Source organism: Scyliorhinus torazame, chromosome 15 (genome assembly GCF_047496885.1).
Source record: "Scyliorhinus torazame isolate Kashiwa2021f chromosome 15, sScyTor2.1, whole genome shotgun sequence".
NCBI lineage: Eukaryota > Metazoa > Chordata > Chondrichthyes > Carcharhiniformes > Scyliorhinidae > Scyliorhinus > Scyliorhinus torazame.
This window is the reverse complement of record NC_092721.1, coordinates 24522869-24667047: the sequence shown is the minus strand read 5'-3', so window position 1 is coordinate 24667047 and position 144179 is coordinate 24522869. Positions and strand designations below refer to the sequence as shown.

Genomic DNA, 144179 nt, shown 5'->3' with positions numbered 1-144179 from the left:
AAACTCAGTAAACAGATCTACTGGAAGGTAAACAGAGGGATAGAGTGACTGGATTTCCAGTTAAGAGCCAGCAATGCGCGTGAAGCCAAAGTAACTCACAGAAGTATGTGCATTCGACTGGCGAGAGCACCATTAAAGAAAATATTTTTTTCTAGAAAAGAATGAACATTGTACTCTGTGTGATGTTGAGTTCATGAGAAGAATTTGATGAGTGCTACAGAAAGAGGTTACACAGTGACCTTCTCTGGCATTGCAGCAAACATTTGGCAAAATTGATTCATAACTTTTTTTCCTTCAAACCTTTCAGTAGAATAAGCAAAGAAATATTCCAAGCAAGCAGAATGCAACTGACCATAAACCCCTTTAATTTTTAATGTTTAAAGAAGTAGCTCTATATGCAACTTGATTTGTCATTCATGCCAACGTTGCAGTGATAAACATATTGGTATCTGTAAGAAAGCGACTTTTCAACACTTCTTTATTCTGTTAATAATCTAAATAATTCGGTGTAAAAAAAAACTTTCAGGAGATTTTCAGCTGGCATTCTTCCACGTTTACATCAACAGCTCCTTAAAAGTTGGATAGGTTCTTAGAATTGTGGAATTTGGTTTTTGATCACTGATTGTCCTTATTTTTGATTGGTTATGCTGTGATTGTTGTAAATCACCAGACATTACAGTCTGCGTTTTTCATAAATATTAATACATTTTAGTAACTTTTGTTTCAACATACTCACTAACGGATCAGATTGGAGCAATTCTATGAAGTCTGACTTCGAAAGAGTTTGCTCCATTCTTCATGACATCTTAAGCTTCTAAAATAATCCGTTGACCTAATGTGTTAACATAAAGTAAAGCAAAGTTGCCAAAGTCACAATGACCTGAGGCTGCTTTCCCGATTTGAAGGGGGAAAGGTGACTGGTGGTGATTTCACCTGAAGATCACCACACCTCTGTGAGGAACAAGGTTGAGAAGGCAGGTCCTTCATGAATAACCTCAGCTGGGATGGGAACTGAAGCCATGCTGCCTTGCTCTGCATCATGAATCTGCTGACTAGCCAACTGAGCTAAACCAGCCCCCAAAGTAAATATGACATAGTCCCGGGTGATCTGAGGCTATTTCCCCTTTGAGGGGGAGAGGTGACTGGTGGTGATTTGACCTGAGGGTCACCTGTTACCTAAATATCCAAAACTTCAACAACAAAAAATTGCGATGATGTAGCACCTTTAAAATGCGAATACATCCCAAGGTGCTTCATAGGAATATTATCAAACAAAAGTTGAGCCTGAATCTCATACGAAATTAGGAAAAGTCACTGAAAGCACGATTAGAGATAGGTTTTAGGAAGCATTTTACAGCAGAAAAGAGGTTTTGGAAGGAATTCCAGTGTTTAAGGCCGAGGGAATTAGAGTCATAGCCCTTAGATGCAGGAGTGATTAAAATCAGGGTGTGCAACAATTAAAGGAGCGCATGAATCTCGGGGGTATGTAGGGCTTGAGGAGGTTACAGAGATAGGGAGGGGCGGATCCATGGAGCAATTTGAAAAGAAGGGGTGGGATCTTACCAGAAAAATTATAATGTGTCAGTCCCGGCGAGAAAAGCGGAGTGAATATTGAGCTCCTTCGAAAAGGAAGTGAGTAGTCGTAGTTAACACCATCTCTCTGGTGTAGGGTGGGGTAACCCGGTAATGGTGGTCTTCTCGGAGCTCCCCTGCAAGGTGTTCTCTTGGGAGGTGGGGGGGAAACCACCCCGGATGGGCCAACACCATCGGATGGAGATACTGTAGGGGAATGGACATGTGGTCAGCTGGCATTAACGACTCACGTGTGACAGGTCATCTGGGTGGGGGCAAGTGGATACTCACCTCTGCGCCCTGCGCCTACCACTATGTTGGCAACAAATCTGTCTTCGGCCAGCCCCACGACATCCAGGGCCCATTCCTCGTAGCACATGAGGACTCTCCCATCTGTTGTGGGCCAACTTCTCCTGTGGGGGCACATATAGAGCCCCGTGAGTCGCACATTTCATGCATCGTGGAGGATGGGGTCTGTGGGTGGAGCTGTGGAAGTAGGCACGAGCACTACTGCTGGGCATGGGTGGGATGGGGCACGATATGGTGCTGGGCAGGGGTGGTGCCAAGTGCATGATCATTAGGGGGATGGGGGTGACAGGCAGAGCAGATGCCAGGGGCCCGGTGCCAACTCACTGATGTGGCCCGGTGGAGGTCATTGACCTTCTTGTGGCTTGGGGTGCTGGTCCTCCTGGTGACACTCCCCAGTCTGAAGGCCTTTTCCTCCCATGTGGCACTGGTTGCCCTGTGGCTGATCCTCCAACCCCTCGGGGGAAAAGGGCATCCCATCTGGACTCCATGATGTCTGACATTCTGGCCAGGTCGACATCTCCGAATCTTGCAGCTGGTCTCCTTGTTGGCATGCTGTGTGGGGTTTGCTTCGCGGGATCGGTTTAAGTGCTGCTCCCCCTTCTTTGCAGGGAGTTGGCGGTCCAGTCCCGGCGAGTCAGCCGACGGGACAATCATTTGGGGCCTTGTTAAGTGGCCAAACTAATGTTTGATTCCGGTGACAACCTCGCTTGGGGGTCGACTATCGGGAAGTCCGCAGCCGTTTCCGCTCGCTACCGCACTTAGAAACTTTTACGTTAAATCGTGTTCATCACTGGGGAGTTGAACTCAGACTGGGCAGCACGGTAGCACAGTGGCTAGCACCGTGTCTTCACAGTGCCAGGGTCCCAGGTTCGATTCCCAACTAGGTCACTGTCTGTGCGGAGTCTGCATGTTCTCCCCATGTCTGCGTGGATTTCCTCCGGGTGCTCCGGTTTCCTCCCACAGTCCAAAGATGTGCAGGTTAGGTGGAGTGGCCATGCTAAATTGCCCTTAGTGTTCTAAAAGGTTAAGAGGGGTATTGGGTTACAGGGATAGGTTGGAATTGAGGACTTAAGTAGGTCGGTGCAGACTCGATGGGCCGAATGGCCTCCTTCTGCACTGTATGTTCTATGGTTCCTCAGTGATGGTGCCACAATTTCGAAAGGGTGCCCCAATCTCTGACTGTGCTTGAGGGTCCCCCACCCACAGTCAATGTCACCCCCACAATCATGGGCATTACCCCACACCACCCCAAGTGAGGACACCCCACTGTGGGGTCACTGAGGGCCTCCACCCTTCACCCCCCCCCCCAACCTTCCGGAGGCCTCTTTGTACCCCCCACCCCATTGCTCCTTTTATGGACATGGCCCCCTCAGGCTCGGACCCTTGGCACCGCCACCTTGATACCCGTGCAGCACTCCTTCGGCCTGGCATAATGGAATGGAATGACGTTCGTTCTGCACTAGGCCGTAATTTGGAGTTAAGTTGCATTGTGCGGTATATGTAGCTCTCCCTAGAATTGAGGTTTCCACCTATTTTCCTTACTTTTGTAATGGTGGGGACGAAGAATCTGTGCTTGGCTCCTACATGGGTGCTAATGGGACTGGTATCCGAGGAGAAGAGGCTTTGGTGGTCATTGGTACCTTTGATCCTGCTGGAGATGGGGGAGATGGACGTTGGTGCGCTCCCGAACACTACATGAAGTCATTATGGGTTGACTCGGTGTGTGACAGTGTGCACCATTTTTTTCCCATGGTTTTTTCTTGGTTGATCTCTCAGTGTCTGGTGGGGCTGTATGGATACCTATTTATGTCTGTTGATTGTATTGAGCCGGTTACGATGCTGACCTCCTGTCTCTCTCTGTGCTCATGTATGCTCAGCCGTTTATTTTCTTGGTCCCTGCTTATGGGATGTATTATTTTGTAGTTTTGCTGCGTTATTCTTTAAAATGTAAAATAAATTCTTCAATAAATATACTTTAAAAATAAGACGGCAAGCATGGAGACATCATTCGGGAGATGGGTGCACTGGCGAGATGTGCGGTCTTGGTGCCAGGGCCGTACACAATCGCAAGGTCCTGACACCCACCAGAAAATCCAGGCCATTGTGTTTTTGCAATATAATCACAGTCAACTGCTCTTCTAAAGCAATTCACACATTGTAAAATACTTTGGCATTCTGAGGACATGATGAGGTTAATATTTGCTCATTATTTATGGAGCGAAGTGAGATTTCAGGCTCGCTCTCCAAATTTGATAACATTTAGTTAACTGCGTGCTGAACTCACGAATCATAATTGCCGGGGATGCAACTGTCAGCAAAATGTGTCGCAGTTCCCCAGCAGTTTCTAGATGATTTTCAAAATGTTTTTTGACACAATGCTGACAATATAGGAGGGTGCCAGTGGTTCAAAGGAAAGGGAGAGGCTGATTTGTTGGAGGGAATTAACAAGAGCTCCGAAGGGGAAGGAAACTTCGAATTGCTTGCCCCAGCGCAGATTTATTGCTGATAACAATGAGTAGGCTATGTCCTGGAGTAGCTCCATATCTTTAAATGGCTATGACATTGACCTAGCTTGAGAGCTAATTCAGATCGGAGCATATCAACAGGCATTCACCATACAGCCCCCGTGAGCCTGTAGGAACCATGCTTAAACTGGAGCTGTATCCACCTACTTTGGTGCCGTCAGTTAAAAGTTAATTTTCCTCCCGTTTGCGGGCACGGGGACCAGGATTTACCATTTGCCCATGGTTAGTTCCATAGTCAAGCAGGCAAACGTCATGCCGCCTCTCCTCATTTCCATGGTTACGCCACTCAGCCGATTGCAATCCATGCTGCCGATTGGCTGAATGCTCAACACAGGGCCCAGCAACGTGTGTGCCCCGCGCGTGTTCCAACTCTCCTGCTTCTCTTAAAGGCAGCCTGCCCCATATAAAGTGGAGCTGCGCTCACTAGAGCCAAGCTGCTGCTAACTGCCTCTGTGGGAATTGGGCAGCGGGAAAAGCATTGCGGCTGGAGCAACGGGGAAGAGGAGGGGCACCCGGGTTCATGGGTACAACGTTGCGGGCAAGGGGAGAGGGACCACCTTTCGGTGGGGGTCCAGTACGTACGGACCCACCTGTGATGCACCTCTGGTAGTTGCTGCCTCAGCTTCCAATACGACACATCCAATGTCTCAATGATGCAGTGGATGCTCAGGTAGAGGCCGTGAGATCCGTTCCTGTTGCCATGCGGCCTCAGATTGTTGCTCTTATGACTGATTCAAATCTGATTTACTTCTGTGCTTTGCCCACTAAGTACCTTGAACAATGCCCTTCAGTAAAACTGTCAAACCTGCATTTTAAATGATGCAACATGTTAAAGACTTCACTGTCCACAGCTCTTTTGTTAAGGATTTATTTTGTTTCTACACCACCTTTTTGTCTGTGTTACTTCCAGGAAGGTTCCACCTATCCTGTGGCACCACCGGGGATATACTCCCAGCAGTGTACTGCCCTGCCTGTGCCATTTAAACAACTGAAGGTCATCTCACGCAGAAGCAGGATCAAATTGCTGTTTACATGCACAGAAGATGCACATATTCCTCAGTAAGGGGTTTAAAGGCAATTAGTACCTAAATAAACCAAACATAAAATTGCTTCCAAGCTATCAATAAGTAGAGGGGCAGGACCAAGGGGCTGCGTGGCTTGCTCCTAATTTGTATGCTCGTGTGTGTGTTTAACAGAGTTCACTGACTAAAGCATGACTTGATCTGGCGGAATGACTTGAGAATCAAATAGCCAAGTGAAAGGGGCGACTAAGACCCCGGGAGTACTTTTCATAGAATTCTCCATGTGGGAAGCTCATGGGACAAGGTACAACACTGATTTTCACGCTCCACACAATCGGGTTACTTTTAACATATCCCATTAGTTGGGAAACTGATGGGCCTAAATTTCACACTCCCTCGCCAGAGGGTCTTTAGGCTGGGGTGGTGATGGGGAGGGTGGAATTAGACGAATGGGTTTCCCGCTGGGTTCCCGCCTGCCCCGATCTCTCAATGATTTTACACAGGGGCGGGTGAGGCCTCAGATGGGCCGCCTGTCCTTGCCCCAATTGAGGTCCTTAAATGGCGACTTGTTGATCACTTCAAGGCCAATTCCCACCTAGCCTCAATTTCCAGGCTGGCAGGTGTGGGGGAAGCCTGAAAATGAACAGGTTATGGCCACAGATAGAAAGCGGGGTGGGGGAGGGGGTGGAGGAGTGGGGGGGGGGGGGGGGGGGGGGTTCCATCAAAAGCCCCTTTCTAACTTTGGACACCCTCTCCCCTTAAGATCTGGGTGGCCGCTGGACCTCTCTCCCTACCGACCCCCCCCCCCCCCCCCCCCCAACTAACTTCAGCCTCTTCCCCTAATACTCCAATCCAGCACTATCAACCTGCCCAGGCCTTACCTACCCTCCCTGCCCTGAGGCCCCAAAAATCAACCTCTCTGCCCAGTCCCAGGACAGAGGATCCGCCGTCTTCATGAAGCTCCTCTTCTGACTAAAGGGCTATTAGCCAATCAGATTGGCTGGCAGCTCTCAATGGCGGCACTTCATCCTGTAACTAAATGACGATCACTCACGTGTGAAATGGCTGTGGGACAGGTCGTGTTAGTGGAAATGTGCTCCGCACCAACTCCTCAGGTGGCAAGGTGGAAAACCCTGCCATCCAAAATGTTCCAGCCATGCGGATGGATATAATGTTGGTTTTGTACCCGTCTGATTTTAATCTCCATTGAGGACAACAGGTAATATTAGGTGATCTGTAAAGTCAGGTTCTACCCGATCCTGTGGGCGCCCCACCTGGAAGTTAGCTTAAAATTGCTCCCTGCATTTGGTTTCAGTACTTTTTGAGACATATTTGACCAGAGGTCCTCAAAATTTAGATGCCCATGGAAGTATTCAGCAGGGCATTTCTCAAGCTATTGCTGCTGTTTTATCATATAGCTACTGCTGAATGGAATTAGATGCCTGATCTTTATTTTATAAATGATCTCAAATGGAAAGCATTGTCGAGCAGGAATGTTTGTAACCCTAGATTCCAGCATCCGCAGTAATTGCTTTTATCCAGTGTTTAACTCATTTCCACCTCTCTCCGAGGAATGCCTACCCTGAAGAAGTACTGCTCTTCCTAGCTTTGACAAAGAGTCATCGGACTCGAAACGTTGGCTCTTTTCTCTCCCTACAGATGCTACCAGACCTGCTGAGATTTTCCAGCATTTTCTCTTTCATTTCAGGTTCCAGCTTCCGCAGTAAATTGCTTTTATCCAGCGCTGTTAGGTGAATTGGCCATTCTGAATTCTCCCTCCGCGTACCCGAACAGGCGCCGGAATGTGGCGACTCGGGGCTTTTCACAGCAACTTCATTGCGGTGTTAATGTAAGCCGACTTGTGACAATAAAGATTATCATTATTATCCCTTCCCTTTACCCCAATGTTGTCCGCCGTGCTTTCTGCTGCCTGCTGAATCCTTTCCCTAAACCTTCAAGCCTCTTTCAGCCTCTCTTTAAAACCCACCTCTTTGGCTCAACTTCTGGTCACCACTCCTACTATCCCTTCTTTAAGATGACATTCAATTTTATTACACCCTCCCGATGCCGTGCCTTGGATTTTTTTTTTTGTCTGCATCATAGATTGTATGTAAATGCAAGTTGTCGCTGGGGATGCTGGTACGGTGCCAAGTCTTGTGAGGTGCAGAACTGCCGTCTGCGGGATTGTGGAAGCAGATCTATTGTTTGGAGAGGGTTGGTTTCGATAATTCACTTTACTTCACACAATCCATCTTCCGGTAATCAGCCTTATTGACAGTTGCAAAGGCCTTTAGCCTTGGGAATTCTGATTTGCAAATCAGCTGCAATGTGCCGTTTAAATAACGTGAACTACATTCTGCTGTTTGAACAGCACATCAAGTTCAGTCTTTTAAGCTATTTTCAAGCGGCTGGGGGAAGCCTAGTTGCGAATGTTAGTGCCGAATAACTTCAAGACAAGAAAGCAACGTACAGATCCCGGAGGGAAGAGGTTGCCTGCTTTATGGCGTATATTACTGCTGCAAATTACTGGGCTTAATTTTCCACCCCATCTTGCTGGGGGGCGGGGGGGGGGGTCATCCGATCCCACCATTGGTGACTCTCCACCGCCCTCCCCGACCCTCGCGGCAGGTTCCCTGGTGACGGTGAACACGGCAAACTGCCCTTGGCATCGGTGGGACCGGAACATCCTGTCGCTGGCCAATGGTTAGCCGTCTCAGCCATCGGAACAAAGGCCGCATGGCCGGGTGGAAAATCCCATCCAATGGGCGGAATTTTATAATGTTCCGACGATGGGTCGGGCTTTCTAGCACCCCCACCCCGCGCGCTACATGGTTTGCGGCGGCAGAGACGGCCCATCATTGGCTGGTGCCGGAATCTTCCCATGCCGTCACTGTCAATGCCGTTTCCCGTTGATCATGCCCTCCGCCGCCGTGGTTGTGGGGGCGGGGCCGATGTTGGCTGGACCAGAAGATCCCGTCTGCGAGACCAGCTGGAAAGTCCCATCCGAAAGTGTCAACTCAGGTGGGAAGAGCGATGTTTTCCCCGCTGGATCCATTGTCAACTTTTTCCCATCATACCTTTTGACGCTCAGTCAGAAAAAAACCCTGTAGACGGATCCCATGACATCACACTGGTGAGACGGGTGGTGGCACAGTAGCACAGTGGTTAGCACTGTTGCTTCATAGCACCAGGGTTCCTGGTTCAATTCCCGGTTTGGGTCACTGTCTGTGCGGAGTCTGCACGTTCTCCCCGTGTCTGCGTGGGTTTCCTCCGGGCGCTCTGGTTTCCTCCCACAAGTCCCAAAAGACGTGCTGTTAGGTGAATTGGACATTCTGAATTCTCCCTCTGTGTACCCGAACAGGCGCCGGAATGTGGCGACTCAGGGATTTTCACAGCAACTTCATTGCAGTGTTAATGTAAGCCTACGTGTGACACTAATAAAGATTATTATTATTATTATTCATTTGCCTCCCAGCAAACTCAACTATCAAGAGATAATTTTGAAAATTAGATTTTTAAAATGTCTTTTTACAAGTGACGCAACAAAAAGAATTTCAATGCAAAACTGATGGAGTATATGTCATGATATTCAGATAAACATCATGGTGCAAACACACATACACACTGATGGACAGATCAACGGACCAATCAACACACACGCAACATCACAACCAATCACCAGTGAGAGCACACGCACTATAAAACGGGTAACACCACAGTCCCCGCTCATTCCAGCAGGAGACAGCTCAGGGCACAGAGCTCACAGCGTGCCACTCAGGCATACACCATGTGCTGAGTGCCTCACTAAGATAGTGTTAGGGCTGGGTCCACAGGTTAACGGGTAAATTACGAACCACAGTCATAAGTTTACAGATGTTGTTATTGATAGTAATAAAACAGAGTTGTACCATCTACAACCATGTTGGTTCGTCTGTATAGCGGAACACCCAACACGACATAGTACCAGGTTTGGAACCCAGCAACTGTGAGACCTACCTGCACATCTTCAAGGATCCGCCATCCTGCGCCATGGACACCATTAGCCCGCCGCAGCCGCTCCAAATCGCTGGAAACCTCGGCGTCAACTGAAAGCTGTTTAAACAGCGCTTCCAGTTCTTCCTGGAAGCCACAGAAAGGGAGAATGCATCGGACACCAGGAAAATCGCCATCCTCCTCTCCATGGCAGGGCAACACGCAATCCACATAAACAACTCCCTGGTGTTTGCGGAAGGTGAGGACAAGACGAAGTACAAGACGGTCCTTCTAAAACTTGAGCAACACTTCAGCGTCGAGGTGAACGAGAGCTTCGAGAGGTACCTCTTCCAGCAGCGCCTGCAGGGTAATGATGAGCCTTTTCAATCTTTCCTGACACACCTCCGTATCCTCGCGCAGCCCTGCGGCTATGAGGCCACCTCCGATTCCATGATTCGGGACCAGATAGTTTTGGGGTTCACCTCGGGCACCCTACGCCAGCAGCTCCTCAAAATTAAGAGCCTCACCCTAGCCACCGCCATCGAAGCCTGCGTCCTCCATGAAAACGCGACCAGTTCCAGGCGGCCGAATCAGCACGGCAGGGGTCCTACGAGGCCGAGCGGGTCCAGTCGATCGAGTTCCTCCCGGCCTGCGGCCTAGACGAGGGTGGCCATTTTGCGCCCTTTCCGCAGCCTCCCGCGCTTGTATGCGCCAAAAGAGACGTTGATGCAGAGGGACGTGATGCGCAGGCGCGCTCTACGCAGGACCGAACTGCGCATGCGTGATGGCGCAATGAACGCCATGACGTCACGACGTGCGGCAACTGTGGATCCGCACATTTAAAGCGGTAATGTCCAGCAAAGAATCGACAATGCCTCCGCTGTGGCAAGATGGGACACTACGCTGCCTGCTGTCGAGCAGCTCAACATGCCAATGCTCCCCAATTCCTCCTGCCTCGCAGGGACATGCGGTCCATTCAGCCTCCATACACCGAGTCATACCCTGACGTTGTACAGACCGGTGATACCGACGACCGGGAAGCCTTCCGCGTTGCGGTCATTGACAGGAATCGGATGTCCCCAAGGAGGACCCACCAGCCAATGCCAGTGAACAGCGTTAATCCGGGTGATGAATGGTGTGCCACCCTAACGGTCAACCGATCACCAATCACATTCCGTCTAGACACTGGTGCCTCCGCCAACCTTATAGCATGGTCAGCCTTCTACGCCTTGAAGGTCAAACCACCGATTCGGCCATCCCGCTGTCAGATGGTCGATTACATCGGGAATGTTATCCCGGCCATGGGATCCTGCCAGCTCGAGGTTACACACAATGCATACACAGCCACACTGTCCTTTGAGATAGTTGGATCATCGAAGGACACCCTGCTAGGCGCACAGGCGTGCAAGGTTCTCCACCTCGTTCAGCGGGTACACACTCTGTCTCCAGAAGGCACGTCCGACTTCCCGGATGCAGACTTTAGGGCACAGCTCCACTCACTCCTCGCCCACAACCAGGAGGCTTTCGAGGGCACACTACCCTACACTTACAGAATACGGCTCAAACCGGTCCACCCCGGTCATTCACGCACTTCGTAGAGTCCCAGCACCACTCAAAGACCGCCTCAAGCAGCAGCTGCAGGATCTCCAGGATCAAGGAGTGCTTTCCAGGGTCACGGAGCCCACCCCATGGGTCAGCTCCATGGTGTGCGTAAAAAAGCCCTCTGGCGAACTCCGGATCTACATCGACCCGAAAGACCTGAACAACAACATCATGAGGGAACACTACCCCATACCCAAACGGGAAGAGATCACGAGCGAAATGGCCCGGGCTCAAATTTTTACAAAGCTTGATGCCTCAAAGGGTTTTTGGCAGATTCAACTGGATCAGTCCAGCAGGAAGCTGTGTACCTTCAACACTCCCTTTGGCAGGTTCTGCTATAATAGAATACCGTTTGGCATCATCTCGGCATCCGAGGTGTTTCATCGCATCATGGAACAGATGATGGAGGGCATCGAAGGGGTGCGTGTCTATGTTGACGATGTCATCATCTGCTCCACCACACCACAGGAGCACATCAGTCGTCTCCAGCGTGTCTTTGCTCGGATACGGGAACACGGCCTGCACCTCAACCGAGCCAAGTGTTCTTTTGGCCAAACTGAGCTAAAGTTTCTGGGGGACCACATATCCGGGTCAGGAGTGCGTCCGGATGCAGACAAAGTGACAGCTATTACAGCCATGCCGCAGCCGGCAGACAAGAAGGCAGTGCTACGCTTTCTCGGGATGGTCAACTTCCTGGGGAAGTTCATTCCCAACCTTACCTCCCACACAACGGCTCTTCGCCACCTAGTGAAGAAGACTACGGAGTTCCAGTGGCTGCCCGCACACCAGAAGGAATGGGAGGAGCTCAAGATTAAGCTCACCACAGCCCCGGTCTTGGCGTTCTTCGACACTTCTCGCGATACGAAGATCTCGACTGATGCCAGCCAGTCCGGCATTGGGGTGGTACTCCTGCAATGGGATGACACTGCATCATGGGCCCCGGTCGCCTGTGCCTCGCGGGCCATGACCCTCACAGAACAGCGCTATGCGCAGTTTGAGAAGGAGTGCCTGGGTTTGTTAACCAGCATAGATAAGTTCCACGACTACGTGTATGGTCTCCCTCAGTTCACCGTGGAAACCGATCATCGGCGCCTGGTCAGCATCATACAAAAGGACCTGAATGAGATGACCCCTCGCCTCTAGCGCATTCTGCACAAGCTCCGGAGGTACGATTTCCAGCTGTTCTACACCCCGGGAAAGGACCTCATCATCGCGGATGCCCTGTCCAGAGCAGTGAGCACACCGCCCGAATCGGGGGGGGGGGGGGTTCGTATGTCAGGTCGAAGCGCATGTGGCCTTCACATCGGCCAATCTGCCAGCTAATGATACAAGTCTGGCCCATATTCGCCGGGAGACTGCGGCTGACCCCCTTCTACAACGTGTGATGTGCCACATGACGGGAGGGTGGCTCAAAGGACAGTGCCCACAATTCTACAATGTCCAGGACGACTTGGCCGTCATTGACGGTGTCCTCCTTAAGCTGGACCGGATTGTGATCCCACACAGCATGCACAGGTTGGTCCTCGAACAATTACATGAAGGCCATCTCGGGGTGGAGAAATGCAGACGGAGGGCCCGAGAGGCGGTGTACTGGCCGGGCATCAGCGAAGACATCGCTAACATGGTGCTCAACAGCCCCACCCGCCAAAGGTTTCAGCCGGCGCAACCCCCTGAGACACTTCAGCCCCATGAGTTGGTAATGTCCCCCTGGGCGAAGGTGGGTGTGGACCTTTTTCATGCGCTCGGCAGGGACTACATCATCATAATTGATTATTTTTCAAATTATCCAGAGGTCGTACGCCTGCACGATTTGACGTCGTCAGCTGTCATCAAGGCATGCAAGGAAACCTTCGCTCGCCATGGCATTCCGCTTACCGTCATGTCGGACAATGGGCGCAGTTTTGCGAGCCAAGAATGGTCTTCTTTTGCCGCTTCGTATGATTTCACACACGTGACGCCCAGCCCTCTGCATCCCCGGTCAAATGGCAAGGCGGAAAAGGGCGTCCATATCGTCAAGCGGCTCCTCTGCAAGGCTACTGATGCCGGATCGGATTTCTGTTTAGCCCTGCTGGCCTATCGCTCGGCCCCACTGTCCACTGGCCTCTCACCAGCCCAGCTGTTGATGGGTCGCGCCCTCAGGACCACTGTACCGTCCATTCATGTTCCTAAACCCGGTCATGCTCCAGTACTGCAGAGGATGCGACAGCAGCGTGCTCAGCAGAAGGTGGCACATGACACTCGGGCAACTGATCTTCCTGCCTTGGTGCCTGGAGACAACGTCCGCATCCACCTACCAGAGGGTGGCTGGTCGGCAACTGCCAAAGTTCTTCGCCGCGTGGCTCCCTGCTCGTTCCTGGTTCGCATGCCTGATGGCTCCATTCGCCGGCGTAATCACTGGGCTCTTAGGCTGCTTCCGCGCTCGCTACGTGATCATGCACCGGTGCCATGCCCTCCTGTTGTCCCTGATGTCGACTTCGTGGAGCTTCCTGCCACCATGCCTATTCCTCTATCACCAGTGGCCAGGCCCATTCCTCAGCCGGTGGATCCTAACCCACCCTTGAGGCGGTCAACCCAAATTCTTCACCCACCTACTAGGCTGGACTTATGAGCCTGTTTGCACATTGGACTCATTAAATTGTTATGCCACAATGTTAATGTGTTTCTCTTTTTGTCGTTACAGGAGTTTGTTTTCAATGTTTGATGATTGCACTTGTTTTGTTTATGGTACAACCTCGTTGCTATGTTGCACCTGACACCTTCCTATGTATAAAATTTAGCCTCATGTACATGTTGTAGATATTGCACACACATATTCAGCTGCACTCAGTACACACCAATATTTATTACCACATAGGCACATATTCTTGTAAAAAGGGGGGATGTCATGATATTCAGATAAACATATCATGGTGCAAACACACATACACACTGATGGACAGATCAACGGACCAATCAACACACACGCAACATCACAGCCAATCACCAGTGAGCGCACACGCACTATAAAACGGGGAACACCACAGTTCCCGCTCATTCCAGCAGGAGACAGCTCAGAACACAGAGCTCACAGCGTGCCACTCAGACATACACCATGTGCTGAGTGCCTTTCTAAGATAGTGTTAGGGCTGGGTCCACAGGTTGACGGGTAAATTACGAACCACAGTCATAAGTTTACAGATGTTGTTATGAAGAGTAATAAAACAGAGTTGTACCATCTACAACCGTGTTGGTTTGTCTGTATAGCAGAACACCCAACACGACAGTATAGAACAACAATTATTGCAAATAGAAGAACAAGGGTGGCAGGATGACTTTAGAATAACAGACTTTATGAACCCATGCCTCCGGTTTTAATATCAATTAGAGTGAGAGAAAGGATAAGGCCATTTAGACTGGATCGGATAGCATCTCAGGCCATGCATCTTTATGTATTGTGAGAGCCAGACTTACATTATAGCTCAGGGGAAGCCCAACAGGAGTAGGTCGGCCAAGGAGGGGCTGATAATTTTTTTTAAATAATAAATTTAGAGTACCCAATTCATTTTTTCCAATTAAGGGGCTATTTAGCATGTTCAATCCACCTACCCTGCACATCTTTGGGTTGTGGGGGCAAAACGCACGCAAACATGGGGAGAATGAGCAAACTCCACACGGACAGTGTCCCAGAGTCGAGAACGAACCTGGGACCTTGGCGCCATGAGACTGCAGTGCTAACCACTGTGCCACTGTGCTGCCCGAGGCTGATAAATTTGAGATAGGCGTCCCACATTTTCAGGGATAGGTCCTAATATTTATTTTGCGGTAAAACCGGATTTGACTTTTGTCATGAGAATGTCGCTTTAAGAAATGGTTAGCTGCTCATGTTACTGCAGTGATGTCAGAGTGGGGGTGGAGCTGAGCTCTGGTTCTGCTTTTTAGTTTCACTTAGAGAAAAGCTTGGGTTTGTCTCTGTCTTTTTGGTTTCGTTTTTCAGTGTGTTGCAGCTGAAGTCAGCAAAAGCAGCTGTATTGTTGAGCTCTCTGCCATGAAGGACTATCTCTTAATCATTTGGTGAATTATAAATTTAAATGTTTTCAGTATTGAATGTAAACCCTGATGTGCTTCTGTTTAAAGGTTGTTAAGTCTTTTGGATGTTAAAAGGACAGCTTAAAGGATTACTTAGTGTTGTATTCTTTGGGGGTTATCTTTGAATTAATGGTTGCTAAGATATTCACTGTTTGTTTTAAAGAGGTTAACTTGAGTTCATAGATTAAACATTGTTTTGCTTTAAAAAATACTTTTCCATTTCTGCTGTACCACATCTCTAGAGTGGGCCGTGTGCTCCCCATACCACAATCTATTAAAAGTTGTGGGTCAGGTGAACTCCATGATAGACTTTGGGATTCTCTAAACTCTGACCCATAACACTTCTTTCGTGCTTCCGTTTCCTGGTTGGCTCTCTGTGGAAATTCTTTAAGGTGATTGGCTGCTTGGCCTGCTTGGTGGCACCTTTGCAGCTCCACATTGGAATCCCCTCGGAAGAATGGTGCAATCACAGCACCGTGAGGGGGGGGGGGGATGAAGTTCTTTCCACAGAGATCAGTAGGGTGAAGAATTTGCCCGTTTGGGCAGGGGTCTCGATGCTGGAAGGCAGTGCCCATCACCGGCATGCCTGGGTAGGCTGCACGTCTTTCCCCTGAATTCTATGGGTGTAGCCAATTAAGTGGCTGTCATTGGAGCTGCCATTCTAATGAGAACAGAGGTCCATTCACACTGACTTTATAGCATCAGAGATTTAGTTTTGATTCCCTGTACTTACCTAGATATTTATACCAGGTTACCCCTGCTGCTAAACACAGGCATTGGACCTGGACTGAGCTGCTAGGAATACAAAAAAAATATTTAAAAGGCAACCTGAGTAATTAGCAGCCACCTCATTCATTCCCCCACCCCCAACCCCCCACCTCCCATCAACCACCCACATAAATTACGCAAAGAAAAGCTTCAGGAACCTTAAAAGAAAATATGAATGGAACACTGCAAGCATGCTGACACCAAAAGCAGTTTCTTCCTTTAAAAATTTAGAGTACCCAATTCATTTTTTCCAATTAAAGGGGCAATTTAGCGTGGCCAGTCCACCTACCCTGGGGTTGTGGGGGCGAAACCCACGCAAACGCGGGGAGAATGGCGCCGGAATGTGGCGACTAGGGGCTTTTCACAGTAACTTCATTTGAAGCCTACTTGTGACAATAAGCGATTTTCATTTTCAAATTCCACACGGACAGTGACCCAGAGCCGGGATCGAACCTGGACCTCGGCGCCATGAAGCAGCTGTGCTAACCACTGCGCCGCCATGCTGCCCCGAAAAGCAGTTTCTTAAACTGGTGACATCAAAAGGGCTGTTACTTCTCTTCACCAGTGTTCCACGTGGATCTCTGAGACGCAGCCTCGGTCATCCCTCCGGTACAAGATGCCTCGGCTGTAAGGGCAAAGTACTTTAAAGGCGTACTTCGAATCGTGGATAGTGATAACCACCATGCCATCACGCCGACCAGAAAATCTGGTCAATATTACAAAGAAACTGGCATAGTGGTACCAAAATGTGTAATTCTGTGTTCCCACCAGAGGCGGAAATCGTGGGATGCGGGGCCAAAATATTTGGTGGGAGCCGAAAATCTGTTTCCCAAAAGCGGGACAAATAATTGTAATATCGTTCTCCCGAATTTCAAGGTGGGTTGAGCTTCCCTATGATAAATGTTGGGAACCCCATTTGCATGCCGCATGCATTCGCATTTCATGCATGCTCATTAAATGAACAGCTCCGTCTACAAGTTAAATTCCCCACCCGCGACAATTTAGAGCGCTCAGTTCTACAACTGTATCTAAGCGGTGTGCACCTGCCGAGCATCCCCTCTTCCACAACTTTGAGTTCCGCAGATGTTGCTTTCCCCTTCTTGAGGGCCTTGGATGACTTTGCTCAAGTGCCCATGTGCAAACCCTGAGCCAAGACGGGATAATGGAGGCAGGGGCAGGGCTGGAAGGGGGAGGGGATAAGGGCGAAGGGTGGAGTGAAGGCAGACCAGGGTGGCAGGCTTTCAGGGAAAGGATGGAGAGAGTGTCCAGGGAAGAGTGCAGAATGTCCAGAGGGGAGAGAACGTTTGGGGAAGTGGGGGTTAGGAGAGTATCCAGGGAAGTAGGGGAGGGTAGGGGGAGGATAGTGTCTGGGGGAGATGGGGGGGGAAAGACTGTCAGCAAAGAGGGACAGGGTCGGTAGTGTCAACTGTGAGGCCCTGGGGGAAACCTCAGGATACTGGTGAAAGAAGGGAACAGTCACAGTCAGAGTGAGGAATGGGATGCGGTAGGGTGGCAGGTCCAGGGCCTGAAGGTCTCATCGGTTGGGAACAGTGGGGGAGAAAACAAGCGTGACAGAGGAGAGAGGAATGGTGATATTGGGTGGGTCTGTGGGAATGGGGTGAGTTGGTGGGTGCCAGGGGGAGGGTCGCAGGTGGTGGCGAGAGCTTGAAAGTTGACGTGTGCCATTTTTCCAAACTGGCCTTGATCAGGCAGTTCATCAGTCAGTGAGACTCCTAAAAGTGGGTGGAGGGGCTTTTTAGCTTGGTGGGGTTAAAGGTCAACACAAGTAGCTGGCTCATGGCTTTCATAACATGATGATGCAGGCTGCAGGCAGCCCAATCTTGGTTAATGACTCTCATCCAGCTGAGGAGGAGGGCCTGTTGCTGGTTGGCCCAGGACCATGAGGAGCAAAGGCCTGGGCAACAAGAGGCAGTGTGGCCTCTATAAGTTCAAGGAGGTGGCAAATATGGACCACCGTGATGGAGAACATCGGCCCGACCATGGGTGTATCACTGGCAGTGCTCTGATCTAGAAGAGAGTGAAAGGCAATGTTGGAGTTGCTCTTGTATGTCCCGGGATGTGGTTTTTCACATCTGTCGGCAGCTCCTCTACGAGCTGTGGCTACAGTGATTCTGGAGGAATAGTGCGGAGCTCCTGGCCTGCCACAAGTCAATTTTTGTCAGCATGCTCTTTAAAAAATGTTCTCAGGACCTTCGACTCCATGAGGGGACAGTGGGTTCCCAAACTGCTGCAAGATTCTGCCGCCAAACCCTCACAGATGCATAATTAATTAGGTGAAAATCAGAAGATCGCCAATGTTTACTCACTTCACCACCCAATAAGAATCCACCGACTTTGCCACCGCCATTGAACCTCATCTCCAGAATAGAAAATCCCACCCTTGAGGTCTTTTCCCTGGCTTCGGCACTGAAATAGCATCTGAAAAATATGTTTGCACTGTCACTGGGAAAGTGGATGCTGATGATGTGACCGACCATTTTGTGCCTGACTAGCAATGTCCCTCAGAGGTCTTGAAGTGCAGTGGGCAGCATCCTTATTGCTGAGCCAGAAACTACAGGTTTAGGTCCCACTCCGGCACTTGGTGGTGTTATGATCGCAGCTGACGTAAATGTTTAACAAGCCAGATCCCAGATTGAAATCCATCTCATCTGATCATACTCCATTTTTTTTGTCTTGTGGAAACGAGGAGGGAATGTGACTGAACAGCAAAACATGAGACTCTAATGCTCACTTTTAAAACTTGCCGAATTAAAATGTTTATTAAAAGAAAAGATTAAAAAAACTTAACCACACAAGATAAAAGATACAGTTAGTAAAAAACAAAATTAACCCCCAAAATGCCTTAGCAAATCTATACTATAAACAATATTTTCTGGCAACAATCTTGAAAGGTTCTTTACCTTAAAATCCAGGAAATATTACACAAACCAAGAATTGTTTTTGTTTTAAACAGAAATGCAATCCATGACTTCCTGGAATAAGTCCACGCTCTTGTGGTTTTCAAAGTGAGGCGCAAAATCAACTGCTTCCCAAGACAATTATTTTCCTCCCCCAGACCTGAGTTGTCCTTCTTCAATCAAAGACTTTCAACGTTTTTTTTCTCAGCGCACGCCAAATACCCAGGAAGTGACTTTCAGAAGGACTTCCCCATAGGCATCTCATGGCAGCTGAAGCCCTATTGTCGGTTAGCTCAGTTTGGCTGGGTGGATGGTTCAATTCCTGCACTGGTTGAGCTTAACCATGCAGGTCCCACCTTCTCAATCTTTCCCCTCGCCTGAGGTGTGGTGACCCTCAGATTAAATCACCACCAGTCACATTCAAAAGAGGAGAGCAGCCTATGGTCCTCGGGGACTATAGTGACATTTGCTTTCCCATTGTCTTAAATACCCTTTTCACCCCTTTCAGTTTATTCCTCCGTCATGTTCAAAAACCTGTCTGAAAACTCTGATTCCCAAATCCAACTTCACCACAATCTTTGCGACAATAACATTTTAAAACACCTGCTCCTGTCTACTCACAAACCTCCTGTACAATGCAAATGTTCTTTGGCACTTTTGAAACTCCTTTTAAATGCAACAGCTGCACATCAATTTCAACACTTATCTCCAAATGCAAATTTCAAATTTACTCTGTTTACTTGTAAATTAGAACCTGCCATAAGGCCTCATTACAAAATGCAAAAAGATCATACCACTGGCATTTCATCCCTTAAACACTGCCGACAACCTGACTCCAACAACCTGTCCTTTAATTAACCCTGGAGACGCACAGGCATAGCTTTACCACTACCTATACAGAATATACACAAATGCAGAAATAAAAATGTGAATGTCACCAGAGTCCCCTTTCTAAGAGAGAGTTGATTGCTGCTGTTTTAACCACATCAGGTGAGGAGCAAAGTTGAGAAGGATGGGCCTTCATAAATAACCTTAACTGCAGCGGGAATTCAACCCGCGCTGTTGGCATTGCTCTGTGGCACGAACCAGCCATCCAACCAACTGAGCTAACTGATCCCGATATATAAAAACAAAATGCACACATCATCATAATGACCAGGGATGGTGAATTCATAATGTGACCAAACAGGTTTAGTATGAACTTGTATCCTTCCATCACATGTCAATGGTAAGTGGCAAGAGTGGGTGCAATTTCTGGTCAGCCATGTGCCAAAATGGAAATTGGAGCTTTTATCGTCACTATTCATAGCTCCAGACTACAAATTGCATGTATACCTGCCTTGTTGGCACGTGGTTCGACATTTCCTGCTATCTCCGGGGTATGGTTTCCTTGGACAGAGATGGGCCGAGAGATAAGCTCCTTCATGAAGAATAAGCTGCTTCCTGGTGACACAAAAATGTGGATCCGTGACCATTCCATTCTGTTAAGGGAACTGATTCTCTGTGAGGTGCTCATGGGGAGCTATTCAGTGTATTTGCTCTGGTGGTCTGCAGATCCACAAATTCACAGCCTTACAATTCCATTGGATCAAGGAACCATTACTCCCTCACCACAATGACGGGCAACCAACAGAAGGAAGAACAAGCTACTGCCTCCAATAGCAAACCATTATTACAACACCCCCTTTACAAAGAAATATTTGATGAAGATTTACCTCTTAAATCTGCAGGTAGATTTCAGATTGTACACATTGATGCGACCATCAATTCACTCGAAGACACGTGGAGAAGTAAACCGTGGTTTTAATCAGCTGAGAACTGAGCCTGCCTGTGACCGGTACAATACTGAAGGTGACCCCGCAGGTCAGCAGCTCCTATACTTCCTGTAAAGGGGGTGGGGCCATGGGCGGAGCCCGTACATGCCCCAACATATCCCCTGTGGGTGAAGCCACACAATGGCCCATAGGTAGAGCCCACAGGGTTAATAACATAACACAGTGCACTGGTGAATTATCAGTAATTATACATTCACCACACACATCCCCTTTCATGTATTGAATTAATGGCAAGAAAAGCATGAAAGAACCTTCTGAATTGTTTAAAACTGGTTCCCTCATGTCTGCCGGCCTGCTAGATATTTGGAATCACAATTTATGCAGTAGTTTCCAGCCTTAACAGCCCAAATTCAGCCACGATGCAATTATAGAACTACAGTGTAAATAGTTAAACTGATTCCGAATCCTGGGATACCTTGTTTACACTCTGTAACTTCCCCACTGTCCAGCTGGCAGGTCCTCAACCATAATTTGAGGCCTGGGTGGGGCTCCCAAATCTGCTGCCGAGATTGCATTGTGCAATAATGGAATGATCCATATAAGGTTATCACAACACAAACTCTGTGTAGCCACTTGTGCCTTCAAAGTTTTAGTTGGGCCAATGCATGGATTTTGTTCATGTTGAACCAGATCACAAAAATCAAGCCCATTAAAGGCCGAAAACTGAGTCAAAACTCTTGAAATCATCACATTTTCCAACTGTCTGGAGTTTGGATTCTGTTTTGCTACTATCAGTCCAACAACTTCAAAAGCAAGCCAACTCTTTGACGTCTCTTTAATAGACGAAAAAAATTCATTACATTTTCCTCCCCATCTTATATTTTGCTGCTGCTGTGTTGCACTTACAGTAACGTCCTGCCTTCCATGACTTCCTTGTTTGTGTTTTCACTTACCCAGGCTTTGTACTTTGTCCACCTCACCGCCTATCGCACGAGCAATGTTCACTTATCTGCGTTTGAAATAGCGGAATCGCCGCACTGACTCTTTGACAGGCACGCCCTTGTTCGAGTGTGGAATCGGTTAACTTACTATGCGAGAGTAGGAAGAGACTGAATGTCAGGTCATTTGTCTTTGAGGGAGTAGTGATGCCCTGGAATAAAATACAGGCTGATGTGGGAGGTGCTGATTTATAGAATGTATGTGTCTTGAGAAATCATTGCAATTCTTGGTGTATGTGAGCTACTGGGCTGGTTTCAGTGACCTGAGGGCGGAGGATGGGAGAGAACATGAGTAAGGAGGTCATGTCGTATAGGACTACTATATTCAGTTCTGGGTGCCATGCTTGAGGAAGGATGTGAAGAGAGTACAGAAGAGATTCAAAAGAATGATTCCAGTGATAAAGAACTGTAGCTATGAGGATAGATTGGAGAGGTTGGCTCTGATTTCCTCACATAAAGAAGGCTGAGAAGAGACTTGATGGGGCTATTCTGAGGGTATTGACAGGCTAAATAGTGATAAACTGTTCCCTCTCAAGAGGGCATCAAGAACTAGAGGGCACAGATACAAAATAATGAGCAAAAAGAGTAGAAGTGCTTCGAGGAAACCCTTTTTAACCGAGAGGATGGTTGGAGCCTAGATGAGCTTCCTGAGGGGGTGATGGAGGCAGTTTCGCTCGAGGTATCCAAAAGAGTATTGGATTGATATTTGGAAAAATAGAATGTGCAAGATTACAAGAATGAGGCAGGGGAGCAGGACTCGGTAAAATGCAATTTCAGAGAGCCAATACAGACTCGAATGGCCTCCTTCTGCACTGTAAAGATGCTGTAGATCGGGGAGGAATTTTCCAGGATACATTTAACCCTTGTTGGCACTGGGCTTTTCTCTTTTTCATTGACCATGATTTTTTAAATAGGTTGCGAATAAAAATGCCTGTGCTAGAAATCGAAATGAAGAAGCACACAGAGTGCACACAGCAGGTCTAATAGCTTCAGTGAAGAGAAACACAGGTTATTGTAGAGTACTATAAACTTCCCAAACCAATGCTGTCCTTGCATGGCTGGGACCTATCTAATTGAGTTCCAGTCCAAACCACGTTCCTCCTTCGAGATTTCACAGTTTGTGAGGTTTTGTGGGAATGTAGCCTGCAAATGACGGGACTTTACAGTGGATCACAGAACAACTTCCAGAAGTAGTTTTCTGGTGTTAGAAGCATTAAATCTTCTCCATTTATATCACCTGCTTCATTGGTAGGGAGGAAAGGTGGAGATGGCCACAGGGTTGAGGAATCAAACTTCCTCTGGGGTTAAACCACTCTCTGATGAGTGGGACAATAGCACAACTTAAGTAGGCTTAAGTAGGGGGCTTTTTCCAAGGGCTGGTGCAGACTCGATAGGCCAATTGGTGCCCTTCTGCACTGTAAATTCTATGATTCTATGAACCCTCAGATAATGGTGAAGGGTTGACTGTGACTCATTCATAACAGCCATTCAAAAAACATGTTAATCCCCTCAAGTGATTAATCTGTTGAAAAACAACCTCATTTATTTCACGAACCGCATCAAAGACAGGTGACCTTTAATTAACCTTTTAAAACTGTCGATCAAAATGTGAATTCATCCCCCTACTGAGTTAAGTGCTTCTGGAAATTTGAAACTCCGCCAAGCATTCATAATGGGCTCAAATATAATAATAAACCCTGGGAAATGTAAGCAATGGAGTCTATTGGAACTGAAGAAAACAGATGCTGTTTTTCTCTGATTGACACCAAATGTCAGTCAAAGCAATTCAGGCAGAGGTGGGGGCTTTTCTTTCTCTGACTGAAAGTTGCTGAAGATTTCACTGGAATATTTAAAGGACTCATGGAATCTAAGTCATTTCAGATTCTTACATTAGAAATCCCAAGCTTTTCGTTGGAGCAAGGAGACAGAGGGGGGACATGACTGAGATGCTTAAAATTATGAAGAAACCTTTCTCCTTGGTGGAGGGATCAATGACTAGGGGGGGAGTAGATTAAGTTAAGGGGCAGAAGGTTTAGAGGGGATGGGAGGAAAAGTCTTTTCACCCAGAGGGTGGTGGGAGTCTGGAAATATTCAGTCTGGAACTCGCTGCCTGAGAGGGTGATGGAGGTAGAGACCCTCATTACATTTAAGAAGTATTTAGATATGCACTTTCTTTTTTTTTAATAAATATTTTATTGAGGTATTTTTTTGTTACAAAATAAACAATATACATGAATCTATACACATAGTGCAAAAGCCGTCTTCCTCCCTTACAGATCCCACATTTATTAACCCCCTACTCTAAACTAAACTACCCCCCCCCTTCTGCTGACGATTAAATTTCCGCAAAGAAGTCGACGAACGGTTGCCACCTCCGGGCGAACCTTAACATTGACCTCTCAAGGCGAACTTGATTTTCTCCAAACAGAGAAAGCTAGCCACGTGAAGACACTTCTTCACACAAAGAGTGGTGAGCCTGTGGAATTCATTACCACAGGAAGTAGTTGATGCTAAAACTTTAAATATATTCAAGAGGCGGCTGGATATAGCACTTGGGGAGAATGGGATCAAAGGCTATGGGGAGAAAGCAGGATTAGGCCATGAGTTGGATGATCAGCCATGATCGTGATGAATGGTGGAGCAAGCTTGCAGGGCCAAAAGGCCTCCTCCTGCTCCTATCTTCTATGTATCTATGTATTTATGTATAGCCAGGTCTCCGACTTCGGGGGCTTTGAGTCCCTCCAAGCTAATAGTATCCGTCTCCGGGCTACCAGGGAAGCAAAGGCCAGAACGTCTGCCTCTTTCTCCTCCTGGATTCCCGGATCTTCCGAAACCCCGAAAATCGCCACCTCTGGACTCGGTGCCACCCTCATTTTTAACACCGTGGACATGACATCTGCAAACCCCTGCCAGAATTCCCTAAGCTTTGTACATGTCCAGAACACGTGGACATGGTTCGCTGACCCTCCCGCACACTTTGCACACCTATCTTCTACCCCAAAGAACCTGCTCATCCCGGCCACTGTCATGTGAGCCCGGTGAACGACCTTGAATTGTATCAGGCTGAGCCTGGCACATGTTTTGGATGTGTTGACTCTACTCAACGCGTCCACCCATTGACCATCCTCTATCTCTCCTCCCAACTCTTCTCCCCACTTGCGCTTCAGCTCCCCAGTCTGCATCTCCTCTGACCCCATAAGATCCTTGTAAATGTCAGAGACCCCCCCTTCTCCCATCCACCCTCTGGAAACTACCCTGTCCTGTATCCCCCTTGGTGGTAGGAGCGGGAAGGTTGAGACCTGCCTGCATAGGAAGTCCCGCACCTGCAGGTACCTGAATTTGATTCCCCTCGCCAATCCAAATTTCTCCTCCAGTTCCCTCAAGCTAGGAAAGCTCCACTCTATAAACATATCCCCTATCCTCTTAATCCCTGCTCTCTGCCATCTCCGGAACCCCCCGTCCATCCTTCCAGAGTCAACGTGGTGATTATTATAAATTGGAGACCACACCGATGCTCCCTCTGCTCCCACATGCCTCCTCCATTGCCCCTAGACTCTCAGGGCCACCACCACCACGGGGCTGGTGGAGTAACGTGCTGGCGGGAATGGCGGAGGCGCCATTATCAACGCCCCTAAGCTGGTGCCCTTACATGAAGCTGCCTCCATACGCTCCCATACCGACCCTCCCCACACCACCCACTTCCTGATCATGGCTATATTCGCCGCCCAATAGTAGTTACTGAAGTTTGGTACCGCGAGCCCGCCCTCCCTCCGGCTCCGCTCAAGCATCCCCCTCCTTACTCACGGGGTCTTGCCCGCCCATACAAAGCCAGTGATCGCTTTGTTGACCCGTTTAAAAAAGAAACGCGGAATAAAGATGGGGAGACACTGGAACATAAACAGGAATCTCGGGAGGTCCGTCATCTCTACCGTCTGCACCCTCCCAGCTAGTGACAGCGGGAGCGTGTACCACCTCCGAAAATTGTCCTTCATTTGGTCTACGAGTCGGGCCAGATTTAGCTTGGGCAGCCGTTCCCATTCCTGAGCCACTTGGATGCCTGGGTACCTAAAGCCTCCCCCCACTAATCTAAAAGGCAGCTCCCCCAATCGCCTCTCCTGTCCCCCCGCCTGGACCGCGAACATCTCACTTTTCCCCATATTTAGTTTATACCCCGAAAACCGGCCAAATTCCCCCAGAATCCTCATGATTTCTTCCATCCCTTCTGCTGGGTCCGATGCATACAGGAGCAGGTCATCTGCGTAAAGCGAGACTCTATGCTCCACCCCCCCCCCCCCCCCCCCCAGACCAGCCCCTTCCAGCCCCTTGAGGCTCTCAGTGCAATTGCCAGTGGCTCTATGGCTAATGCGAACAACAGTGGGGAGAGGGGACACCCCTGTCTCGTCCCCCGATGCAGCCTATAATAGTCCGATGTTGTCCTATCCTTCCGTACGCTTGCCACAGGAGCCTGATACAGCAACCTGACCCAGTCAATAAAGCCCCGCCCAAATCCGAACCGTCCCAGTACCTCCCACAGATATTCCCATTCTACTCGATCAAAGGCCTTCTCTGCGTCCATTGCGACCACTACCTCCACCTCCCTACCTTCCAGGGCATCATGATCACGTTTATTAGCCTTCTTACATTGGCCACCAAATGCCTTCCCTTAACAAGCCCCCCCCCCCCGGTCCTCCCCAATAACGTCCGGAACACAATGCTCAATCATAGAGGCCAAAATTTTGGCCAGCTGTTTGGCATCTACATTCAATAGGGATATCGGTCTGTAGGACCAACACTGCTCCGGGTCCTTGTACCGCTTCAGGATCTGCGAAATCGTGGCCTGTGACATCGTTGGGGGAAGCAGCCCTCTCTCCCTTGCCTCATTGAATGTCCTCATCAACAATGGCCCCAATATCCCAGAGAACCTTTTCTAGAACTCCACTGGGTACCCGTCCGGCCCCGGGGCTTTACCAACTGCATGGCCTTCAGACCCTCAGCCATCTCTTCCATCCCAATCGGAGCCCCCAGCCTTTATACCGGCTCCCCATCCACCTTCGGGAAATTCAGCCCCCTAGGAAGTGCCTCATCCCCTTCGGCCCCGTTGGGGGTTCCGACCCATACAGCTGACTGTAAAACTCCTTAGACGCCTTATTCACCCCTGCTGAGTCTCCAACCAGGGGCGAAATTCTCCGGAAACGGCGCGATGTCCGCCGACTGGCGCCCAAAACGGCGCCAATCAGACGGGCATCGCGCCGCCCCAAAGATGCAGAATGCTCCGCATCTTTGGGGGCCGAGCCCCAACATTGAGGGGCTAGGCCGGCGCCGGGGGGATTTCCGCCCCGCCAGCTGGTGGAAACGGCCTTTGTTGCCCCGCCAGATGGCGCGGGAATGACATCTCCGGGCGGCGCATGCGCGGGAGCGTCAACGGCCGCTGACAGTTTCCCACGCATGCGCAGTGGAGGGAGTCTCTTCCACCTCCACCATGGTGGAGACCGTGGCGGAGGCGGAAGGGAAAGATTGCCCCCACGGCACAGGCCCGCCCGCGGATCGGTGGGCCCCGATCACGGGCCAGGCCACCGTGGGGGCACACCCTGGGGTCAGACCGTTCCGCGCCCCCCCCCCCAGGAGCCCGGAGCCCGCCCGCGCCGCCTTGTCCCGCCGGTAAGGTAGGTGATTTAATTTACGCCGGCGGGACAGGCAATTTATCGGCGGGACTTCGGCCCATTCGGGCCGGAGAATCGAGCGGGGGGCCCGCCAACCGACGCGGCGCGATTCCCGCCCCCGCCGAATATCTGGTGCCGGAGACTTCAGCAACCGGCGGGGGCGGGATTCGCGCCAGCCCCGGCGATTCTCCGACCCGGCGGGAGGTCGGAGAATGTCGCCCATGGTTCCCATCTCCATCCTTTACTTTCCCTATCTCCCTGGCTGTCTCCCTCGTTCTTGCTGTTCCACCATTCTGTTGGCCTTCTCTCCATGCTCATAAATCGCCCCCCCTCGCCTTTCTCAGCTGATTCACCGCCCTCCCTGTGGTTAACAAGCCGAACTCCGCCTGTAGCCTCCGCCGTTCCCTTAAAAGTCCTGCCTCTGGGGTCTCCTCATACTTCCTGTCGATAGATGTGCACTTTCGATACCAAGGCAGGCAAGGCTATGGGAGTAGAATAGTTAGGTAGTTGTTTTTAACCGGCGCAGATGCGATAGACCGATGGGCCCTTTCTCTGCTGTAGTCCTCTATGACTCTATGTTTATTTTTCGGGTTTTTAATTAATAAGGGTATTTTCAAATTGGAAAAGAACTTTACTGCATCTGCTCACTTACACATTGCTGATCAATGGACTTAATTCTGTGAACCATGTTTATTTACTGAGGGAGCTCAACTCCACTAAAATTGTGGAGAAGGGGTGGATTATACTACCCACCCCTGCAATGGACCATGCACCCTTATCCCGCTCTGATGAAAATGGCCACAAACGGGTATGAGGGAGAAAGCGGATCTCACACACCATTTTTAAGCGGCTCCCGAGTGAAAATCCAGGCTAGTTTCTCCAACGAGTTCTCATTGTTCCTTACCTTTGAACCCATTTTTATCCATGCTCAAGGTTTACCCTGAATTTCCACAGCTTTGAGTTTCATCAATTGCCCTTGCCAATTTTTTTCCAAAAAATGTTTGAAAGTCAAAATACATCATGTCAGAGGCATTACCACTTTTCAGTGAGGCTGCAGGTTAGCTGGGATTTTCCCATTGTGACTGCTGTTAACAAGGTTACTGACGTGGCAAGTACTTCCTAACTTTACACATAATAATTGATCTTATTACTTTACATGGAATGGTTTTCTTGCGGTCCATATGCTTTGAATGTAAGTACCACATTGGCCTGTTTCCAGTCCCCAGACCAAATGCCTCCTTCAACCATAACAACAATGTACGTTTATATACCACCGTTAAAGTAGAAAACGTCCCATGGCATTTTTGCAGAAGTATAATCCAACAATAGAAGCTGCCAGACAAAGAAGGAGGGGTAACTTCAAAGTTGGAAAAGAAGCAGGTCTTGAGGGGAGTCTCAAACGTGTGTGTGGTGAATGTATTATACCAATAATCCACCATTCTATCAGTATCATGCCTTGCCTTTGTATTTGCATCTATGCTATGCTGTTGCCCTTGTGGGCTCCACCTATGGGCCATTGTATGGCATCAACCATAGGGGAACATGTTGGGACACGTATGGGCTCCGCCCATGGCTCGTCCCCTTGAGAGGGAGGTATAAAGAGCAGTCAACCTGTAGGCAGCGCACAGTATTGTTCAGTCGCAGGCAGGCACTGTTCTAAGTTGATTAAAGCCACGGTTTACTTTTACTCTTGTCTCGAGTGAATTGATGGCCGCATCAATTTAATCAACTTAAACGCAACTATGGAATCGGCCCTCAAACCTGACCGACTGGAACTCGATCCGCAGGCTGCGGAGGCGAAAGAAATTTTTCCGCACTGGCTTCGATGCTTCAAGGCCTAAGTCGCAGCTGCCTCCAAGCATTCCGTCACTGACGAACAGAAGCGGAGCCTCCTCCACGAACGGGTGAGCCATCGAATCTCTGTTCGACTCGACGAGGCCTCCTCCTATGCAGATGCCCTCGTGATGCTCGAACGCCTCTACCATAGATCATCATAGAATTTGCAGTGCAGAAGGAGGCCATTTGGCCCATCGAGTCTGCACCGGCCCTTGGAAAGAGCACCCTACCCAAGGTCAACACCTCCACCCTATCCCCATAACCCAGTAACCCCGCCCAACACTAAGGGCAATTGTGGACACTAAGGGCAATTTATCATGGCCAATCCACCTAACCTGCACATCTTTGGACTGTGGGAGGAAACCGGAGCACCCGGAGGAAACCCACGCACACACGGGGAGGATGTGCAGACTCCGCACAGACAGTGACCCAAGCCGGAATCAAACCTGGGACCCTGGAGCTGTGAAGCAATTGTGCTACCCACAATGCTACCGTGCTGCCCCCCACAATGCTACCGTGATGCCCCACTCTATGTACGGCCCGTGAACGCGGTTTACGCGCGACACATCCTCACCACTCGCCGCCAGCGTCCCAGGGCCGCCCCCCTCATCAGCCTCATGCTATCAGTGGTAGCAGCCATCTTCCAGTCCTCACGGCACGTGCGACTCACGGGGGCCGCCATCTTGGCCATCCTCCCCCACGCGGCTGGCCATGTGCGATCCATGGGGGCCGCCATCTTGGACGCCATCTTCCTTGCCACCTGCCACGCTCCAACAACGGGAGCCGCCATCTTGGCCGCCATTTGCTACACTGCTCGATGCGTACGATTAACATGTGCAGCCATCGCGGAGCCGCCCCAGCACCTCCGACCACACCGGCTACCCGCATCTCAGCGCGGTCACCCTGGACTAGTTGTGACCCAAGCACCTCCGGAGCTCCATGATGACCGTCTGGATTGACGGGCACGAGACGGCTTGCCTCTTCAACTCCGGTAGCACAGAGAGCTTCATTCACCCGGACATGGTAAGACGCTGCTCGCTCCCAATTTTCCCGGCGCAACAAATCATCTCCCTCACCTCTGGGTCGCACTCGGTGCAAATCCAAGGGTGCACTACCGCAACCCTAGCAATACAGGGCGCCGAGTATGCAAACTTTTAATTATATGTGCTCCCAGACCTCTGCGCTCCTCTCCTATTAGGACTCGATTTCCAATGCAACCTCAGGAGCCTAACCCTGAAGTTCGGGGAGCCCCTGCCCCCACTCACCATATGCAGCCTCGCGACCCTAAAAGTCGACCCTCCCTCACTCTTCGCAAACCTCACCGCCGACTGCAAACCCATCGCCACCAGAAGCAGGTGGTATAGCATACAGGACAGGACTTTTATTAGGTCCGAGGTCCAGCGTCTCTTGCGGGAGGGAGTCATCGAGGCCAGCAATAGCCCCTGGAGAGCTCAGGTGGTGGTCGTCAAGACCGGGGAAAAGTTCTGGATGGTTGTTGATTACAGCCAAACCATAATCCGGTACACGCAACTTGATGCGTACCCCCTTCCCCGGATTGCAGACATGGTAAACCAGATCACACACTACCGGGTGTTCTCCATGGTGGATCTGAAGTCTGCATACCACCAGCTCCCAATCCGCCCGGAGGACCGCCACTACACGGCTTTTAAGGCAGACGGCCGCCTTTCCCACTTCCTCCGGGTCCCCTTTGGCGTCACGAACGGGGTTTCGGTGTTCCAAAGAACAATGGACCGAATGGTGGTCCAGTATGGGCTGCGGGCCACATTTCCGTACTTGGACAATGTCACCATCTGCGGCCATGATCAGCAGGACCACGACGCCAACCTCCACCGATTTCTCCAAACCACCCAAACCCTCAATCTCACCTACAACAAGGAGAAATGCGTTTTCCGCACGACCAGGCTAGCCATCCTCGGCTACATCGTGCAGAACGGGGTCCTCGGGCCCGACCCTGACCGTATGCATCCCCTCCTGCAACTCCCTCTCCCTCACTGTCCCAAGGCCCTGAAGAGGTGCCTCGGGTTCTTTTCGTATTATGCCCTGTGGGTCCCCAGCTATGCGGACAAAGCCCGCCCACAAATCAAGGCCACTATCTTTCCACTGGCAACTGAGGCCCGCAAGGCCTTCAGCTGCATCAATGCGGACTTCGCCAAAGTCGAGATGCGCGCGGTGGACCAGTCCGTCCCCTTCCAGGTGTGAGAGCGACGCATTTGTGGTTGCTCTCGCCGCTACCCTCAATCAAGCAGGCAGACCAGTGGCGTTTTTTTCGCGCACCCTCACCACCTCTGAAATTCGACACTCCTCAGTCAAAAAAGAAGCCCAAGCCACCGTGGAAGTCGTGCGGCACTGGAGGCACTACCTCGCTGGTAGGAGGTTTACCCTCGTCACCGACCAACGATCGGTAACCTTCATGTTCGATAATACAGAGCGGGGAAAAATCAAGAACGATAAGATCTTGAGGTGGAGGATCAAACTCTCCACCCATAACTACGATATAGTATATCGTCCTGGGAAGCTCAATGAACCCCCAGATGCCCTGTCCCGCGGCACATGCGCCAGCGCGCAAGATGACCGACTACGGGTTATCCACGATGACCTCTGCCACCCGGGGGTCACCGGCTTATCCACTATATCAAGGTCTTCAACCTGCCCTACTCCACCGAGGAGGTCAGAGCCATGAGCAGGGACTGCCAGATCTGTGCGGAGTGTTAACTGCACTCCTATCGACCGGATAAGGCCCATCTGGTAAAGGTATCCCGACACTTTGAGCGCCTCAGTATCGATTTCAAAGGGCCCCTCCCCTCCAATAACCGCAATACATATTTCCTCAATATTATTGATCAGTTCTCCCGCTTCCCCTTTGCAATTCCTTGCCCCGAAATGACCACGTCCACCATCATTAAGGCCCTACATAGTGTCTTCACCCTGTTTGGTTTCCCCAATTATGTCCACAGTGACCGGGGCTCGTCGTCCATGAGTGACGAACTGCGTTACTACCTGCTCAGTAAGGGTATTGCCTCGAGCAGGACTACCAGTTATAACCCCAGGGGGAAACGGGCAGGTGGAGAGGGAGAACCCTGCGGTCCAGGAATCTCCCAGTTTCTCACTGGCAGGAGGTCCTCCCCGACGCACTCCACTCTATTAGGTCCCTACTTTGCATGGCCACAAACGAGACCCCTCATGACCGCCTATTTGTTTTTCCTAGGAGATCCACCTCCGGGGCCTCGCTTCCGTCCTGGCTGAAGACACCGGGACCAGTCCTACTCAGAAAACACGTCAGGAGCCACAAGGCCGATCCTCTGGAGAGAGGGTCCAGCTCCTACACTCAAACCCCCAGTACGCTTATATCGAACACCCCGATGGCCGACAAGATACGGTCTCCCTCCGGGACCTGGCGCCTGCCGGTTCCACCACTACCACCACCACCGCCCCTCCACTATATCCCGCCCAACCTACCATGATCAGCGCCCCCACCCCTTTATGGCACCCGCCCGCCATTCCCCCTTCACCGGTCCACAGGAATGAAGCTCCAGAAGAGACGTTCCCGGAGTCCACGTCTGTACCCGCACCGGCGCCCCCACTACCGATGCCAGCACGGATGAGCTCGACACCCGGGCCAGCACCGACGCCAGAGCTTCGGCGATCACAGCACACAATCCTTGCGCCGGACCGGCTGAACTTATGAACCCGTCACCCCCGCCGGACTTCATTTTTTTAACAGGGGGTGAATGTGGTGAATGTATTATACCAATAATCCACTATTGTATCAGTATCATGCCTTGCCTTTGTATTTGCATCTATGCTATGCTGGTGCCCTTGTGGGCTCCACCTATGGGCCATTGTATGGCATCATCCATAGGGGAACATGTTGGGACACGTATGGACTCCGCCCATGGCTCCTCCCCTTGAGGGTGGTATAAAGAGCGGTCGATCTGTAGGCGGCGCACAGTATTGTATCAGTCGCAGGCAGGCACTGTTCTAAGTTGATTAAAGCAACGGTTTACTTTTACTCTTGTCTCGAGTGAATTGATGGTCGCATCAGTGTGGAGGGAGGTAAAAAATTTCAGGAAATACAGCTTAGGACACAGGGCCCATACAGCTGAGGCATGGCTTCAAATGGTGGGGTAAAGGGGAGTAAGCAGGATCCACAAGAAGCCAGAGGTGGAAGAATGCAGAGCTCTTGAAAGGCTGGGGAACTGGGAGGCTGAGATCTTGAAGGGATTTAAACGAGAGGATAAGCGTTTAAAATTTAAGAATTCGGGGCCGGGAGTCATTGTAGTTCAGTGAGCACAGAAATGATGAGCCGGTGGGATTGGATGTTAATGAAATACAGGAAGTCATGTTTTGCGTAGATAAAAATAGAATTGCCCAGAAATGCTCAGCAGCATCTGTTTGTTGCGCTGACCCTTTGTGAAGATTGGAAGGCACTCAAGAAGGAATTGAACAAGGAAATGGGGAGAAACACACACTCTCTCTCCCTCTCTCTCACACACTCTCGCTCCCTCTCTATCACACACCCTCTCTCTCTCTCTCTCTCACACTCTCTCCCCCTCTCTCACACACTCTCTCTCCCTCTTTCTTACACACTCTCGCTTCCTCTCTATCACACTCTCTCTGCGTCTCTCTCACACACTCTCTCTCCCCCTCTCTCACAAATTCTCGCTCCCTCTCTCTCTCTCACACTCTCTTTCCCTTTCTCTCACACACTCTCGCTCTCTCTCTATCACACACTCTCTCTCCCTCTCTCTCTCACACACTCTCTCTCCCTCTCTATCACACACCCTCTCTCCCTCTCTCTCACACACTCTCTCTCCCCCTCTCTCACACACTCTCTCTCTCTCTCTAACACACTCTCTCTCTTTCTCTCACACACTCTCTCTATCTCCCCCTCTCTCACACACTCTCTCCCCCTTTCTCACACACTCTCGCTCCCTCTCTCTCACACACTCTCTCTCCCTCTCTCACACACTCTCTCTCCCTCTCTCTCACACACTCTCTCTCCCTCTCTCTCTCACACACTCTCTCTCCCTCTCTCACACACTCTCTCTCCCTCTCACACACACACTTTCTCTCTCTCTCTCACACACACACTCTCTCTCTACCTCTCTCTCTCACACACACTCTCTCCCTCTCTCTCACTCACATTCTCTCTACCTCTCTCTCACACACTCTCTCTCTACCTCTCTCTCACACACACTCTCTCCCTCTCTCTCACACACACTCTCTCTCCCTCGCTCTCACACACTTTCTCTCTCCCTCTCTCTCTCTCACACACACTCTCTCCCTTTCTCACACACACACTCTCTCTCTCTCTCGCACACACACTCTCTCCCTCTCTCTCACACACAAACACACTCTCTCTCCCTCTCTCACACACACACTCTCCCTCTCTCTCACACACACTCACACTCTCCCTTTCTCTCACACACACTCTCTCTACCTTTCTCTCACACACACACTCTCTCTATCTCTCTCTCACACACACGCACTCTCTCTACCTCTCTCTCACACACACTCTCTCCCTCTCTCTCTCACACACGCTCTCTCTCCCTCTCTCTCACACACACTCTCCCTTTTCACAGTAACTTCATTTGAAGCCTACTTGTGACAATAAGCGATTTTCATTCATTCTCTCACACACACATTCTCTCTTTCCCTCTCTCTCAGACACACACTCTCTCTCTCTCTCTCTCTTAGACACACACACACACACTCTCTCTCTCAGATACACACACACACTTTCTCACAGCCACACGTACTTTAGTAATAATCTTTATTCGTGTCACAAGGAGGCTTACATTAATACTGCAATTAAGTTACTGTGAAAAGCCCCGAGGTGCCAGACTCCGGCACCTGTTTGGGTACACAGAGGGAAAATTCAGAATGTCCAGTTCAGCTAACATCACATCTTTCGGGGCTTTTGGGACAAAACCGGAGCACCTGGAGGAAAAGCAAGCAGACACGAGGAGAACTCTGCAGGGAATCGAACCAGTGTCCCTGGCGCTGTAGAGCAACGGTGCTAACCGCTGTGCTACCGTGCTGCCCCTCACACACACACACTCTCACTCTCACATACACACTATCTCTCTCACATACGCACACCCCATTGTCTTTCACACACACACAAACACACTCTCTCACGTACATAGACCCCACTCTCACACATACCCACACACTCTCACACACACACAAACGCACACACTCTCTCTCACATCTACAGACTCCACACACACTCTCTCCTCCCACACACACACACACACACTCCCTCTCTTACATACATACGCCATTCTGTCTCTCTCACACGTACACAAAGAATTACAATAGCCTGCTAAGTGGTGAACTGGGGATCGTTAAATGGTGCAAGATAATAAGAAGTGTAAGGCGCGGAATCAAAGGCGAGCACAAGACAATAGTAATGAGTGAATGGCTTAAATAGGTGAATGATAAGGGAGATTTAAAAAAAGAAATATAAAGTGGGAAGCCTCCAGTAGACCAAGAGTCAAGTGGAATAAGAAACAAATCACCAGCAAGGACATAGACAGATCATCTGGCCAGTATAATGACATGATCAATAGTCCCCCCACCACCCCACCTGCACCCCCCCCCCCCCCCCCCCCCCCAACCACCTCCCCTCGCCACAGGAAAACGGTTTCTTTCTACAGAGTAAAACATAATGAAATGTTTCAAGGCACATCAAAGGAGCCATCTCTGATGAAGATGTTTCCAAGGTGAAGAAAAATGTTATTACGGCAGGTGACTAAAACTTGGTCAGGGAGGTAGGGTTTGAAGAACACCTTAAATAATGTCAGTTAGGTGGAGAAATTTAGAAAGTAATTTGAAAGTTTAAAGCAGAGGTGGCTAAAGACATGGCCACATATGGTGGGACATAGGGCGCGGAGGGGGGTGTATAAGTGTGGGAGGAATGATGTGTTGTAAGATAAAGATAGAGGCGATTGAGGGATTTGAACATAGGGATGAGAAGTTTTAAATTGAGGCATGGTGGACAGGAAGTCAATGTGAGCCAGAAAGCACAGGGGTTGAAGGGTAATGTTCTCTACTTCTTTTTTCATTTTGTTTTGAGTAGTCTGTTTGAGGCACAGCATGGTGCATTCTGGGCTGTTACACATCCATGCACCCATGCATCTTAAAGGGAATGTTTCTTGCACTTTGTGGTAAATTCCTGATGGTTACACACCCATACACCTGTGCATCTTAAAGGGAATTCTTGTTGCACTGTGTGGTAAATTCTGGATTGTTACACGTTCGTGCACCTGTGCATCTTAAAGGAAATTCTTGTTGCATTGTGTGGTAAATTCTGGATTATTACACGTTCGTGCACCTGTGCATCTTAAAGGGAATGTTTCTTGCACTATGTGGTAAATTCCGGATTGTTACACATCCATACACCTGTGCATCTTAAAGGGAATGTTTGCTGTACTTCCTGGCACATTCCAGATATGCTGCATGGCAAGGCACACGTACATTTGTCGGAGATGTTGGCAATGGGACTTGGCGTGCTTTAGGATCTCAAATTCCTGGAGGGTGGAAGATGAGAAACTCCCAGGAAAGCCCTAGAATAGTCAATTTTGGAGGTTACAAAGGCATGGATGATGGTTTCAGCTGCAGGGGCAGAGCAGTGATATAGATCAAAGTGGGCATTCCTTGTGATGGGGTTGAAAATGCAACGCAGGATCAAATAGGACACGCAAGAGGCAGATGGTTTGTTTCAGCCGAGGAGAGTAGCCAAGGTGGGGGATCGAATCAATGCTGAGGGACAAATTGTGAAGAGCCAGCATGGATAGCCATGGACATGATGGATGGGACTTGTGACTTTGATCAGAGTCCACGGAGCAGAGCTAGTTCAAGAAACTCAATCATTGATTTGAGAGAAAGATGAGTACGGGTGTGAGGATGTACAACGCATCATGGATTTTTGAGAGAAGTTTCGCAACTTCACTCCTTAAATCTCAGAACAAAATAAGAAAGATTTGCATTTATTTAGCATTTTTCACAGCCGGAGGAAGTCTTAAAGTGCTTTCGAGTTAATGAAGTACTCTTTTGAGTTTACTGTAACAGGGTAGCCAGTTTTTCTGCTGACAACTCCCACAACAGCGATATGATGACGACCAGATATTCTGCGTATCTTTTAAAATAAAAAATACAAAAAAATCGGCCCCGCGTGAGTTGCGCCGCCCGCCTCGGAGAATGGCGGGTCCAGCGCGGTTCAATAGGCCCCAGGGCTACCCCGAATTCTCCGGCCCGCGATGGGCCGAAATCTTGTCACCCCCACGGTGGCCTGGCCCGCGATTGGGGCCCACTGATCCGCGGGCGGGCCTGTGCCGTGGGGGCACTCTTTCCCTTCCGCCTCCGCCACGGCCTCCATCATGGCGGAGGCGGAAGTGACTCTCCCCACTGCGCATGCGCCGGGAAACTGTCAGCGGCCGCTGACGCTCCTGCGCATGAGCCGCATTTCCGCGCCAGCTGGCGGGGCAACAAATGCCATTTCCGCCAGCTGGCGGGGCGGAAATCCCTCCGGCGTCGGCCTAGCCCCTCAATGTTGGGGCTCGGCCCCCAAAGTTGCGGAGCATTCCACACCTTTGGGCCGGCGCGATGCCCGTCTGATTGGCGCCGATTTGGGCGCCAGTCGGCGGACATCGCGCCGTTGGGGGAGAATTTCGCCCTAGGTGTGGACGGCGCTGGGGGGAACCCGCCGTTTTGGCCTGGCCGCTCGGCCCATCCGGGCCTCAGAATAGCCATTTGGGGTGTCTCCGGCGATTCTCCGGCCTGCGAAACCCGACTGGGCCGTTCCCGCCGCTTGGGAGAATCGCGGGAGGGCGTCGGACCGGCGGCCCTGGAAATTTTGGCGGCCCAGGCGATTCTCCCAACCGGCGTGGGAGTGGAGAATCTCGCCCCCCAGATATAAACGGACAAAATACGATGTAAAATCCTGGGCGAGCCCTAGATTGGCTTCCATTGACCGAATTCAGAATCATAGGATTTGGCCCATCGAGTCTGTACCTGCTCTCCGAATGAACAATTCACTCCTCCCTTCTCCCTGTAAACCTACAGATTGTTTCTTTTCAAATTCCCTCTTGAGTGTCTCCATTGAACCCGCCTCGGCCACACTCTCGGGCAGTACTTTCCATGGGGGCAGTTTCTCTCTATCTGCTCTGCCCAGACCCCTCATGATTTTGAACACCTCTATCACATCTCCTCCCAGCCCTCTCTCCCCTCAAAGAGAAGGTTCCCAACTTCCGAGCTGAACAATGGAGTGAGGCGCTAACCTGTGAATTATTAGCAAGGGGCGCTGGCGATGGTGGAAATCTGTCTCAGTTGGTCTGGGAGCCTCGCAAAGCCAATGTTCCCTAAAATGAAAAGAAAAAAAATGAATAGCCCTTCAGACAGGAGGGGAAGAAGCGATTCGCTGGCTGCGGTCGGAGAGGCAGTAGTGCAGAGTGAGGCAGGCGGGCGGGGTCCGGGCTGACTGAGGGAGGAAGCCGGGGAGAGATTAGAGAGCAGTTTCTGTGACCCAGCCCCGGAACTGCGGGCTAACTCTCCTGTTGAAAACCTCTCTCTGGGTGGGAGAGAGAGAGAATCTGACCTCCCCATCTCCAACAACTGTATGAGTGAGTGTGTGTGTGTGCTATCTGGGGATCTGCTACAACAGCAAAAAGGCTGAGGATACAGACACACTCCAAAAATCCTCGAAATACCTGGAGAAGTGTGGAATGTGGAAAATAAACACGAAGGAGGTGCTGTCGAATTGATCCAGGAGAGAGTGTATTGGGACAGAATTGGGGAGCAGTAAAGTGGTGATATTGAACATTGAGCAATTGGAAAAGGATAATTTGTTTTCCTGCCCGGGAATATGCGAATGGGGGGGGGGGGGGGGGGGGTGCAAACACAAATATGAAATTGATTTCTCAAAACATTAAACAGAAAAGAAAAGCTTCTTCCCTAACACACTCCACATCGATAAGCCCATCATTAGGGAGCCTCGCTGGATATATTCCATTGCCAATAAAGTTATATTCTCCCCCAGTATCACAGTCGTTATTATTAGCGATACACTGAACTTTTGACTGGGATTCGATGCTAATATTTCACCATCTGACAGATCTGAGTCCTTGCCCACAACTGCCTGGAATGAGCAAGTGGAATTGGTTGAATCCCATGCTTTTTGTGTGTGTGTGTTGATTCCCTCCACCCCTCCCAGCTCCTCCCTCTCCCTGTTTTCCAAGTGGAAATGCCTCTCGGCTCCCAGTGACTGTCCTGCTGTTGAAGGACGCTCAGCATGCTCGGCTCTGGAGCCCTCCTCCTGTTCATCCTCCTCACCCTGGGGGACAACTCAGTCCTCAGCGTCCGGGGCCAGAGCCAACCTCAGGATGGCGCGGCGCCCACTGCCCACGGTGTGCCCGGGCACCGGGACACCTCCAACTCCAGCGCGGGCGCCCAGAACGGCACCGGCGGCGGCAGGATGCGCCCCATGTGCAACGTGCGGACGGAGATCAGGGGCACCTTCAAGTACATCAACACCATCGTCTCCTGCCTGGTCTTCGTGGTGGGCATCATCGGCAACTCGACCCTGCTCAGGATCATTTACAAAAACAAGTTCATGCGGAATGGCCCCAACATCCTGATCGCCAGCCTGGCTCTGGGGGACTTGCTGCACATTATCATCGACATCCCCATCACTGTGTACAAGGTAAGGCTCACGGGCACAGGGATAGAGGCAGTGACCCCTTTGTAGTGGCATTGGGAGAGCATTGAAGCAGCCGCGATGTTGCTGCAATGAAGCATCAATGAATAACGACCTTTCGCTGTAACTTCGAATTTGCAAAGCAACTTTGAAACTTTGCAAAGTCTGAATATCGTTACGGTTTTCGGGGAAAGTTTAGCCATGGGAAGGAAACAATGCAAATTTGTCTTCACACTTGCAATAAATTTGCACCTTTTTGCAGTCGAATCCACTGCTGAATCCGTGCATGTCACAAACGGGAGGGAATCTGTTATTCGATGCTGAATGCAAACTCTCTACCGACTCACATTTATTTTAGCCGCACCTTGATTCTACCTGCAAACCGACTGGGGATATGCGCCTAGCTGTGGGGTGGTGGGGGGTATCACAGATTCACAGAATTGTTTTGGCGCCGAAAGAGGCCATTTGGGCCATCACGTCCTCACCAGCTCGCCAAACGAGCACCATGACTTGGTGCCATTTCCCTGCCTTTGCCCGTCCCCCTCTGCACTGTTTCTGTTCAACGCCTTCTTCAATGTCTCGTTCGATTGAAACACCACTCCCCGCCCGCCCCCCCACCCCACACACCACACACACCACCATCAGCACACTGCCAGGCAGGGCATTCCAGACCCCAACCATTGCGTGAAAAAGATTTTCCCTCACATCATGGGCAGGATTCTCTGGTTTCCCCCCAGCCGTGTGTCCCTTGATGGCGCACCATTCACCGGCGCCAGAATTCTCTCTTCCTGCTGTTTGTCAATGGGATTTCCCATTGAACCCACCCCACGTCGCCGTGAAACCCATGGGCGGGCGTGCGCTGTCAGCGGGAAAAGAGAATCCCAATAGCCGGAGAATTCCGGCCTCTGTTTGCTTCTTTTGCAAATCACTTGAAATCTGTGCCCTCTTTTACCAGCCGGAACAGTTTCTCCATATCAACTGTGCCCAGCCCCCTCATGATTTTGAACATCTCTGTCGCATCTCCTCTCAGCCTTCCTCTCTCTGAGAAGAATAATCCCAACCTCTCCAATCGATCCTCATAGCTGAAGTTTCTCATCCCTGGAACCATTCTTGTAAACTTCCTGCATTGATATAGTGCCTTTAGCAAAGTAAGACATCCCAAACTGAGAAGGTGGGCGATCTCTCCAGAAAACCATCCCCCACCTTGGGAACTTCACCCAGGCGGATTAATGACTCCGGTCACCAGGTATTAAAAACAAATGCCCACTCCCTCTCTTGTTGGATCTGCTGGGCGGTGTATACAAGAATCCTTTTACTGACTATTGCCCCCTTTACTCATGAGCAGAACTGTAACAGATTTTGCCCTCGAACTAATAGCAAGGCTAACAGCACATGTTGTTATTTGTGCGTAAATATTACAGCGACTTTCGTCAACGTCAGATGGGCAGTTAACTGAGGACATTGAACGTTGTTGTCCAAGATGTGTGGTCCACTGTTAGTTTTGCAAAGGTGGCATCTCGCTATCCGATTTACCAGTGAAACGCATTGAAGAGTGTAAAGTTTCAGAATTTGTGAGTGGATAGAAATTAAATTTGCCGCGTAAGGCTTTTTTTTGCCTACTCCACTCGAAAGTATCCTTTTAATATGATAAGTGCTAATTACTGCCGATCAGCTTCACAGACAGTTAAATTAACTATTGCAAGTGCTAAGTCTTATACTTTCAGGTTTTAATTGTCTGAGATTTAAGAAACGGAAATTATTTTTTTTCTCTGACTTTTCTTTTCCGCCTTTTTCTCTCCCTCTTAATCCAATCTTTCTTTCCCTCTTTATTTTTCTGCCCCGGTACCTGATTTGACATTGACTTCACCCAGTTTGCTTTGCACCTCCTTCGAGTTCTTCCATTTTCTATGTCACAATCCTTCAATCTGTTTGGTAAAGGAGGTGCACAATTGCTTGTCCCATTCATTCAGGTCCCAGACACTCTCCTGTTTTGCTCGCTGCATCGTTTTCAGCTGACACTTTGAGTAGCTTGCTGTGCAAAATAAATCTAGCTAGTTTAACATGTAGAACTAGTGGCAGATTCTGTTTGATGACCTGGTACTGGAGAATGGGAGCCAGTATGGTGATTGCTCACTCGGAGAACCAGTACAGAGACGATGGGCTGAAGGCCTTCTTCTGCACTGTAACAATTCTGTGATTCCGTGCTGTGCACTTGCAGATTTCTTCCATAGTAGGCGAAGTTCAAATCACAGTCCACCACTGTCCACTATATCTCAAGTGTTGTCAGTTGCATTTTGTATTCTATTGCTAAAAATATTGTGCTGTATAATTTCATCCTTAAACACTGATTTGTGCGTGCAACCTTTGTTTGCACGCTGGTTTCCTCTTGGTTAGAAAGTGGGGCAATCCCTTCATTTTGTTAATGACAAGCAGCAAAGGAGATGATAGATATCTGCAGCTTTTAATCAAACAATCTGGTATATTGTGCACTAATGCCAAAAAGTGATGTTAATAATGATCCTTTAACATTTTTCATGCACAGAACAGATATTTAATCAGTCTTAATGCCAAGCCATGGAATATGCATTAAAAAAATTTTTAAATAGCTAAACGGAAATTGTGAAAATCCTGGTTGATCCAAGCAACACATTTCCAAGTGCATGGTCGCTATTGTAGAGGGAGTCAGAAGGAAATGCACACTATTCTTTATCAATTAATTCTTTATCGTTTCGCATAGAGCCTTGGAACCCAATCATACTGCAAAGCATTTCTATTTTAATCATAAACTGTACAAAGTAAGGTTTTATTAAGAATGGTCAGAATTTATTTGCCACAAGCTATTATGAGAGATGCTTCCATGCTTCCTTCTGAAATATGGACATATTCATAGAATTTACAGTGCAGAAGGAGGCCGTTCAGCCCATCGAGTCTGCACTGGCCCTGGAAAGAGTACCCAACCTGAGCCCACACCTCCATCCTATCCCCATAACCCAGTAACCCCTCCTCATCTTTTTTGGACACTAAGGGGCAATTTAGCGTGGCAAATCCACCTAACCTGCACATCTTTGGAATGTGAGAGGAAAGCGGAGCACCCGGAGAAAACCCACGCAGACACAGGGAGAAAGTGCAAACTCCATACAGAGAGTCACCCGAGGCCAGAATTGAACCCGGGTCCCTGGAGCTGTGAGGTAGCAGTGCTAACCACTGTGCCAATCTGTATATGCGCTTTTCGCGTGGGTGTGAAGATGCTTCATCTTAAAGATTGTATGTCGTTTAAAATGACAATACATTAGTAGTTTGCATTATGAGCATATTAAATATTTTGCGTGTTAATATATCAATTTCTCACATCTGGGCGATAATGATAGGTTTAGCAGGAAATTCTAGCTTTGTTCCGAATCATGTTACAAAATGTTTGTTCAGGTTTGCAGTTGATAGGGGATTATAATATATCGACACTTCTGCAGTCGGAAGTTTTTCTAACAAAGTTCTTCGAACAATACCAGTACAGGTCTGTATTTCTTGTCTCCTCTGGTACCTTTACTCCATCTCCCTGGTGAATAAGAACTACAATAATTACTGATCGAATATAAGAGTTCTGATGACTTCTTAAAGTGTTACGATGTACATTAGGGTATAATTCTTGCCAACACAATCTAAATGCACTCGCAGTGGGCAGATTAGAACTTCCATGCTCCATAATCAGGAATCAGTTTAAATTCTTCAGATATTCACCCCACCCCCCCCCCCCCCCCCTCCACCCCCCCACTCCCACCCACCACCGTTTTGCTACATGAGACGCATTTAATTTGTGAGGATTACTCAAACCTCACCTTCCTACTCTTTGGTCTTCATTGCTGCAACTGTATTTTGTAATCTTCATGATCACTTAGTAGACCATTAGCAAATAGGGCATCAAGACTAGTATTCAATTCCAATTATTTCACTTTTCCTACCGCAACCTAATTTGCTAATGATTACTATTAAAAGAATCGTAACAAGCAAAATAACATTTTACATATCCATAACATTGTTGATCATTTTTGGATGAAAATTCCTAAAAGCAAACCAAACATCACCATCATCAATATTTATTGATCTGTGCCTTTAACGTAGAGAAACACTCAAGGCACTTCACAGATGCATTTGTGAAGGATGCCAAGCCTAAGAAGGAGAGATTTGAAAGGAAAACACAAGCTGGGTCAATAAGCTGGCTTTAAATGAGGTCTAAAAGGGGAAGAGAAGGATGACAGATAAATGAAGGGAATTTCGGAGAATGGTGCATAGTCAGTAAAGGACAGTTTTGTTGGGGAAGGTTGTAGCCTAGCAGGAGGTTAGAGAGATGGAAAAGACCAACATTGTGGTGGGATTTAAATTTAAAAATGAGGATTTTAAGTTAGAGTTGTCAGGGGCTCAGGAGTGAATGTATGCCAGTGAGGGCAGGGATGCTGGGTAGGCAAACTTGGTGAAGAATGGGTTATAAGCAAGAAGTTTTGAACTTACAGAAGTCTATAAAGACCATAGTCAAGGCTGGAGATGACAAATGCAAGGGAAAGGGGATTCTGCAGTAGATAGGTTGAGGTAGGCATGGAGGATGATAATATTAGGGATGTAGAAGATGTGGTCTTGTGTTGAAATCTCAGATTAAGGTTAAATGGATGTTGAGCTTGTGGGTAGTCTGTTTCAGGGACAATCACATAATCAGTCTGACTGAGTTGGTTAGCAAAGGAGCCGTATGGAGAAAAGTGGTGGACATTACCAGGTCAATGGGTGCAGTATTCTCAAAGAGAACAAGGAGAATAAATACTTCATAATACCATAGACATAGACACAGATAACGTTGTTTGTGACTTTGGTAATGGCCATTTTGGTGCTCTGGCAGAGGTAGAAATCTATATAGAGTGGTTTAATCAGGGAGCTGCAGAGGAGATTGACATAGATCTAGTTGGCAATAATACATTCAAAACTTGAGAGAAAAAAGGAAATTTGAAGGTAGGATGGCAGTTTTCAGGGGCAATGTGTTTGAAAGTGAACATCTTTGGGGTGGGTTTGATGATGGATTTGAAAGGAAGGGAGACAGCGTCTATGCAGAGGGAACTATCTCTAATGTCAGCTGGTGTAGTGCCCTGGAGGGGTGCTAGGTGGTCAAGAGTTTAATGGAAATGAGGGAGTTGGAGACGAGCTTGGAGAGGATAAGGAAGGAAATAGGAAAGAAACATCAGTAATTATCCTATAATCACTCTCTATCCAAATTGACTCCCGTTCAGTGACTCTGAAGCTCTTTGGAAAAAAAACAACCAGTTGAAGATATGGCATTGAAATGATGAAATTCGGAATGTATATCTGGATTTGTTAACTTTCCCTTTAATCTTTCCTTCACTATCACCCAGCAGCTGTACAGAGGGAGCTGTTGGCTGCTTGTTTCTTTGCTTGAGGGAGACAGGTACCTGACAATGGGCTCATTGTAAAAAGATAATGCGGCTTTCAACAGAAAAAAAGATTTGCTTTTATATAATATCTTTCTTGAAAGCTGGTCATCCCAAAGCACTTCACAGTTAATGAAGTATTTTTTGAAGTGTGGTCGCTGTTGTAATAGAGGAAGCGTGGCAGCCGATTTGCGCACAGCAAGCTCCCACAAACAGCAATGTGGCAACGACCAGATAACAGATGCTGGTTGAAAGATAACTCCCCTGCTCATCTTCAGGATAGCGCCATTGGATCTTTAACATCCGCCTGAGGAGCACAGACAGAGACTCGGTTTAACATATCATCTGAAACTCAGCACCTCCAACAGTGTAGCCCTCCCTCAGTACTGCACTGGAGTGATAGCTTTGATTTTTCTGCTTAAGCCATGGAGTGGGAGCTAGAGGCATAAGTGCTATCAACTGAGCCCCACACATTCTAATGCAACAATGGAACATCTTAGATGGTAGTGAGCAGCCTGTCCAGTTAAAAGGAGATCAGACTCATCGTATAAAATTCTAAAACTTGGCAATTCCCTGCAGGAAACCATTAAACAAATTATGATCAGTGGTGGTTTTTAATTATCCAATAAACCTATTCTCAACTAAATTTGAAAGAAAATGGTTTCTTAAACTTGTATAGTCTACAGTTTTTGTTATGCTAGCTGTGGTTATGAATGTGTCAAACATTGCAAAAAAATGTATACAGCAGCCGAACCCCACTTGGCTTTGTCTGAGCTTCTCGTGGTCGTGATCTAAGAGTGGAGTAAGGCTCCAGCAGCTGCAAACTGAAGTCCTAGAATTCAGCATATGTAAAGACCACACTTTGTCTTAGCGTGCATCAGGTTTATTTTCTAACTACCCCTCAGGCCAGTAGACTGTGAACCAGCACTAGAGATAATGAATGTAGTCAGCATACATGGACCGCACACACAGATATACATACAGAGTTCTGCTTCTCGCAAAATGTGGAGTACCATTGTGCATGTGCTGGCACACATGATATGCATCATGTATGCTGTGATTGCATGTTCTTCAAAAGCACAAGGAAACTCAAGCACTAAATTGACTGTGACGAGTGTAGCCTGGCTTGCAAGAATGTTGTAGAATTGATTAACATACTCATTCGCATCAGCCTGATTTCAAGCCAATGATTTGATCAAGGAGGTGAGATAACATCATAAACCACAAGACCAAAGCTTGAGCTGTTTAGTTCCAGAATTCAACACTGGAAGTTAAAATTTGTCTTACATTTATTCCATAACATCAGGAGTTCTTTCTAAAGACAGCGTAATGTAATTTTTTTTGTATATTTGGTTTTATCACCTGCACAATGCATTTTTCTAGGTGTAATGGGAGCTGTTTGGAAATTTGGTGGTCACAAAGTTGATGGGTGTTAGGAAATAAAAAAGTAATTTTAAGGGCTTATATTTGTATTGGTGAACATTAGAAATAAGGTATAGTTTTAAATGTGTTTAATTTAATGTTTCTGTGCCTGTAAGTATAAAACCTATAGTTAGATTCATGCTGGACAAAAGTGTTTGTATGTGTGGGGGTTGGTTAAGTTCTAATTTGGTTTCTATTGTGTTGAGAGAGGGCATGGGTGTAAAGAGCAAATAAGCCAGCAGCGCTTGCTGAGCAACTGGGACCTAGTAATGTAAGTTTTATTTTAGCCAATTTGATTGCAGTTGGAGATAGGTAGTGTGAGAGAGAGAAGGTAGCTCTCACAGCTCTGTCAGAGTTGATTTTAGAAGGTATAGAGGGAACATCTCTCTCAGCTGTGCTAGAGGAAAAGCGATACAATGGAGTAAGAGTTAAGAAAACAGATGCCGGAAACCTAAAGTCCAGCTAGTTAAGGAAACTAGAGAAATGAAGAATCTGGAGTTAAGTGAACAGAGACCAAGGTATTGTTTAGAAGAATTCAAGGAAGAGTAAACAAAGTGCTCTGAGTAAAAGAGTCAATTGCAGTAACCGGATTTAAAGTGGTATATCTGCCTTCAAATATAAATCAAACGTCTGATGCCATATAGTCTGGGAGCAGTTTGCATAGCAGTCAAGGCAAGTAAATTCTAAAGGGATTAGTGTAAAAGCCTTTCCTGGATTTACTGTTAAAAATGGAGCAGAAACTTTGTTTAAAAGTGTTATTTGGAAACCTTGGTCTGGATATTGGAATGCAAACTGCTAAGGGAAAGCATACCTATGAGAGAAGATTTTAAAGTTTTTTTTTTGGAAGTGGAGTTTGGAAAGTCTGACATGCAATCATCTGAAGGGATTCAGAGGAGACATCAACAAACATTCATTTGGTGCAGAGTGGAGGGTTTATTTACCCACAGTTATCTTGTGATCTTAAAAGGGACTTTGTGTTAATGAGACATTGTAGATTAAGATGTATTTAGTAATCCATGCCAATCCCAAAGCTTGTGTGTAATTGTTAAGATAAGGCTTTTTGTATGACAATCCAATTTTTTCCTGTTTAATAATTTTTTTTTCTTGTTGTTAAAATGAATTAGCAGTGCCATGATTCTGTTCTTCCACTTTTCCCGCCAGCGGGATGCTCCGCATTGCACCAGAAAACTGTTGCAGCGGGATGGAGAATCCTGCCACGGTCTTCTGTGCCAGGGTTCCATTCTGGGATCTTCCGTCTAGTTATGACATCAACTGGGATCGGAAAAAGGCAGACCTAAAGAATAATGTATTAATAATGCAAGCTGTCTAGAATTAATAGGTTATATTTTATATTTAGCAGAATGTATGTGTGTATGTATGTGTGTATATATTTATCTATTATATATTGTTACAATCCCAGCTGATATTTAATACTTGATAAGTCCGTTCCCAGAGTGAAACTTGACTTGATAGATCCTAATGATTTTTTGTAGAAATTGTGCGAGAAAGTTAATGAACAAATTCACAGGAATCTGCTGGTGAACTTTTAATACACAGAGTAAAATATTAAATAAAAAATTAAAAATGAAATGTATTCCACCGACAAAAAGGTTGGACAGATCTCAGTTCAAAGACAAAAAGGTGCTTCAAGTTCAGACTATTCTTCTACCCCAGCAATATATTTAGCAACAGGTAAATCAGTGAAGAATTACCACTAGCTTAACACACAAAGGCTTCTCGCTTGCGACTGACACAGTTGCAAATGGTTTTCTTCTGGTGAATTCCCAGCCACTTGATGCTTTTCATCCAACTTGGATCTCTCCCCGAGACACCCAACGACTGCGCTCCACACTCAGTCTTCAACTCGTACCTCTGCTAAACTGATTACTTTATTGAGCCCTATGATTGACTATTCAGTCAACTGCTATCCCAATAACCTTGTTATGCTTTCTTCTCAGAGAGCTGAAAATCCCTGTCTTCGCTCTCTGATACACACTGAACTTTCTTCTCTGTCTTCTGTCTGTGTCTGCCCCTGGACCACTGTCACTTGGCAACAGTACAATCATTTCGACTTTGTGTTTTTCTCCCCAGAATCCCTAAACTTTAAAACCCTTTTAACCCATCTCTTTAACTTCAGTGTTGTAACACCTCATTAAAAATGCGCATATGCAAACAAACCCAAAAGCTCTGAGCTTTAGCCAATAATCTATTCAGAATCCCAACCGCAAAGATTCACAAACAAGCTAACTGAAACTGAAACTATTTTACCTTTCTTAACACACAAATATGTACATATATTCAACTTAAAAATTATACCTTGTTCAGGACAATATGCATTACATAATTGGGGCAGCACGGTAACACAAGTGGCTAGCACTGTGGCTTCACAGCGCCAGGGTCCCAGGTTCGATTCCCCGCTGTGTCACTGTCTGTGCAGAGTCTGCACGTTCTCCCCGTGTCTGCGTGGGTTTCCTTGGGGTGCTCCAGTTTCCTCCCACAGTCCAAGGATGTGCAGTTTAGGTGGATTGGCCATGATAAATTGTCCTTAGTGACCAAAAAGGTTGAGATGGGTTATTGGGTTACGGGGGTAGGGTGGAAGTGAGGGCTTAAGTGGGTCGGTGCAGACTCGATGGGTCAAATGGCCTCCTTCTGCACTGTATGTTCTGTGTTCTATAATATATAAATGTTTTACATAGATAGATAGCTGGACAAATAGCTGGACAGATAGACAGACGTTTAGACGGACAGAGTGACAGATTGACCAACCGACTGACGGACAGACGGACGGACCGGCCGATGGACGAATGACCAACCTATCGACACATCACAGAAGCACAGAATTTGAACAGCTCAGAAGCATGCCATTCAGCCCATTGTATATGCACTGGCGCTCCAAATGAGTCATTTACTTAGTGCCATTCTCCCATCTTCTCCCTGGAACCCTGCACATTTTTCCATTTCAAATGGCACTTCTACTTGCCTTGTGCATGCCTCAATTCACCCTGCCTCCACCTCAGTCAGGCAGTGCATTCCGGGTCTCAACCACTCGCTGCGTGATAAAGCTTTTCCTCGCATCTCTTTTGCTTCTTTTGCAAATGATCCTAAGCCTCTGCCCTCTCATTCTCAATGCTTTCCCGAGTGGGAACAGTTTGTCCCTATTTACTCTGTCCAGGCCTCTCATGATCGTGTGTAGCTCTAACAATAATGCAAATACCCAATTGATAAGGTTCATTTGATCTACTGCGTCACCTTAGTATTAAAATAGCTTAGTCCATGCAGCCTCCCAGTTACAATTTTTACAGTCCAGTATTGGATTCAAAGAAACAACATTGAGTTATTTTTGTGTTTTATGTCAAGCATAATCTGATTGAGTGTTTCCTGAACATGACAATAACATTTAGTGGCAGAACATCAGCACTGCACTATATCTTTTTTTTCACATTATGGTAACTGGTGGCCCGGTTTGGAAAGGCTGGGTTCTTTGCTTACCGTCAAGCTGATTACCTTCCATGAAGTAAATAAAGATAAATGGACATATTGGTTAAATGTTTCACCTTCATTGCAAGGTCCTCAGTAAAAGTAAGTAAAGTCGCCATTGTCTCAGATGACCATAGGCTGCTTTTTCCTCTTTGTGGAGGAGAGCTGACTGGTAGCGATTTAACCTGAGGTCATCACACCTCAGGTGAGGGGCAAGATTGAGAAGGCGGCGCCTCCATGAATAACATCAGCCGGTACGGGAATTGAACCCGCGTCGTTGGCGTCGCTCCGCATCATGAACCTTCTGTGCGGCCTGTCGTGTTAGGCACACTGGTATAACACTGGCTGCAACTGGATGCAGCTTAGATCAAAAAGATACTCCAGACCTTGAAGTTAGTTCAATCAGGTTTATTGAACTAATAGGACAGTTAGCACAGTTCTCTGTGAGTTCGACTTTCTGCTAACTTAAGTGTGGTTACTCTGCCTGACTGAACCTGACTAGCTCTTAGCCACGTGGTGGAGGTGTGAGATTGTAACAACACCCTTGACTGACTCTCTAGATGTTCATCAGTGGAAAGAGGCGGAGTGTGAGTGCCTCGTGTCTTTTATAGTCAGATCCCACCCCTGAGTGACCTGCCTACTCATTGGTCATGTCCTGTTCTCTGTGTCCATTAGCTGCTTGTCTATGCCTGCCTGTATATCATTATGTGTGTGTCTGTATATCATGACATCTCCCCTTTTTTATGTTTGGATGACATATGTGAACGTATTTACAAGAATAGGCCAATATTAACATAGATACATGCAATGGATGTGAACATATGTACATGTGAAAACAGCTGTCTAATGCGAGAACACAGAACATAGCAAGCAGAACAAATGTTCATAAGTCCGGTCTCTGTGGCTTGCGTCTGATCCTGGTCGACTGCCGGAGAGGTGGTGGTGGGAACGACAGTGCCTTGATAGGCGGGATTAAAGCCTGACTGGTGGCCTCGGGAGTCGAGGTATCAGGAGGTGGCAAAACACCAGAAGGAAACGGAGAAGAATGTGGTTGCGGGCAGGCAACTTTGTGCAGTGCCCGTCTGTTTCGTCGCACAACAGAACCATCAGCCAGACGCACAACATACGAGCGGGGGCCAGCCTGTCGAACAACGACAGCTGGAGCTGACCAGCCTCCATCAGGGATCTTGACCCGAACAGTGTCTGACGGGGAAACACGGGCAAATCGGTGGCATGAGCATCATAGCCCTGTTTTTGCCGGTCTCGGAGCTGCTGCACCTTCTGCAGCATCGGGAGGTGATCCAGGTTGGGCAAGTGTAAGGCTGGAATTGTCGTTCGCAGGTCCCTGTTCATCAGGAGTTGAACCAGCGACATGCCAGTGGACAGTGGGGTCGCCCTGTACGCAAGCAGCGCAAGGTGAATGTCAGACGCAGAATCCACAGCCTTGCAGATGAGCTGCTTCACTACGTGCACTCCTTTCTCAACTTTTCCGTTGACTGCGGATAGTGTGGGCTGGAAGTGACGTGTTTGAATTGATACGACTGGGCAAACAGAGGCCGTTGGCTGAAGCATGAGCCATTGTCACTCATGACAGTGAGTGGGTTACCGTGCCTGGAGAACGTCTCCTTCCAGGCCTTGATGACAGTCCGAGATGTGAGGTCTGAGAGCTTCATGACTTCAGGGTAATTGGAGAAATAGTCAATGATTAACACGTAATCACGGCCATTTGCATGAAAGAGGTCGATGCCAACCTTGGGCCACGGGAGGTCTCGATTTCATGCTGCTGGAGCGTCTCCGTGCTCTGCGCTGGCTGGAAGCGTTGACGGCCCACAGTTAAGGATCATGTTCGCGATGTCCTGGCTAATCCCAGACCAGTAGACAGTGTCTGGCTCTGCACCTGCACTTTTCCACACCCAGGTGGCCCTCATGGATTTGACGGAGCACCAAGCTCTTGAGGCTGTGTGGAATTACAATCTGATCCAGTTTGAGGAGAATACCATCAACCGCCGTCAGGTCGTCCTTTACATTGAAAAATTGAGGGCACTGCCCTTTTTGCCAGCCATTGGCTAGGTGTTGCATAACACGTTACATGAGGGGGTCTTTGGCTGTCTCCTCGCGGATATGAACCACCTTCTCATCAGACGCCGGCAGGGTGCTCTGATAAGCCATTGTTGCACCTCTATTAGGTGATGTATGGTAGGACCTGTATTCCATGTACGTTGGTAGTCCCTGCCTGCTGGCTCCACCCAGTAGGCAGAGTATAAATATGTGCGTCCTCCATGCGGCAGCCATTTCGCCAGCTGCTGTGGGAGGCCACACATCTTAGAGCAATAAAGCCTCAGTTGTGCCCACCTCAAGCCTTTGTGCAATTGATCGTGCCTCAATTTATTGCTCTAAGATTTTCAAAAGATGGACCTCCGTATCAAACCGGATCGCCTGCAGCTGGATCCGCATTCAAACGACGCCAAAAAGGACTTTCAACACTGGCTAGCTTGCTTCGAGGCGTACATCAACTCGGCACCCAGGCCTGTCTCGGAGGCTCAGAAGATACAGATCCTGTTCTCGAGGTTGAGCTCCAGCGTCTTTCCGCTGATCCAGGACGCGCCGAACTACTCCAAAGCCATGACGCTTCTCAAGGAGAATTACGCTCAGAAGACGAACATGCTCTTCGCCAGGCATGTACTCACCACTCGCTCTCAACTCCATGGTGAGTCCATAGAAGACTTCTGGCGGGCCCTAATCCCACTCGTCCAGGACTGTGGCTGTCAGGCATTTACGGCCACTGAACATTCAAACCTCCTTATGCGGGACGCGTTTGTTACGGGGATTGGGTCGGATCTCATATGCCAGCAACTGTTGGAGAGGGCCACGCTCGACCTAGCGGAGACAAAGAAACTAGCCCTCTCCATGACGATCACCTCGCGCAACGTTCAGGCCCACACGCCCAGCCGTGCGGCCCACCCCTCCTACGCATCGTGGACCCCACAGACGGCCGCTCCAGTGGGGGCCTTACCCAGCCAATACACCTGCGCCATGCACCAGACAGCAAACCCCGGGGGTCCCCGATGTTATTTCTGCGGCCAGCAGAAACACCCCCGCCAACGCTGTCCGGCCCGCGCTGCCCTTTGTAAGGCTTGCTGCAAGAAGGGGCACTTCACCGCGGTGTGCAGGGCCGTGCAGTCGCCGCTATCGCCCCAACCCCCCTCGTTTACGGACAATGGGCACCATCATCTTCACCTCTCCGGACCACGCGCGGCCAGTGGGCGCTGCCATCTTCTCCCCATCAGTCCACACGCGGCCAGTGGGCGCCGCCATCTTCTCTCCCTCAGACCAAGCGCGGCCAGTGGGCGCCGCCATCTCCCCCCCAGAGCAACACGTGCGGCCCATGGGCGCTGCCATTTCGTACTCCTCTAGACCTTCAGCCGCCATTTTGTCCTCCTCGAGATCTTCAGGTGCCGCCATCTTGTCTCCCCCATGGCACATGGGCACCGCCAGCGTTCCAGGACCAGGGGCCCCCGGGCTCCCCGTCATCCTACACCAGCGACGACCGACCAGGACTCGCCTCAGTGACCATCGATCAGTCTCGTCCACACAACCTGGCCACTGAATCGACCAGTGTGAAAGTCAACGGACACGTGACCTCTTGCCTGCTGGACTCCGGGAGCACCGAAAGCTTCATCCACCCGGATACGGTAAGGCACTGCTCCCTTGCGGTACACCCCGCCAATCAAAGAATCTCCCTGGCCTCTGGATCACATTCCGTAACAATCCGGGTGTACTGTATAGTCACACTCACGGTCCAGAGCGTAGAATTCAGCGGCTTCCGCCTCTACATCCTCCCTAACCTCTGCGCTGCCCTACTACTCGAACTGGACTTCAAATGTAACCTCCAGAGCCTATCCTGAAATTCGGCGGTCCCCTACCACCCCTTACTGTGTGCGGCCTCGCGACCCTAACGGTCGATCCGTCTTCCCTCTTTGCTAATCTAACTCCAGATTGCAAACCCATCGCCACCAGGAGCAGACGGTATAGCACCCAGGATAAGACCTTCATCAGGTCTGGGGTCCAGCGGCTGCTTCGGGAAGGCATCATCGAGGCCAGCAACAGCCCCTGGAGAGCCCAAGTGGTAGTGATTAAAACGGGGGAGAAACACAGAATGGTCGTGGACTACAGCCAGACCATCAATCGGTAGACGCAGCTCGACGCGTACCCCCTCCCACGCATATCTGATATGGTCAATCACATTGCGCAGTACCGGGTCTTCTCAACGGTAGACTCAAATCCGCCTACCACCAGCTCCCCATTCGTAAATCACACAGTCCATACACCGCCTTTGAGGCAGACGGCCGCCTCTATCACTTCCTCAGGGTTCCCTTCGGCGTCACCAACGGGGTCTCGGTCTTCCAAAGGGGGATGGACCGAAAGGTCGACCGGTACGGTTTGAGGGCCACCTTTCCGTACCTAGACCAACCATCTGCGGCCATGATCAGCAGGACTACGACGCCAACCTTACCAAATTTCTCCACACCGCCACTCTCCTAAACCTCACCTACAACAAGGAGAAGTGCGTGTTCAGCACGAACCGCTTAGCCATCCTCGGCTATGTGGTCCAGAACGAAGTTCAGGGCCCCGATCCCGACCGCACGCGCCCCCTCATGGAGCTCCATTGCCCCAAGACCCTCAAACAATGCCTGGGGTTCTTTTCGTACTACGCTCAGTGGGTCCCAAACTATGCGGACAAGGCCCGCCCACTCATACAGTCCACCCACTTTCCCCTAACGGCCGAGGCACAACAGGCCTTCACCCGTATCAGAGCCGATATCGCCAAGGCCGGGATGCACGCAGTAGACGAGACACTGCCCTTTCAAGTAGAAAGCGACGCATCAGATGTCGCCCTTGCCGCCACCCTCAATCAGGCAGGCAGACCCGTGGCATTCTTTTCCCGCACCCTTCATGCCTCAGAAATTCGACACTCATCCGTTGAAAACACGGCCCAAGCTATCGTTGAAGCTGTGCGACATTGGAGCCATTACCTGGCCGGCAGGAGATTCACTCTCCTCACTGACCAACGGTCGGTAGCCTTCATGTTCAACAACACACAGCGGGGCAAGATCAAGAATGATAAGATTTTGAGGTGGAGGATCGCGCACTCCACCTACAATTACGAGGTTTTGTATCACCCTGGTAAGCTCAACGAGCCCCCAGACTCCCTATCTCGAGGCACATGTGCCAGCGCACAGGTAGACCGACTCCGGACCCTGCACGACAGCCTTTGTCACCCAGGAGTCACACGGTTGTACCATTTCATTAAGGCACAAAATCTGCCCGACTCCGTCGATGAAGTACGGACAATCACCAGGGACTGCCAGGTCTGTGCGGAGTGCAAGCTGCACTTCTACCGGCCGGACCGCGCGCGCCTGGTGAAGGCCTCCCACCCCTTTGAGCGCCTCAGTGTGGATTTCAAAGGGCCCCTCCCCTCCACCGACCGTAACACGTATTTTCTCAGTGTGGTCGATGAGTACTCCAGATTCCCCTTCGCCATCCCATGCCCCGACATGACGTCTGCCACCGTCATCAAGGCCCTCAGCACCATCTTCGCTCTGTTTGGTTTACCCGACTACATCCACAGTGACAGGGGATCCCCCTTCATGAGTGATGAGCTGCGTCAGTTCCTGCTCAGCAGGCGTATCGCCTCCAGCAGAACGACAAGCTACAACCCCCGGGGCAATGGACAGGTAGAGAGGGAGAATGGGACGGTATGGAGGGCCGTCCAACTGGCCCTACGGTCCAGGAACCTCCCGGCCTCCCGCTGGCAGATGGTCCTCCCTGATGCACTACGCTACATTCGGTCACTACTGTGCACCGCCACTACCAACACACCCCATGAACGTCTTTTTGCCTTCCCCAGGAAGTCCATATCTGGGATGTCGCTCACGACTTGGCTCGCAGCTCCAGGACCCGTCCTGCTCCGTAGGCATGTCCAACTCCACAACGCGGACCCGTTGGTGGACAGGGTGCAATTACTCCATGCAAACCCCCAGTATGCCTACGTGGCGTACACCGACGGCCGCCAAGATACTGTCTCCCTCAGGGACCTGGCACCAGCAGGTCACGCACACACACACACACCTGGCCCGGCACCACCCTCCCCTCCCCCGGCGCTCGCAGCAGCAATCCCCCCGGGACCGTCCGTCTTTCCCCTGCCCATGCTTGAGGATGAAGAGGATTTCGGCATGCTCCCGGAGGCTCCGGACATCAGACCAGCATCGGTATCGCCGCCACCTCTACGTCGCTCCCAGCGGCACATCAAGTCCCCGGACTGGTTAAACCGGTCCACTGGATATCAAAAGACATTTTTTTTCCCTCTCTATCAAAAATTGTAAATGGAAAAAGAAAACCATTTGTTGTATATAGTTCTCCACCACCCCTGCCGGACTCAATTTTAACAGGGGGTGAATGTGGTAAACCACTGTTGCACCTCTATTAGGTGATGTATGGTAGGACCTGTACTACAGGTACGTTGGTAGTCCCTGCCTGCTGGCTCCACCCAGTAGGCGGAGTATAAATATGTGTGTCCTCCATGCGGCAGCCATTTCGCCAGCTGCTGTGGGAGGCCACACATCTTAGAGCAATAAAGCCTCAGTTGTACCCAAATCAAGTCTTTGTGCAATTGATCGTGCCTCAGGTGCTAGCACACAGCTGCACCTGTGACTCAATTTGTGACTCAATTTGCCGGATGACGTTCAGTGGTTCACTAGGCACGGTGATGGAGCGGGACAGTGTATCGGCAATGATGAGCTCCTTGCCAGGCGTGTAGACCAGGTCAAAGTCGTACCTTCTGAGTTTGAGGAGGGTGCGCTGCAACCGAGGCGTCATGTCATTAAGGTCCTTGTGGATAATGTGGACCAGGGGCCTGTGATCCGTCTCGACTGTGAATGTCGGCAGGCCGTAGACATAGTCGTGAAACTTGAGAATGCCAGTGAGGAGGCCGAGGCATTCCTTCTCGATTTCTGCATACCTTTGTTCGGTGGGCGTCATTGCTCTTGATGCGTGGGTAACCGGTGCCCAGGATGAGGTGTCATCGCGTTGCAGCAGGACCGCACTAATGCCATCCTGGCTCGCATCTGTCGAGATTTGCAATTCCCTGTCTGGGTCGAAAAATGCCAATAAGAATGTAGTGGTGAGCTTGGCTTTCAGCTCCAACCATTCTGTCTAATCGGCCACCTTCCACTCGGAGGCAGTGGACTTCTTCACTCGGCTTCGTAGGGCCGTGGTGTATGAGGCCATGTTTGGGATGAACTTGCCCAGAAAATTGACCATGCCCAGGAAGCGCAATACCGCCTTCTTGTCTTCCGGGACCTTCATGGCTGCGAGGGCCTTGACCTTGTCTGTGTCGGGGCACATGCCCTGCTGAGTGATCTGGTCTCCTAGGAACTTGAGAGTCGACATGCCAAAGCAACATTTGGCCCTGTTCAGCTTCAGGCCATTGGCGTGGACACGGCCGAATACCTGCTGGAGACGGGAAACATGATCCTCAGGGGTCGTGGACCATATAATGACGTCGTCCACGTACACACGAACCCCTTCGATGCCCTCCATCATCTGCTCCATGATGCAATGAAATATCTCTGATACCGAGACGATGCCGAACGGCATACGGTTATAGCAGGACCTGCCAAACGGTGTGTTGAAGGTTCAGAGCCTTCTGCTGGACTCATCCAGCTGGATTTGCCAGAATCCATGTGACGCATCTAACATCGTGAAAAACCTTGCATGTGCCATCTCACTGGTGAGTTCCTCTCACTTCAGGATGGGGTAGTGTTCACGCATTATATTCTGGTTGAGATCCTTGGGATCAATGCAGATGCGCAGGTCTCCAGAGGTTTTTTTAACACACACCACCGAGCTGACCCAGTCCGTCGGTTTGGTTACCCTGGAAATGATCCCCTGCTGCTGCAGCTCTTTGAGCTGTTCCTTTAGGCGCTCCTTCAGAGGAGCCGGGACCCTGCGTGGTGCATGGACCACTGGTTGGCATCAGGTAGCAGTAGGATCTTGTACCGATATGGCAAAGTGCCCATCCCGTCAAACACATCTGGATACTGAGCGACGATGTTGTCAATGCTAGCTTGAAGATCCATGTTGGAGGATGCCGTTGAATAAACCCACTGCACCAGGTTTAGCTTTTTGCAGGCATGCGCGCCCATTAGGGATGGCCTGTCGGGCTTGACAATTTCAAACCTTAGCCGTGCATTGGTGCTCCGGTTGGAGACGAGTAGATGGCAGGACCCCAGTGCCGTGATGGCATTACCGTTATAGTCCAGGAGCTGGCAGTCTGCTGGAAGGACCTTGGGGGGCTTCTTGATGTGTTTGAAGTCTGCCTGTGAGAGGAGGTTGGCAGAAGCAACTGTGTCCAGCTTGAACTGGATGGAGCAGCGGTTGACCTGTATCACCACACGCCATTCGTCCGCAGAATCCACAGCGAGGATCGACTGAATGCGAGCTGAGTTAGGTGTGGCATGTTCACGTGTGGTAATGATGCCCACTCGGTAGGCATCATTACCACTCGTCCTCTGGATCCATTGTACTGTCAGGATCAGAATCCTGTAATTGTCGTTGCACATTCTGGACCCGCTGTCGTCGGAATTGGGAGCACTGGCCTCTGATTGGTGGTGCAGACCTGCACAAGGCTGCATAGTGTCCAGGCTTCGCGCAGTTTAAACATCGCCTACCTCTTGCAGGGCAGTGTCCCTTTAAGTGGGCGTTGCCGCAGTTCGGGCACGTCATGACGTCGGCGTCGTGACGTGGTGTACGTCGTTGCACATGCGCAGTGCGGTCGGCAGACGTCTGCACCTGTGCAGTGTGGGTTTCGGCCGCATCGTTGTCCCGTTCGCATCGCGCATGCGTGGGGCTCCGGGAAAAGCGCGCGTGATGGCCGCTGTCTTCAATGCTGAGGCACTGCATCCGGGAGGTGGCCTGCGCACTCTCTGCCTCATGGGAGGCAAGTTTCTCATTTTCAGCCAATTTGCATTGGGAATACCGATTGTTTGCATGCTCATGCACTGTACATGTTTCAATTGCGACTGGCAGGGTCATATGCTTGATTTTTAAGAGCTGCTCTCTCAGAGGATCAGTGAACTCCAAACACAATTTGGTCTCTGATCATGGAGTCAGCAATATCACCAAAGTTGCAGGACTGCGCTAGCAGGCGGAGGTTAGTCAAGTAGGCATTAAAAGATTCATCTTTACCGTGAAGACATTGTTTGAATATATAGCGCTCAAAGATTTCATTGGTGTCCACTTCACAGTGACTATCGAACTTGTCCAGGATGGTCTGACACTTTGTCTTGTCCTGACCTTCGGTGAAGTTAAACGAGTTGAAGAGTTCGATGGCTTGATCACCCACTGTTGAGAGGAGAAACGCGATCTTTCTTGCATCAGACGCACCCTCGAGGTCTGAGGCTGCGATGTCCGGCCGAAACTTTTGCTTGATTGACCGCCAGTTGGCACTGATATTGCCGGAGATCCTGAGCTGGTGAGGAGCCTGAATCTTCTCCATGGTGCCGGGATACCTTTGCTGGTTGTCACAGAACGGACTGAGGTAAGCCACCTTAAATTCGTAGTCTCCTGGTATCATGTCACGTTAGGCATACTGGTATAACACTGGCTGCAACTGGATGCGGCTTAGATCAAAAAGATACTCCAGACCTTGAAGTTAGTTCAATCAGGTTTATTGAACTAATAGCACAGTTAGCACGGTTCTCTATGAGTTCGACTCTCTGCTAACTTAAGTGTGGTTACTCTGTCTGACTGAACCTGACTAGCTCTTAGCCACATGGTGGAGGTGTGAGATTGTAACAACACCCTTGACTGGCTCTCTAGATGTTCGTAAGTGGAAAGAGGCGGAGTGTGAGTGCCTTGTGTCTTTTATAGTCAGATCCCACCCCTGAGTGTCCTGCCTGCTTATTGGTCATGACCTGTTCTCTGTGTCCATAAGCTGCTTGTCTATGTCTGCCTGTATATCATTATGTGTGTGTCTGTATATCATGACACGGCCAACTGAGCTAAAGTGGTCCTCAGTAGTAGAATGGTAGGAATACATTTCCCTCAGTGCTTTCATTTTGATTTTAAAATATAGTCAAGCAGATTCAGGGAAATGGCTAACTTTTTATCAAAATCTGTTTCCTACTGCTACTTTACAATAATATGCTTGTTTTCCTTTGGTGATCTTTTTGAAACCATGAATTTCCCTCCCTAGTTTGCATTCAGCATTTTCACAGGGCTTGAACAATGGTTCATCTGCATTGCAACATATTGCCAAACCCTTTGTTCCCTTTGCTTATCACTGTGACATAGCCCCCCAAAAAAGGTCACAGAGTATCTCCTTACACAGTGCACAAAACCTACAATGGAGGGTCAGTCAGACTTTAAACCTGCTGCTCAGACAACATTTGCACAATCCATAGCTGGAATAGGCCAGCAGCACAGGGAGCCAGTGAAGGATGTCTCCGGGTTTATTGCGCTTTGCATGTCCTTTTTTTTATAACAAGGTCTTTTGGAATTTCTAAGCCATTTCTAAAGAGCAATTGGATTTCACTGAACCCCATGCGCTGTAATCCTTCCCAGGACTGTATGCTGCTAAAGTCTTGCCACATATTCTGCTTGTTCCTCATCCTGGAGATCTCTTCACAGACCTCCTGCCTCCAAGTGCTCAGCAAATAAAAGCGAAACCATTTCATTCCCACCCCTTTGGGTTTCCTCCTCGCCGCATTTTCCAGCAGGTTAATCTTTAATTCTTTACAATAATAATAATGTTTATTGTCACAAGTAGGCTTACATTAACACAGCCATGAGGTTACTGTGAAAAGCCCCTAGTCGCCACACTCCGGTGCCTATTCGGGTACATTGGGGGAGAATTCAGAATGTCCAATTCACCTAACAGCACGTCTTTTGGGACTTATGGGAGGAAACCGGACCGCCCGGAGGAAATCCACTCAGACACGGGGAGAACGTGCACCGACAGTGACCCAAGCCGGGAATCGAACCTGGGACCCTGGCTCTGTGAAGCAAAGGTGCTAACCACCGTGCTGCCACGTTGCTCCAGGGCAATCCAGGAATGCTAGCAGTCCTACACCTATTCCAAGCGCACGGACTGACGTATTGTACATTTACGGGACGGGGTTCCGAACAGGCACCCGAATGTGGCGACGTGGGGATTTTCGCAATAACCTCATTGCAGTGTTAATGTAAGCCAACTTGTGACAATAATAAAGATTATTATTATTATTACTGCTTTACTCACAGCGATGGGGAATCCCCATTTTGTGCAGTTAGCTCTGCCAGAATGAACAGCTGCATTCACAAATTAAAGTGTGTAAATCAATTTTAACTTTGAGAGTGTGATATATTGTGGATGTGACACGTCTCTTTTCTATACCTTTCTCGCATTCGAGTTACGCAAAGCCACTAAAGCAAATGTTTACCCATCTGCCACTTTGATGCGCGGCTGTTAAAATCTATGACGAGATAAATGCCTCCCTATGGCTGATCAGATTAACAGAAATTAGCTGTTTCATTCGTATTTGATGACGGCGAACAAGGCATCCACCAGAATTTGCACTGCATTAAAATTGACAAAGCTGTCACAAGCTGTTTTATGACAGAGATTAGGCACATCTGGAATCTTTCCACTCATCTGTCATCCAATTAACCAGCCACTCGGGCAGATGCCACCAGCATCTGCTACGTGTGTGAGAACCAACTTTAATCTCAGCAAGACTGAATCTTTTTATTCACTTCGCCAAATGAATCCTTAAATAAGCAAAAAACAGAAGCTGAGAATCACATCCATTGCCTTGTTGATCCAGATCGAGGAAGTCTGCTGAGATATGTGGCCGCTGTGGATTATTAAGACTTTGGAAGGCACGTTGCAATCTGCGACAAAAGCACCTGCGCAAGAAGATACAACTTTGGTTTCATATAGAACAGTACAGCACAGAACAGGCCCTTTGGCCCTCGATGTTGTGCTGAGCATTGTCCGAAACCAAGATCAAGCTATCCCATTCCCTGTCATTCTGGTATCTAATATGACAGAAACAGTACCAGCCTGTACCAGCCTCCCCGAACAGGCGCCGGAATGTGGCGACTAGGGGCTTTTCACAGTAACTTCATTGAAGCCTACTCGTGACAATAAGCGATTTTCATTTCATTTCAGGGCAGTTTTTAAATTTTACAACTGGTAATTGCAGATCGTTATTTCATAGAATTTACAGTGCAGAAGGAGGCCATTCGGCCCATCAGGTCTGCGCCGGCTCTTGGAAAGAACACCCTACCCAAGGTCCACACCTCCACCCTATCCCCGTAACACAGTAACCCCACCCAACACTAAGGGCAATTTTTGGACTCTAAGGGGCAATTTATCATGGCCAATCCACCTAACCTGCACATCTTTGGACTGTGGGAGGAAACCGGAGCACCCGGAGGAAACCCACGCACACACGGGGAGAACGTGCAGACTCCGCACAGACAGTGACCCAAGCCGGGAATTGGACCTGGGACCCTGGAGCTGTGAAGCAATTGTGTTATCCACAAGAGAAAAGAGTCATAGACTTGTGGAGGTCTGCCATTCGAAACATTCATGCCAGTCGAAACAACCACCTAAGCAATCTAATCCCATTTTCCAGTCCTTGGCCCATAGCCTTGAATGCCTTAGCATCGCAAGTGCACAGCTAAATACTTCCTAAATATTATGTGGGTCTCTGTCTCCACCACCCTTTCAGGCAGTGAGTTCCAGACTCCCAGCACCCTCTGGGTGAAAATGTTTTTCCTCAGATGCCCCCCCAAACCCCTGCCCCTTACCTTAAATCTATACCCCCTGGTCATTGATCCCTCCACCAAGGGGAAACATTTCCTTTTATCTACTCTATATATACCCCTCATAATTTTATACATCTCAATCATGACCCCGGTTAGTCTCCTCTACTCCAAACAAAATAATTTCAGTCTATCCCATCTCTCTTCATAGCTAAAACTCTCCAGCCCAGGCAGCATCCTGGTAAATCTCCACTGCGCCCTTTCCAGTGCTATCTCATCCCTCCTATAATGTGGATTTCAGAACTGCACACAATACTGAAACCAAGACCTTACCTGCCTATTTATGTGAACATAAAATATCCTGTGGCACTGTTTTGTGAACAAAGAGTTCTCCGAGAAAATATTCCTTCCTCAAATATTACTACCCAGCACAGGTTACCTGCCCATTCATTTTCTGTCTGTGGGGCCTTGCTGGGTGCAAGCTTGTCACTCCCCCTCTCCTCTGATGCCTCCAGCCTCACCTCCAACAACACGTGCGAGGAGCTCATGGGCTTTTTTGTCACTAAGATTGAGACAATCTGATCAGCTAAAAGTGGAGAGTCGGGTTAAATGGGTCCTTCTCTGGCTGTCGAACTGTAACTAATGGGGGTGCCGCAGGATTCAGTCCGCGGACCTCAACTGTTTACAATCCAGATAAATGATCTGCAAACAGGGACAGAGAGCAACATTGCAAAATTTGCGGATGATACTAAAATAAGTGGGAAAGCAGGCAGTGAAGAGGAGATACAGATTTTACAGACAGATATAGAAAGGCTAGGAGATTGGGCCAAATTTGGCAGATGGAGTTTAATGTGGATAAGTGTGAAGTTATCCATTTTGGCCGAAAAAATAGAAAGGCAAATTATTATCTAAATGTAAAGCAGATTCAAAATGCGTCTGGGCAGAGGGATCTGGGTGTCTTTGTTCATGAATCACGGAAAGTATGCATGCAGGCACAAAATGTAATAAGAAAGGCAAATGGAATGTTCGTCTTTATTACAAAAGGACTGGAGTATAAAAGTAGAGAAGTGTTGTTGCAATTGTATGGACTGTTGGTGAGACCACATCTGGAGTACTGAGTCCAGTTTTGGTCTCCTTATTTGAGGAAGGATGTGGTGGCATTGGAGGCAGTTCAGAGGAAGTTCACTAGATTGATTCCGGGGATGAAGGGATTGACGTACGAGGAGAGATTAAACAGTTTGGGTTTATACTCGCTTGAGTTTAGAAGGATGAGAGCGGACCTGATCGAGGTATATAAAATACTAAAAGGGATTGATGAAGTAAATGGAGACCAAATGTTCCCCCTTGTGGGGCAATCTCGAATAAGGGGTCACAGATGTAGGGTAAGAGGCGATAGATTTAAAACTGAGATGAGGAGACACTACTTCTCGCAGAGGGTGGTAAATTTGTGGAACTCGCTGCCCCATAGTGCAGTGGAGTCCGAATCATTAAATGGTTTCAAGAGGGAGATAAATATATTTCTGAAAAAAGCAGGTTAAAGGGACATGGGGAATAGTTAGGGAGGTGGCTTTGAGACCAGAAAGAGATCAGCCATGATCTGATTGGCTGGCGGAGCAGGCTTAAAGGCTGAATTGCCTACTTCTGCTCCTAATTCCTATGTTCCTAGCTGCCTCAGCCATTTCCCTCCCTTCCGCTACCTACCTGACAAAATTTCATTTAATGCCCTAACCTGCTCCGGTCCTGAATTTGCATCTTTCTCTAATCTCTCTCCTATCTCCCCTCATGCCTTCTCCATGAGGCCCACCCCCTTCTCCCTTGATGTTATTCCTACTCATCACCCAACTTCCCCCCCCATACCCCCACAGCCAACATTGCAAATGGTTAATATGCCTCTGACCTCCACATCTTACATCATCACCTCTTTCCGTAATAAAAATCCCTTGACCCCTCTGTCCTTTCAAACTACCATCACAAATCCAATCTCCCTTTATTCCATAAAGTTCTTGAATGCGTTGACACTTGCTAAATCCATTTATACCTTTCCCAAAACTCTGTGCTTGAATGTCTTCAATCTGGTGTCTGCCCATCACAGCACTGATGCAACTCTTATCAAAGACACAAATTGTTTCCTGTGTGACTGTGAGAAAGGTACCCAACTATAATTCTCCAATGAAGGACAATTTAGCGTGGCCAATCCATCTACCCTGCACATCTTTGGATAGAACATAGAACATTACAGCGCAGTACAGGCTCTTCAGCCCTCGATGTTGCGCCGACCTGTGAAACCACTCTAAAGCCCATTTACACTATTCCCTTATCGCCCATATGTCTATCCAATGACCATTTGAATACCCTTATTGTTGGCGAGTCCACTACTGTTGCAGGCAGGGCATCCCACACCCTTACTACTCTCTGAGTAAAGAACCTACCTCTGACGTCTGTCTTATATCTATCTCCCCTCAATTTAAAGCCATGTCCCCTCTTGCTAGACATCACCATCCGAGGAAAAAGGCTTTCCACCCTATCCAATCCTCTGATCATCTTGTATGCCTCAATTAAGTCACCACTTAACCTTCTTCTCTCTAATGAAAACAGCCTCAAGTCCCTCAGCCTTTCCTCATAAGATCTTCCCTCCATACCAGGCAACATTCTGGTAAATCTCCTCTGCATCCTTTCCAATGCTTCCACATCCTTCCTATAATGCGGTGACCAGAATTGCACGCAATACTCTCGCACCAGAGTTTTGTACAGCTGCAACATGACCTCATGGCTCCGAAACTCAATCCCTCAACCAATAAAAGCTAACACACCGTACGCCTTCTTATCAACCTTATCAACCTGAGTGGCAACTTTCAGGGATCTATGTACATGTACTCTGTCTTCCCGTTATTCCTTCCAACATGAATCACCTCACACTTTTCTGCATTAAACTCCATTTGCCACCTCTCAGCTCAGCGCTGCAGCTTATCTATGTCCCTCTGTAACTTGTAACATCCTTCCGCACTGTCCACAACTCCACCGACTTTAGTGTAAACTGCAAATTTACTCACCCATCCTTCTATGCCCTCCTCCAGGTCATTTATAAAAATGACAAACAGCAGTGGCCCCAAAACAGATCCTTGTGGTACACCACTAGTAACTGGACTCCAGTCTGAACACTTCCCATCAACTACCACCCTTTGTCTTCTTCCAGCTAGCCAATTTCTGATCCAAACTGCTAAATCTCCCTGAATCCCATGCTTCCGTATTTTCTGCAGTAGCCTACCGTGGGGAACCTTATCAAACGCTTTACTGAAATCCATATACACCACATCAACTGCTTTACCCTCATACACCTGTTTGGTCATCTTCTCAAAGAACTGAATAAGGTTTGTGAGGCACGACCTACCCTTCACGAAACCATGTTGACTATGTCTAATCAAATTTTTCCTTTCCAGATGATTATACACCCTATCTCTTATAAACCTTTCCAAGATTTTGCCCACAACAGAAGTAAGGCTCACTGGTCTATTGTTACCTGGGTTGTCTCTACTCCCCTTCTTGAACAAGGGGACAACATTTGCTATCCTCCAGTCTTCTGGCATTATTCCTGTTGACAAAGATGACTTAAAGATGAAAGCCAAAGGCTCAGCAATCTCCTCCCTAGCTTCCCAAAGAATCCTAGGATAAATCCCATCCGGCCCAGGGGACTTATCTATTTTCACCCTTTCCAGAATTGTTAACACCTCCTCCTTATGAACCTCAAGCCCTTCTAGTCTAGTAGCCTGAATCACAGTATTCTCCTCGACAACATTGTCTTTTTCCTGTGTGAATACTGACGAAAAATATTCATTTAGCACCTCCTATCTCCTCAGACTCCAAGCACAACTTCTCACTACTGTCCTTGGCTGGCCCTACTCTTACCCTAATCATTCTTTTATTCCTGACATATCTATAGAAAGCTTTAGGGTTATCCTTGATTCTACCTGCCAAAGGCCTCTCATGTCCCCTCCTGGCTCTTCTTAGCTCTCTCTTTAGGTCTTTCCTAGCTAACTTGTAACTCTCGAGTGTCCTTACTGAACCTTCATGTCTCATCTTTACATAAGCCTCCTTCTTCCTCTTGACAAGTGTTTTGACTGCCTTAGTAAACCACGGTTCCCTTGCTCGCCCACTTCCTCCCTGCCTGACAGGCACATACTTATCAAGGACACGCAGTAGCTGTTCCTTGGACAAGCTCCACATTTCCATTGTGCCCATCCCCTGCAGTTTTCCTCTCCATCCGATGCATCCTAAGTCTTGCCTTATCGCTTCATAATTGCCTTTCCCCCAGATATAACTCTTGCCCTGCGGTATATACCTATCCCTTTCCATCACTAAAGTAAACGTAATCGAATTGTGGTCACTATCACCAAAGTGCTCACCTACCTCCAAATCTAACACCTGTCCTGGTTCATTACCCAGTACCAAATCCAATACAGCCTCGCCTCTCGTTGGCCTATCTACATATTGTGGGGCTGAGACCATATAGACACGGGGAGAATATGCAAACGCCACACGGACAGTGACCCGGGGCCGGGATCAAACCTGGGTCCTCAGCACCGTGAGGCAGCAGTGTTCACAATTGAGCTGCCATGCTGCCCTAAACTGTGACAACGGTAAACATTCCCTCCTCATCTTTTATATCTGTCCGCAACCCTTGCCATGATTGATCATTGCTTCTTCCTCCACAGTCTCTTTGTCATCCAACTGGGTGCAACTGTGGCTTCATTTTTTTCATCTAATCTTGGCCAGTGAATCATTTGCAATGGTTTTTCCTGTTCCATGGTGTCCACCATGGGTCTGCTCTTGGTCTCCTCCCATTTCTCATCGACATGTTGCCTCCTTGGCGACATCATTCAAAGCCACAATGTTACTTTTCCCATGTACATTGATGTCACCCAGCGCCACCTCACCACCACCTCTCTCAACTTCTCCACCATTGCTAAATTATCAGACTGCTTCTCTGACATTCACAACTGGGTGCGCAGGAATTTCCCCCAGTTAAGTATTGGGAAGACGGGAGCCATTGGTTTTTGGTCTCTGCTCTAAACTCATGTTCCCCAGGTACAGACTCCAACCCTCTCACTGACAACTGTCCGAAGTTAAGCCAACCTGTTCTCAATCTTGCTGCCAGAATCAATCAATCCCAAAATGAGCTTCCAACCTCATATTGATGCCAACAACAAGGCTGTCTATTTCCACCTCCATAACATCATTCAATTTTGCCCTTGTCACAGCTGAAACCCTCAACCATGCCTCTCTGTTACCTCTATACTTAACTATTTCAATGCAATTCTGGTTGCCTCTCCCACATCCTAACCTCTGCAAACTTGAGGTCATCTGCAAACTTTACTGCTCATGTCTTAACTCACAGGAAGTCTGGTACCACCAGCACCCCTGTGTTTGCTCCTGCTCAAGAGTACAGAGCATACCGTGCAGAAGGAGGCCATTCGGCCCATTGAATCTGCACCGACCCACTTAAGCCCTCACTTTCACTCTATCCCCGTAACCCAATAACCCCTCCTAACCTTTTTGGTCACTAAGGGCAAGTTATCATGGCCAATCCACCTAACCTGCACATCTTTGGACTGTGGGAGGAAACCGGAGCACCCGGAGGAAACCCACGCACACACGGGGAGAACGTGCAGACTCCGCACCGACAGTGACCCAGCGGGGAATCGAACCTGGGACCCAGGTGCTGTGAAGCCACAGTGCTATCCACTTGTGCTATCGTGCAGTCCAATACAGCAATCGTTGAAAAAAATGGAAACCAAAGACAACAGAATCCACAGCCAAATTGTACAAATTGCGCTGAATAATGTGTCAGAGTCAGACCCAAACATCTCAGTTGGAATGAAATGCACGCTTCTCGTAATTTGTGTCATCACCTCGATAATACAACATGTTGCATCGACTCGATATATGTTAGGCTGCATGCTATTTGTATGTTGCTCTCATGCCCCTTTAAATCTTTTTTTCAACAACATTTCTTACTTAACATCACCTGACAACATCTTACTACTTGTAAGAGGGCAGCATGGTAGCATAGTGGTTACCACTATGGCTTCACAGCACCAGGGTCCCAGGTTCGATTCCCAGCCTGGGTCACTGTCTGTGCGGAGTCTGCACGTTCTCCCCGTGTCTGCGTGGGTTTCCTCCGGGTGCTCCGGTTTCCTCCCACAAGTCCCGAAAGTCGTGCTGTTCAGTGAATTGGACATTCTGAATTCTCCCTCTGTGTACCCGAACAGGCACCGTATTGTGGCGACCAGGGGCTTTTCACAGTAACTTCATTGCAGTGTTAATGTAAGCCTACTTGAGACAATAAAGATTATTATCATTATTAATGAAAAGTTACTGGCTGGAATTCTCCAGCCATTGGGATTTTCCCGGCGACGAGGGATGGCTTCAATGGGTAATCCCATTAACAAGCGTCGGTAGTAGCGAACCAGCGAACGCGTGCCACTGAGAGACACGCAGCTGGGGGTCCTGGGAATCCTGCCCACTGTTAAGAGGTCCCCTACCCCATGTCTACAAAATTATGAGGGGCATAGACAGAGTGGATAGTCAGAGGCTTTTCCCCATGGTAGAGGGGTCAATTACTAGGGGGCATAGGTTTAAGGTGCGAGGGGCAAGGTTTAGAGTAGATGTACGAGGCAAGTTTTTTACACAGAGGGTAGTGGGTGCCTGGAACTCGTTGCCGGAGGAGGTGGTGGAAGCAGGGACGATAGTGACATTTAAGGGGCATCTTGACAAATACATGAGTAGGATGGGAATAGAGGGATACGGACCCAGGAAATCTAGAAGATTGTAGTTTAGTCGGGCAGCATGGTTGGCACAGGCTTGGAGGGCCGAAGGGCCTGTTCCTGTGCTGTACTTTTCTTTGTTCTTTGTATGTCCATTGGTCCAGCTCTGATAACACATTCTATCAAAGGCAGGGAAGATAAAGCATAACTGTATGGCTAAATCATTTACATTACATAAAACTCCTAGAACACCTTTAAACCTTAAATATTTTTTATTGGAAAAAATTAATTGTTGCCCCAAGCAGCATTGTTTCATTGAGAGACCTTTATTCGTGGGAAAACCATTTCTGGGAGGTTCCTTCGCTTGCAGATGAAGATGCATTGAGGAATCACTTCAGTGAATTCAGTGAAGCAAAATGGTATCGTATGTGAACATTAATATTGCATCAAATCCAATGAAACGGTGCTCCCAGAGCAAAGCTTTGCCAGATGTCAGTGCAGGCGGTGGGTGAATGTCGAAAAATATAGTTTGATTCCCTGACCCTCCACCAGGTGCATTGCCTGACTGAATTTGCCATACTGTGTCGAGTTGAACTGGAAAAGATTAAAAACATCCAGCCCTACAACTATAGAGATTTTGGGACAGAATCACACGGCATGTTTCCAGTAATGTTAATGCATTCCCATGAAATGTTCCTTTATTAAAGGCACTTATATGAAACAGGTTGTGGACAAAGTAACTTTAGAAAAAATTGTAATTACTATCGCACCTAAATATTGTCATGATACGCAGACATGCAACCAATGGGTCATCTGAACAGACACAACCAATGGGTAATCAGGGCACCCAGAGGTGGCATTACCACAAGGGGGCACTACACAACCACTATAAAAAGGACAAGGCATACAGGCTCTGCCTCTTCCACTGGCAGAAACCTAGAGAGCAAGACAGGGTTGATGAACAGCAATATCACACCCTAGCACGTGGTCTAGAGCAAGCTTGTATAGTTAGCAGAGTAGACTGAGTTACTAGAGTCAGATTAGCAGAGTGTCGAACTCATTTAGGAGCATTGTCAATCGCTCAATAAATATGTTGAACTTATCTCAGAGTCTGGAGCATCCTTCAGCAAAGCCTACATCAGGTATAACACAACGTGGTACAGGAATGACTCCTCAATCTCCCTAGTTCAACTCAGTAAGGTCAGAGACAACCAGCTACCGAATCCAGGCACGATGAACAAGATTCAGGCTCCTCATCAACTCAGGACCATCGGCAATCTTAGTGCTAACTGGCATTCGTTCAAACAAAAATTCCAACTATACGTGGAAGCATCCGACCTCCATGTCGCTACCGATGCTCGGAAGATAGCTTTTCTACTCACCACTGCGGGTGACCATGCGACAGAGACCTTCAACTCGTTTCAATACACAGAGGGCAGGATAGAACAAACTACCAAACCATCCTGGAAAAATTCAACAGCCACTGCGAGGTGGACATGAACAAAATGTTTGAGCGCTACATCTTTAAGCAGAGGATGCAAGGTAAAGATGACTCCTTCAATAGTTATCCAACTAACCTTAGACTGCTAGCACAATCCTGCAACTTTGGTGACATAACTGACTCCATGATCAGAGGCCAAATCATTTTTGGAGTCCACTCTGATCCCCTGCGAGAGCAATTGCTGAAAATCAAGCACATGCCTTAAAAGTCGCTATTGAAACGTGCACCGTGAATGAGCATTCAAAAAATCGCTATTCACAATACAAAAATGCTGAGAGTGAAAAGCAAGTCTCCCACGAGGTGGAAAATGTTCAGGTCATCTCCCGGATGCAGCGCCTCCACATCTCCGACGGCAGCCATTTTGCACGCTCCTCCCGAGACCCAGCGCATGCGCAATACGACTGGGAATACGAAGCAGCCGAGAACCGCACTGCGCATGCACAATGATGCACTGGGCGTCATGACGCCGACATCATGACGTGTGCAAACTGTGGCACCGCCCACTTTAGAAAAAATTGCCCTACAAGAGGCAAACTGTTTATACTGTGGGAAACTTAACCATGATGCAGCCCTGTGCAGATCTGCACCATAAGTCAGGAGTCAGCGACCAGAATTCAGGCATGATCGCATCAGAAGTGTGCAACACTGAACGCATGACTCTGATCAAGGTAGTGCTCCAGATCCAGACGATGACTACCTGGATAACACATGCCAAGTAGGCATCATCACAAAGTGCAAATATGCCACACCGGGCACATAGCAAATCCGGGCAATCCTTGCCGTGGATTCCGAGGACGAATGGAACGCAGTGATGGATGTCAACCAATGCCCCATCCAGTTCAAACTGGACATAGGGGCCTCCGCCAACCTGATCTCGCAGTTGGACTTCACGAGAATCAAGAAGGCTCCCAAAAGCAACACAAGGCGTCGGACTCCGCCTCCGACATATACCTTGCACTACTAGCGTACCGGGCGACTCGCTTATCAATTGGCATGTCACCAGCTCAACTGCTGATGAACAGAGGGACCTGCGAACAACACCTCCAGCCCTACACCTGCCCAACCCAGATCACCTACGGGAACTACAAAAGATGCAACAGCTGCGCAACAGTCAGAAACAGAACTAGGACGCACATGCCACTGATATGGATGCGCTATCCCCAGCAGACACTGTCAGGATCAAGACACCTGATGGTGGGTTGTCTGCCCCGGCTGTCATCGTTTGGCAGGCCACGCCCAGAACCTATGTGCTAAAAATGTCTGACGGCACCATTGTTCGCAGAAATCGAAGGGCACTGTGGAAAATCATACGCCCACAACCAATTCCCCCTCCACTTCCACCTGTTGAAGTGCCACGTCCAGACACCACAAACCACGAATCCACCAGTCGTGCCTCCCACACACATATCAAGACACCGGCATCCCCTCCGCCACCTCTCCCGAGGTCATCGAGGATCAGATGGAAACCACAGAGACTGGACTTATGAATAGTTTTTTTTTTTTTTAAACTGTATTTCTGTCCACTGTATATACCAGTCACTCTTAACACTGTCAGCCGTAGCTCCCGTTACCGCATTAGACAGGCACAGACACATGTATATATTTTTTAAAAGGGGGAGATGTCATGATATGCAGACAGGCAACCAATGGGCCATCAGAACAGGACACAACCAATGGGAAATCAGGACACCCAGAGGTGGCAGTACCACAAGGGGGCACTACATGACCACTATAAAAAGGACAAGGCACACATGCTCTGCCTCTTCCACTGGCAGAAACCTAGAGAGCAAGACAGGGTTGATGAACAGCAACATCACACCCTAGCACGTGGTCTAGAGCAAGCTTGTATAGTCAGCAGAGTAGACTGAGTTACTAGAGTCAGATTAGCAGAGTGTCGAACTCATTTAGGAGCATTGTCAACCGCTCAATAAATACGTTGAACTTATCTCAGAGTCTGGAAAGCCTACATCAAGTAGCAGCTCAGCATAACACAACAAATATCTATCCAAAGTTGTGTTGTCTGAAGAGGGCATTTTGAATTGTTTAATGCTGGGATAAAGTGCTGAGAATTATAGCTCTGTTGGTAGGAAGAGGAACAATTTTGGGTGCTGATTTAAAACTCACCGTGGGGCTCAGTGAATGTCTTTGGGGGTGAGCTTGTCCTTGGTGACAGCTTTGATCACTGGTCTCTGCTAAACGGCCACTTTGTTGCCAGGCAGATGAAACTGGTGCCTCATTGAAGGACAAAGGACAGTAAAAGGGCCAGGCATGACACCTGTCGGGCCACAAGCATGATATCAATAAGCTCGAGAAGGTGCAGAAAGAACCTCGGCTTCTGTTCTTAGTCACCACCCTTTGGGAAATGACCATGTTTGGACGTTGTCCAGGAATAGAATTGGGTTGTTTTCTTACAATTCCTCCAGTCATTTTAGTTCGCTGATCCTCACCACCCCGGTCTTGCGAGAAGAGAAGCTGCTTCAGTGAGAGACTACAGAGCAATCACTGAAAACAGTATATTTACCACAGCAATTCGGAAAGAAGAACTAAAGGGATGAAAATTAGAATTTTTAAAATATACATAAATGGAATATGAAATGAAAATGAAATGAAAATCGCTTATTGTCACAAGTAGGCTTCAAATGAAGTTACTGCGAAAAGCCCCTAGTCGCCACATTCCGGCACCTGTTCGGGGAGGCTGGTACGGGATATGGACATCATGCTAAGGCCAGGATTCATTGCCCATCTCATAATTGCCCTTGAGAAGATGCTAATAACTTGGGATCATAGCCGAGGGCTATGGATTGTGACTTTTTTTTTAATTTAGAGTACCCAATTATTTTTTTTTCAATTGAGGGGCAATTTAGCGTGGCCAATCCACCTAACCTGCACATCTTTGGGTTGTGGGGGTGAAATCCACGCAGAGATGGGTAGAATGTGCAAATTCCACACGGACAGTGACCCAGGGCAGGGATTCGAACCTGGGTCCTCAGCACCGCAGTCCCAGTGCTATCCACTGCGCCACATGCCGCCTTGAATCCAGTAACTTAATCATTATGTTACGAGAAGAGAAAAAGCCAAAACGTTAAAGGGGTTAAAAGCAGAAAGAAAAGTGAATGCCTACTTTTCAGCGCAGGCTGGGAGGGCCGAAGGGCCTGTTCCTGTGCTGTAATTTTCTTTGTTCTTTGTACATAGCAGGCTGGTAAATCAGAACCACTGTGCTTCCCATATTTCATAGCTGTGTTGATGCCATATTATTAAAACCACAAATCTCAGAGAAATTAATTTGTAATTATTCCTTCTCTTTCCAGCTCCATGCTGAAGACTGGCCCTTTGGAGTGGAAATATGTAAACTGATGCCTTTCATGCAGAAGGCGTCTGTTGGCATTACTGTTCTCAGTCTCTGCGCACTCAGTATAGACAGGTAAATCACCGCGTCAATCAAACGTGTTATTCTCTGTCCTATCGTGCTGGCTGCGTATTGTCAAACAGTGTTTTATGTTTAACTGTGTTCTTTTTTTTAATATCGCAGATATCGGGCAGTGGCATCCTGGAGCCGCGTTCAAGGAATCAGAGTTCCCAGGTGGACCGTGATCGAGATCATCTTCATCTGGGTAGTGTCGATTATTTTGGCTGTTCCGGAGACTATAGCCTTTGATCTGGTGAATATAGACTATCGAGGGAAGAGCTTAAGTGTCTGCTTACTCCATCCCGATCAAAAATCTCAGTTTATGCAGGTACGTGGATCCATCATTTCTACTTACTGATGAAATTGTGTCACACGCTTTTCTGGTCAGATTTGAGCAGCCTTTGCAGGCGTCCTGGTTCACAGCCGCACGGAGTAGTAATGGTACTTGGAGTAAAATTATTTTGTAAAACCATTCCAAATTAACCGAACCAAACATAAAATTGGACACATTAACAAAGTCACCTCATCTGAATGGCCAAAAAGGTTTTTTGATTCAGGTGTAAACTCTTCATTAGAACTGACAATTGATCCAAAACATCCATCTGCCATTTATCATTTCAGAGGCTGACACACCCGCTATGTGTCTCCATTGTATTTGGAGTTTAATTTATTCCATGTACATTGAGAGTGCTGTCAGTATTTATAAATATTTCTTGGATGATGATACATTCTCTGTAGTATTTAATTTCCCTGTTGGACATAATGGACAATCAGAGGGGAACAGTGAGATAGGTCCACAATATGAAAACTGCCCAAAGATAGGATAGGTTTTCACACAACTGCCAGGATTTGGAATGAGGTGCACAATGAAATTGGCCCTAGGTGTCCAAAAGGTTTGGTGGAGTTATGGGGATAGATTTGGAGGATTGGGCCGAGGGAGGGGGCTCTTTCGGTGGGTGGGCAGACTAGATGGGCCGAATGGCCTCCTTCAGCACCGCCAGGATTCTATGATTCTCTGAGATGGGTGGTGAAGAACTCATAGTCCATTCTGCATAGTAAGTTATACACTTTTATTTAATGCTATACTTGACACAAGAATGTTTCATATTGAAAGTCGGAACCATAACGTGAACATTTGCCAGCTGAGGCATATCTTATCACATAAAATGCACCACGTTAAGTTTCCTGAGGGCCGTTTCCTCCGTCGCTGCAAATTCTCAAGAGTGAACAAAGTTCTAAACTGCATTTCCGGCAAAATTAATTTTTGGTAGCACAGATTGCCCACAGCTCTCTAACCCGGGAATTCCTCCCGGGTGAGGGGCATAATCCTGTCTCCAGCCAATTAAGGCTCCAAGGAATGGGAAATGCGGGACAGCCAGTATCGACAGGGATGGTTTCCCACAAATTCTCAAGTTGGCAGGCAGGAAACCCCGCCATCTAAAGCGTCCTGCCCACAGAGTCATAGAATGCCCAGAAAGAAAGAACAATAAAAACGAGGATGAATGCTGATCCGAACTGGTCTTGTCGACCTTAAAATGGAACACCAGTAAAAACTGGGAAATAAGAAAACTGGTCAGAACTGGGCTGGGATTCTCTGGTGTATCAGCCTCTGAAATGATAAATGGCAGATGGATGTTTTGGATCAATTACGGCAGGGCGGGCCTGACCGGCACTGAGGAGTGGCATGAACCACTCCAGCGTCGGGCTGCCCGGAAGTTGCTGAATCCTCCGCACCTTCAGGGGCTAGGCCTACGCCGAAGGGCTTGGCGCCGTGCCAACTGGTGCCGAACGGCCTCTGCCATCCGGCGCGAGTTGGCGCAAGCGCGGGAGCGTCAGCGTGTACTGGCGTCATCCCAGCGCATGCGCAAGGGGGTTCTTCTCCGCGCCGGCCATGGCGGGCCGTTACATCGGCCGGCGCGGAGGGAAAGGGTGCCCCCACGTCACAGGATCGTGTGCCCCGATCGCGAGCCAGGCCACCGTGGCCCCCCCCCCCGGCCAGGGCCAGATCCCCCCGCGCCCCCCCCCCCGAGAACTCCGCAGGCCACCCACGGAGCCAGGTCCTGCCGGTAAGGACCTGGTCTAATTTACGCCGGAGGGACCCGGCGAAAGCGGGCGGCCACTCGGCCCATTGCGGGGCGGAGAATCGCCGGGGGGGGGGGCACTGCCAACGGCCCCCGACCGGCGCGGCGCGATTCCCGCTCCCACCGCAAAACCGGCGGCGGAGAACCCTGCAGCCAGTGTCGGGGTGGCGGGTCGGGATTCACGGCGCCCCCTCGGCGATTCTCCAGCCCGGCGGGCGGTCGGAGAATCCCGCTCCTTTTATTTTCCGATTGGTTGGTAACAGCACTGAGGAAGGAAATTTGGCTTGCCCTGTATATACCCGCTCTCAGGCAGAGAAACTCAGCTAGTCCCACTCCCCACCTTCATCCCGCAACCATGACAATTATCCAATTCTCTTTTGAAAGCCACATTAGAATCTGCCTCCATCACAGACAGACAGTGCTTTCCAGATCGTAGACATTGGCTGTATAAAAATATTTCTCCTCACGTCGCCATTGCTCCTTCTGCCGATCATCTTAAACCAACGTTCTCTGGTCCTTAATGCATCCCTTGAACCAACAGTGCGTACTATTTACTCTCTTAAAGTATCAAATCTCCCCTTAATTATCTTTTTTCTGAGCCCCAACTTCTCCAATCTATTCACATAACCGAAGCCCCTCATCTCTGGAATCATTCTCATAAATCTTTTCTGAGCCCTACATAATGCCTTCCTGAAGACTGGTGCCCCGAACTGGACAGGATAATTCAGTTATTGGTTACAAACATGCGGAGAGATGGTAAAGGCTGTTCCACTTAAGGGATGGTTGAAGGAGGGAGGTCATGTGATTAAATCTCCAGGAATATATCCGATTGTAGTTGGCCACACTAAATGGTGGTAAATCTAGAATTCTGGGATATTGTACATGATCAAAGATGTTCTGAATGTTCAATGTGCAAAGTCTCCATGTAGGTAGAATGGAGTCAGGACTGTGGAAGACTGATTCTTTCAACATCACTGTCTGTCGTCAGTCTAATGTGTGTTTTTATATTCCCACTTCCAGTTCTACAAGGTAGCAAAAGACTGGTGGCTGTTTGCTTTTTATTTCTGTATGCCTCTCGCATGCACAGCTTTCTTTTACTCCTTAATGACTTGTGAGATGTTAAGGAAGAAAAGTGGGATGCAGATCGCTCTGAATGACCATCTGAAACAAGTAAGCATCGGGATATTAATTTGGATTAATGTTTTTGCAATGCAACAATGGACAAAACATTTTCAAACATAAATAGTGAAAACATATGGGCGGGATTCTCCGACCCCCCGCCGGGTCGGAGAATCGCCGGGAGCTGGCGTGAATCCCGCCCCCTTCGGTTGCCGAATTCTCCGGCACCGGATATTCGGCGGGGGGCGGGAATAGCGCCGGTCGGCGGGCCACCCCCGGCGATTCTCCGGCCCGCGATGGGCCGAAGTCCCGCTGCTGTCATGCCTGTCCCGCCGGCGAGAATCAAACCACCTCTCTTACTGGCGGGACTAGGCGGCGCGGGCGGGCTCCGGGAGGGTCCTGGGGGGTGCGCGGGGCGATCTGGCTCCAGGGGGTGCCCCCACGGTGGCCTGGCCCACGATCGGGGCCCACCGATCCACGGGCGGGCCTGTGCCGTGGGGGCACTCTTTTCCCTCCGCCTCGGCCCCAGCCTCCGCGATGGCCGATGCGTAAGAGACACCCCCCTGCGCATGCGCGGGGATGACGTCAGCGGCCGCTGACGTCATCCCCGCGCATGCGCGAACTTCCGCCGCCTGGCGATATCCTTTCGGCCCTGGCTGTCGTGGCGCCAAAGGCCTTCCACGCCAGCCGATGGAGCGGAAACCACTCCGGCGCGGGCCTAGCCCCTCACGGTGAAGGCTTGGCCCCTAAAGGTGCGGAGATCTGCACCTTTGGGGCGGCCCGCGCCAGAGTGGTTCACGCCACTACATCCCACCGGGACCCCCCCCCCCCGCCCCGCCGGGTAGGGGAGAATCCCAGCCATGAGTAATCAACTTCATGGGGGCGATTCTCCGCCGGGCGCACGTCCCGCTATTCCAGGAGAATAGCAGGAAAACCCCTAAACGAGGTTCGTACCGGGTGACAAATGGAGCGCGATGATTCCAACCCACGGGACTCGATGCAATATGGTTCACGCCCTCGCTGATCATCAACGAGGTCAGCGTATTTATATTAACATTTTCATTGGCTCAGACCATTTGAAGCCAGAGTTTCCCGGGATTCTCCGCAGCACTGGCGCAGTGTGAGGCCAGTGGCAATCACTACTAGTCTCCATCAATGGAGACCAGATCAAGCCGGGGGGGATCGCAGGCTATTGGAGTCCAGGCAAAAGGGCAGGCATGTGACCTGGCAGTACCTGCTGATACGCTGGAGGCGCAGTGCCAGGATGCCAGATTGACACTGCCAGGGTGCCAGGTTGTCACTGCCAGTGTGCCAGGGGAAGTGACAGGTTAGCACGACCAGGGTACCAGGAGGAAATGCCAGGGTGCCAATTGGCATTGCTGGCGGGGATCTGAAAGGGACATGGACATGGCAGGGGTGGTTTGAGGAGGGCCATGAAGGGGAGAGTGAAGGGGATCATGATGGGGGGATTGAGGGAGCGATAGGAAAGAGTGGGGTGGATTGAGGGTGGCACGTCATGAAAGTGGGGACATTTTGGGTGTCCTGAAATGGGCGTGGTTTAGGGAGGGGGTGGTCATGTAAGGCCGGAGGATTGAGTGGGCGGGGCATGAAAGGGAGGAGCATGAAGTGAAGAAAACTTTCCCTTTCCACATACCTGCTCCTTCAGCCCAATGATTTTAAAACTGCTGCTTTTTGAATCGTCAGAGCTTTCCTAGAAAGCCCACAACATTTTGATAGGCTTGAAATTCCCTGAGACCCTTTGAAATGGTAAGCATTCATTCAATTTCTCAGAGCAGCATCTCTCCCCCTCCTTGATTGATAGCTTAATGGTTTAAACACAGCTGCCAGAAGGTCTGTCTATTTTATCTTTCCCCTCACGCTTGAATGTAAATGAAGTAACCCTCATTGATTCTAACCGCAATGTTTATAAACATTCATGTTATGATTGACAGCTCCTGACCACTTTTATAATATAATAATCTTTATTGTCACAAGCAGGCTTACATTAACACTGCAATGATGTTACTGTGAAAAGTCGCTTGTCGCCATGGTTCAGGTACACAGAGGGAGAATTCAGAATGTCCAAATTACCAAACAACGTCTTTTGGGACATGTGGGAGGAAACCGGAGCACCCGGAGGAAACCCACGCAGACACGGGGAGAACGTGCAGACTCCGCACACACAATGACGCAAGGCGGGAATTGAACCTGGGAACCTGGCGCTGTGAAGCAACAGTGTTAACCATAATAGTGTTAAGGCTACCCTCTAGGGCCCCAGTTATGCCTGTCTTTTTGTGGGGTATGTGGAACATTCATTGTTCCAGTCCTACTCGGGCCCTCTCCCACCGTTCGCCCCGTCCGCACATCAACGACTGTATCGGCGCTACTGCATGCTCTCGTCTGGGCCTGGTAAAATTTATCGATTTTGCTTCTAATTTCCACCCCTCTCTCCCCTTCACATGGTCTACCTCCTTCCTTTCCTATCTGCGACATACTGGACGCTAATCGGCATTACAAATCCACCTACCCCCAGTTCTGTAGAAGGTTCACATGGACTTGAAATGTGCACTGTGTTTCTCCCTCCTGCTGAGAGTTTCCAGCATCTAAACCTAGCTACAGTAGAGGGTTCTCTTTTGAAGGGCATTGTTGCATTTAGCAAAAAATAACAGGAATATTCTAGGTAACTAATTGGTTAATTTGAATTTATCTCCTTGTCTGTTGTCCGTTGTCAAACGATAAAGCTGAATCATTTGAAGCTGGAGGCAACAAACTCTTTGAGAAGCGGACAGCTTCAAGTTTAATCATTTTTTCACTTTTACCCAAGTTTCTAAGGGCATCATTATGTTGTGACGCCCTCATGGTTCCTGACCTGCCTCAGCAGCGCCAACCTCTCCCAGTTGCTACCCGATTGATCCTCTGAGTGAGAGCCTGCCAAACATATTTAATCGGGTGCTGAATATGAAGGAGGCCAAATAGAAGGCCTCCTTCTATAGGACGATTATGCTGTCAAAAGTCATGACAGCAAATGCCAGCTTGGCATTCCTATTTGGTCCCAACGTTGAGGTCCCGAAGCCCCTATTAATTCATACACAAAAACAATGGAAACAATTTATGTTTGTGTTGAAGTGAAATTGTTTTCTTAGACAACCAGCTATAGGTACAGTCCCTCCAATCCGGCAACTTGAGGACCGAAGATATGGCAGATTACAGATTTTGCTGGATATGGTTGTGTAGTTCAGGCTGTGACCAGTTTGGGTCAAGCCAGGTTGAGTGGGGTCAAGGGTCGCTTGGAGCAGAAGATAGAACGGCGCAAGAAACGGTGAAGCTGATAACTAGTGTGCAGTTGCACCGTGCCAATACTGTACCTAGCCGACTTATCTATGTAAATTTTTCATTTTATAATTTTACTCAATTAAAATTGACGCATGGAACATCATAGTTTTTCGGATTACTCCAGCTTTTGGGCAGTTGAATTTGAGACACTGTGTGTGTACCAACTCATAATACAATACTTGCAACAATGAAATCATGAATATTTGATCAGTAATAATCTATTGTTTATCATTACCTTAAAAAGTTAGGTTTTAGATTCCACTCAATATACTAGTTATAATTGGATTGCATCACCCCTGAAGTACAGCCAAGTTTGCTTTGTTCTCCAACACTGCTTCACTGTACAAACCGCATACGGTGGAATTCTCCATTTCAGAAGTGTTGACGCTGGGACTGAATCGTCCCAAAAGCGGCACCGGAGTGATTCAGGACATCCTAATGGGCTGGCACCAACACCACGTGGAACTAGTGCAATTTCAACAAATGCTGCCATATGATTCGCAGGATTGGCACTGGAGAGCTGCAAATGAGCGTTTAAATCCCCACATACTCATTCCAGCCAAGAGTGTGCCACCCCCAAGAGCAGCGCCGATGTCCGCTATCGCAGAGCTGGAGACACTGTTGGATGCCGTGGAGGGGAGGTGGCACACCCTGTTCTCCGGGGTGGTAAGGAGGCTGCCACCCACAGATGCCGTGTGCGCCTGGACAGCCCGATATCACGATCCATCCCCTGGTTGTCCCCCCACTACTCCCTGGCCCTGGCAGTCACCACATTCCCCCAGCCAGCGGCAAGACTGACAGCCTGCAGCTGTGCCTTTGGGAACATGTCTGGCCTGCTCCCCTCAGCAGCCCGGGCGCCCTTTTCCCAATTTCAAATATCACCTGAGAACCTCGTCATTGGCAATTCCGCCAGACGGAGGCAGAGAGAATGTCGGGTCAGGCTCATTAATGATATACCAGCGGCATTTACTGTTCAGGTTGCATGCCCACGCTGGCAAAGCACCGGAGCATGGCATTCTGTTGGGCATCCAGGGCAGCCTCGATTTTCAGCTGACGCGCCACTCTCCGCTCAATCTCAATTCGCGATTGCAGCCTCGCTGGATGGAGAGTCCCGCCCATAGTTCATTTTTTAAAAAGGTACAAATGTAAATTTACTCCTTTGAACCTAAGAAAGTGGATATCTCAATATTGCAAAATGTTGATGAACATGCAACCACTTCGCCAAGAAATGTTCCATTTCAATTAAGATTAGTTAAAAATCACTAAATGCATCTCCAAGCCATGACTTCAGTTGATTATCATCCAAGAATTAGCATGTGGAGAAAGGTACAGAGTGTTCCATTTTTCTAGCATTAGACCTTCAACTGGAATTATCCATTGAAATTCCACTGGAACTCCATCTCCCTGCTCTTTCTCCATATCCTTTTATAATCTTTGTTTGCAATTGTTTATATTCGCCCTTTTGAATGACTCAAGAACAGTAAAACATTCCATGTTCTCATAATCCTATGCGAAAATAATCCTTCACATTTTCCTCTTTGATCTTCCAGTCTTACGTTGGTGTCCCACCATTACTGATTCACCAACATGTGGTAACAATCTTTCCCTACTGACCACCTCGGAAAACTTTTGTAATTTTGAAAATTTCCATTTTATTTTGCTTTCTCTGAAAACTGTCGCAATGTCTTGGGTCTTTCTTCCTACCTATAACTTTTCATTCCTTGTCATATTCAGGTGAAATGTCACTGCACCAATATCATAGCTGCAATAGGCTGCCAGTAACAGGGTGCCGAGAATGATATGGATACTCAAACAGTGAGAATGGTTTGCACAAAATCATCACTTCCGTGTTTTTTTGGCATTCATGTCCCCTAACCATGTATCCCAGAATGCTACTCACCTTATGGCTTATCTATACCTGCATTTCCACCTTTAAAGAATTTTTTGCTCACCCACTCAGATTGGAATGTTACTGCTTAGGGCGTAGTCCTTCCTCTGTTCTTTTCCCCAAAATTATAATATTTTGCATTTCTATGCATGAACTGCATCTGCCAGCTATCTGCCCCCTCCATTGCTCTGAAGCGGCAGATACATTTATAAAGATGCACCCTTTCACCTCGCCATCCTACAAATTCATTGGCAGAGGTCATGAGGAACCATATTTACATGAATAGACCACAGAGACAGATCTGTCAAATGAATGCTGTGGGGGCAGCACGGTGGCGCAGTGGGGTAGCACTGCTGCCTCACGGCGCCGAGGTCCCAGGTTCGATTCCGGCGCTGGGTGTGTGGAGTTTGCACATTCTCCCCGTGTTTGCGTGGGTTTCGCCCCCACAACCCACAATGTGCAGGGTAGGTGGATTGGCCATGGTAAATTGCCCCTTAATTGGAAAAAATGATTTGGGTACTCAAATTTCTTTTTTTAATGAATGCTGTGTGAGAAATCCATGGTGAGCCACGGATTTTTGATGCCTTTTATGCATCAAACAAGATACTCAGGGGAGTGATATGCTAAAATGTTGAGTGTGTGTGACTATATTCATGCAGTGGAAAATGGTTTATTGAACTGCATTCATGCAAGGTTTACCACACTAATAGTAGCACATCCTCATAGTGTCTTTGCTTGCTAATCGTGAAGCTCCTTCAAACAAAGTAACATTCTGATGATTCACTTGCAGCGCCGTGAGGTTGCAAAGACTGTGTTCTGCTTAGTGCTCGTTTTTGCCCTGTGTTGGCTTCCACTTCACCTCAGTAGGATTTTAATGAAGATATTCTACAACGAATTTGATCCCAACAGATGTGAACTACTGAGGTAAGACTTACAATAATGTGGGATTGTCAGGTTATCATAAGCAAGCAGGTGACATACACTGTGAAATAATGACTGACTGGAGTTTAATTTTGTTTTCCGATGGAGAATGAGGATTCATAGTGTGGGATTTTACATATTTATACAATATAAAAAAAGTAGTATTTTTTGCAATTGGAAGATTAAAACTCAACAAAAGTAATATGATTATGCGAGAATACAGGTATGATTATGCTATAATAAAATAGAAAGTTGAAAAACTCAGCATTCTGGCAGCATATGTGGAGCGAGAAACAGAGTTAACGTTTTGTGTCGAAACATTGACATTCGAGAGGCAGAGAGATTTAGGTCGGGAAATCCAGTACTCTGCCAGATTCAGGCAACGTCACTCATGTAAAACCACGGATGTGAAGAGGTCAGAAATGGAGGAGCAAAGAGATCTTGGAGAGTTTGGGCTGGAGAAGGTTAAAGAGGGCAAGACTTTCCAGTCGTTCCCACCAGCGGGATCGTCTGGCCCTGCTGACAGCGGCGCCCCGCCGTGGGTTCCCTGGTGGCGGAGGGTGCGAACAAGGCGAAACACCAGAAGATCCCACTGCCGGCCAATGTCAGTCTGCCGCCTCCACTGCAAAACACGCTGCGGAGGGTTGGGGGGGGGAGGTTCCACTGAGATGTAAGGAGGTGTAAGGCCATGGAAATATTTGCGCACAAGTAAGACAATTTGAAACAGAGGTATTACCAGATCAGAAGTCAATATAGCGGGATAAACAGGAGGGAATGAATGAACAAGGCTCGGTGCGAATTCAGAGACAGGTAGCGGCAGAACTTTAGATGAATGTAATAGTCAGGCACTACAAATGGGCTCATTGCATCCTGATTATGAGGGTTTCTGGGAACCAGCAAGCACTCCATCGTGGTTGTTATCCTATAATTATTATTGCAAAGTGCAGGAGGATGAATATGCTGGTTGGGGACAGAATTGGCTTCACTGGGATGTCCCTTATGTCCTGCCAAAACTGATTGTTTAGGCTTGCTTATGTCTAATAAGTGGGATGAATTGGTACAGGGGAAGACACTTGGAACCATATCTCAGTGAGAGCTGCTACCTTTAGGAGCGAAGGTGAAAGAATACAAAGAGAATCACAGGCAGGTGAAAGATTTCAAGATTGTAGAAATTATCATGAATAATAACAGGTGCAATGGTAATTAATACAAATAGATTATAGTACTGTACTGAAATTGCTAAAGAAAATGTGGGTTTGAACAACCTGAAGGATTGAAATATTGTTTAATTGCATGCTTCTATCTCAAGACAAGTAGGGGATAATTAAACTTGTGGATTCTAAACATGATAGTTTAGTAACCATGATTGTTGCTTAATTGCAGTTGCTTTCTACAAAACTTGTAGATTCAAAGTACCAGTCACATTAGAACAGATGTCTCCTGACATCTTAATGCCGCAAGGTTGTACTATACCTAGACTCGAGATGAAAGCACACATGTATGAGGTCGTAACATTAGGTTAAGAAGAAGACTGTCGAGGGGAAAACTCCATCCAGCCCAATATGGGTGGGGATTCTCCGACCCCCCGTCGGGTCAGAGAATCCCCGGGGGGGTGGCAGCGTGAATCCCACCCTGCCGCTCCGACGCCGGCTGTCGTAATCTCCGGTGCCGGTTTTCAGGCTGAGGCGGGGATCACGCCATGCCGGTCGGGGGCCGTTGGCAGTGGCCCCCCGGATATTCTCCAGGCCCCGATGGGCCGAGCGGCCGTCGGTTTCTGGCCAGTCCCACCGAAGTGAAATGGACATGGTCCCACACGGCGGGACCTGGCTGGTAGGCCGGCTGGTGCGGTCCTCGGGGGGTGCGCAGGGGGATCCGGCCCCGGGGTGGAGGGGGGGGGGGGGGGCGCCACGGTGGCCTGGCCTGCGATCGGGGCCCACCGATCTGCGGGCGGGCCTGTGCCGTGGGGGCACTCCTTCCTTCCGCGCCGGCCCCTGTCGGGCTCCGTCATGGCCGGCGCAGAGAAGACGCCCCCCTGCGCATGCGCCAGAATACGCCGGCCAGTCTGTGCATGCGCGGAACCACGCCTGCGGTTCTGCGCATACACTAACTCGCGCCGGCCCTTCAGCGCCGGTTGATGCAGCGCCAACTCCTCCAGCGCCGGCATAGGCCCCGGAAGTGCGGAGGATTCCGCAACTTCCGGTTGGCCCGATGCCGGAGTGGGCCGCGCCATTCTTTTACGCCGCTGTCGGGCCATCGGGGAATTTGGGAGAATCCCGCCCATTGTCTCCAACATTAAAGGCCATGTCCAGGGCAGGAGGACTATGGGTTTCATTGATCACAACCATAAATCCATTGGTTGGCCAATACACTCAGTGGGAGATGGCATAACAGCTCCCGACCAGCAGATGTTTGGATGTCAAATCGTGTCTAATGGCCTGAACCTCCAAAAGGTCGGCTGATGTGACGTTTTGGTTCTTTGATTCACCGCAGTGGGCAGCCAAGATATACCCAAAGTAGCTAGGACATCATCCTGTGAAACACTGAACAGAGAACCTTCCCTGACCCCTGGGTGTCCATCAGGAATGCAAATCAATTCTTTTTTTCATCCAACACAATCACAGACAGTATTGTCAATTTGAACCAGAATAACGACAATTTCCCCACTCTTGAGGAAGCTCCGTCAGCTGAAAGGGGACCATTGAGCCTAATGAATGATTCACTCATTTTTATTCATTACATACACTTGATGTTTACATGAATAAATTTAAACAAATATCAAAGGCTGTACAGATATGATGGAATGCTGCAATGTCTAAAGGATAAGATGATACACAGTCTGCTCAGCTGTATGCAAAATATCCCTTTGCCTTTTGGAAGAGGAGCAGATATTTGGTCAATACTCCAATTACAGGCAACATGATTAAAATAGACTATCTAATATAATATAATAATCTTTATTGTCACAAATAGGCTAACATTAACACTGCAATGACGTTACTGTGAAAAGCCCCTAGTCGCCACATTCCAACGCCTGTTCGGTTACACAGAGGGAGAATTCAGAATGTCCAAATGACCTAACAGCGCGTCTTTCAGGACTTGTGGAAGGAAACCGGAGCACCCGGAGGAAACCCACGCAGATACGGGGAGAACGTGCAGACTCCGCACAGACAGTGACCCAAGCCGTGAATCCAAACTGGGACCCTGGCGCTGTGAAGCAACAGTGCTAACCACTGTGCAACCGTGCAGCCCCATTCATTTGGCAATCCATTTGCTATTTATCGGTATTTGCTGTGACATATTTAAGTTCACCCTTTATTTCAGACACACATGGCACTACCCGGCTGTGTCCCTCACCACCCAGAGTTATACTACCCCCACCCCCACCACCACCACCCCACGGTGTGGTCATCGTGATTAGTTCTCAGTTTTTGAAAACCAGTAGAGATTTGCAGCAGCGTGACATCATGCTGACTGGGTGGGAGGATAAGACATGGGCGGATGCTACGCCGTCACGCCCGGTAAGTATATGTTAATCACCTCACCAGCACGGGGTGAGGGGAAAGTCTCTAAGAGAGATCTCGCTGGTGCAAATCGCATTATGGCCCTCTCGTGAGATTCAGCGAGCATAACGGGATTTGCGCCCGGGGCAACCGGGCCTGCTAAATCAAGCCAATGGTTGAGTAGCACCTAAAACATGTTTTTACATAGAATTTACAGTGTAGAAGGAGGCCATTCGGCCCATCAAGTCAGCACCGGCTCTTGGAAAGAGCACCCTACCCAAGCCCAGATCTCCACCCTATCCCCATTACCCAGTAACCCCACCCAACACTGAGGGCAATTTTGGACACGAAGGATAATTTAGCATGGCCAATGCACCTAACCCGCACATCTTTGGACTGTGGGAGGAAACCAGAGCACCCGGAGGAAACCCACGCAGACACGGGGAGAACATGCAAACTCCACACAGACAGTGACCCAAGCCGGGAATCGAACCTGGGACCCTGGAGCTGTGAAGCAATTGTGCTAATCACAATGCAACCGTGTTTACCATTTTTTCATCGTACTTAAGTGTAGTTGCTAAGGGCAGTATTAGTTGCCCGTTCTTGATTGCATGTGAAAAGGTGACGGTGAGCTGCCTTTCAGAAGTGCTGCTGGTGTTGGTAAAACCATAGAGCCTTTAGGAAGGGAGTCCCAGGATTTTGACCTAGCGCCAGTGAAGGAACAGCCACAGGGTTTCAAGTCAGGGCGTGGCTTGGAGGAGAACCTGCGACGGTTGGTGCTCCCAGGCAACTGCAGCCTGTGCTTTTCATGGTGGAAGAGATCTTCCTCCAAGGTTTGGAAAGGGCTGTCAAAGGAGGCTCGATGAGTGGCCGCAGTGCATCTTATAGATGGTGCACACTGCTGCCGCTGTGCGTCAGTGATGGGGGGCGTGAATGTTTAAAACGGTGGATGCCAGACTGCTTTGCCCTGGATGGTGTCAAGCTTCTTGCGTGCTGTTGGAGTTACACTCGCACAGGCACATGGAGTGAGAGGAGTTATTAGCCCCTGAAATTTTTAATATGTACTTGCAAGCAAAATAAAATGTTTCAAGTCTCTAAATGACCATTTCTATCCTTTCCACTTTGTCTTTCAGTTATTTCCTTGTGATGAACTACATTGGCATCAATATGGCTTCCCTAAACTCCTGCATCAATCCAATCGCTCTCTACTTTGTCAGCAAGAGATTTAAGAATTGTTTTCAGGTAGCAACGTGATTGTTTTGAAGATCTTCAACCTAAGTCGCTTACTGTTTGATTCGCAGCTGCTGCTAAAGTTGAAGCTTTATGACTAAAAGTTGAATTTAACGATAGAGCTTTAAATATTAATCAATTTAAGACGTAACCGACAGTTATTTAATCAAAGTCATGTTCATCAGCTTATTATTCGTACTTTTTCAGTATCCTTAAATTTTGAAATTAAAAATTCAAAGAACAAATTGGAAATCATATCAGGGCGTTTGGACTTTTTATAGGCGTTGCGACAAACCAACAGAGCTCCAGCATGGACTCGATGGACTGAATGGCCTCCTTCTGTGCCATTATGATTGTATGGCTCTCAGTCCATCAAAGGGTCAATGTCAATCTTGAAACCTTGGTGCAGAGTTGTTGCAAATCCAGCCTAAATGGCAAGTGTAAATAGCATTCAATTCCCTGGGCCGAGCCCATTTTCATAATTAATTCACAAACCCGAACACGGATTTCTGTAACCCTCGGGCTGCCAGGAATGTTGAGAAAGGGACGTTGTGTAAGTGATATCATAGAATTTCATAGAATTTACAGTGCAGAAGGAGGCCATTCGGCCCATCGAGTCTACACCGGCTCTTGGAGAGAGCATCCTGCCCAATGTAATGTGACAGGACAATAATAGGGTAATGTCACAAGGTGGGAACATGAAGTAAGTTCTGCATGTTTTCCAAGAACCACTGAAAGCATTGCAAAACATCATCAGCCTTTGTCAAGGCTGCATAAACAGGAGATTGGGATGCGGCAGGCAGAAGTGAAGGGGAAAGGAGCTTATGTCGGTAGACAAACAAGAAAACCCTCGGTTTGATGTCTCTTGAAAGGTGAGGTGGTCGCAAACCAAATGCATCTGAGGAAGGTGGCCCTCTGTGCCACTTCATGATGCAACACTCACAGGCCAGTCTTACAGCTGGACAACAAGGGGTTTCTGACAAGTTTTAGGCCACGTCTGACTTTTACCACCCCTGCATGTGCGGACGGTCAACTGCATTATTGCTGCAGGTGTCCTTACAGAAAATGGCGTGGGTGAACTTCTGTGTGTGTCCTGGCCCAGTGTCTTCAGAAGCCATAACACTAGGGTCAATGGCAGCAAGTAACGCCAGGGCCTATATGCCAGGGCATCTCATTGACTGCAGCCAAACAGGCGTCTCTATAATTACCTTAATATACCTTTCATGCAGCATTGCAAAAAGGATAACGTGCTAGAATTTGGTTCCAAATAACCATTCAACACGATAGTTGGTGCTGGTCATTTGAAGATTGTACTGAAGTCTCCAGAATTAAATTGGCACAGCTTTCCCTGGGACGAGGATCCTCCAACAACAACTTTCATTTATCTGGTGCCTCTAACATTTGGCGACCCAAGGAAACACCAAATGAAATTTGACACTGGGCAACCTGCAGATATTGGGATAGGTGACCAGTGTCTTTTCCAAGCTGCCCAGCTGCACGAGCCAAGCACAAGCTCGCCATTCAAATTACCATACTAGGTGTCGTCGCACCAAATACATTTCAAGGGCCCCAAGTCCTTAAATGAATTGGTCACGCACATTTTTTAAAAACATGAGATTAGTAGTTGCAGGTGACCCACAGTTTGATCAAAGAAGTAGGTTTTATGGAGCAGTCAGAGGTGGAGAAGATTTGGAAAGGAATGACAGAGTTTAGGGTCACGGCAGTTTAAGACCAAGTCAAGGGGCATTGGAAATCAGCGAAGCTCAAGCGACCAGGATTCAGTGGGTATGGAGATCCTGGGAGGTTGTCAGGGTGGAGAAAACTACAGTTATCTGCAGGGGTTGAACACAATGGTGAAAATTTAAAAATTGAGGCATGACTAATCAGCTGAACATATTGCTGTCAAAGCATAGAACCCGAGGTTTCCTGAGGCACAGCATGCCCACCACATGCGAAATGGAATGGCTCTTTCTCCTGCTCCTTTTGGTTGTCCCAATAGAGCTGAACTTGGTTTGGGTGGAAGCTCCCAAGGACTTGGACAGCTGGATGGAAATTGCAAGGGGATTAAATTAAGTAACAACCCAGCATTCTTGTTTGCCGCTTGATTTGACCACTTAGTGCAGGCTTGTCCAACCTCCAGCCCTTGGCCCATATCCGGCCTGTGAAACCCCCCAGTGTGGCCCCTGGAGGTAATCTTGAAAATTATAATAAGTAGAGTGGAAGATTCTTGAAGAAAGTGCTCCTCCAATCACACGCTGTTCCTCTGCTGTCACAAGTGAGTCCATCAGCCACAAATGTGGAAGAGAAGCATCCTGTTATTGGAGGGAAAGCGGACTGGTGGCAGTAAGCAGAGGCATCAAAGAGAAAGTGAGAGAGAGAGAGAGAGGCTGCCAGGCTGGGGAAGGAGAGACTCGCTCCTTGCTGGGCCGCGCTGGGCTGGGCTAGGAACGGGAAGCAGAGATTCATCCTGGGCTGGGCTACTGGGGGAAGAGAGACTCGCTCTAGGCCAGGTGGGGAAAGGGGAGTGTGTGTAGGATTGGGTGAGTGAGTATTTGTGTCGGAGTGAGTAAGTGAGTGTGGGTGTGAGAGCGAGTGAGTGTGGGTGTGAGAGTGAGTGAGGGTTGAGTGTGTGGGTGCATGGGATGAAAGAGTGTGAGTGTGTCTTTGATGGGTGAGGAGGGCGAGTGCGTGTGTGGGGTGACGAGGGTGGATATGTGTATGGGAGATTGTGAGGGTGATTGTGTGTGTGGTGAACATTGAGTGTGCATGCATGAGATGAGGAGTGAGTGTGCACGTGTGAGGTCAGGAGTGTGTGTGTGTGTGTGAGATGAGTGGTGTGTGTGTGTTTGTGAGAGAGGTGTGTGTGTGGGAGAGGGAGAGAATGGGGAGAGCGGGGAAAGTGTGTGTCGAGCTCACTCCCAGTCTCAGAGTTCTCATTCACCCCCACACACAAACAGGCACTCTTGCCACTCTCACAGTTGGTGAGGGTGAGTGAGTGAGCACCTGAGGCTGGGAGTGAGCTCGACACGCACACACTCACCCTTTCACACTCTCGTGGTCGTCTTTATTTAGTCCTCATTTTAAAAAATTGTTATTTTATTATTGTGACTTTCTTTTGCTCAGCAAATTGTTTTTCATAGGTCGGCTTTTTATTTGAAATTCTTGCTTGTCGCCATGTCAAACGTTATCTTTCCGGAATCTGTTCATTAGCAACCCCCCCCAGGCTGAGAAAAATGAAAATGTGCCCCCCCCACCAATGCAAAGACGTTGGACAAGTCTGATTGAGCACAATTTGTTTACATCCATTTCATACGAGAAACTAATTTTCTCCAGTGCCTTCTGCTTGACAATAAGGTTTTTGAGGATGTTAATTTGAATTGATTGCCGCAGACTCGAGTTTCTCTGTGTTAGAAAGGGGTCACATTAGAAATGTGTGGCTGGAGACACAATGTGGAATTTTCCCTTCATGAAGTCTGGAGCCTGTAAACAATGATTGCAACTGTATTGCTTATTCATGGCTGTGGTATTAAGCCCGGATCCTACCATCATTTCTAATGGTTGAGCTGAAAGATCAGTATTTATTCTTTTTAAAAAATGGCAGTCAAGTATTATTGAATCTTTTCAGCAACAATGCCAAATGCCTGTAGTAACTTTAGTAACTTGGGTCTTGTGGCAGAGGACATCCCAAAGAGAATACTGTGTTGGTTGATGACAGAAGAAGGGGTTTGTTGGGCTTTCTGCTCCCTCAAAAGCCTCCCCCCGTCCCCCATCCCCTCCCACCCAAAAGGCGGAACAATATACAATGCACTCTTTCGCTAGTTCACAAGTATTGTTCTGTCGCTGTAGAATTGAACAAATGAAGACTCAGAACACAAGAAATGAGAAGTAGAAGAATGAGTAGACCTTATAGCCTGCCGAGCCTGTTCCCCCATTCAATACAATCATGGCTGATATTCGCCTTCAACTCGACTTTCCTGCCCACTCCTCATATCCCTTAATTTCCCGAGAGACCAAACCTCTGTTTACCCCAGCCTTAAATATATTGAAAGATGGACCATCCACAACCCTCTGATAGAAAATTCCAAAGATTCACAACCCTTTTGAGTGAAGTAATTTCTCCTCAACTCAGACCTAAATATTATTCTGAGACTGGGCCCTCCCAGTATTTTAGATTTCCCGATTAGTGGAAACAATCTCTCAGTGCCCACCCTATAAAGCCCCTTTCAAATCTTACAGGTTTCAATGAGGTCACCTCTCATTATTATAAATGCCAGAGAATATAGACCCAATTTACTCAGCCTCTCATCATAAGGGCAACCCCCTCATCCCAGGGACTTCAGCTTGTGTCTTGCTAATTAGGTACTATGTTCTGTGTTTCTGGAGGGTTAGAAAAACATTTCTTATTGTTCCACCATCAATATGTTTGTTCTAAGTTAATAGCACTTACATTATAACTCATTGGGAGTGTTTATTTCAATATACCGAGTTCACGATTGTAGTCTAAATCACCATGGTCCAACAGTGATCAGTTTTCAGTTACTGACCAGAAGGATTAGAGGAGTTATTTCCTGTAACAAAGGTGTCCCGACTTTGCTTCACTAGATACGAGTAATATGGGTCCTTTAGATGTCTCAATGATGAGATCGGCAGACTTGTATGTTTAAACATGAACCATTTATTGTTAGTCTTTAACTATTCACAGATCCCAGGGTACTGTCATGCATGCTGCTGCTCCGTGCAGGTTGGCTGCTTCCAGATTGTTCTCTCTGGACTGTTCTCTGAGTCCATTACCATGTGACTCTATACACCATACCACGGAGTGTGCTCTTCTCCAGCTCCACGTTAACCCTTGGTTCTGTCGGTCAACTGTACACTACAATGGCATGCAGGCACATAATACACAGGTATCATGTTTATAAATTCAACAGCTCAGCTTACAGTGAGTAAGTGCTTAAGTACTCAGTGCTCAACATCAATGAAGTATCTGGTGCAGCCTGAAAATTAACAGTAATATAATAAGTTATCACTTTAAAATTGTAAGTATTGCAGGAAAACACAATGAAAACCTTTATTAATGCACTAGATATTACGATACAGAGATTACAAAACTAGAACCGTCCCTCTCAGAATCACAGCTCCTCATGGGCTAGCTAGCCGCATTCAAGCAGGATCCCCACTTCCTTCGTATCCAAAAAAGGCTCCTGGATGATCCAGGATAGGACAGGATAGAACCTGGTCATAATAACAGTGTCCCTAAAATGGATAACTAGCCTGTAAATGACTGTGGAGGACATACTAGTCCTCCGATGCATACAAAACCTTGACTATCTTATTTTCCTTCCCAAGTGAAACAGTCTCTTAATTCCAGGCAGCCATCTTCTGGACCTTTGTACAGATACTGATATCAGAGTGAATTTTCTTAATGCAACTTTATATTTCATCTTTATATTTACGCTTATATCTACAGCAGATTTTAATTGTTTTAAATATCAAACCCGAGACTTCAAAGTTCACTATGCTTTCAATCATTCTCGGTTTAAACATGCTTAACTCTGCATGAAAACTCCGAGTTACAGTGTAGGCTGTACTCTCTGGAACACCTGTGATAAAATATCTGGTGACCCTACTAATTGACTTAATCTGCATGAATCATATTCCAGTACTATGGCTGAAACAGATTTGTAACTCATTTCAGCAACATGAAGATAATTATAACAAATTAATAATAAAATGTATCTCTAAAAACTATGCAAATTGTGTGTCATAATTATAGTTATGGATCTTAGCTACAGCAGTAAATTATTTTATCAGCATTATTTACATTTAGTGTTAAAAGATAGGATACAGTGAAGGTTTTGGAGACGCAACTAGGTAATTTTGCATCTAGTCCAATAGTCACTTAATGACATGTTAACCGATTGTGTCAATAGTGAGAATCTCTGTCTGAGGATTTGATTAGAATTATAACAATGAGGTTTTATTTAAACTCCGCAACCTGAGCCAGGTTTTCTGGCAATTGGCCGGTGGCGGGATTTTCCGGCCTGCCGAAGGCAATGGCGTTTTCCATGGCTCGTCAGCCACGCCGCTGGGGAACATGCTAGCCAAGAGCGGGCCACCTCCGCTCGACCGGAAAACCCGCCACCGGGGGAGTGAGGGGTGACGGGGGTGGGGGGCGGAAAATCCCGGCCCGAGTGTTTGTACTTTGGGAATGAACTAGAATTGACCTTTGATGAGTGGAAAGGTAATACATCCTCGTGAGGCTATTGGTGGTGGGGGGGGGGGGGGGGGGGGGGGGGGGGGGAACATGGGAGTGGAATGAGTTGGATGTCTATTTCAAAGAGACAGCACAGATGCAAAGGACGAATGGTTCATTCTCTGATGGGTGTGATTTATCATTTAAAGGTTGATAGGCATTTGTAGTATTCTAGATATGATTGCTGACTAGAGTTTGCAGCAATTCTCTCCAGTTAAACACAAACAAGTGCACAGAGTTTCATACATAGCGAGTTACTTGGAGTTAGTGGGAGGTTAGGATGGAATGGAAGAGACTCAGGGCACGATCCAATGCAAAGGTTTCTGAGTGCCATTTGTGGAGGGTTTTGCTGGAGGTTTCATCCCGGCTCTGTTGGCGAGTTCCCCACCGCTATCTAACCACACTTTAGTCACATCTTTTGGTTCCTGGAGAGTTTCTCCCTGGTCAAGCCCACACTTAGGGTATGATCTACCAGCCTCGTCGCTGGCGACATGCCAGTTACATCGAGGGGGAGGCCAAAATCAGGAAACTCGACGGGCGCCGATGTGACTGGCCCGCTCCCGTTGTCGAATTCAGGATCCCGCCACGGCGAGAAACCGATAATCACCAATTAAAGCCAATCTCCATATCATTAATGAGAATGAGCCCCGATCTAACTGCCTCCCCAGCAAGTGGTCACACGGGTGCTGATTAGTGCTTCCTTTTAAAAATGTGAAGTTGGCGGAGTAGCTGCTGTGGGGATTTGACGAGGTGAGGAGCCATCTTCGGCCGGTGACCGATGCAGAGACCCGATATCACAAGGCCCGTCAAGCCACCCGGACTGTCATTGAACGGTACATGGGACTTCTCAAAATGCAGTTCTGATGCCTCGACTGCTCTGGTGGTGCCCTGCTGTACACCCCCCCCACCCCCCGCAGAGGGTCGCCCACTTTGTGGTGGTCTGCTGTGCTCTCCACAATCTGGCACAGCAGCGGGGCAACGTGGTGGAGGACGAACGTGCGGCCAACTCCGAGGAGGAGGACGAAGAGGTGGTGGACCAGGAGGATGAGCCCACGGAGGACCCACAGGTCCTACCAGAGGATGGAGGAGTGGCGGCAGTGGCGAGGGTCTGGCATGCCCGGAGGGCCAGAGGGCACGCATCCTCCCGCTTCACGTAGGACGTGGCTTTGTCCATCATCTCACCGCCTCCTCCATTTCCCATCCAATGTCACGCCACACCCTTTCCCAAATACCCCACTCAGCATGCCTCACCTTCCCTCCTCCCCCCCCGCCAAACGCCCTCTTCCACCCTCCTAGGGTCAGTAATACATCACTCCAGAATGATCGGCCTGTGTCGGCACTGCCAGTGGGTCCATGTCGAGGGCAGGAGGGTGATGATAATTCGCCGAGCGCTGGGTACTGGTAATCCTCATTATACCATAGTCTATCTCATGTCTATCTGCCAAGTGCGTGTTCTTGCTCGTCACCTGCACATGGAATGCCTTGGGTGGGTGTGGGTGAGATCCAATTCCACCATGCCTGAGGGGCTGGGTCAGGCCAGCTCACGTTGCAGAATAACGTGCCAGAGGCACAGATGTTTTATTGTTGTACACTAGTGAATCCACCTGCCTCGAGCCCCAATGATGCCACCCCCCTTTCCACCCCACACACCCCCTTCCCCACCTCCCTCCCAGCTCCTACCATAGCCTCCCACTCCACCCAATCCCTTACCCACCCCCCTACCCTGCAGCCCCACCCCAACCCCGATGCCTTCTCAGTGATCCTCCATCTGGTTCGCCCCATCGCCCTCAGTGACAGTGACATGGACTGGAGCGCGGCAACGATGCCCACCATGCTCCGCAGTGCCCCGGCCAGGTCCACCTGATATTGGACATGTCCCCCAGCGACTGAGACAAGCTGTCGAGGTGCTCACCATGGCTGTCACCGACTGGGCAACTCCTTGCACACCACCACTCATGGTGTTGACGTTGTGCTCCAGGCTCTCCACTGCAGCCACCACCCTCGTGTTGGCCTCAGTGCCGCACATTGTCAGCGCTATCTCCTCGCCCTCAGCCTTTGGGACTCCTCCAATCGGCTGTGGACCTGCTGGAGTGTTGCTGACACCCCCTCTGAATTTCTCGGCCACACCCTACCGACTGCATCAGCTCCGGGTAACCATGGTCCAGAGGCTCAGCATCTGACTGGGACCCAGCTGGGTCCTGGGATCCAGCAGACCTCAGAGTGCTGTCTCATCTGGGCATTCCTGCTTCCACCTGATGTGCATCAGCAGATGTGTGGTGCTCACCAGAATTTTCCCCAGAAGCCTGCCCACTGCTTTCGCCCACCGGGTGTGTGGCTCTGCGCTGGTGGAGGGTGGGGATGATAGCTGTGCCGCGACTATTATGGTGGCATCCTCGGAGCTCTCCTCCGAGGTGTTCTCTTGGGAGGCATGGGGTGGATGAACTACCCTGGATGGGCTGGCGCCATCGGCTGGAGATCCTGTGGGAGAATGTACATGTGGCCAGTGGGGAGGCAGGATTGCATGTACAACTCTCAAGTGACCGGTCCTCTGGGGGAGGGGCGCCAGTCTTGACGTTGGTGACCTTTCTGTCCCCGGCCATTCCAGGGCCCGTTCATCTTCGGGGGTGAGAATTCTGATGTCAGGCACTCTGCCGCCCATCTGCGCCCTCTCCCATCTGTTATGGGCCAGCTTCTTCTGCGGGGACACATGAGCCACACGCATCATGCACCAGCGCATGGGGGGGGAGGGGGGGGGGAAGGGAAGCATGGCTGAGCACCACTACTGGACATGGGTGGGGTGAGACGCAGCATGGTACTGGGTGGGGGCGGTGCAAGGCGCATTGTTGGCGGGGGTAAAAGGTGGGACTGGTGCCGGGGGCCAATGTCAACTCACCGTGCGGCACAGTGGTGGTAATTTTGCTTTTTTGCGGCACTGTGTAGCGGTCCTCTGGGTCTTGCTCCCCGCGCTGCCACTTCCTCCCAGGCACCACGGGCTGCCCTGTGGCTGACCCGCCGAGCCCCTCGGGGGAACAGGGAACTGTTACGACTCCACCGTTGCGACTCCACCGCGTCCAGCAGACAGGCCAGGTCGGCATCCCCACTCTTGGAGGCGGTCTCCTTAGTTGCATGGCTGCATGCTGTGTGGACTTACCTCTGCGGGATCGGTTGAAGTGCTGAACCCCTTCGTGAGCGGGGTGCTGGTGCGCATGGTCCCGGCGAATCAGTCGGCAGGACTGTCATTTCTGGCATGAAGCCCCTAGGGCCTCATTAAGTGGACCAATTAACATTTTATACCGGTGACGGCCTCACCGGGTCGACAGTCAGGAAGCTCGCGGCAGTTCCCGCTCTCTACCACACTAATATTTCCGTTAGATTGCGCCTTATTATTTTCATCATTGGGGAGCTGAACTCGATGACCAGTGGGCTTGTGGGTCCCTCCCCCCATGGGCAATGTCATCCCCCACACACATGGGTATTACCCAAACCCACCCAAGTGATGTCACCCCGTTATGGGTGACTGAAGGCCCTCCTTTTCAGACCATCCCATGCCCCCATTCATCCCCCCCCCCTTCCAGGACCGCCACCCTTCACTCCCCACAACCTTACAAATGCCTCTTCATATCGCCCTGCACCCCCACCACCCTCCTTTCATGGGCATGGCCCCCCTCAGGCCCTGGCCCTTGGTAGTGCCACCCTGGCACTGAACACCCTCGCACAGCTGCCCTGGCACCCTGGCAGTGCTCCGAACAGCTCTGCAGTGCCACCCAAGCACCTCGGCCGGTAGATGCCGGGAGCCCGATAGACCCTGGGTCAGCACGCCTCAGCGGGTTTTAAACGTATTTAGGTGTGCAAAGCTTGGTTCCATTGTGGGCGGAATCCTGATCGCGACGCCTCGCGAGATCTGGGTAGATCTCGCGAGATGTAATGGCTGCCGGGATGCCCGCGAGAGGCCTATCCCATCGTCTACTGGCTGCATCGCACCCGGGTGCAACGCGGCCAGTAGATCACGCCCACAGAGTGCGAGGCAGGACCTTTACCAGTAGGTTGCAGGAGGAAATAAAGGGGCAAATCACCCTGGCAACCTCTAATATGCACGTATTTGAGAGTGGCACGAGGAAACATTGATGTTCCTCAGCCTCCCTTCACAATTCCAGGCACGACCCATGACCTGGGAATCAAAACAAAAGAAAGTCAGAAAGGGAGAAAAATATAAGATAAATGAAAATAAACAAAAAAATACACCCGTTTCATTGTCCTTTTTTACATCTTATTAATGTTACGAATTTGTGTAATCGCTTCAGCTATGTCAAAGTTGTTTGTCAATAAAGTTGTTCGCAGGTTATGGATCTTTTCATTTCTTGAAGAATGCTAGTCAACAGAGTGTTCACTAAGCCGTTCTAGGTTTTCTCACCAGTGATGGGAATGATAAAATGTTCTTTGTTGTACACAGTCCTGCCTTTGCTGCTGGTTCCAGAGGAAGACGATGATGCACGTGGTGCCCCTGGATGAAAAACAGCCCTGCATCAAGTGGAAGACAAATGGCATCGATCATGCACTGGACCACAGCAATTCACGTTCCAGTAATAAATACAGTTCATCGTAATAGAGAGATAGTGTTCCACAGATTCAGCTCAAGGAAGAATGTTGGCACTGATTAAAACTGGACAAAGCAAAAATCGTATTGCTACCATAATGAAAGACAACAGTCCGAATTGCAAATCATTGAACTCTCCCAAAGGGCAGATGCTGCCGTGTATTCTAGATGCAGACGTCATGCGAGGAAACGCCACCTAGAAAAGCTCACACAGCCTTTAAGCATTCACTGCAGTCTATAAGGAGTAAATAAATATGGAAGAAAGTGTGGACAGACCAACTGACAGGGGAAACCATTGTTAAGGATCTTGGTTCGACTCTGCACTTTCCGATAACCAGAATGTCCCCAACTCCTAACCTGATCTGTTGCAAAATGTTAGTATTTACCATTGCAACCTATCACCACCTTGGCTCGAACTTTGGCCAGAAAGGCTTTGTTCTCTATGAGCAGACCAGATTTTCAGCAAATTAAATCATAACGTTTCTGTCTGTCTTAAAAATGTGCATTTAACCACAATATTTTGCAGTATTATTTTGTTAAAATATTATGTATATTTTTCAAAAAATCTTTTCAAAATACACAATTGTTTAACATTTAATTGGCATGTAGTTTGATTCACTAATTAAGGAGCCTGAACCACAAGATACTACGACGCGGTTTCAATTAGTATATGTTAAATGCTGAGAAATCGGTTACAGTAAGCTGAATACGTCATTCTGTCTGCAAAACAATTTCCTCAAACTTTCTGAACAATATTTCATTCATCAGCACGGTAGCGCAGTGGTTAGCACAATTGCTTCACAGCTCCAGGGTCCCAGGTTCGATTCCCAGCTTGGATCACTGTCTGTGCGGAGTCTGCACGTTCTCCCCGTGTGTGCGTGGGTTTCCTCCGGGTGCTCCGGTTTCCTCCAAAGATGTGCGGATTAGGTGGATTGGCCATGCTAAATTGCCCTTAATGTCCAAAATTGCCCTTAATGTTGGGTGGGGTTGCTGGGTTATGGGGTGGGGGTGGGGGCTTGGGTGGGGTGCTCTTTCAGGTAGCCGGTGCAGACTCGATGGGCCGAATGGCCTCCTTCTGCACTGTAAATTCTATGATGAAATGGATTTTGGGCTGGACCCATTACCCCTTTTTACTTTATTTACATCTTACTCAGATAGCTGGCATACATTGTAAAGAGTATTTTATAACACTATCATGCACGTTGCAACAACATCATAAGACAATTATTTGAATAAATAATACCATTGAAATCCCGTTATTCAAAATATAAAACAATTGGGCTGTGCATATTCACATGTGATTCTACACCCATCGTGAATGCATATTAATCCTTGGCAACATTCTGCACTGAAGCTTTTGATGCACTGGCCTACTTCAGCCAATTGGTGTTCCTGGATGAACATTCTCTCTGCTTGCCCATGCTCACTCAATGAAGAACTATTAAGGGTGGGATGGAAACTCCCTCCTGTTTTCCTATTTGGAGAGAAATTGTGAATGCGGCTATACCAAAGATGTTTACGATTTCATCATGAATAGCAAAAAGGAAATATGCCACCCCTCCCCTGCTACCGCCCCGCCCCCCTCCCCCCACTGCCTTGTATCAATACCATACAGCAGGAGTTACCAGGTTATGTTAATATTTACCATTGTGCCCTATCACTACCTTGGCTCGAACCGAAGGCTTCACTATCAATGAGCAGACCAGATTTTCAGCAAATTAAGTCATAACGTTCCTGTCTGTTTTAAAAAAGTGCATTTAGCCACAAAACCTTGCAGTATTATTTTGTTAAAATATTATGTATATTTTCCAAAAGATCATTTCAAAATACACAATTATTTAACATGTAATTGGCACATAGTTTGATTCATCGTGTTATATTATCAATGAGAACTAAGTACTTTCTGAATTTCTTGTATATATTGTTTATATGACACCTACATTTTTTCACTAAGTTAGCTATCGTGCATTTATGAATATAAATTGTCTTGACCACAGTTTGCATATTCCAGGAATTATTTCTGTTATTTCTATATGCCAGAAATGTATTGCAACAAATGATTGCTCCATGTCCGAGAATTTGATAATGTTTTCATTTGCAAAGTGGTGATTTACGCTTATTATTCTCCTCTGTATATTTCTCATAATCATTTCAGTAATTTTATTGTAAAGCATTGTGTTTTTCTTTCCAATGCCTTTAAAACAGGACAAATGTGAATGTTTCATACTGAATAAATTTCAATTTATTAGTTATTTTTTTGCCTTAAATCTGGGCCTTTTTCTTCACTACGAGTCAGCCAATAATGAAGCTCTATTTTCATTTAGTCACCAATCTGCTGCAAAAAAACTAATTTAAATTATTTTAAAATGTGTTAAGCTGGTAACATGATGAGCAATAAACAATCATTGATAGTTGGAGAATCGAAACCAAAAAATTCTGATGACACACATTAGGTTCATCGGCAAATGTAAATAGATTATATGAATCAGCTCTGTCAGCAGAATTTCCATATCTACGGAGTATTGGAAACATATGATAATGGCATCTGCTGTTCCTCCTGAGCCCCCTTCCACAATATGGGTTTTGCTGGTTAGGCCAGCATTTCTTGCCCATCCCTAATTGCCCTTGATAAGGTGGTAGTAAAGTCTTTTTGAACCGCAGCAGTCCATGTGGTGTATGTACACCCACAGTGCTGTTAGGGAGGGAATTTGACCCATCAACGGTGCAGAAATGGCAGTATAGCTTCAAGTCAGGGCAGTGTGTGGCTTTGAGGGGATCTTGCAGGTGGTGGTGTTCCCAAGCATCTGTTGCCCTTGACCTTCCAGTTGATAGAGTTCTCAGGATTGGAAGGTATTGGTGAAGACCATCAGGATGTGACTGCCCCACTTTGAGTTCTGTTACAGTTTTCAGAAACAATTATTTTCTGAAATTATCTCTAATCATTGTCCCGATCCTTTTCTAAAAATTGGATTCTCACTTACACTATCATTTGCAAAAAACTGACACAAAGTTGGTCATTTATTATCAGTACAATCCCAGAAGTCCCGAGAAGGATTCAAACAGGAAGGTTTATTCGACATGACAAAGCAAAGCGGCAGGGAGTACAACTAGTCCCAGCCAGGACCATCTGAAGATGCCAGTTCTCATCCTGGTTGGCTTCTATTGGTGGGTTTCAAAAGGCCCGCTGTTAGACCACTTCAGTTGGGGAGCTCCTATTCCACGAGCACCATGGGGAGATAATTCGGGTCACCCCCCTGGGTCGGGTTAATATAATTATCCCTACTGTATCTCCCTTCCCCACAAAATTTCTCTTCAAACTTGAGTGGCAGTAGCATCTCTAATTATTCTTTTATTTTTTTAAAAACAATTCCATATTATTTTCTTTTTTATATCTACAAGCCCTTTATCTCATATCCCCTCTAAAGAAAGAACTTGCATTTATATAGAGAGGTTCAATTAAATCTCCTTCATTCCTCCTGGTCCATGTCCAACATCCATGATCACTTCTTTAAAAATCCGGTTCGGCCTAGCTTTAATCTGCATCCCCATTTTAAGTTTTCATCAGTTTCATTGGGGTCAAAATTGGCGTGCGCTGGTTATGATCCCAGAATTGACGCCACCGTATCAGCAGAAGCCTGAAAAAGAAAAGAGTGTCCGAGGAAAGAAATTGGTCCTCAGTCCTCAGGCGAATAATTAGGATAGTTTCTGATCACACCTCTGCAGGCAACTCACGTTGCGGGAGACATCAATTTTGGCCCAACTCCTACATTGCCAGCCTCCCAAAGGAGCGGCTATGGAGGCGGGAGGGGGCAATTGCAACTCCAGTTGATTCCGAGGAGCATCTTACTCCTCCATGAAGGAGGGATGTTTTTTAATCGCAGTTTATCTTTCATTGGTCATCACTGACCATTGATAAGCAATTTGTTAAAGGGGCCCTTTAACAGGCATTATGCCCCTAACTTACACATTCAAAGATCAAACAACTTCTTTAGGTGTCTGCCCGGGATGCATAGAAATTGGGCTGATTTTAGCAGGGGGGAAGGGGCAATTTTTATGCAGTTGGGATACATGTAGTCTCATTGCTAAATTGGCCAAGTTTTACACTTGCAAAATGGGAACAATTCATACCAATTTCTTCTTCTACACTGACAGAAATATGGTAGTTTGTTTTCTTGAACTTATTTGAGGATGGTCCACGACCGATCCATCGCATTGTTGCCAATTTTTTCTTTCTAATTGGGACTGATTCCCTTCTTATCTCACTGAGCTGTGCTTTTGCCAGCCCATTGTTCTATTTCTTGATCAATTATTATCCTTTATTATTTTCACATTGAATTCAACAGCTCAATGCTAGTTTTTTTCTCAGTTGTTCCCATCAATTATTTATACCATTTAACTTTCCTGAACTGAAATATCTTTTGTTAAACTAGAAATATTCCAATTCAGAACATTCAAAATGGAAGTCTACATTTTGACAACATGCATCACCTCAACCCCATGCTGCCTTTTGATGCTCAAATCGCCCAGAACTGTTGTCATGTTGCCCTTGCATTTTCTCTAAACTGTATGCAAATCTTCCCCTCTACTTCATTTTCATTATCATGCGCTCCCAAGAATTATTGAGTGTTCCATCCTATTCCTTAATTTTCTCCATATGGATTTGTTATCGTCAAAATGTTGCATTACAGCACTATGATAGAACCTACTTTGCCAATGTTCCCTTTTTTTCCCATTCTGCCTCTCTTGAAAACACATTATCACCAGAAATATCAATTTCCCTGTCCGGTCCGAATGAAGCCATGGCCGGATTCCTCCGGCCGTTGGGATTCTCTTTCCTGCTGGCAGCGCACCCCCTCCCGCGGGGATTCCCAGTGGCTTCAATGGGAAATCCCATTGACCAGCGAACGATCCGCCACCAAGAAACATGTGGATGGGAGAATCCCGCCCCTTGTCTCAGTTATAAATACTGCGGGCGGGATTCTCTGGCTGCGTTCGCCCGGCGAATCCCGCCCGAGGTCAATGGATTCTTCCACTGCCGGCGTCTCGCCCGTCTCGATCCTGCAGTCGGCGGGGCGGAAGAATCCAGGCCGACATTAAGCCCCTCCATAATTCTGATCATCTGCCTTTGTTTTGAATGCTTTGTGCACCTACATGTACACCAATCAATCCTGAAACCAGTTTTCGATAATCTTAAGATTTATTCCACTTTCTTCTGCTTCATAAAACTTAATTTGCTTTGCTTCCCTTTCCCAAAACCTCTGCGCCTTTTACTGTTCTTTCCGCTCACCAATCTTATGGCTTGTCTCTCACCTGCCATGTTAGTTTAAACCTTGCCCTGCGGCAATAGATATCCTCCCTGCAAGGAGACTGGTCTCAGTTCAGCTGAAGCTCATTCAAACCACTCCGTTTACGGGAACAGTGCTAATCTCCAGGAAATCTGATCATTCCCTTTCAAATTATTTTCAGCCCAAAAATGTGGAGGTATCGACTGCTCTTGTGGTCACAATTCCTTGGGGGGTCTGTTGCCTTCCGCTACCTTGTCCATTATCCATCCTGGTCAATATGAATAATTGAGTATTAATGGGCAGCATTGGCAAGTTATTCAATGATGTTGATATCACAGCAGAGCCTAGTCCTGCGCTCACTCAACATCCAAACACTGAACATCATCACGGTGCAGGCCCGATAGGCCGAATGGCCTCCTTTTGCACTGTATGTTCTATGTTCTATTACATCACTCTGCACACATCCGCAGGATTTTGCTGAATCTTGTTTCCCGCACCTAGTGGCGCACAAGGTAGACGTTCATCTGGTCCCACACCGAGGTTCTTTTCGTGGAACTGGTCGGCAGAGGCTTATAGCTTGAGGGCACCACTCAGTATCAAACATAGCTGACCAGGAGTCTCTCCCACTCTTCTCGCCTGCCATTGGCGTGTTGGGAGGATTTTGCAGGATGAGACTTAACCCGTTTGGCACTTTATGAACACACCTTCCTTGGCTATCAAGTCTTGGGGTGGGACTCAAACCCAGAGCTTCCAGTTCAGAGGTAGGGATACCACCCACTGTGCCACAGGAGCCCCAATAACGTTCAGGAACCCTGTCCAGGTTTCTCTTCCCTAACCCATAGGCATGTTTCCGTTTACTGCCTTGGTTGAATCAATTAACTCAGCATAGACCAAGAGTCAAACATGAAATTTCCTGGTAAGAATCTCAAATCCCTAACCCCCTGCCCCATGGCAGGTTTGGTGGCAGTAGGGCCGTTTAATCATTTGGAGGGTGGAAAATGGGTACACTGCCATCTTTCCATCGCCACCCTGACTAAGTCTGGGGAGTGAAGGCCTGTGGGCAGCCTTCTTGGTTTGGCACCAATTGAGGCCATTAAGTGGGCAATTAATGTCCACTTTAGGGCCTCCTTCCACTGCCGCTGCTGCTATTATTCCAGCAGTGGGTAGGGGGGGTTCACCATTGTTTGAAAGGAAATGTTCAGATCTCCGAGAGAGTTTAGTTCAGTAAATGGAGTGGTTTGAATGAGTTTCAGCTGAACTGAGACCAGTGTCTTTGCTGAGGGAATACCTGGTGCCTCAGGATAAGGTTTAAACCCCAGCATGTTTGCTCAAAGATATGATCAAGTGTCATGGCATCAGGAAGGAAGGGCCCACTGGATGTCAACCTCTAAGCTTTCTGCCAGCGCGCCTACTCCACAGTCCCCACCCCACAACTGCATTGCTGCCATCACTCACCAGTGCCTGGGTCCCTCCAAGACCCCGCTTTCATGGGTGGGTGTAGCGCTGGTAGCAGCCACTCCGGCAATTAGAGACCATCAAGTTGTGACAGCAGGACTTCAGCCCCTGAGGTCTTTCATCGTGGGAGAAAGCACATCACTGGCTTTTCAGTGCCTTAGTGGAACAGGATACTAACGAGAAACAACGTGAGGTTCGTATCGCTCTCCAGATGCCGGCAGACACCCCGCATTGTCTCCAAAAGATTCTGCCCCTTTGGTCTTTAAAGGGTCAATGTGAATAGCTAATCAAGAAATCAAAGGTGTACCACGAAGGGTGTATAATGATTGCATTAACTGCCACGAGCTGTCTTGTGATCTTAACGATGACATTTAGTGCTAACCCTGTGTAGTAGCTGAAATGAATCACAAGATGGTCAAGGAGCAATTTTCCACTCTGGTTTTAACTGGGCGGCACGGTAGCACGGTGGGCAGCACTGTTGCTTCACAGCTCCAGGGTCCCAGATTTGATTCCCGGCTTGGGTCACTGCCTGTGCCGAGTCTGCACGTTCTCCCCATGTCTGCGTGGGTTTGCTCCGGGTGCTCCGGTTTCCTCCCACAAGTCCCGAAAGACGGGTGGTGTGGAGCAGAGACTGACCATTCTAGATCTCTTCACATTTTGTGCGTCACATTTACTTCCACCTTGGAGGTGGGGAGGAAGGATATGTCGGGATTTCATTAAAAGATGCAAGTTGAACTGCAAATGCTCTGCATGTAATTTCTCACTGTGCCTATGTTCAGAATGAACTCAAGCAGAATGCGAGTCAATGATTCCCAAGGCATTGGGCATGAATGAACAGCCACACTGCGCCTGAAAAGCAGTGTGTGTGGCGCTTCCTAACCGTTAGCAGGTGGGTGACCCAGCCCCCGGGATCTACCCGGCTCGCAACGCCTCGCGAGATACAACGTGATCTCACGAGATGTTGCGATGTGAATCCTGCCCATTGTGGGCGGGATCGCCATTTGACAAATCTACACATTAGACCGAGACAGCTAGCCTTACTATAAAATGCAATTTCCCAAGGCATCCGAGGCGTTGGGAACTATCTCTTTGCCTTGGAGGTCTCGGGTGATTCCGTGCAGGTCTCCACAAGCAGGAACCAGACAGAAAGGCACTCGGTGGGGTGTCCCAGGGGATTGGAGGCCTCGAAATCTATGCCCTTTGGACAAGGTGGCACCCAGGCACTGCTGGTGCCACCCAGGCACCCTGGCACTGCCACCTAGGTGCCAGCCTGGTGCTACCAAAGTAGCACTGTCAGCAGGCAGGGCACTGCCAGGGTTCAAGGTTGGCACTTCCAAGGTGGCATTTTTCATGCAGTGGTGATCGGACCAGGGGTGCCCTGTGCGGGTGTTGGGGAGACACGGGGACCCAATCATAGTGAGCTGGGGCTTGGAGGGGGTTGGGAGTCACGTCGAGGGCTCCAGAGATCGGGACGCTAATTAGAAATGGCATCCCAATCTCTCGTTACATGGAGGAGTTCTGGCGAGTGGAACTCCTCGATGCAGAAAACGGCCTCGGCTGCGTAGTCCCTGCTGAGGCCCCGATCTAACCCGAGTATCGGTCAATAGCATTGTGTTTCTCGGTGCTGCGAGCGCCGGGAAGCACATGGCTAAACATGCTCTCTATGGGACTTAAAAGGTTCAATGGCACCTTTCTAAATGTTTTTATGTTTTTTATAGTCACAAACGTTTTATTGATTATTTTGCCTCTCCTTCCCCCATTAGCTCCATCACATTCTGGAGCAAATTGCCCAACTGGAAAATTTGACTTTATGTAAAGTTTTCCAACATAGCCCCAACCTTAAACCCAGCTTCATTAAAATAGTCTTGAATTCTGAGGTCCTGCCTTGGGTGGGAAAGAAGCAAACAAGGCTTGAAGATACCAGCGCCTACTGACATGCTGGATTCCCACTGCTATTGCTGGCTTTGGTGGCTTTCACCAGGGCTGGGTCAGGGCGGTTCTGTAAACTTGCCCAATCTGATATTGATACCAATTAAGGTATTTAAAGAGCTCCTTGTTCCGGATTTGGCAGGAGTGCATGGAGACAGCAACACAGTGGAGAGCAAAACGTGGCTGCCCCTGGAGATGAGCTGGACACCATTAACGGGATGGCGCCCTGGAAAGTGACTCAGTCATAGGCGCACAGATTCCATTAGATCAGCACACGTGTCAGGGAGAATGGTCAGCAAGTTCTCATGCGTGTCACCCTCTCGGCGGCTGAGGGTCCAAGAGAGAGTGGCAAGCCTTCTAAGGGTTTCAGCCAAACACAAGGAAGGCAGCAGCTGGCATTGGGAGCCCGGCTCCCAGGTTGCAGAGCAAGTTGCGATGCAGTGCAACATCTTCGGCTGGAGGGAAGAGCCCCGGATGTCAGCAAGGTTGAGAAGAGGGTGGAGGGATAGGAAGTTAATAGAAGCCACACCCTCAGCTTAAGATGTACTGCCAAAGATGGAGCTATCTTGAGATGATCGAGAACCAGTAGCACCAGAAACGATGCCTGTCCAGGCAGAGGGTCACAGACAATTTTCCCCTTGCTGCAGAAGACCTCACAGCACTGCTCGCCATGCCCTAACAGTAGCCAACAAAGTCACTGTGCCTTCATTGGCATTCTCATTCAACATCTTTGTAAAATTCTTTCACTCTGGGTGCTTCCAATGATCTGCAAAGTGCCTTGGAGGCATCTTGTAAGTGACTGCACACCACTGCATATCAGAGGTCACTGATATTCTCTTTAAGAAAGCTGAGCAGCATACAAATCCTGGTAGATGGGGCCTCACAGGCACAAAGAGCAGTGAGTTTCCCCTCCATTGTTGGATTCCCTCAGGTTTAGGCACCAATTGTGCACATAGAACCATCAAAGCACTCAGTGATCATCCCCCACTCTCCCCAAATTAATCCACATGGATGGATTCTAGGCCACTGGAGATAGGTTTTGTAGAGATGGCTACTCATAACTTTACATGACTGGGAGAAGGCGGCACAGATGCACCATAACCGCAGCCTCCGCTCACCAGGACAACCATTGAACAGGTTATCGGGCTCCTGAATTTGGTGCCTTGGCCTGCCAGGTGACAACCTGCAATGCATTCCTGCAAAGACCTTGCACATGCCCATGGCCTGCTAGATTCTGCATAACATGGTCCATCACAGAGCTGAGGACCTTGTGGACGGTGAAGTGCTGAATGAATGCAGCTCGTCAGAGGGAAGGAGGTGCATACAAGATGCGAAAGAGGAGGGGGATGGCAGGGAGAACACAGATGCGGCCCAGCTGCCTAGGGAGGTGGCGAGGGCTGATGTGCAGCTCGTGGTTCTTGACAGGATGCAATTACTGGCAGCAATAACTGATTCCGGCTGGGTTCAACTGAGCCCCTCCAAGCCAGGAGGAACAGCATGCTTGTGAGCTGCCTGTGAGAACATTCCTGTTGCTTCCACTGCCTGGAATATATCCACTCATCTCGCCAATGAAGGGTGCACATCTGTCCAGATGTTTCACAGGCACCATTCACTAACCTTTACTCCTCTTTCTTCAGTTGAGCCACCATTATGAAAAGGAGGCTCACACGCCTGGATTCAGGTGTGAAAGTTTGCACAGTGCTCCAAAAGACAGATAATGCACATGTTCAACACACAGAATTCCTACTGTGCAGGAGGTGGCCATTCAGCCCATCAAGTGTGTACCGACCCCCCCCCCCCCCCCCACCCCCCCCCCCCCGGCTTCCCCGTAACTCCACCTAACCTGCACATCTTTGGACACAATGGGGCAATTGTAGCCTGGCCAATGCACCTAACCCTCACATCTTTGGATTGTGGGAGGAAACCCACACAGACACGAGGAGAAAGTGCCAACTCCACACAGATAGTCACCCAAGCCCCCTGATTTGAGCCTGAGGCCCTGGTGCTGTGAGGCAGCAGTGCTAATCACTCTGCCACCTCTATCCCAGACACTTACTCATTGCTCAGCCTGACATGGTGGCCTCTGATCTCAGCCAGTTCTATGTGCTGCTCCCCTTTTGGCCTGGTAGAAGGTGGAGATAGCCTGCTTGAAGTTATGTTGCACATGGTGGTTACCTTCATCACTAAGGTGCCAGTGGGGATACCTCCAAAGGCTGTTGTACACACCCTCCTTGGTAACTGCTTCAGCCTTTTTGTTGCTTCAGTTAGCTGGAGGGAAGTACCCGCTGGGGCAAAACTGGAATCCCCTCCAAACATCCCTGTGTCAGATAGTGCCACGGACCAATGCAGGCTACATAGTGGCAAGTCAGTGCCTAGTTTATTCATGTACTCGGCAGCCACATATTGCTTTCCGTTAGGTTCGTCAGTGGAGGTGCTCATGCGCTCATAGCCATGAACCATTGTGGCACACATGAGCTAGATGGACACCTCCACTCTCTGCCCATGTCTCAGCACTGCCTCAGGGAACTCTGACATGTGGGAGCGCACATGTTGCTGCTGTATGTAGACATCATTCCTGTGCCTCCTGAGGCCCAGGTTGAGAAGGGCTGTATCTGTCCTCAATCCTCCAAGGGCAGACTGCCCACACCTGCCTCAATTTCTGTCACCTCGTCCCGCTCACCCGTGATTGGCTCCCCACGCAGTGTCACTCCAGTAAATCACACATGAGAATCCAATGATGTTACCTGTATCTTCCCTGGTGCAGGGCGCACTTCTAAGGTGAGATGTCCTTTAATCTGAACGCTGCTTCGCCTGCGCTTGGCCCAGTGATGGCGAGGGAGTCTCATTGCCTCGACGTTTGCACCCAGGGGAGACACAAGAAAAGATTATGAGAGCCAGCCTCGGACAACCGAGGCCGCAACAGAATTGACGCCTCCCAGTGCAGCTCCGTCTTCAGCATGCTGTAATTGGGTGGCGTGCAAGGCATCCTCTCAATGAACAATCTGCAATCTCTAATCACCATCTCCAACACAAATGCCTGCCATGTCTTGCTTGACATCCACGTTGTCAGCAACCCTGACAATATCCGTAACTCCCTCCTCCACAGCAGTGACGCTGTCCTGTCTGGGCCCTGTCTCCGGAATTATGAAACAGTTTCTCCTGCAAGGACAAAGGAGATGAGAGAGAGATAAGGCCCTGCGATGGCTAATGTCAGCTGCCCCCATTCAGCTGAAGTGGCAAGTCCCAGTGGTGGCTGATTCTCAGCAGCACCGTGGCTCTGAACCCTTCTAAGGAATCAGTAAGTACCTTGGGCCCCGACCCCCTCCTTTCAAACCCCCAACTCCTGACCCCCACCAACCCCTGACCACTGAACACCCAACCCCCTGACCGCTGATCCTCCCAGCACCCTGACCCCACCACTGACCACGCCCCCTGCCTCTTGACCACTTACCTGTACACTTAGCTTCTGACTGGCCTGTCATTGGACCTTTAATACTTACCTGCTTCACGGCAGCTACTGCAGTAAAAAAAGTAGGTGTGGCCTCTTGAATCCGCCAGAGCTGGACTGCGTCAGTGTCTGTGAGGAGTCTTTCAATGCAGGCCCCAGCAACTCCCGCAATCGGATGTCTCAATGTAATTGCCAAAGTCAGGTAAGTATCCATTCACTCCTTGCAATTCCATCTCTTTTCATCTCTTTCTGATGCTAGTGGCAGGTTCATTGCTTGGCAGAACAGGACATTAGTATTGCTGAAAACAAGGACATGCTGTCAAATCTTTTCACCTATCACTCATCAGGACGGATGCTAGAGTCCCAAATTTCAAAGCGAGCAACAATTTATACTGCATGAGAAAAGGATGGCGACTGTTCGGCAAGTCGACTCTGATTGGTTGAGGCATTGCCTTGCAGGGTGCACCAGGGTCCTGACCTTCACAGATTTGCTTAATTAACAGAAAATAGCATGCTTGGACATGTACCTTTAGCTTGCAGAGGACAGCCCCCGGCAAATAAACATCTGCATCTTAGAGCAAGTGTCAGTGAACCACATTGCAAGCCCGACTGATAATCTTAAGTTGGCTGTTGGCGCCATTCTGAGCACATTCGGGAGTGTCCAGTAACTTTGTGCAATGATGGAATCACATCTCACGTTAGACATTATGCTCTGAGTTTTGCAAACGCATGCTGGTTGAGCGCAGTCAGTACTTTGACCATTGCGGAAAACTGAAGCGACATACTGTTTGATACGACCCCCCCCCCCCCTCAGTCATTGGGATGGATGACCTATGACCTGGCATCATTCGGGCATTGAAATTCATACACAACATTATGCAATTGTGTGGTGGACGGAACATCTTTTTAGGTTGACGGCAGCTTCAGGTTAGTGGAACATACCACTCGAGCTCCTCCTGCAGGCGAGCAGAGTGGGATGGCAAACATTCTTGATGGCTCAATGGGGACTGATAAGGGCATTCGCATCAGCATTCATCAATTATTTTTTGCACTTTATTTTAAGTTCATACAGCTTCACCCTTTCTTAATTCTGAGTGCAGCTGTTGGGTGAGAGTGTATTCGCAGTCTCTGTGACCTCTTCCCACATCAGGAATACTATATGACTATCGGTGTGCCCTCCTTCAACTTCATAAAGTCTAAATTAGTGCTTCCTCACACTATTAAAATAAAGGCTGCAGGGCTTCCTGTGCGAGACAAGCTTTCCATCCAAATCTTCCCTCTTCCATTCTGTAGAAATTTCCTTCCTTTGCTGTTGGAGCCGCCGTTAATGGTTTTGTTCTTATCTCATTAATTGGTGCTTCAACGGAATTCTTGTGGGCACGTCCTGATGTTTAGCTGGAGGGCAGGGCGGGGGGGGGGGGGGGGGGGGAATCAATTTCATATTCTAAAAATCACAGGTACAAAGTTGCTCTTTCTTGTGGATTCGTTTTTTAAAAAAAGGCCAAGACTGAAATCATATTTAAAGAGGAATGTCTGGGGCTCAGGGTGATGTGTCGAGGATTTAATTTATCCAAGACCCCAATTTTCTCAGTGATGCGCTGTCTCTCCCCCCACCACCCACTAACCTGTAAAGAAAAATGCACATTAACATTTTAAATCATCACATCTTTCTCAGCTATGCCTTAGATGTTTCCAGGCACTTCAGTCTGTTATTCCCTTACAGCGGTCCAAACTACACGCTAGCTGACATTTCATGCTTGGCTGAGCAAGTGGTTATGTGACGGACATCGAAAGGGCTGCCAAAGGAAATAATTTGCAAAGAGGAACAACAGCCGTGCCAGTAGAAACATTTAGATATGTGTGTTTGCAGTTGCGAAAACTAAACTAGAGTACCAAAACATAGAGTAATACGCACTTCAAATATATCTCCATGTTCTCACATGCTGCCTAATCACACTGCAGGTTAATCCTTGTTTCAAGATATATTTATCTTTCTTCCATCAAAAACAATTCCATGAATATTTCTTTAACCATTAAATGCAAGAAGTACAGCAGTAAGTTGACCAGTTGAAACTGGTTGGATATTTCTGCTGCTTTTAAAATGGGCCAAACTTTCCCCTCTCTGGGTCTTCGGAGTCTCGAGGTACTGAAGATGCACTTCAGTCTCTGAGGTAGAGTCAGTGGCTTTGGACAGCGCTGTGGGGTTTACCTGGATGTTTACCCAGGATATGTTTGATGATTGAAATCTAATCTAACACCTGGGTAACTCCACAACTGACTCCCCAATCGCACCCCCAACACCTCACCTACCCCCTGACTGTCACAACCATCCCCCCAACACCTGACAACCCCCTCTGATCCAACCTGACTACCACCCAACTATCCCTGACCCACCCCCTCCTACCCCTAACCACCTGACTACCCCCGACACAACTATTCCACCAACCTGATCCAAACATACCTGACTACTCCTCCCCGACCATCTGTCAACGCTCCATCCTGACCCAACTACTCCCCCGACCTGACTACCGTTCCAACAAACTGCCTGCCCGCTTGCCCTCCTGACCAACCGACCAGACCTGCCCAACCTCTCCGACCATCCAATCACGCTTCCAACCTGGCCCTACTAGGTCCACAACCTAATGCGACCCAACTACCCACCTGCACAACCTATCCACCTGATCACCTACCCATTCACCCACTTTCCCTCTCATTCAGTTATCCCATTCACCCATTCACTAACTGAGAGGTTAGGCTTTTAATCTTATCTTATGGCAGCTATGTGCCGTAAAAGTGGGGAATGGGGGGGGGGGGGGGGGGGGGGGGATTGGCTTCCCCTGACTCATCCCCACTCTGATGGAGTTTGTCAGGGGCTCTGTGCTGCCTATTTCTATGATTGCCGGGATCGGAAAAGCAGGTGAAAGGGGGAGGGTGGGGGGAGGGGGAATAATCAGGGAACCTTCAGTTACTAGAAAAAATGTGGTACTGAAACCAAAAAAAATCACTTCTCCTTTCTGAATATATCACCAAAGAAAGTTTGACATCTTCCAGATGGACATGCGTTTCACTGTCTTTTTCGAAGGGCAACACGTCCCACACAATCTAACTCTCGCTTTGTTGTGAGGCTTGGAGCCACAAGGTTTTGATTGTGGCTTGAGATTACGAGCAATTGTCCCGATCTGCGGACCGGTGCTTTTCAATTGACTCTCATACAGTCCACTGTGTTATGTGACCGAGAATGACATCACTCAAACGCCAAATCCATTCACTTTGATCAATGGAAGATTTTGTCACAGTCTAATGTCTCTTCCTGACCAAACGTTAATGTGATTTGCAGCCAATTAATTGCAGCCATATCATTGGGTGGTAAGAACTTATTTGAGTAAGGCAACTGTTAATAATTCATCTCAAACCGTCCTTGCTTTGATGAGTCTGGCATGCCTCATCGCACACCAACCAGCATGCTGAAGAAAATACACAACTTTAAAAAGTCAAAGCAGCACCTTGTTAAGACTTTGAATGCAACAAATGAACTTACATGTGACAGGGCTGCAAGTGTCTGTTGCTCAATTTATTATTTGCCAGCAGTAGATCCTCATTTACATGCAGTTCATTCATCTGTCATAGATAGATGTGACCGTGCGGCCATTCACATTATGACCTTCTGTCTGGATGGAAGACAACCCTTTAAACTTGGTTCCCAGCCAGGAATTTGTTTTAAATAATACAAAGAGTTGCTCGATAATTTGCTCCATAACTAAAGCGAACACCAAGAGGGGAGGAGACAGGACAAACAGATGGGTTAAATGTTGCAAATGCTTCTAATAAGCAAAGGAAACTTAAGATTGGGTTTTGTTTCCCAGACCATCAGAAACTTGTAATTTTGTAGGACCTGCTGATGTGTTGGGTAGACTGGGTCGAGGTGAACTGCACTTGATGCAATGTAGCGAGAGACAGACCTCCAACACTTGATAAAATGCAACACGATTTTATTCAACATCCAAACTATTATACATGTTCAGCTGTGGGTCGACACTATGCTGACTTGACTGGAGACCTGGCACTAGTCTGACCAGACTAACTTAGCTACCACATGGTGTAGGCATTGGCTAGCTCACGAGCTCTGACTGTCTCAGAGGCTGGGTCCCGAGAGAGCGGGAAAACTGGTGCCCTCTGGCTTTATAGTGGTCGCGTCCTGTCTGGTGATTGGCTGCTCTGTTCTGTGTGCTAACTGGTCATCCTGTGTGTCAATCACTGCCTGTCTGCACTCCATTGTATACACAGATGTATATTATGACACCTGCAAATTGATATTTATGTCCTAAGGTTCTTCACAGAGCATCGTAAAACAAAATGTCTCACTGAGCCACAACAGGAAGATGCAAGATCAGATGTACAAGCGCTTGGTCAAGAAGGAAGATTTAATCGCATCTCGGCCTTTTGTCCAAGATGAGCGTGAGGTCAGGTGTATTGCCTGCATCGGGCATGTCTCTCTTGTGGGGACCATGATTTAACTTGAATTGGTTTTTGGAGCAGGCAAGGAGCTGGATGAGAGGTTTGCTCCTGTCCACACTCTGAGCTCTGGTTTTGTAACTCTGATAAAGTAATTTTTTAAAAGGCAGATATTCAAAGAAGGAAAGCAAGAAATAAAGATTGAGCAGGTTAGGGAGGGAATTTCAGAGCTTAGGGTCCAGGTTGCTGAAGGCACAGCCACTAATGGAACGTCAAATCAGCGATGCTCAATTTAAGAGCCGTGAGGTGATGATACAGCTGTACAAAACCTTGGTAAGGCCACATTTGGAGTACTGTGTACAGTTCTGGTCGCCTCATTTTAGGAAGGATGTGGAAGCTTTGGAAAAGGTGCAAAAGAGATTTACCAGGATGTTGCCTGGAATGGAGAGTAGGTCTTACGAGGAAAGGTTGAGGGTGCTGGGCCTTTTCTCATTAGAACGGAGAAGGATGAGAACAAAGAACAAAGAAAAGTACAGCACAGGAACAGGCCCTTCGGCCCTCCAAGCCCGTGCCGACCATGCTGCCCGATTAAACTACAATCTTCTACACTTCCTGGGTCCGTATCCCTCAATTCCCATCATATTCATGTATTTGTCAAGATGCCCCTTAAATGTCACTATCGTCCCTGCTTCCACCACCTCCTCCGGCAGCGAGTTCCAGGCACCCACTACCCTCTGTGTAAAAAAACTTGCCTCGTACATCTACTCTAAACCTTGCCCCTCGCACCTTAAACCTATGCCCCCTAGTAATTGACCCCTCTACCCTGGGGAAAAGCCCAGGGGCTTGAGGGGCGACTGAGGGATGATCAGGGGAATAGATAGAGTAGACAGAGACTTTTTCCCCGGGTGGAACAGACCATTACAAGGGGACATAAATTTAAGGTGAATGGTGGAAGATATAGGGGGGATGTCAGAGGTAGGTTCTTTACCCAGAGAGTAGTGGGGGTATGGAATGCACTGCCTGTGGAAGTAGTTGAGTCGGAAACATTAGGGACCTTCAAGCGGCTATTGGATAGGTACATGTATTACGGTAGAATGATGGGGTGTAGATTAATTTGCTCTTCATCTAGGACAAAAGTTTGGCACAACATCGTGGGCCGAAGGGCCTGTTCTGTGCTGTATGTTTCTATGTTCTATGTTCTAAGGGGCCGGAATTAGAGGAATGCAGTCACCATAGGCGGTTGTCGGGCAGCAGGACATTACAGAGATGTGAAGGGATGAGGCCACAGGTCGGGGGGGGGGGGGGGCGGGGGGCGGGGGAGGGGGGGGGGAGCAGAGGCAATATAGATCAGTCAGCACATGGACAATGGATGGACGGGATTTGGTATGAGTTAGGACACAGGCAGCAGTTTTGGATCATCTGAAGCTTACAGAGGGTAGAACATGGCAGGCTGGCCAGGCCCGCCTTGGAAACAAAGGTTCGTATGAAGTTCGCAGCAACAGAAGAGTTGAAATGGGGGCAGAAATCGGCTCACGGAGGTGGAAGTAAGCGATGCTATCGATGATGTGTTGGAAACGCCTCTTGGATCAAATATGCTGGCAAGGTTGAAAGCAGGCTGGTCAGCTTCAGACTGTTGCCATTGAGCGGGATGAAGTCATGGGTGGGGAAGAGCCTTTGCAGCTGCCAGCGAAGACCACAACTTTGATGCTCTCAAACATTTTGCTGGAGTAAATTTCTGTTCATCCAGTGTTGGGTGTCGGACCAGGAGGTATAGAGGCTCGAGAGAGGTCACACCTGGAATACTGTGAAGAGTTTTGGCCTCCTTATCTAAGGAATGATGTACTGGCATTGAAGGCAGTCCAGAGAAGGTTCACTAGATTGATCCCAGGTATGGAGGCATTTTCTTATGAGGAGAGGTTGAGTAGATTTTGCCTGTACTCATTGCAGTTTAAAATAATGAGAGGTGACCTTATTCAGACATAAAAATATCACAAGGGGCTTGACAGGGTAGATGCTGATAGGTTGTTTCCCCTTGTGGGAGAGTCTAGGACCAGGGGGCATAATCTCAGAGTAAGGGGTCGCCCATTTGAAGCAGAGATGACGAGGGATTTCTTCTCTCAGAGAGTAGTGTATCTGTAGAATTCTTTACCACAGAAAGCTGCAGGGGCGGGGTGATTAAATATGCTCAAGGTGAGAGAGACAGATTTCTACTCAGGGAGGGAATCAAGGGTTATGGGCATAAGGCAGGAAAGTGGAGTTGAGGATTATATCAGATCAGTAATGATCTCATAGAATGGAGGAGCAGACTCGATGGGCCGAATGGCCTACTTCTCCCCACTACGTCTTGTGGGTCTAAGAGAGCTGGAGATGTGGCAGCAGTGGGTGGCATCAGCACACATGAGTAAAATCTTTACATGATGTTACCGAGGGGCAGCGTGCAGCTGAGAAATAGGAGGAGCCAAGGATAGAACATTTGGGCTCTATCAGAACATAACAGAAATAGAATAGAAGGAATATGGAACATATAGAGCAGAAGGAGGCCATTTGGCCCATCGAGTCTGCACCGACCCTCTTACTTCCACCCTATCCCCGTAACCCAATAACCCTTCCTAAATGTTTTGGTCACTAAGGGCAATTTATCATGGCCAATCCTGCACGTCTTTGGACTTGTGGGAGGAAACCGGAGCACCCGGAGGAAGCCCACGCACACACGGGGAGAACATGCAGACTCTGCACAGACAGTGACCCAGAAGGCTATCGAATCTGGGACCCTGGCGCTGTGAAGCCACAGTGCGATCCACTCGTGCTACCGTGCTGCCCTGCATGTTAATATGAACATGTTAAGAACATTTCAGTTAAGTGTTAAGCTAAACTTGCACATGTGCAATGGCAATAAAGCAGGTTTCTTTGACAATTTCAAAAAAAACTAGGTGCACAAATATATTCCTGATGAATGAAAGTAAAGTCAGAACTTCTCCCGAACAAGTATGTGCAGAGTCTTGGCTGTAAACAATACTCTGTCCATCCTGGGAAATGGTATGGAAAAGAGCTCTCACTATATACAGAGGTTGTGCTGTTCAGCTATTTCCTGTGTACTTGTGTACAGTCAGACAGACCAGTGCCATCCAACCCTGCCTCTTGCAGCAGACTAAACAAGGTCAAGTAGGCGTCAGTAAGATGCTTCAATGCATTGGGCTCATCGCTGTGGCTGTGATTAAAGAAGGATAAAACACGTTCTCCAGAGTCATTGCCAGAAAAAGAATCCTTCCAAAGAAAGAAACCTTAGTGCCTCAGTTAACATATAATAGCATGAAATTCTCTGTAGATATAAAGGATTATTATCCTTGCGAGCTCTTCAGTAACATGCCTGAAGTCGCCACGTCTAGAAATAAATACAAGGCTGGTGCATCACATTTTCAGACCTCATGGTACAAACAGACCAACATTGTTCTAGAAGCTGGAAATAAATGTTATAGTTTTTTTTTTACAAGTTTATCATTAAAGCTTTTTGTGTACCAAGAACTGTTTTTGAGATGTGACCTATTTCAATGATTTTTATAGCACAACTTCTAGATACCATCAAATCGACTGAGAAGTGCATCAAATCCCAGCACCAATTTGAAACAAAACCTAACTCTCAAGATTTCAATCCGTAACACATTAAAAAATAACTCTTGGCGAATAGCGCACTCACGAGAAAAGCACATAATGCTTCTGTCAGCCGATGCAGCCTTAAAATTGCATGTTGAAAATGATGGTTTAACAAAACCGAATTTGCGGGATATCATCTCTGTTTCACAGAAATGAGAAGAGTTACTTACTTGGTTTGGGATGTGTAACAAGCGCACTGTTCATCTTTACTGCTGAATGGTTTCAAATCTCCTCTGAAAGTGGTCGTTTGGGTTGGGTGAGAATGGGGTATCTGCAGGAGGCTGGGATTGACCTAAACTCAATCTGAGCAGCGAAATGTTTTACAGTTTGCTTTGCGGTTAGGTTCTCACTCCAGATACATTTGAGACAGTTCAAAACTCTGTTGATTGCATTCTTAACCCAAGCCCCATTGACCCGTCACCCCTGGGACCACTGACCAATATTGTCTCCTGGTGCGACAGTGCCTCTTCTTAAAACATTCTCACGCCTGTTTTCAAATCTCGCCATGGCTTCGTCCCCCGGCGCGGAGAGGGCCTTGGTTTTGACTTCAAGGCCTCTGGTTGTTTCCGGTCAAAAGTTCGATGCCCCCTTGGGCTGCAGCGATAGATGGCGTTGGAGCCAGGTTGGCACAGAAAAGGACAAGCTGCTCGCAGAGGGAGGAGGAGTGGGGGAGAAGGCTGTCTAGAGGAGGTTTTATTCAATCAGAGCATTCCAGGAACAATTCTCTTACAACAACCTGTTTGCGCATTGACTCTGTTTTCCGATGGAAATCTACCCCCTTTTGCAGGTGGACCTATAGTCTCAGAGCAGGGTAAACATGGTTCTGCAAGTGTCTGTGAAGGTGATGTGGCCTTACATTTCTTTGTACCTGAGTCCTTCCACATTGGAACAGTTGCACCCCCCTCTGACCATCATCTTGAACAGAGTGCTAAATTTAAAAACCAATCAGTCCAATCAAATTTATCCAACAAACTATCAAAAACAGAAGTCGGTTACTCACCCTGAGCATTTCCTTCATGTCTCTTGTGGGTGCAATTGCCTGGCCTTCTATGTTGTGCTACCCCAGTGGCTTTCTTGCCAACTCACTGAGAGCACGTGTGGACCCACACATGGGGCTGCGGGAGAGACTGTCGATGGTGGGACACGAACCCATGAGCAGCTCTGGGCCCAAATGACCCTGCTCCGGGTCTGCACCGCGTCTGTATGGGCCCACAAGTGGCAGCATTAGGGGCTGGCTGGCCGACATGCACCAGCAAATGCTCTGGCAGTCTGATAATGGCAGGAGATCGATTGGTGTCATTCTGAGTCTGCAGAGGAACAAGCTGAGATTTCATCACCTTAGTTAGAACTTCCACTGTGGCCTCTGAATGAGCTACAATGGAAGCTGAGGCATTGGTCATCAGACATGATCAGGTCCGCAAGTGCTCTGACGGAGTTACCCATTTATTCCATGCTGGAAAGAATGAACTCCAAATGCAAAACCCTCTGCTATTTTGGCGTATTGACTTCCCCATACTCCCTGCTGGTGCCATCACAATTTCTGCCAAAGCATGCTTGTTCAAATTTATTTATGGAATGTGGGTGTTGCTGGCTGGGTCCGCATTTATTGCCCATCCCTAATTGCCCTTGAACTGAGTGGCTTCCGAGGCGATTTCAGAGGACGTTTAAGAGTCAACCACATTGCTGTGGATCTGGAGCCACATGTAGGCCAGATCCGGTTAGGGTGACAGATTTCCTTCCCTAAAGGTTTGATAGTTATATTATTTCATTAGTGGCAGGTAGGTTTCTACAGCAATCAATTACGGTTTCATGATCATCTTTAGTCTCTAAATTCCAGATTTTTATGGAATTCAATTTCACCCTTTGGCATGGTGGGACACGAACACATGTCCCCAAAGCATTACCCTGGGTCTCTGGATTACTCCTCCAGTGACAATATCAGTATATCACATCCTCTCTGTAATGATGTGTTTCATCTGCAAAACCAATCAGCCTTTTTCTGTGCGCAACCCCATCGAAGATTCCACCTGAGTCCTCTGCAGCAAAAGGTGTCCAGACCTCATCTCCTGGACAGATGGCATCTACACCGCCCTTCCCTACTACCCTGGCTGCAGGCTACTTGCGACCTGATGAATCGGGACGTGTAGGTACCACCTCTATGCTAACCTCTAATTCACGCACAGTGTCAGCATCTGAACTGGTGGTTGCGCCAAGTGGGAGATCGAGTGACAGGATTTCATCATCATCAGTCTCCTGCTGCTCTTGCAATTCATGCTCTTGCACTGGTCCTTGAACAATAGCCCTTGGGAGGAGAAAGGTGCAAGTGCAGGATGGAGGTGAGGGAGCTGGAGGGTGAAAGAAGGATGTGCTTGCTGACACAATCTGTAGCCTGTATCGAAGAAGATATTGTGAGATAAGGGACAAGTGGGACACAAGAAGATGGATTACGGCGCAGCATACCTGTCATTTTATCTGGTTTCAGCCAGGCTCCTGGTCTTGGCCTTTGTCACGGTCACACCAATGATTGCCATCACTGCCTTCTCTGTGTAGGGCATGCAGCCATGCTTGCCCTGTTGAGATGTTGCTGCCTCTCATCATGTGTCATCTTGTCCTGTAAGAGAGAGGAATGTCTGTTGTGTATGAGTTACAATGTATTTTAGTGCTCTGTCTGCCACAACTGAATGACCGGCAGAGTGTGTGAGTATGAGGTGCAAAAGTGTTAAGTATGTGAAGGTGAGCTGAGTCTACGACTATAGAGTATGATTCCTGATTGATAGATAGTCCTGGTAAGAGAGTGATTAAGGCTGGAGAGTGCAGCTGTGTTGAGGTCAGTGGCATGTTGTAAGGGTCTGGTATTTGGAGATGGATTCGCTGACCCCCAACCACTCATGTCAGGTTGTTAATCTTCTTCTGGCGCTGCATTCAGGTACTCAAAGCTACCCTGCTAACGTTCACCACAATGACCAGCTTTTCCGACAATGTCTGTCTGGAAGGACTCCCTGATTCCCAAGGTAGAGGACCTCTCTGTTCCTTTCCGCCTCATCAAACAAGGCTGCATCAAAGAGCTTTGGCGCCTGATGTCAGCCCTTTTCGACAATTCCATTCATCTTGCAGATCAGACAGTCTTCCCTGACCATTTCCAGTATGTACTGCAGCCACCTTCAAGGAGGAAGCTCACCACTCCCTTCTCAAAGGGCAACTAGCCCTGGGCAATAAATGCTGGCCTAGCCAGTGACTCCCACAACCTTGAATGAATAAAGAAAAAAAGCTTGCACTTCCCCTTTCAGAGGTGCATGCGACATTAAGTACTGCTGGCCTACTTTAAGTGCTGCTTAGCTTGCATGAACTTCGGTCCCCAGCTGAGGTGCCTACAGTATGTTGAGCACTGGCTACACACAATTATTGTTCAATCCAAAGCAAAGGTTTTTGTGCTGTCTGATTTGCAATGAACACAGAAGAGTTAACACTCATCGTGATCCCTGCACTTGTGTATGAGGCCTGTTGTATATATTATATTTCAGATCAATACAGTGGTGACACTAATTTTACGTGTACTGGAATGTTATTTAATAGAGTTTTATACAATGCTTTAGAATGTATATTTCATGCTTCTAGCTCTGCCTTCCAACTCTTTCTATAGCTTTTCTTTCTTTTCTCTGAGTCCACACCCAGGCTTAACCAATCAAACTCAGTGAGCATTAATAGTAAACAGACTCACATAATTAGACACAAAACACCTGAACACCTCAGGGCTTCCATCTTTATCTCCTCTTCCTGCCAAGCATCTTGCAATACCCCTTTTCTGACCAATAATCTTAAAACCTCTGTGAAATTCTAATTTTCAAACTCTTTCAATTTATACTTTAACAACAAGTTTTCCACCTCACTGCCTTTACTGTTTACGCACACTTTGTTTCTTCAATGTTTTAATGATTTTATTACTTGACTGAAATGATCTGTTACACCATTCCATAAGATCCCATTCTTATTTTTGTCAGGCTTTCTCTCATGATTTTGATTGTCCTTTTTAGTTCAAATTCTTTCACTGGCTTCTTTCTTGCACCTTTCATCTTCCACCATTTATTATGGTGTTTAAGACACAAGGGTGATATTGATATAATTCTACATATTAAAACCAGCAAGGAATATGGGGAGTGTGCAGGAAAATGGCATTGAAGTAGAGCAGCCACGATCTCATCGATTGGCCAAGTGGACTCGAAGGGCTGAATGACCTGCCCCTGCCCTGTTTCACATGTTCTAAAGCAGCATTTACCATTCAATTGTCTAAAAATTAGCTCCAGAGCTCAAATTTCTCGGTCAAATGGAAAGAACTATGTGATGATATGCACAAATCAAGTCTGTACATAATGGTATGCACGGCCTCCGACCACTAGGTGGCAGTGTTAGCCCACCACTTGACCCTGTGACTGGGGAGTTGGGAGTAGGTTGTGCTAAGGGACAGGTGTATTTTGCAGTAGCTCTACAATAGTTAATTAGCGTTAATGGTTTATTATTTTATTTATCTTAGTTGTCTTTATCATGCAGTTGTTAGAATAATAAATTATTTAAATAAACTAGATGTTCTGTAATCCATCATTTACTTTGGCCAGTCTATAGAGCATGACAAACTGACCAGACTTGCATCAAATAATATGTGGCGACAAATGTGTTTCCTCAGCAGCTGCCTTTGATAGAAGACTGAATAATTGTGCAAACAGCACATAAAGGGTTAATAATATCGCTCTATGACTTGTTAATTTTGTGGCACGTAAGGCTTTGCCGCGAGGAATCTGTGTCTCAGAGTGTTTGGTCATGGATTTGCTTGAAGTTACGGGATAGCAGGTTCGTGATCCCAAAAACCAACTGGATCCCACTGGAAATGTATTACATTCGAGCAACTCAAATGTGATTAAAATATGTTTAAAGGGTACTTGTAATCAATCCAAGGAAACAATTATGCCTCTTCAGTGTATCGTAAAAGTTTTACTGTTTGAACAGCAGAGAGAGAATTTCCAGCACTCAACAGAGCTGGCAACCAGGACGAAGCTTAACAATCACACACGAGTACTAAATGAAGGACAAGAATATGTCCATTCTAAAATAAACAATAGGTTTATCCTCTCAAGATTGCAATCTCCAGGTTAAAATGCCTGTAAATATATGAATATAAATATACAGTGGTGTATAATTAGCACAATGCTTCTAAATAAAATTGACCGAAAAATTGTTATTGATGGCATTAGCAAATGGTTAACAAGAAAGTGGACTTTCACCAGTTAACCCATCTATTTACACAATTTGATAAAGAGTCATCCAGACTCGAAACGTCAGCTCCCTTCTCCTCCACAGATGCTGTCAGACCTGCTGCGATTGTCCGGTATTTTCTATCTTTGTTTCAGATTCCAGCATCCGCAGTAATTTGCTTTTATAATCCATCTATATAATTAGGTTAAAACTCGGCTGTAGTAACGGTTGAAGGAATGTTCTGAAGATGTCGCAAATATTCATCGACTAACTCCTCCGATTGTAATTTTTACCTTAGAATTTCAGAAAGAAACCGGAGAAGTGTCCTTAAAAGTGTTTTTGCATTTCTTGAGAAAATAAACATGCTTACTCACCGTGACTACCACAATTGATTGCCATCCTAAAATCCCTGTGAGGGAAATTGCTTGAGCAGCATTGTCCAATGTATCTAAGAGTGCGCGAGTTTAATTTTTGATTACCATCGGGTAAGCCTAAATTCATACACAGGGTGGGGTGAATAAGGGCAGTCTGACACATTTAGCAATGTGGACAATCAGGACAATCCGCACAAATGGTTCCAATCCCTTAAAGTGGTGATATTTCTGCGGAATTGAATGCTCAGAATAAAAGAAGATTGAACTTACTTATATATTGTGCCCATGATGTGGAGGTGCCGGCGTTGGACTGGGGTGAGCACAGTAAGAAGTTTTACAACACCAGGTTAAAGTCCAACAGGTTTGTTTCGATGTCACTAGCTTTCGGAGCGCTGCTCCTTCCTCAGGTGAACCTGAGGAAGGAGCAGCGTTTTAACCTGGTGTTGTAAAGCTTCTTACTATTATATATTGTGATCCAACAGTTTGCCACATCCAACGTTATTGGAGAGTCTGACAGCTGACTGCTCTGCTTCCTATCACGCTCTATAATTTCATGTTTAATGTACCCTGATGTGGTGCAAATTTTTGTTTGCTAAAATAACCATCCCCGTGCCTTGTGAATTCCAAAGTGAGACTCACAATGGGGGATATGAGTCAGAACAACATGGTGAGAAATGTTTCTTTTCAGACACAAAAATATACTCCACATGGGCATAACTGCTATCAAAACTTGATGGAGAGGAACCTTTTACAATGTTTCTGGTGACTGGACATTTTGCCTTTAAATCATTAGTTTTAACATCACCTTGATAGAAATGCGGGCTCCTGATCTAGGTTGTGTCCTCTGGAATAAGTGTAAAAATTGCACATTAACCTGCATCTGTCAAGAGCAGCTGAACCTTCCTTCAATTTTGCCTCCCTCAGTATATCCCCGATAAAAGCCATCAGTCAGAGAACCCCCCCAAACCCCACCCCTCATCCCCACAAGCATGATCATGCACCCCACCATTGTTTTCTGGTTGGCATGTGCCAAACCAGCCCCACAGGGTCTGGTTTAGCACAGGGCTAAAGAGCTGGCTTTTAAAGCAGACCAAGGCAGGCCAGCAGCACGGTTCAATTCCCATACCAGCCTCCCCGAACAGGTGCCTGAATGTGGCAACTAGGGGCTTTTCACAGTAACTTCATTTGAAGCCTACTTGTGACAATAAGCGATTTTCATTTCATTTTTGGAGCTTTATAATAATCCACACCAACCCATCACCGCACAATTCCTGGAAAGAGAAAACCCGTCAGCTGTGTTTAAACCCCTCAGATCTTTGAGCTGCAAGCCATTCATTTATTTCTCTTTGATACTGAATTTACGAAGCTGTGAATGACAGCTTCCACACACACAGCTGCCAGCTTTGCTCCAATCATGTTCCTTCATAGTTGAGTGACTCCAAAGTGCTCTAACTGCAATGTTTATAAACATCAATCTTTGATCGACAGCTCCTGGACCACTTCAAACAGAATTAAGCGCTTTCCAATCACCTCTCTTCATGATTAATTGATTTTGAAGTGGTCAGTTGGAAACTGACAGAACTTAACTCTGGGTCTCTTTATTTAGGTGGTCTCTGTAGATGGGGGGTCTCTTTATTTATGGGGTCTCTGTGGTGGGGGCTCTTTATTTAGTGGGTCTCTAGGTGGTCTAGTTATTTAAGGGATCTCTGGGGCGTCTCTTTGTTTAGGGGATCTCTGTGGGGGGGCGGTGGGGAGCATCTGGTGGGGCTGGGTTGGGTAGGTCTTGCATTGTGGGGAGGGGGAGGATGGCCTTCGGATAGGCTTTGGGAAAACTCCCTTAAGAGTTACCCCCTTGGCCCACCGCAAGGTCCACTGTGTCAAGGCCATGTCTGCAGTAATTCTCGCCCACTTGATTCCCAGCCTGGAGAATATGGTGTGGAATGCTAACCCCAATTCCGTCGCCGGGGGTCGGAACATTGGAAACTGATCGGCGGCAATTCTCCATCTCATCGGGTAACTCCGCTACCGGCGGAACAAGACGGAGAATTTCACCAACATTCGTTTAGAAAATAGAGAGTACTGTTTGAAACAAAACTCCTGCCTTTTCCTTTGTATTGTTAAAAGTGATAAAATACCAAGTTTAAAGTTTGTTTTCTAAATTCTGCAAATTTGATCTTCACAAAATAGTTTCAAAAATAGATCTGGAAGCAACTTTACATGGTTAAAAGATGAAATGCTGTCAGTGAGCAAAATTAAAATCTTACCTGTTGACTAAAAACAATGTCAAATTCTGGATATGTTTTATGAGTGGGACAGCTATTTTGTAGCCTTGCTGAAAGTAGGGATTGCAAAACACCGCCTCCCCAAAGAAAGAACAAAGAACAAAGAAAAATTACAGCACAGGAACAGGCCCTTCAGCCCTCCAAGCCTGCGCCGATCCAGGTCCTCTATCTAAAACTGTCGCCTATTTTCTAAGGATCTGTATCCCTCTGCTCCCTGCCCATTCATGTATCTGTCTAGATACATCTTAAATGACGCTATCGTGCCCGCCTCTACCACCTTTGCTGGCAATGCGTTCCAGGCACCCACCACCCTCTGCGTAAAGAACTTTCCACGTAAAGAACAAAGAAAAAGCACCCAAATTAGTGCTTCTCGGCAGTGAGCTGTCACTGACAGCAGGGTTCTCCGTTCCGCTGCCTTCCCATGGGATTTCCCATCGGAGCCACCACATGCTGCCGGGAAATCCACGGGCGGAGTACACTGTCGGTGGAGATAAGAGACCTAAAAACTGGAGAAGACCCCGGACCTATGATTTCTCTCCCTGGCCATGCCGCCAACTTCACAACCCTCCGAGATATCTGTGCCCCTCCAATTCTGTCCTCTTCATGCATTCCTGGTTATGAAGGGTGGGATTTTTCAACCCCCCTCACCTCCCATCACCACCCCCGCCGCAGCGTGTTTTGCAGCAGAAGAGGCAACCCGCCATTGGCCACCGTGGAAACGGCTGGGAAATCCCGCCCACGATTTCCCCAACATCGGTGGATGGGCTGGAGTTGCTCAGGCCACAAGCTCTGGAATTTCCTCCTTACATCTCTCCACCTCCTAAACCATTAACTCTTTTTGGTCGTCTGACCTAACATCTCTTTATCTGCCTCTGTTTTATAACACTTCAATGAAGCACCTTGGGACATTTGATTACTTTAAAAGCTCGATATAAATATAAGTTGTTTTCTTGAGCATATCCACATTCACTCAGCTTAATTGAAAATTTGGAAAGTAGACAATTGCATTAAATGGTGATACAATTTCTATTATTAAGATATTACTTCATTCAGGCCTGCTGTGCATATTTTGAGTGAATTGTTCTTCACTTGCCTGTGTTTGTTTTTTGGGTTGTATCCCTATCCCGCTGGCTGTCCGTGTTCTATTAATTTCTTAGACCTTCTCCGTAGCCATTGCTTTACATTTCAGCTTCATTTTGTTGAGCACGCAGATGGAAACAGTGATCAACGGCTGAGTTCCCAACACTGATCTTTGAGAAAGCACAACACTGCATTAATAAACCTGGCATTTCTCCAACCTCAGATTAATACAGATCTCTACAAAAATCTTAGCATGGCTTTATGTTTCTGGACTTATTAAAATTAAGACATCAATGCTGGGAATTAAAATTCAGACGTCAATGCTGGGAATAATCTGGCACTCAATGTCAGGATCCAGCATTCATAAGGCAGGAGTTGCACTGCCTGACGCACAGTAAAGTTTCAACTTATCTGATCCAAGGGTTTGTATCAACTTCAATCTTAGAAAAACACCCATACTGCAGCAGGGTGACCTGCTATCCCAATCTGGCTGTGGCCTCTCGAGAACGTACTAACTTGTACAAAGTTATGGGTAGTGTCTCCAGATGCAGTGGACGGGAGGGAAGGGAAAGTACAGCCAGAAGGCTAAGTTTGATATGTTCTCAAAGGACGAGAACCCCAAAGGTAATCTTCAGGCACAGCAGGTTCAACTGGATAGTTTACAAGTTGCATTCCTAAAACGCGAGGGTGAATGCGGCGAGAAGGAAACCTCAGGGAGAGAGAGACACAAGGGACTGACAGGGGCACGCCACAACCTGGAGAAGGCACCGCAGAAGCTGTGCTACCAGATTCAGGTAAAGGAGGCCCTGGAATGGAGCCTGGAGGGGCAGAATTTGGCAACGATAAGACAGATCGTCAGTCTGGGGCAAGAGGTAAAGAGACTGGAAACGGAGCTTGGGCGAAGTCTGAAAACACCCACAGAATGCCAGCTCCAGCTTACTCCTGCTAAGATCCACCCTGGGTGTATCACGTGCGAATGAAAGTTTATCGGCTCTGAAGTAAAATCTCCGAAAAAGCAGCCGAGTCAGGTTTTGCGACGTGAGAACGGGAGTAAACGCCATGTTTTTCATGAAGGTCAAGAAGGTATTGGCAAGGAGCTAACTACACCAGTGAGAAGTGGATGCCTGCCATCGTATTAGCACAGACAGGACCAGTCTCCTACATCGTTCAAACTCGCAACCATGTTGTGTGGTGAAAACAAACTGACCAACCTTTAGCAGCTAGGACTAGATTGCCAGAAACAGAGAGTCCACAACAAACTGCGCCAAGTGAAGGCTTTTTTTTTTGTATTCTTTACTTTATCAGAGTTACAAAGCCAGAGCTTAGAGTGTGGATAGGGGCAACCCTCTAATCCAGCTCCTTGCCTGGTCTCCCCAAGAGAGACATACCAGATCCAGGCATTACACCTGATCCCACGCTCATCTTAGCCAAAAGGCCAAGAAGCGCTACGCTTGATCTTAGCCAAAAGGCCAAGCAGTGATGTCAAGTGAAGACCATCTGGACAGGAACCTCGGTGTAAAGGGAAAAGAAAGTGTTGTGTATCCACGTTTGTTCCAAGTTGGAACACGGTCATGTTAAGAGTTCGATCACGTGACATGCTGATGACGTCACCGGCAGTTTGGGTGGGCTAACAGTCATGTCTATTTTAGCAGCCTGTGAGAAAACACTACGTCCTAAAAAAAACCCTCCTGTTTGTTTTGTACCTTTGTGTTGTGCAAGCCACTACTTTAAAAATACCACACCCCGTAAATGAATAAATATAAATACTTTGGTCCAAATTTTACAGCCACAAATTCATCAGGCCACTGCCCCACACTTGCGTAAAGTATGGCGTGCTGACGTTGGTTCAGCAATCCGACATTATCCCATCAGTCTCCCATAATATGGAAGGCAAGTGGATGCTGGGATTGGAAGACCACCTGTCATTTTGAAAAAAAGCAATTGGCAAGCTTGGTAAAGATCCAGCTGACTACGATTTTTTGTTGCCCATTCCATTTTCTGGGAATCCCATGGAAAAATACATTTGCAGTGTAATTTATGTCAGTTATTGGGAGGCAGCACAAGGCCTGTTGAAAAGGCCTGATAATGGGACCATGGCTGCCTGTAGCTCTGCTGCTGAAGGTGGTAGTATTTGAATATTAGTAGACTTTATTTCTTTGCTTTTTTTGGTTTATCTAACAAATAAGGAGAGAGGGACCTGGGGTGGGTGGGGGGGGTGCTTTTAAAGGAATCGTCATGACTAACTTCCAGTTCACACCTCAGCCTGTCTCCCACCTGATTTTAGAGCCCAGTTGAGGCCAACTAAAGGTCACTGACTGGAATTTTCCTGCGGGCAATTTCTAGTTCCCTTCACTGGTGGAGGTGAGGTTAGGTGTCAGGAGGTGGCACTGAGTAACAGTCCCTGGACACCTGATTGGACAAAGGGACGAGGTCCCCCGTTCCCAACGCGACGTGGCTGCCTTCCCACAGCCTGATTCGCCATGGTGATAGGGTGAGGGATGGAGCGAGCGAACCAGACAATTACCAATCCGTCTCCCTCACCCCACCTACAACCGTAAAATCCAGACCCTGATACTAATGTCACAAAACCTTCGATGCCCACTGTACACTACCTGTGAGAGAAGTCAATCACACAAGAAACACAGTTACAATTTCCAACCATGAGAATAATGGATGCTGAGCCTCGAGTTAAAAGGTTGAAATTCAACCAAGTAGATCAATAGTAGCAACAGCCCCATGACTAAAATCTCAGCCACTGTTATTTTATTTCAAACATTATTCAGTTGAACGCCATTCAAAAATTGACACAGTATTTTTGTTTAAAAGCTCAATATGCATTACGGGAATTATGCAATTTCTCTTTAATATTTCAGCTTGCACAGACCGAACTATTGGTCTTTCTACAAGATCTAATAATGTGCCAACATTATGAGAAGGTTTTGTGTCTTTTCTTTTGCCTGGCAAAGAACTTAGCTCAAAATGTTTACACAGAGCTTACTGACGTAGTGGCCCACAAGCTGCCACTGTCCAAAATGAAAACATTCCAAACCTTGAATATGACACTCAGTTCATTGCTCCAAACAAGTTCATAGATAGGATCATGAGAATCTATCAAAGATTAGCTTTCCATTTAATGGAAATAAAGTCCGATGTTACTGAAACTTAAAAAAATAATACAATCCCCAAGTGCTGGATTTTCAGACTTGGAGATGGGAACAGAGGGAATCGGGTCAGAAATTAGACAATTTAACATATGGTGTGCCAGTCACTACACCTTCCGTCTCCCCTGCCGCCCCAGCCACTCCACCTCTGGGTCATGTTGCACGAGTAAAGGGCAGCACGGTAGCACAGTGGTTAACATTGTTGCTTCACAGCTCCAGGGTCCCAAGTTCGATTCCCGGCTTGGGTCACTGTCTGTGTGGAGTCTGCACGTTCTCCCTGTGTCTGCGTGGGTTTCCTCCGGGTGCTCCGATTTCCTCCCACAAGTCCCGAAAGACGTGCTATTAGGCCATTTGGGCTTTCTGAACTCTCCCTCGGTGTACCCGAACAGGCGCCGGAATGTGGCGACCAGGGGATTTTCACAGTACCTTCATTGCAGTGTTAATGTAAGCCTACTTGTGACAATAAAGATTATTATTATTATTATAAGACCGAATAAATGCCAATTAAAGGAGGCTGTCTGGAACTTTCCAGCTAGTCCCTCACTGGCTCAGTCCAGTTTAAGAGCCATGCAGCAAGCTACGTGGCCAGCACTCTAGGCAGGTTTAAAGCAACTGGGTTTTCCCTCAAAAAAAACATACAGGCTGTGACTTTAGCAGCAACCAGGCCTCAGCGAGCAGACGATTAAGCCACACCCACCCAGAGGAGAAAAATTAACATTTAAAGGGGGCTCGTAGCTGCCAAAACTGAGCTCCATGACCACAGTTGCTAGCTCAGAGCCAGTGTTCCCAAAATCCTGACCCACGCTCGACTGACCAGTTTGGGAGCTTCCGGACTAGCTGTCTGAAGCCGATGGGTGGAGGAAAGGAATTGGCGGCAGCACAAGTGGCAAAGGTTGGAAGTACAAGAAGAGGTTGCAGCACAAGCGAGGCGGGACTCCTGAGGAAAAACAAGCGAGGCGGGACTCCTGAGGAAAAACAATAGTGAGCTGATCAAAGATAAAAAAGAAACTAATGGGGATACTTAACAAATAGAAGAATATTAAAGGAGGAAGTAAATTTGAATTGGCTATTTAAAAACAAACAGATGAGAGATCGATATTGCAATGAAAGAAAAAGTTCAGTTGATGTTAAAAGCTGTAAGAAGGAAAATTGGAAGAAACTAGTGAAATACATCCACAGATGCTGAAAGAAGAAGTGAAGGATGAAGTGATGGAAGCCATGGAATGAATGTGCACTGCAGACTTGTCAGCATAACACCTAATTTCAAAAATGGAGTCAGACCTAATCTGGGTAATGACAGAGCAGGCCAGTCAGTTAAACATCTGTGGCAGAGAAAATGTCACCTTTGAGTGTTCAGTTTGCAAGACGCAGGCACTTTACTTAAACAATGGACTGCAGACACCAGACTTCAATGCGCACACAAAGACAAGTGGCCACAGACATTGGCTGTGTTGGACAAATCCTGTTTATCTTGCAGATTAGAAGCCTAGTGGCCAGTTAATTATTGCTGGTACATGATGACAATTTGCTCAGATATGCACATCTGTTAGTGCATTTTTATGTCGTTCACCCAAGATTTTTCCAGCCTTCACTTATAAATACCACTTTCACAGTGGTAGTTTTAACAGAACAAATACCTATTTTTAAGCAAAGGAAATGGCAAGGAAACCCATGAAAAACAGACACAAATCTTCAGTTTGTGCTGGTGCTATATAATTAAATTTGGAACTTCGGTAAACAAGCTGAATAGAAAGTATTTTGAATAAGAGTCAGCCTAAGATAGATTTTAGAATTATTGCTGACAAATTTACGATATTCCATTGCGCATCACTGTGCACGCTAAATGTCCCTTGTTTTCAGAATGAAGCAGAGAACAATATTATCTTACTGAATCCCATCAGAGATTCCTTGTATATGTCTCACTCAGTCAAAGATTCACGCACATTCAGGTAAGGGAGGGATGATTACGATTAGCAGCCTTAAAAAAAATCTTATCCATTATCGCTGAATCAAATATGTTTAAAGTCTCGTTGCGTGAGAGCACACAACATTTAAGTTGGCAGCCTGAGTGCTTCCAAACATTAGTGAATTGGGCTGATAAAAAAAACTGAGCCTTTAGCCACAAAATTGGACAAGATTCGAAACCGGTATGGGGATTGCCATGTGCGATTAATCCACTGCCTATTGTTTCCGACGCAGGTAAGATGCCAACTTTCATAGAATTATCATAGAATCCCTACAATGCAGAAGGAGACCATTCGGCCCATTGAGTCTGCACCAACCCTTCGAAAGAGCACCCTTCCTAGTCCCAATCTCCTGCCCCATTGCTGCAATACTACCCTAAGGGGCAATTTAGCATGACCAAACCACCTACACATGAGGTTGGAATCGAACCCAGGTCCCTGGCACTGTGAGGCAGCAGTGGTAACCACAGTGCCACCCAAAATTTGTGCTGTTTGCTCATTTAAATTGTTGCAGAGTGCAACCAGTGCTATTAAACACAATGCTGAGCGACTGCACGCTAAGCAAAATTGCAAACAATGGGAAGAGGCTGGCATGCATTCAAGCTGGCCTGTCCTACTTTCCAACCAGTATTTTTGGCTGAAGCAGATGCTGACTGTCATTTGGGTTTGATAGTGATAATGGTGTAACATGGCTCCGCGATTTTCCAACGCTGCACTGGAGATCTCGGTACAGGATATGGAATGCAGATGAGATCCTTTTATTGATACGGGACCAGGAAATCCTCCAAACAGACAGGGCAACGTTAGCAGGAGGAGACTGCTGTTGCAGTCAATGCCTACTTTGTAACGCTGAGATGAGGTGACGAAAGAGGTTCAATGAAAATAATGGCCGGCAAATGGCTTCCAATTCCTGCGGTATTCAACATCCCAGAGTGCGGTGGATGCCAGGATATTGAGTAAATTTAAGGAAGGGATCGACAGATATTTAATTAGTAATGGGTTGAAAGGGTATGGAGAACGGGCAGGAAAGTGGAGTTGAGGCCGAGATGAGATCAGCCATGTTCATATCGAATGGCGGAACAGGTTTGAGGGATTGAATTGCCTACTCCCGCTCCGAGTTCTTATGTTTAATCCATTTAAGGGAAAACATATGAGGTAGAAAGGGATAGAAAATTTTGATGATGGAGATGGGTGAAGAGGGTTTGTTGGAGGCTCATGAGGATCATAAACACTAACAAGGTGATTGAATGACCTGTTTCTCTACTGTACGCTCTATGTAGTTTTTTGCGATTTCCTCTCTTCTCGATGCGTTTACCACAAGAGTTGCTTTTGTTTCACTCTTTGGGATTGACACAATTGGAGGGAGAGGAACAACAGCAGAAGAACTAGGATAAGCAGTGGGAGGGGCCCTGTTAGACTAGTGCGCGGGAGGGGAGGCAGCTTCTAGAAGGCGTTCATAATACCACAACCTCTCTAGGCTTAAGAGTGACTTTCTTGGATACTTGAAGAGTAGAGAAGGAGGAGGTGGTGCGTCACATGTTAGGTTGATGCTGACTTCTGCAAAATGTTAAAACTATCAATGTTCACAACCTGACTCATGCCTCATGCCGAATGAATTTGACCTGGCATTAGCTCCTTCATATTATCGTAGACAAACGAGGCGATCTAATAGCAGCCAGGCATTCCTGAACAACCTCCAAGCAAATGTCATGGTCAGAACGTTGCCTGGTTCGGGTGAGTGACCGCTTGACCCGGAAGCATGTGACAGCACGTGAGAAGGCACTGTGGCCCGCATCCTGATGTCATCACGCACTTGTGCGATATTTCAGTCGGCCCGTGGGAATCGGAATCACACCGGTTGGCAATCAATCCCATTAAGGAGTCAATCAAAAGCAATTTTTTTTTTAATGTGGCCCCAACACTTTTAGGGTTGGTGGGTGAGCCAATTGACCCAGGGGGGTTTTCTGCATTCTGCTGTCAGGTGCTTCAATGTTGTTGTTGGGGGGCTGCAGACCTTCCATAATGCGTTCGGCCTGTAGAGGAGGTGGGGGATCGGTTTGGGGGCGGGGGAACATGTGGCTAAACTTGCACGCCCGGGGATTTTGTTCCTTTTGGCAGGATCGCGCCTTTTGACTCTAGTCAGATCAATATAATTGATATATTGTTTAATTTATTTATTGACTGCTAATGGGGTGTAGGCCATTTGTTACGGAATCAACATTGTGTCCACTGTGATGTGTTTAAATTACTTCTGCAGGGAATTTTGGAATGAATTTGCAACAGGTAAACAAAGGCATTGGGGGCGATTCTCCAAAATGGAGCCCAAGTGTTCGCGCCGTCGCGTTTCACGACGGTACGAAACGGGCACGGTGAGGACCGATTCCTGCCCCCATAGGGGGGCCAGCACGGCGCTGGAGCAGTTGACGCCACTCCAGCCTCCCTCCCCAGCGCCAAATGGGCGCCGTGCCAACCTGCGCACGCGCGAGCGACTTCTTCAGCGCGTCGGCCCCGACTCAACATGGCGTCACTGTTCAGGGGCCGGCTGCGCAGGAAAGTAGGCCCGGGGAGGAGAGGCTGGCCTGCCGATCGGTGGGCCCCAATCGCGGGCCAGACTCCATCGGAGGCCCCCCACCGGGGAAGGAGCCCCCCCCACAGACCACCTCCCCAACCGTTCGCGCAGAGTTCCCACTGGCAGCAACCAGGGCAGGGGTGAACGACGGCGGCGGGACTCTGTCATATCCGCATGACCGCTCGGCCCATCTGGGCCGGCCTCGCCGATTCCAGCAGCCCGTGGCCGGCGCCGCACCAAACGCGCCGGCACAAATGGCGGCGATTCTCCGCACCTCGGAGAATCGCGCACCGGCGTTGGGGTGTCGTGGCGCGGTTGCAGCGATTCTCTGGCCCTGTGCGGGGCTCGGAGAACCACCCCCATTAAGTCCCTGATTTCAGTGTTTGGAGAATCTAAGCCTGTAAGATTATTCTCCTGATCATGAATCAGACATCAAGGAGGATTGTATTTAATATGATATTAATAATAATAAGCTTTATTAGTGTCACAAGTAGGCTTACATTAACTCTACAGTGAAGTTACTGTGAAAATCCCCTAGTCGCCACACTCCGACGCAAGTTCGGGTCCACTGAGGGAGAATTCAGAATGTCCACTTCACCTAACAAGCACGCCTTTCAGGACTTGTGGGAGGAAACCGGAGCACCCGGAGGAAACCCATGCAGACACGGGGAGAACGTGCAGACTCCGCACAGACAAGCGGGAATCGAACCTGAGTCCCTGGCCCTGTGAAGCAACAGTGCTAACCACTGTACAACCGTGCAAGCGGCACAAAGGAGAAGAAAGCTTTTCATACAGTATCTTAACAGATTGTGTACATAACTGAGGCTGGATATCGAAGCTACTAATATTTAGAAAACAGTTAGGTATATTAAAAGGGTGTGGAAAGTGCAGTAAAATGGAAAGAGACGTAGGATGTAGTAGCGTTATTGGCATGAAATACCCTCCTTCTGTGTTTAGATTTGTAAGATTCCATGTAAATCATTTCAAAGCTTTCTTTGTTTATGCTCATTTGCAAAGATCACTCTTCATTATCGGATAGTCTTTGAACTAGTCCTAAACATATCCTAAACAAAATATTTGTTTGACCCATTTGTGTTGACCAATCCTTAAAACTGCTAAATCTACATAGCCTACAATGCAAGGCAAGTGCATTCTAGTGAAAAGATTTCAAAATCATAATTCTACGACTCAGGTCATCTTATTATTAAACCGGTTAATTATTTCATTGATACAGATGGGCGTAGCCCATTTGCTTAATTGTCCGAATACTCAGATATGAAGCAGTCCTGCTCACATGGAGCAAGATTTGAACAACATTCTGGCTTGGACAACATTCCGGCTTGGACAACATTCCGGCTTGGACAACAGTGCCATCCTTGCCAAACGCAGCAGACCTTTCCTCCGTTGACAACTCTTCAACTTTGGGAAAGGCCAGGTTGCCCATGGGTACAGGCCCACGTTGACGATGCGAGCCCTTTTCTGAGCAAGATGTTTTTAGTCCTGGTAGATGCCTATTCTAAGTGGCTATCAGTTCAAGAGATGGGGACCACAACCTCGGCGGCTATGGCAGATGCCTTGCGTTGAGTGTTTGCCAATCATGGACTTCCCAAATCCATCATACCGGACAATGGCATGTCTTTTACTGGCAATGATTTCCATATGAGCAAATGGCATACAACATATGAAGACAGCCCTGTACCACCCAACATCTAATGGATTGGCTGACTGGGCCGTTCAGACTTTGAAGAGTGCAGTGGGAAAGCAATCTGATGAACCACTTCACCAGCAGTTGGCTAATTCTTTGTTGTTGCACAACCCAACCTCCTGTTCCACCAAGGGGGTCCCACGCACTGAGCTGCTCATGGGCTGTCGGTTGAGAACCCGGTTGGATCTTGTGTTTCCTAATTGGGCGGGGAGGGTGGAGGCGCATCAGGCCTCCCAGAAGAGACAACGGTCAGAGTAAAGGGACGACAGATCATTCCAGGTGGAGGCCCAGTTTTAGTCTGTAATTTTGCTTCAGGTCTGCTTTAGTTAGCGGGTTGGATTGTGGCCCAATTGGGGCTGGTGCCACATGGAGACAACATCAACAGGAAGACCATCAGAAACTTACCTCGACCATTTGAGGAGTCGGGTGTGGCAACGCACAGCCTGGTCAACAAGTCCCAGCAATATCGTGAACAGTCCTGTAACTCCGCCTGGCCAAGGGGAGCAAGAGGCTCCTGAATCTACTCTATCAGCTGCATCCATCGAGGCCAATAAGACAAGTTCACCAGTCCTTGAGGCTGTGCCTTCTGAGGTCACACCGAATGTTGCCAACTCAATTGCCAAGGAGGGTGCCGGGCCTGCGGCAGGACTGCGGAGAGCTTCAGACCGATTGACATTTTGATGGACCCTGTGTGGTAGTATGTATTGGGGGTCATGTGGGACTGGAAGCCCTAATGTCATTGGCTGACAGAACCCGGGTCCTGGTTGGCCGTTGACCTCTAGCTCCGCCCTGAAGGCGGAGTATAAGAAGCCGGAGTCTTCCCCCGCAGGCCAGTTTACTATCGAGCTGCGGGGGAACAGACACGCTTAATAAAGCCTCATCAACTTCACTCTATTCGTCTCACGGAGACTTTGTGCGCTACAATTTATTAAGCGTGCCTAAAAAGGACTATGGAGCTCAGGATCATTCCAGAATGCCTGAGGATCAGCCCCCACGCAGTGAACGCGGCAGCAGCCTTCAAGCACTGGCAGACTTGCTTCGAGGCCTACCTCAGAACGACCACTGGCCGGGTCACAGAAGACCAAAAACTGCAGGTCCTGCACTCGAGGGTGAGCACGGAGATTTTCTCCCTCATCGAAGACGCGGAGGATTTCCAGACGGCGTTCGCAGCACTGAAAAGTCTCTATGTCCGCCCAGTTAACCAAATCTACGCTCGCTACCAGCTCGCGACGAGACGGCAAGCTCCCGGAGAATCGATGGACGAATTCTACGCCGCTCTGCTGATTTTGGGATGAGCCTGCAGCTGCCCGTCGGTGAACGCAAACGAACACACGGACATGTTAATGTGCGATGCTTTTGTGGCAGGTATGCAATCCTCCCAAATCCGCCAAAGACTTCTAGAAAGAGAGTTGCTAGGACTCTCAGAGGCACGAGCCCTAGCAGCCTCCCTAGACGTGGCCGCGCGTAATACCCACGCCTACGGCCCCGACCGCGCGGCAGCCCATTGGGCCCGGTACGTACCCGTCGCGGCAAACCCCCTACCCCCCCCCCCCCCCGGACACCCCACAGGCTTGCGCGGTCCAAACGCCGAGTCGCACCGGGGGCGCCCGCTGTTATTTCTGCGGCCAGGCGAAACACCCCCGACAGCGCTGCCCGGCCCGCGCAGCTATCTGCAAAAGCTGCGGGAAAAAGGGCCATTATGCGGTTGTGTGCCGGTCCCGCGAGGTCACCGCTGTCCCGGGAGAACAGGGAGCCCTGCAAGCCGTTTACGCGCCCCAACCCCCCCAGCACGCCATGTACGACCCGCAGGCGCAGCCGCTCTGGGTCCCGACCACCGCGGTCCCGGGAGAACAGGGAGCCCTGCATGCCGCTTACGCTCCCCAACCCCCCTCCCCGCAGCCCATGTATGACCCGGCGCTACCGCTTTGGGTCCCGGCCAACACTCTCCACGGAGAGGAGGGAGTTTTGCGCGTCCCTAACGCCCCCCTAACCCCCACCCCGCGCCCCACGCCTGACCCGCCGGCGCCACCTACTTGGGCCCCGACCACCGCTGTCCCCGGTGAGGGAGCTCCGCGCGGTCCTAGCGCTCCCAGCCCCCCCAGCGCTTCATGTGCGACCCACAGACGCCGCCATTTTGGGTCCCGGCCACCACGACGGGAGGAGGGGCGCCGCCATCTTGGACCGCCCCAGACCTGTACGACGTGTGGGGGCGGCCATTTTGTCCACCCCCGCCGCCATCTTGTGACCCCCCAGCCATGTGCGATGTATGGGGGCGGCCATTTTGTCCATCCCCGACGCCATCTTGGACGGCAACAACGGACCCCACTCCACTACTACAACCACGTCTCGCTTCAATTACGCTCGATCAAGCTCGGCCCCGGACACTCCAGACGACGACGACAACGGTGCTAATAAACGGCCACGAGACGCCATGCCTAGTCGACTCCGGGAGCACGGAGAGCTTTATACACCCCGACACGGTAAGGCGCTGTTCCTTGACCACCTATCCCAGCGCACAAAAGATTTCCCTAGCTGCAGGATCCCACTCCATACAGATCCAGGGATTCTGCATAGTTACCCTAATGGTGCAGGGGAGGGAGTTCAAAAACTACAAACTAAACGTCCTTCCCCAACTCTGTGCCCCCACCTTGCTGGGATTAGATTTCCAATGCAATCTACAGAGCCTTACGTTCAAATTCGGCGGCCCAATACCCCCACTCACTATCTGCGGCCTCGCAACCCTCAAGGTGCAACCCCCGTCCTTGTTTGCGAACCTCACCCCGGATTGCAAACCCGTCGCCACTAGGAGCAGACGGTACAGCGCCCAGGACCGGACCTTCATTCGGTCCGAAGTCCAGCGGCTACTAAAGGAGGGCATAATCCAGGCCAGCAATAGTCCCTGGAGAGCGCAGGTGGTAGTAGTGAAGACAGGGGAGAAACAAAGGATGGTCATTGACTATAGCCAGACCATCAACAGGTACACACAACTAGACGCGTACCCTCTCCCCCGAATATCCGACATGGTCAACCGGATTGCCCAATATAAAGTCTTCTCCACCGTGGACCTCAAGTCCGCCTACCATCAGCTCCCCATCCGCCCAAGTGACCGCAACTACACAGCCTTCGAGGCAGACGGGTGATTATACCATTTCCTACGGGTCCCTTTTGGCGTCACAAACGGGGTCTCGGTCTTCCAACGGGAGATGGACCGAATGGTTGATCAACATGGGTTGCGGGCCACGTTCCCGTATCTCGACAATGTAACCATCTGCGGCCACGATCAGCAGGACCACGACGCCAACCTCCAAAAATTCCTCCAGACCGCCAAAGCCTTGAACCTCACGTACAACGAGGACAAGTGCGTTTTTAGCACCGATCGGCTAGCCATTCTGGGCTACGTAGTGCGCAATGGGATAATAGGCCCCGACCCCGAACGTATGCGCGCACTCATGGAATTTCCCCTCCCGCACTGCCCAAAAGCCCTGAAACGCTGCCTGGGGTTCTTTTCATACTACGCCCAGTGGGTCCCCCAGTACGCAGACAAGGCCCGCCCCCTAATACAGACCACGACCTTCCCTCTGTCGACAGAGGCTTGCCAGGCCTTCAGCCGCATCAAAGCGGATATCGCAAAGGCCACGATGCGCGCCATCGACGAGTCCCTCCCCTTCCAGGTCGAGAGCGACCCCTCCGACGTAGCTCTAGCGGCCACCCTTAACCAAGCGGGCAGACCCGTGGCCTTTTTCTCCCGGACCCTCCACGCCTCAGAAATCCGCCACTCTTCAGTAGAAAAGGAAGCCCAAGCCATAGCGGAAGCTGTGCGACATTGGAGGCATTACCTGGCCGGCAGGAGATTCACTCTCCTCACTGACCAACGCTCGGTAGCCTTCATGTTCGATAATGCACAGCGGGGCAAAATCAAAAACGACAAGATCTTAAGGTGGAGGATCGAGCTCTCCACCTTCAACTATGAGATTTTGTATCGTCCCGGAAAGCTGAACGAGCCGTCCGATGCCCTATCCCACGGCACATGTGCCAACGCACAAATTAACCGCCTCCAAACCCTCCATGAGGACCTCTGCCACCCAGGGGTCACTCGGTTTTACCACTTCATCAAGTCCCGCAATCTCCCATACTCTTTAGAGGAGGTCCGTACAGTCACAAGGGACTGCCACATCTGCGCGGAATACAAGCCGCATTTTTTCAGGCCGGATGGAGCGCACCTGATTAAGGCTTCCCGCCCCTTTGAACGCCTCAGTCTCGATTTCAAAGGGCCCCTCCCCTCCACCGACCGCAACGCATATTTTCTTAATGTGGTGGACGAATACTCCCGCTTCCCTTTTGCCATTCCCTGTTCTGACATGACCGCGGCCACAGTCATTAAAGCCCTGAACAGCATCTTCACACTGTTCGGTTACCCCGCATTCGTCCACAGCGACAGGGGGTCCTCTTTCATGAGTGACGAGCTGCGCCAGTTCCTGCTCAGCAAGGGCATAGCCTCAAGCAGGACGACCAGCTACAACCCCCGGGGGAACGGGAAAGTAGAGAGGGAGAACGGCACGGTCTGGAAGGCCGTCCTACTGGCCCTACGGTCCAGGGACCTCCCATTTCACGGTGGCAGGAGGTCCTCCCGGACGCTCTCCACTCCATCCGGTCGTTATTATGTACGAGCACTAATCAAACGCCTCATGAGCGTCTCCTTGTTTTCCCTAGGAGGTCCTCCTCTGGAACGTCGCTGCCGACCTGGCTGGCGGCCCCAGGACCCATCCTGCTCCGAAAGCATGTGCGGGCACATAAGGCGGACCCGTTGGTCGAAAGGGTTCACCTCCTCCACGCGAACCCCCAGTACGCCTACGTGGAGTACCCCGACGGCCGACAGGACACGGTCTCCCTGCGGGATCTGGCGCCCGCCGGCAACACGCACACCCCCCCGACACCATCAACCCAACCCCCCCCTTCCTGCCACCGCCGCACCCCGCGACCGCCCCCTTCCCAGGAGGATCGGTTCCCCTCCCCTCAGCACCGACCAAGAATAAAGCCCAAGCTGAAACCGTAAGGCTCCTGGAGGCGACAACACCGGTACAAGCACCACCACCACCGGGGCCGAGGCGATCGACACGGACGACCAGACCACCCGACCGACTCGTGGCGTCGATCTAAAACTAAATATGGACTTTTCACAAGAACATTTTGCTTTTCTTCCTATAACCTCTGTAAATAGTTGCAACAGGACAAAATTGTACAATACTGTATTGCCATGTGAATTTTTTTTTTTTCCTCCCAGGACCAGCCCTGTAAACCCTTACCACCATACGAAGCATCACCCCGCCGGGTTCATTTTTGACAAGGGGTGAATGTGGTAGTGTGTATTGGGGGTCATGTGGGACTGGAAGCCCTAATGTCATTGGCTGACAGATCCCGGGTCCTGGTTGGCCGTTGACCTCTAGCTCCGCCCTGAAGGCGGAGTATAAGAAGCCGGAGTCTTCCCCCGCAGGCCAGTTTACTATCGAGCTGCGGGGGAACAGACACGCTTAATAAAGCCTCATCGACTTCACTCTATTCGTCTCACGGAGTCTTTGTGCGCTACACCCTGTTAGCGGAAGAAATTACTATATGTGTCAGGATTGGTAAAATAAAGATGTCTCAAAGTATTGTAATAGCATAGGTCAAGGGCAAACCAGCAGGCAAGGGGTTAAACGTATACCAAGAGAAAACCAACAAGAAAGGGTTTAAAGTCACCCACATTGGAAATGATTTATTTAATCATCTCACAGAGCATTTGAATATGAAAAGGGAAACACAGGAGGCCCCAGTAAGTCTAAGAGATCCATTGTCCAACACATTTGCACCTCTTCTAGAAGTTAAATATGTTAAGCACAAACCCATGAGATTGTAAGGAAACATTGTATTCTTTAAATGTTTTCCCATGACGGGGACCAAAAAATATACATACTGATCACTTTGTATTGTTCCAAATGATTCAGTGAATTCAATACCTGTTTGTGACTCCGAAGAACTTTAAATATATATGCATGTGATTCTGAGGACAGGCAGAGCTGACTTTTGCGAGCTACAGGATAGTTGCGGAATCTATCTCTCCTGTGTGCACACGTTTTTTC

At 48.3% G+C, this 144179-nt stretch overlaps 1 protein-coding gene across 1 annotated transcript; it reads left to right on the top strand.

The window, feature by feature from the left end:
• The first annotated feature begins 39269 nt into the window (after positions 1-39269).
• On the top strand, positions 39270-101716 carry LOC140391562 (endothelin receptor type B-like). Its single transcript, XM_072476204.1, has 7 exons — positions 39270-39748; positions 74448-74560; positions 74669-74873; positions 77647-77796; positions 83757-83890; positions 88521-88629; positions 99321-101716. Exons 1-7 carry the CDS (start codon positions 39338-39340, stop codon positions 99471-99473), a joined length of 1275 nt encoding a protein of 424 aa, XP_072332305.1. The 5' UTR covers positions 39270-39337; the 3' UTR covers positions 99474-101716.
• The last annotated feature ends 42463 nt before the right edge of the window (positions 101717-144179 follow it).

What these genes read in the sequence shown, in the direction of transcription:
- LOC140391562 (XM_072476204.1), top strand. Translation starts at nt 39,338, where the DNA reads ATGCTCGGCTCTGGAGCCCTCCTCCTGTTCATCCTCCTCACCCTGGGG. An exon ending in TCCCCATCACTGTGTACAAG is followed by an intron (nt 39,749 to 74,447) that starts GTAAGGCTCACG and finishes TTCTCTTTCCAG; the next exon opens with CTCCATGCTGAAGACTGGCC. An exon ending in AACAGATGTGAACTACTGAG is followed by an intron (nt 83,891 to 88,520) that starts GTAAGACTTACA and finishes TTTGTCTTTCAG; the next exon opens with TTATTTCCTTGTGATGAACT.